Here is a 144,179-nt window from a genome sequence, read left to right on the forward strand (position 1 = left end):
TGGCTGCGTTACTAGTGGCTGCGTTACCAGTGGCTGCGTTACTAGTGTTACCAGTGGCTGCGTTTCTAGTGTTACCGGTGGCTGTGTTACCAGTGGCTGCGTTTCTAGTGTTACCAGTGGCTGTGTTACCAGTGGCTGCGTTACTAGTGTTACCAGTGGCTGTGTTACTAGTGTTACCAGTGGCTGTGTTACTAGTGTTACCACTGGCTGCGTTACTAGTGTTACCAGTGGCTGTGTTACCAGTGGCTGCGTTACTTGTGTTACCAGTGGCTGCGTTACCAGTGGCTGCGTTACTAGTGTTACCGGTGGCTGCGTTACTAGTGTTACCAGTGGCTGCGTTACTAGTGTTACCAGTGGCTGCGTTACTAGTGTTACCAGTGGCTGCGTTACTAGTGTTACCACTGGCTGCGTTACTAGTGTTACCACTGGCTGCGTTACTAGTGTTACCACTGGCTGCGTTACCAGTGGCTGCGTTACTAGTGTTACCAGTGGCTGCGTTACTAGTGTTACCAGTGGCTGCGTTACTAGTGTTACCAGTGGCTGCGTTACTAGTGTTACCAGTGGCTGCGTTACTAGTGTTACCAGTGGCTGCGTTACTAGTGTTCAACGTACAGTTGAAGTCGGAAGTTTACATACACCCTAGCCAAATACATTTTAAACTCAGTTTTTCACAATTCTTGACATTTAATCCGAGTAAAAATTCCCTATCTTAGGTCAGTTAGGATCACCACTTTATTTTAATAATGTGAAATGTCAGAATAATAGTAGAGATAATGATTTATTTAATCTTTTATTTCTTTCATCACATTCCCAGTGGGTCAGACGTTTACATACACTCAATTAGTATTTGGTAGCATTGCCTTCAAATTGTTTAACTTGGGTCAAACGTTTCGGGTAGCCTTCCACAAGCTTCCTACAATAAGTAGGGTGAATTTTGGCCCATTCCTCCTGACAGAGCTGGTGTAACGCAGTCAGGATTGTAGGCCTCCTTGCTCGCACACGCTTTTTCAGTTCTCCCCACAAATCTTCTATAGGATTGAGGCCAGGGCTTTGTGATGGCCACTCCAATATCTTGACTTTGTTGTCCTTAAGCCATTTTGCCACAACTTTGGAAGTATGATTGGGGCCATTGTCCATTTGGAAGACCCATTTGCAACCAAGCTGTAACTTCATGACTGATGTTGTTTCAGTATACAGATGAAATCAGAAGTTTACATACACTTAGGTTGTAGTCATTAAAACACATTTTTTCAACCACTCCAAATGTCTTGTGAAAAAACTATAGTGATGACCATCGTTATGTTTGGAGGAAAAAGGGGGAGACTTGCAAGCTGAAGAACACCATCCCAACCGTGAAGCACGGGGGTGGCAGCATCATGTTGTGGGGGTGCTTCGCTGCAGGAGGGATTGGTGCACTTCACAAAATAGATGGCATCATGAGGTAGGAAAATTAGCCTCCCCCTTTTTCCTCCAAACATAACGATGGTCATTATGGCCAAACAGTTCTGTTTTTGTTTCATCAGACCAGAGGACATTTCTCCAAAAAGTATGATCTTTGTAGTCTGGCTTTTTATGGCAGTTTTGGAGCAGTGGCTTCTTCCTTTTTGAGCGGCCTTTCAGGTTATGTCGATATAGGACTCGTTTTACTGTGGATGTAGATACTTTTGTACCTGTGTCCTCCAGCATCTTCACAAGGTCCTTTGCTGTTGTTCTGGGATTGATTTGCACATTTCGCACCAAAGTACGTTCATCTCTAGGAGGCAGAACGCATCTCCTTCCTGAGCGGTATGACGGCTGCGTGGTCCCATGGTGTTTATACTTGCATACTATTGTTTGTATAAATGATCGTGGTACTTTCAGGCATTTGGAAATTGCTCCCAAGGATGAATCAGACTTGTGGGGGTCTACAAAAAAAAATTCTGAGGCCTTGGCTGATTTCTTTAGATTTTCCCATGATGTCAAGCAGAGGCACTGGGTTTGAAGGTAGGCCTTGAAATACATCCACAGGTACACCTCTAATTGACTGAAATGATGTCAATTAGCTTATCAGAAGCTTCTAAAGCCATGATATAATTTTCTGGAATTTTCCAAGCTGTTTAAAGGCACAGTCAATTTAGTGTACTTCTGACCCGCTGGAATTAAGATACAGTGAAATAATCTTTCTGTAAATAATTGTTGTAAAAATTACTTGTGTCATGCACAAAGTAGATGTCCTAACCGACTTGACAAAACTATAGCTTGTTAACAAGAAATTTGTGAAGTGGTTGAAAAACGAGTTTTAATGACTCCAACCTAAGTGTATGTAAACTTCCGACTTCAACTGTATTGTGAAAATAGTGCCAAAAATGATTAAAAGAATCTGTAACTCACCTTGAGGTCTCTGTGTACCACACCCGACTGGTGACAGTGTAGCACGGCCTCCAGGATCTGCTGGATGCAGTGACTGTATAACAACACCAGGGGGAGTCGGTTAGTCTCTGCCAGTGTGCTGCATCTGATCTGTGTTCTGTGTGGTGTATTGCAGTGCTTTCAAATTGTGCAAGACAAATTATGTTCTATTTAAGTCCCAAAAGTGGATACTCCAAGCTAACATCAAGCACCCCTCAACTTTCAAGTATTTGAAGGTATTTGACACACACACACTTGTACAGTAAAAGTGCATGAACATGTCAATACACCCACAGCTCAAGTCCACTCCTGTGTCTTTCTGTCGTGAATGACATTCTGTGTTATCACTGGACTACAAAGGAGTGGATGCTCCTGAATATCAGCATACCTAAAACATTCCACATTGACTTGAGAACAGAACCTGTGTGTGTGTTTAGGAGAGGCTATGTCAAACTTGGTGACTTTCTCTGGCTTATTTTTTTTGTAAATGTGTCAAACACAAAATAGAAAATATACTTCACCCAATTATAACAATTAAAATTTAAAATGTTAATTTCACTCCCAGTTTCTTAGAGAACACCTGCCAGCGATCTTTATGTTGAAGAGTAACTGCAGTCTTGGATAGGCAGAGTCAGGCAGCGTAGGGTAATGCACCTGCAATGCCTGAGTGCGTCCGTGTGTGGGTGTTTATGTATAGGTGTGATCCTGTACATCCTGCTCAGGGCAATGGGGTATCACACCATTTTGGGATGGAGCCTAGGGTGACACGTAATGTTACACACAGACACACTCACATGCAAGTGCACACTCAAAAACACTCTGTCACTTCTGTCTATTAATCTGTTTGACAAAACTCAGGAGGGTGTGTGTGTGTGCAATGAACACACACACTGTTTAGGAGAATACACACACTCAGGGCTATGTCAAACTTGGTGACTTTCTCTGGCTTATTTTTTTTGTAAATGTGTCAAACACAAAATAGAAAATATACTTCACCCAATTATAACAATTAAAATTTAAAATGTTAATTTCACTCCCAGTTTCTTAGACTGAGAAATACCTTCCCTCGATCTTTATCTCTGACTTTCACTTTCTTTTGTTGCCACAAGCAAATACAACCAGTCTTGGATAGGCAGACAGAACATATGCAATGCGGGCAAAAATCTGAACACACACACTCAGGGTAATGAATACACACACTCAGGGTAATGAACACACACACTCAGGGTAATGAACACACACACTCAGGGTAATGAACACACACACTCAGGGCAATGAACACACACACTCAGGGTAATGAACACACACACTCAGGGTAATGAACACACACACTCAGGGTAATGAACACACACACTCAGGGTAATGAACACACACACTCAGGGCAATGAACACACACACTCAGGGCAATGAACACACACACTCAGGGCAATGAACACACACACTCAGGGCAATGAACACACACACTCAGGGCAATGAACACACACACTCAGGGCAATGAACACACACACTCAGGGCAATGAACACACACACTCAGGGCAATGAACACACACACTCAGGGCAATGTAGCAAATTTCACACACACCATGAAATATGTATGTGCACTTCCAATCTTTTCTCAATGTCCCTCATACAGTACTCCCTCTATCCTTGCTATTTTCTAACTCACCTATTTCACTCTGTCCAATTTCCCTTTCCCTCTCTCCCACCCCCACACAACGCCTCCACAGTGAAATTGATTTAAGTCTGTCTGTCTGTGTCTGTCATGCTCAGTGCAATGGAAAGGTAAAACTGAGAGTAACATTGAACAGGAGAGAGGGAGAGTAAGAGACTCAAAATGGCAATGTTTCCCATGCCAATTTTAGTTATTTAAACTTTATTTATTTTGTACTTTTCACCCCTTTTTTCTCCCCAATTTCGTGGTATCCAATTGGTAATAGTTACATTCTTGTCTCATCGCTGCAAATCCCATATGGACTCGGGAGAGGAGAAGGTCGAGAGCCATGCGTCCTCTGAAACACAACCCAACCAAGCCGTACTGCTTCTTGACACGTCGCTAGTGCGCGATGAGACAAGGATATCCCGGCCGGCCAAACCCTCCCTAACCCGGACGACGCCGGGCCAAACCCTCCCTAACCCGGACGACGCCGGGCCAAACCCTCCCTAACCCGGACGACGCCGGGCCAAACCCTCCCTAACCCGGACGACGCTGGGCCAAACCCTCCCTAACCCGCTGGGCCAAACCCTCCCTAACCCGGACGACGCTGGGCCAAACCCTCCCTAACCCAGACCCCTAACCCGACCCCAAACCTCCCTAACCCGGACGCTGGGCCAAACCCTCCCTAACCCGGACGACGCTGGGCCAATTGTGCGCCGCCCCATGGGCCACCCGGTCGCGGCCGGACGCATGCAACAGAGCCTGCACTCGAACCCAGAATCTCTAGTGGCACAGCTAGCTGCGCCACCACTGCGCCATTCGTGAGGACCAGAAGTCAGGTTATGGCCTGTGTATTAATTCTTAAACACCACCAATCGCCAGAGTAGAGCAGAGTGTGTGTAATGTAGATAATTCTGCACATGGGCAGAAGCTCAGATTTGTTGCTATTGGGAAGAGGGTTCCAGAGAATTTGGGAAATGCAGCCTCTCCGTAATTAGCATTCTAAGTAACAGAATTTAATATAATAGCATAGTATAATGATACTCCAAGACAACAAAACATTACAATTTCTTATGAGATTTCAAGTTGATTGGTCACATTTCTCTCAAACTCACCAGGTAAAATGTGTGCTTTGATTGAAACAAAACAGTTAGAATAGGCCAACAGTTTGTTAAAAGCAGTTACTTTGGTAGCTATGTCTAATAAGGTGGAAGTCAACATTTCTTTGCCATGACATTCCAGAGATATAGAAGAGGGCAGTGTAACCAAACCCACCTTTTCTCCTCCCAACACGAACAGATAGTTTGACGACACATGATTGGCTCTTGGTACAAGGAACCAAACAGTTGATTGGTGCATTGAAAAAAAAAAAGCGGCAGAAGACGAGAGTGAACTAAAAAAAAATAATACAGTAGCCGCTGGAATAGCAACTGTTTATTTGCCAGGTAAAGTGCCCCGGCTATCGTTATTCTCCACATACTAACACCGACACTATCTTCAATGTATTTCTGCATCACATTGATGGGATGTCGCTTAATTTGTTGAATCTATCAGTTGAATCCCGCAACAAACAACAACTAGCTAGCTAACATAGCACGGGAACGAGCTACCGCGCCATCTACAGTAGGTTAGTCATGAAAGCTGGAAAAGTTAGTTAGCTGCTAGCCAATCAATCTAGAAGCCTGTCTTTTTATTCGGGTTACAACGCTCTGTTTGTATGTGTTGTAAACGTTGACTCCTCACGCTTTGATTGGTGTCGCAAATATTGCACCGGTCTAGCTATGTTAGCTAAGTAGGTCATAGAATGTGAGACAAACAGACGGTAAGTTATTAGCTCACGTTAGCTAGTAAAACTCAGAATGACACTGGCTGTAAGTCAGGTGCAGAAACTAGTGTAAAGCCCTTGAATTGAATTGAGAGAGAGAGAGAGTGAGAGCACATGATAGAGCAAGCTGATGGAAGAGGGTGAACTGTGTAAAAAAAGGTGTTTACCTGGCATCTGCTTCACTGTAGTACTCTCTGGCCACAATGTCCTCAAACAGCTCTCCACCTGTCACTCTACAACACAAAGAGACTTGTTTACACACACACGCACACACACGCACACACACACACACACACACACACACACACACACACACAAGAAAACGTGGCAATGCAGTTTCACATGTGAAAATCACATTGAGCCTAAACATTTTTTCACATGTATTACATTGAGAGTAAAATAAATAAATAATAATGTAACCTTTATTTAACTAGGCAAGTCAGTTAAGGAACAAATTCTTATTTACAATGACAGCCTACTCCGGCCAAACCCGGACGACGCTGGGCCAATTGCACGCGGCCTGGCCCTATGGGACTCCCAATCACGACCGTATGTGATAGAGCCTGGATTCGAACCAGGTACTATACACTGAGATGCAGTGCCTTTGACCACCACGCCACTCAGGAGCCCGGATGTTAACACCCCCTTTTCACATGTGCAGAGAATAACATGTTTTCACCTCACAAAGTGCATTGCAAGTTCACATTTGAAAAACATGAATATGTGAAAATCACATTTTGCAGTTTAACGTGTAAGAAAACTCTTCAAACTTTCACATGTGGAATTGCAAGTTCACATGTGGTGGTGAAATAGTGTTATTCTCTTCACTTGTGAAAAGGTGGCAATGTTTCCACAAGTGGAATTGCAAATTCTGTAAAAAGGTTACTTAACCTAATAATTATTTCTGAGCCATCCGCTCCATTATTATTATTATATGTAATCCTCCATAGTGTTGAATTGACATACATGTACTTAGCGCTACCATTAGGGAGAGGCGTCTCTCTCTGTTACTACTGCAGACACTCACCTCGTTTCTTCGCACGTCGGTCAGTGACCGTTGGAAGAAGAAGCCCATTGAAAAGAACAGAGAAGCTAGCTCTCTGTGTCTCCTTGATTTTTTTATTATCCTGTTTTCTGGTTTTTACAGATGGTTGTTTTTTTTCTAAATCAAGAGATAAACATGTTTAGCTAAACTGTGTTGAGTTTTCTGTTCATTTTGATGTATAATTTAATTGTTTTGACCGAGTGAAAAACGAATGAGGTTGTCCTATTTACATGAGTGTAGCCAAGCTAAGTAGCTCGCGTGTGTACATATGAACCACGCTACTGATGTATTTAGGAAGGTAACCTTTTGTGTAATTTATATCTAATGGTCGCATGCTAATTGCTAGCTAGCTTAGTGATAGGCACGAGCTAGCCTTCCATTTTGTCCCTAGCTAGCTATTTTTAGCTTCTGCTTTTGTTAGCTGTCCATTGTGTTTTGTTACATTTAATGCACAGGCTTAAAGGGGATTTTAACGTATTTGAAAGTGTGGCATGTTTGCTTTTGTTAAATGTGTTTGCTTATGGAATGAATGTAAACAGATACTTTTCTACAAAGAGATGGTTTTGAAATGGCGCTATCAGAGTTAGTCAGTTAACTTAACCGCCTCATCTGAAAGCATTCCAAATACACTGAAAACACCAAAATACATCATCTATACAGCTAAAAACAACGAGATGTCAAAATAAGTCGAATTTGAGGTTAAAGAAATTGTGATTTATCAATTTACCTGATTTTGCTAGTCATTACTTTGAGCAAACTCAAAACGTAAATATTCTTGTAATGCTTTTAATATTTATTTTATATTTAACTAGGCAGGTCAGTTAATAACAAATTCATATTTAAGATGACGGCCTACCCCGTCCAAACCCGGACGACGCTGGGACAATTGTGTGCCGCCCAATGGGACTCCGAATCACGGCCAGATGTGATACAGCCTGGATTCGAACCAAGGCCTGTAGTGATGCCTCTTACACTGAGATGAACATGTGAAACTTAGAATATCACATGTGAAATGTTGGGAAAACACTATTTTGTGTTCATGTGAAACTTCACAAGTTAATGAAAAACACTTTTCACATGATTTGCTCATACATGTGTTCATATGTGTCCAAAAACCACATGTTTTTTCAGGTGATTCTTTTACATGTTTTTTGTAAACACACACAGGTGACATGCACAAATGCACGCACGCACACATGCATGCACACACAACCAAATATGCATACACACACACACACACAAACACACACACACACACACACACACACACACACACACACACACACACACACACACACACACACACACACACACACACACCGGAGGGGGATGTCCTCATTAGGGGGAAACCCTCAGCTCTGCAGGAATCTCTCTGGCTGGGTTGCCATGGAGACAGGCTCCACTGCGGGGCAGTATATGTGTGTGAGTGAGTTTGTGTGCATGTGTGGAAGGCTAAAGATGGAACTGAGTGTGTGCAAAGGGGGGATGGTTATGTAATTGGGGGAAATCTCCTTGGAAACGGGGAGAGAAGGACCGAAAAAGAGGAGTGAGAAGAAGCAATGAAGAAGGATGAGAAGAGAGGGAGATAAGAAGGAAGGAAAATGGAATGGAATGGAAAGGAAAGAGAATGGGAGGAGGGAGGGATAAAATATATAGAGAGGGATGTGAGCGCTGCCACTCACAGGTCAAACAGAAGGTAGTGGAAGCCCTCCTCTGATATACTGTCATGGAGACGAACTAGAGGGAGAGAGAGAGAGAGAGAGAGAGAGAGAGAGGGGGGAGAACCGAGTGAGAGAGGAAGGAGATAGAGGGGGGAGAAGAGAGATGGGTTGAGAACGTCAGCAGAAAGCATTCTCTATTCTATTCCTGTGCTGCAGCAGCACCAGCAGCAGGGAGAGAGTTACAAGTACTGACCGATATTGGAGTGTTTGAGCAATCTGCAGATCCTGGCTTCTCGCTCCAGCTTCTGGTGATCTGAGGAGAGGAGATGGAGATATAATCTTGGTACAATCATATCATAATATGATGCAATATTATCTTTGATATTATCTCAAGAGAAGGATATCAAATGTTTTCCGTAAGTGTATCCAACAGGATGCTAGCAAGATTGAAAAATATGACGTCTCCATCAATATAAGTATGGGCACACACACGCACACACTCCTGCCCACATAGAGTGTTGTGTATATACCCTGAGGGTTGCATTTGCCCATATTAACTCCCCATAATGAGGGAATGAGTAGAACCAAGGAGACAAGAGGAGAGATACAGAATAGAGAGCAATAGAGAGATATTTAAGTTGAAATAAAGAAGAGTCTGTTGACACACACAACCTATTTTTCCCCCAGAGGGAAGTGTTGGCCTTTGTACGTAAATAATCCATACATATCTTAGATATTAGGTTGTGTCAGAGATCGGGAGATAAAGGAGAGGGACGTGGAATGGAAAGTTGCGCAGACTGGGTTTGAACACATGCCTCCAGGGGCGAAGAAGCACTACCATTAGATCATCACCTAGCACTTCGACTCATTTGAAGTAAAACATGTTTTGCATAAAAAAGGTTGAAAAACACAGCTTCTAGCCTGTTTTGGCCTCTAGTCCAAGGTGTCCTCCTCCAGGTTCCAGCTGCAGCACAGAGCTCTGCAGTATCTGACCTATTAAAAGTAGAACACTGTTGTACATGGTGGGTGCCAGTGTGTCAGGTAAACACTTTCTGGGACTTCCACTAGGAACTCAGTAACGGGTACTATATAGCGTTTTACCATATAGTACAACCCAGCCTTATGTACTGTATAACAGCCAGTTCAGCTCAGCCCAGTTATGCCAGGGGTTTGTTCAATAGGGTGCGATGTTACGGAAAGTTTAGAACGAAATGTGTTATATAGAACACAATATGTACTACACAGTACTGGTCAAAATATTGGGTTTTTCTTTATTTGTATTATTTTCTACATTGTAGAATAATAGTGAAGACATCAACACTATGAAATAACACATATGGAATCATGTAGTAACCAAAAAAGTGTTAAACAAATCAAAACATTTTATTTTATTTTAGATTCTTCAAAGTAGCCACCGTTTGCCTTGATGGCAGCTTTGCAACCAGCTTAATGAGGAATGCTTTTACAACAGTCTTGAAGGAGTTCCCACATATGCTGAGCACTTGTTGGCTGCTTTTCCCTCACTCTGCGGTCCAACTCATCAAAAACCATCTCAATTGGGTTGAGGTCGGGTGATTGTGGAGGCCACTCATCTGATACAGCACTCCATCACTCTCCTTATTGGTCAAATAGCCCTTACACAGCCTGGAGGTGTGTTTTGGGTCATTGACCTGTTGAAAAACAAATGATAGTCCCACTAAGCGCAAACCAGATGGGATGGCATATCACTGCAGAATTCTGTGGTAGCAATGCTGGTTAAGTACGCCTTGAATTGTAAATAAATCACTGACAGTTACACCAGCAAAGCACCCCCACACCATCACACCTCCTCTTCCATGCTTCACGGTAGAAACCACACAAGCGGTGATCATCCATTCACCTCCTTTGGGTCTCACAAAGATACGGCGTTTGGAACCAAAAATCTCAAATTTGGACTCACCAGACCAAAGGACAGATTTCCACCAGTCTAATGTCTATTGCTCCTGATTTTTGGCCTCAAACAAGTCTCTTCTTCTTATTGGTGTCCTTTAGTAATGGTTTCTTTAGAGAAATTCAAGGCCTGATTCACACAGTCTCCTCTGAACAGTTGATGTTGAGATGTGTCTGTTACTTGAACTCTGTGAAGCATTTATTTGGGCTGCAATTTCTGAAGCTGGTAACTCTAATGAACTTATCCTCTGCAGCAGAGGTAACTCTGGGTCTTCCTTTCCTGTGGCGGTCCTCATGAGAGCCAGTTTCATCATAGCGCTTGATGGTTTTTGCGACTGCTCTTAAAAGAAACTTTCAAAGCTCATGAAATGTTCCAGATTGACTGACCTTCATGTCTTAAAGTAATAATGGACTGTCGTTTCTCTTTGCTTATTTGAGCTGTTCTTGTCATAATATGGACTTTGTCTTTTACCAAATAGGGCTATCTCCTGTATACCACCACTACCTTGTCACAACACAACCGATTGGCTCAAATGCATTAGGAAGGAAAGAAATTCCACAAATGAACTTTTAACAACGCACACATGTTAATTGAAATGCATTCCCGATGACTACCTCATGAAGCTGACCCACTGGAATTGTGATAGTCAATCAGAAGTGAAATAATCTGTAAACTATTGTTGGAAAAATGACTTGTGTCATGCACAAAGTAGATGTCCAAACCGACTTGCCAAAACTATAGCTTGTTTACAAGAAATTTGTGGAGTGGTTAAAAAACTAGTTTTAATGACTCCAACCTAAGTGTATGGAAACTTCCGACTTCAACTGTATATAGTCTGACATGAAGATTAGGGAATGTCATCGGCTCTATTTATTACACTTCTATCTGCATCACTGAATACACCCCAGGCTCGCTCTCTTCATCAGATATCTACTATTGGCTAGCAACAGCTGACAACCCGGTGTATCTAAATAGTTTAAGATGTCCTCCTCTTCTTTGTATTCTCCTCCCCTCCTCCATTTGTATTCTGCACTGATGTGAAAGCAAATTCAGCTGTCCTGTTCTCTCACGTCAGCTCAGAGGGAGAGGAGACGAGGGGAATTTCGACTGTTGACTTGAAAAGCATCCTTGGTGTTGTTCAGTATTCTCATGTGAGGTGTGTGTGTGCGTATCTTACAGGTTTCTCGAGGGAACTGTTCATTGTTCATTATTTATATCCTATTATACGTATTATTTACATCCTGAGACTGGCCTCTGAGACTTCCTGTTCCTGTCCAGACAGGAAGCTGTCACCATAGATCATGCAGTAGTCAGTGCTGAGCAACTACTACAGGAACTGCACACACAAACATGCACGCAGGCATGCACGCACATACACACGCATCCTCTATGAGCACATGGAGCGAGCAGCTTTGGTTTCGTGACAAAACAGACCAAATCAGAGATGAGGAACTAGATCCCTCAGGCTGGGGGGGCATGCTGTCGTGTGTGTGTGTGTCCTCATTTCCTTGTGTCCTCTCCTTACCTCTTCTCTTCCTGTTCTTTCCATCGTCTGCTCTAAGAATAGAATATGGAGGACCAGCTCTTTAAGATGTTCAGCTCTTTCAGATCAGCGCAAATGGAGGAGGAGATGACGGAAGGTAGCGACTGTAAACTATTGAGATGCAGCCTTTGTCTCTAAATGAAGCGCTTCGTGGTTATCGTGCCATATCTGTTGGCAGTAGAAACGGTTCTCCTCTCTCGCTATCTCTCTCTATCATTTGCTGTCTCTCTCTCTCTATCATGTGCTCTCTCTCATGTACTCTCTCTCTCAAGAGGAGCATAAATTACTGTCTAACTCTTTAGAATCAAGCATCAGCTAAAATATGCTAATGTAAGCTTGCAGATCTGGGACAGCAGTAGCACATACACACATAGACACACACACGCATGCACGCACATATACACTTAGAGGCAGTGTGAGGAGGAGGAACAATCAGCCAAACGCCTCTGCTTTCTCCTGTTAGCTTCAGCCACTGATGAGCAGACGTACCCTCTCTCTCTCCATCCCTCCTTCTCTCGCTCTATCACACACACACACAGCATAGAGATGGGGACTAAGCAAACGTTAGAGTGTCTAATTTAACCAGATACCACACAGTTTTACCCACTGTGCAGATATTCTACAGTTGGCACTCAGTTTTTGTGTGTGGGATGGTGTATGTGTCTCACCTCTGGCTGAGAGCTTTTTGGTATTGATGATTTTGGCAGCGTACTCCTGGCCAGTGCACAGTTTGACACAGCGGCGCACCACTGAAAACGCTCCCCTGTGAAACAAAGACAGGTAAAAACAGATGTTAGATATCATATAGCCCTGGCAGCATCTCAATATTCTAGAGTCAATTCCTCTACTGTCTCCTTGTTTCCTTTCCTTCATTCCCACTGATCTGAAAGAACTGGACAGGTTGAAGGCATATCCTTGTCCACTACCCCTCTACTGCTTTCACCATCATAGCACCGAAACTGCACTTGTGAAGGTGGTAAATGACCTTTTAATGGCATCAGACCGAGGCTCTGCATCTGTCCTCGTGCTCCTAGACCTTAGTGCTGCTTTTGATACCATCGATCACCACATTCTTTTGGAGAAATTGGAAACTCAAATTGGTCTACACGGACAAGTTCTGGCCTGGTTTAGATCTTATCTGTCGGAAAGATATCAGTTTGTCTCTGTGAATGGTTTGTCCTCTGACCAATCAACTGTAAATTTCGGTGTTCCTCAAGGTTCCGTTTTAGGACCACTATTGGTTTCACTATATATTTTGGGGATGTCATTCAAAAACATAATGTTAACTTTCACTGCTATGCGGATGACACACAGCTGTACATTTCAATGAAACATGGTGAAGCCCCAAAATTGCCCTCACTAGAAGCATGTGTTTCAGACATAAGGAAGTGGAGGGCTGCAAACGTTCTACTTTTAAACTCGGACAAAACAGAGATGCTTGTTCTAGGTCCCAAGAAACAAAGAGATCTTCTGTTGAATCTGACAATTAATCTTAATGGTTGTACAGTCGTCTCAAATAAAACTGTGAAGGACCTCGGCGTTACTCTGGACCCTGATCTCTCTTTTGAAGAACATATCAAGACCATTTCAAGGACATATTTTTTCCATCTACGTAACATTGCAAAAATCAGTAACTTTCTGTCCAAAAATGATGCAGAAAAATTAATCCATGCTTTTGTCACTTCCAGGTTAGACTACTGCAATGCTCTACTTTCCGGCTACCCGGATAAAGCACTAAATAAACTTCAGTTAGTGCTAAATACGACTGCTAGAATCCTGACTTGAACCAAACAATTTGATCATATTACTCCAGTGCTAGTCTCCCTACACTGGCTTCCTGTCAAGGCAAGGGCTGATTTCAAGGTTTTACTGCTAACCTACAAAGCATTACATGGGCTTGCTCCTACCTATCTCTCTGATTTGGTCCTGCCGTACATACCTACACGTACGCTACGGTCACAAGACGCAGGCCTCCTAATTGTCCCTAGAATTTCTAAGCAAACAGCTGGAGGCAGGGCTTTCTCCTATAGAGCTCCATTTTTATTTCCTATAGAGCTCCATTTTTATTTAAGTCTTTACTGAAGACTCATCTCTTCAGTGGGTCATATGATTGAGTGTAGTCTGGCCCAGGAGTGTGAAGGTAAACAGAAAGGCTCTGGAGCAACAAACCGCCCTTGCTGTCTCTGCCTGGCCGGTTCCCCTCTTTCCACTGGGATTCTCTGCCTCTAACCCTATTACAGGGGCTGAGTCACTGGCTTACTGGGGCTCTTTCATACCGTCCCTAGGAGGGGTGCGTCACTTGAGTGGGTTGAGTCACTGATGTGATCTTCCTGTCTGGGTTGACGCCCCCCCTTGGGTTGTGCCGTGGCGGAGATCTTTGTGGGCTATACTCGGCCTTGTCTCAGGATGGTAAGTTGGTGGTTGAAGATATCCCTCTAGTGGTGTGGGGCTGTGCTTTGGCAAAGTGGGTGGGGTTATATCCTTCCTGTTTGGCCCTGTCCGGGGGTGTCCTCGGATGGGGCCACAGTGTCTCCTGACCCCTCCTGTCTCAGCCTCCAGTATTTATGCTGCAGTAGTTTATGTGTCGGGGGGCTAGGGTCAGTTTGTTATATCTGGAGTACTTCTCCTGTCCTATTCGGTGTCCTGTGTGAATTTAAGTGTGCTCTCTATAATTCTCTCTTTCTCTCTTTCTTTCTCTCTCTCAGAGGACCTGAGCCCTAGGACCATGCCTCAGGACTACCTGACATGATGACTCCTTGCTGTCCCCAGTCCACCTGGCCGTGCTGCTGCTCCAGTTTCAACTGTTCTGCCTTATTATTATTGGACCATGCTGGTCATTTATGAACATTTGAACATCTTGGCCATGTTCTGTTATAATCTCCACCCGGCACAGCCAGAAGAGGACTGGCCACCCCACATAGCCTGGTTCCTCTCTAGGTTTCTTCCTAGGTTTTGGCCTTTCTAGGGAGTTTTTCCTAGCCACCGTGCTTCTACACCTGCATTGCTTGCTGTTTGGGGTTTTAGGCTGGGTTTCTGTACAGCACTTTGAGATATCAGCTGATGTACGAAGGGCTATATAAATAAATTTGAATTGAATTGAACCTAGTATCCTGTCATTTCACATCTGCCAGTCATGATTGAAGACATTTCTCCTGTATGGAGTCATTAGAGACACACAGCACATCCTTCTTAGGATATATACAAATGAGACGACTCAAGAGAAAACAACAAAACTGTCTTTCAAGGATATCTCTCTGTGTGTCCATGTATGCACGTGTCCGTGAGAGAGCGAGACACGGTGTGCATGTGTGTACTGTAGCAGTGCTGGTATTTTGGGGAGTGCTTGCATAACTAACTCAGCAGGGAAAAACAGCAGTAACTGTCTCTGTCGTTTCTCTGAGCAATATATAGACGCCTTAGTACTGTTACACAATAACACACACACCCTTACCCGTCCACTGTGTCTCACACACTCTCAGGCATACACTTGACCCCACGTCTCTCACACACACACACTCGTAGATGCAATGACAGGTGAGTGTGTAAGGCTATACACGGGGAATACTCTGAGTCAGAAACAGTAGGCTTACGGCAGCAAAGAAAGACAGAGAATGACCTGAGAGGCGCACATGCACACACCAAAACGCATATTACACACCCCACACATGCTCGCACGTACACACACACTCACACACCAAAAAGGGACAAACTGCCATTCCTTACAGGAACTGCCATTCCTTACAGGAACTGCCATCCTTACAGGAACTGCCATTCCTTACAGGAACTGCCATTCCTTACAGGAACTGCCATCCTTACAGGAACTGCCATCCTTACAGGAACTGCCATTCCTTACAGGAACTGCCATTCCTTACAGGAACTGCCATTCCTTACAGGAACTGCCATCCTTACAGGAACTGCCATCCTTACAGGAACTGCCATCCTTACAGGAACTGCCATCCTTACAGGAACTGCCATTCCTTACAGGAACTGCCATTCCTTACAGGAACTGCCATCCTTACAGGAACTGCCATTCTTACAGGAACTGCCATTCCTTACAGGAACTGCCATTCTTACAGGAACTGCCATTCTTACAGGAACTGCCATTCCTTACAGGAACTGCCATTCTTACAGGAACTGCCATTCCTTACAGGAACTGCCATCCTTACAGGAACTGCCATCCTTACAGGAACTGCCATCCTTACAGGAACTGCCATTCCTTACAGGAACTGCCATCCTTACAGGAACTGCCATTCCTTACAGGAACTGCCATCCTTACAGGAACTGCCATTCCTTACAGGAACTGCCATTCCTTACAGGAACTGCCATCCTTACAGGAACTGCCATCCTTACAGGAACTGCCATTCCTTACAGGAACTGCCATCCTTACAGGAACTGCCATCCTTACAGGAACTGCCATTCCTTACAGGAACTGCCATCCTTACAGGAACTGTGGTGTAGTGAAGGTCCAGTTATCTATTGGGCAGCTGCTGCTACCACAGCATGGTTATTGTCTCTGGCTTATAACACAGGCCAGGACACACACATACACACACCAGTGACCCTGCAGTTACATGTACAAGTGTACTACCTAAAGGTCAAGATCTTTCAGTAGAACTCATAGTAGTAGGCTACATATTTGAGGTATGTTAATACATACAGCAAACGTTTGGTTCTTAATCTCTGCAGTTGTGTTTGCATAAAGATGCATCCGGATCTAGAAAATGTGTTTCTCCTCCTGTTTGAGAATGAGGAGAATACCACCCCCTACCCAGTCCCACCCACACACAGCCTGACACACCTATCTTGCTGTGGCACATAAACTCACTGTCCAATTTTTCTCTCTCTCTCTCGAGCACAGGAGCTTGGTGGCACCTTAATTGGGGAGGACAGGCTCATGGTAAAGGCTGGAGCGGACTGGGTGGATTGGCAACATTTACATCGAACACGTTTCCATTTGTTTGATGCCATGCACTCCGTTCCAGCCATTACTATGAGCCGTCCTCCCCTCAGCAGTCTCCCATTGCTCTAAAGACCCCAATTACAAAACAGCACACCCCGCTCTGCTCTTTGACAGCTCAAATTGTCACTCTCTAGATCGCTACAGCGTGTCCCCAGTCCCCATCACTGCTGCTGCCGGTACAGAACATGCAGCAAACGGATCAAATGTAGTCTATATTTGATCTATACGTTTAAATCGGGTCGTCTCGGGGCTACACCTCAAAGCAGAGCGACAGCATGCGTCTTGTTGAGAGGGCTGAGTAGCGCCGGACGTGACAGATCATCAGCAGAGATGAGTTCTGACACCCATTCCGCCGCTCGTACTACCCACACACAACTGCAGATATGCAACGACGCAAAGAAACTATAGAATAATAACAGGGTAAGGACGATAGAAGAAGGCTGTTGTTACCGCATCTGTGCCATAACGTAAAGCAATAATACAGCAAAGCCATACTTTCCGAGTTCTTCATATAGTTGGAAATCGTCCGTAAAACGTGTACAGGTAGTAACCGCCATCGTCCGTTTATTCGCGGTGGTCGAGCGTCCTAAATAGTCCGGTCCTCAAGTGAATTGAAATAGGACGTATCCGTTGACTTGCCCAGTTATTCTATGTAAAAAAAAAATACCGCGGTGTAATGCGTTTTCTGTCCAGAGCGCACTATAATCTACTACAGATATGTATGTATTCGAGAGGAGATGTAGGCTATTCGAGTGGAGGAGAGGCAGTGGTGGTACTCTCTCGCTCTCCCAAAGTGTGTCGTTCAATCGCTTTTCACGCCGTTTCTACACCATCGAGCGCGCTGTAAATACAACACACTTTTCATACCACCAGGGGGCATTGCTCGACAACTGAAGCCACAGCATCAGAGATTCTATATACTAACATAACAGGCTTTGGCAGCATCAGCATCATGGAACCATCATCATTATCACCATCATGTGTAGCTGCTGGAACAGATATAGCCAGCCTACAGGCTATATAATTTATTTACGTCTCTCTTTTTTTGTTGTTGAACTAGCCTACCAAAATAAAATGGATTATGTTTTAGTGTGTCAAACTGATAGACTGCAAAGATCCCTAAACTGGTATTTGTACAAATAAAAATATGCAAACAAAAGTCCATTTTAGTGGTTGCATTAGGCCTGCTTTGATTATGGTATTTTCAGGATGATCAACACCACCTACATCTCCAATTCAAAGCAAGGTCTGGTCCATGGCATCAGAGCTTGAAGTGAACCAGTGCTCAACGCTGTACCCCAAATTTTCTCCTGAAAAAAAAAATGTCCCCTCTTATAGAATTAGCTCTGAAGTATGAAGTACTTTCACCTAAATTTAAAAAAGTAGCCTACCGGCACCTATTTCAGTCCACCTGGGAGAACTGGGTGAAAACAAGTCCCAGTGTAAATGACCCGGGAAGGAAGAGATCTGCACAGTCATAGGTAACTACTGTCTACGGTCTCTATTCCTGGCAGTCATAGGCAACTACTGTCTACGGTCTCTATTCCTGGCAGTCATAGGCAACTACTGTCTACGGTCTCTATTCCTGGCAGTCATAGGCAACTACTGTCTACGGTCTCTATTCCTGGCAGTCATAGGCAACTACTGTCTACGGTCTCTATTCCTGGCAGTCATAGGCAACTACTGTCTACGGTCTCTATTCCTGGCAGTCATAGGCAACTACTGTCTACGGTCTCTATTCCTGGCAGTCATAGGCAACTACTGTCTACGGTCTCTATTCCTGGCTTGTTCCTCTGCACTGTCATCACTAACAGTATTCTTAGGAACAAAGCATCTACACTTCAGATCTGAAAAATAAAGAGAATCCTTTTGATCTTCAAAGACCTGTCTGCAAGTGTCTAGGATTTCTGTCTGTAAGCATCTTACTAGCTCTAGCTATATCAGTTCTGATATTCATTCTTATCCATATCGACCTATTCATCTGATACAGCCATTATCAAGACAATAAGGAATATTATACTGCACTGAGAATCAGAAATCGTGGGATATAGCGCCCTCCTGTGGCATTCCTGCTGAATCTCAAGTCGACTGCCAGCCCCGACACTCCTGTAGATCCAAAAACCCGCATAGGTTTTAGTGCCGCTCAACATCACCCAAACACCAGTGGAGGCTGCCGAGGGGAGGACGGCTCGTAATAATATCTGGAACGGAGCAAATGGAATGGCATCAAAACACATGGAAATCGTGTGTTTCATACCCTTCTACTGATTCCGCTCCAGCCATTACCACGAGCCAGTCCTCCCCAATGAAGGTGCCACCAACCTCCTGTGACGCACACAGCCTACACACACAGAGAGAACACAACAGTGCAGATTTACTTCATTTAATTGATTTCAGTCAGGCAAAAATAGACACCTCAGTAAAAGGAAACAGCGGAGAGTTATTAAGCCCACTAATAAAAGTCATCTACATGTAAAACAACACAGACATATCTGGACCTGGAAGTTACCCGTAGACACTGATCTAAGGCCAGTTTTGCATCCTTCGCCTCAATGATGAAGGTTAGGATTTGGGAAAGCTCTCTGATCCTAGTTCTGTGACTGTATCTTCCAGGTCTGTTCAGCAGGCAGACAGATACATAAACAGGTACGCTCAGGGTTGTGTTCATTAGGGCCCACAACATGAGTGTTCAGGGTTGTGTTCATTAGGGCCCACAACATGAGTGTTCAGGGTTGTGTTCATTAGGGCCCACAACATGAGTGTTCAGGGTTGTGTTCATTAGGGCCCACAACATGAGTGTTCAGGGTTGTGTTCATTAGGGCCCACAACATGAGTGTTCAGGGTTGTGTTCATTAGGGCCCACAACATGAGTGTTCAGGGTTGTGTTCATTAGGGCCCACAACATGAGTGTTCAGGGTTGTGTTCATTAGGGCCCACAACATGAGTGCTCAGGGTTGTGTTCATTAGGGCCCACAACATGAGTGTTCAGGGTTGTGTTCATTAGGGCCCACAACATGAGTGTTCAGGGTTGTGTTCATTAGGGCCCACAACATGAGTGTTCAGGGTTGTGTTCATTAGGGCCCACAACATGAGTGTTCAGGGTTGTGTTCATTAGGGCCCACAACATGAGTGTTCAGGGTTGTGTTCATTAGGGCCCACAACATGAGTGCTCAGGGTTGTGTTCATTAGGGCCCACAACATGAGTGTTCAGGGTTGTGTTCATTAGGGCCCACAACATGAGTGCTCAGGGTTGTGTTCATTAGGGCCCACAACATGAGTGTTCAGGGTTGTGTTCATTAGGGCCCACAACATGAGTGCTCAGGGTTGTGTTCATTAGGGCCCACAACATGAGTGCTCAGGGTTGTGTTCATTAGGGCCCACAACATGAGTGCTCAGGGTTGTTTTCATTAGGGCCCACAACATGAGTGTTCAGGGAGACCAGGTGAAACCTCCCAGTTTCAGTCTGTTCTTACGCTTGGCACCTAATGAACTGGACTCAGGTATTTCACATAAGTCAGAACATAGTAACAAAGCTTCCACAGGGTTTCTCTCCCTTCTGTTCAAAGTTAGCAAAAAAAAAAAGAAGGAAAATGGTCTTAAAATACCAGGCTGTTTCCACCGAATGAATAGCCAATTCTGCTCAGTCTCAAACCCAATTCCCAACATCGTGTGTGTGTGTGTGGGTTCACATCTGTACGGCGCTGGTGGGGACGTCGAACAAGGAGGGATCAAACTGTTGTCCTTTAAAGGGAGCGCCCTCAGCATATCATATACCTTTTACATTTACATTTAAGTCATTTAGCAGACGCTCTTATCCAGAGCGACTTACAAATTGGTGCATACACCTTATGACATCCAGTGGAACAGCCACTTTACAATAGTGCATCTAAATCTTTTACACACACACAGAGAGAGAGAGAGAGAGAGAGAGAGAGAGAGAGAGACAGAGAGACAGAGAGAGAGAGACAGAGAGAGAGAGAGAGAGAGAGAGAGAGAGAGAGAGAGAGAGACAGAGAGACAGAGAGACAGAGAGACAGAGAGACAGAGAGACAGAGAGAGAGAGAGAGAGAGAGAGAGAGAGAGACAGAGAGAGAGAGAGAGAGAGAGAGAGAGAGAGAGAGAGACAGAGACAGAGAGAGAGAGAGAGAGAGAGAGAGAGAGAGAGAGAGAGAGAGAGAGAGAGAGAGAGAGAGAGAGAGAGAGAGAGAGAGAGAGAGAGAGAGAGAGAGAGAGAGAGAGACAGAGAGAGAGAGAGAGACAGAGAGAGACAGAGACAGAGAGAGAGAGAGACAGAGAGAGAGAGAGAGAGAGAGAGAGAGAGAGAGAGAGAGAGAGAGAGAGAGAGAGACAGAGAGAGAGAGAGAGAGAGAGAGAGAGAGAGAGAGAGAGACAGAGAGAGAGAGAGAGAGAGAGAGAGAGAGAGAGAGAGAGAGAGAGAGAGAGAGAGAGAGAGAGACAGAGAGAGAGAGAGAGAGAGAGAGAGAGAGAGAGAGACAGAGAGACAGAGAGAGAGAGAGAGAGAGACAGAGAGAGAGAGAGAGAGAGAGAGAGACAGAGAGAGAGACAGAGAGAGAGAGAGAGAGAGAGAGAGAGACAGAGACAGAGAGAGAGAGAGAGAGAGAGACAGAGAGAGAGAGAGAGACAGAGAGAGACAGAGACAGAGAGAGAGAGAGAGAGAGAGAGAGAGAGAGAGAGAGAGAGAGAGAGAGAGAGAGAGAGAGAGAGAGAGAGAGAGAGAGAGAGAGAGAGAGAGAGAGAGAGAGAGAGAGAGAGAGAGACAGAGAGAGAGAGAGAGAGAGAGAGAGAGAGAGAGAGAGAGAGAGAGAGAGAGAGAGAGAGAGAGAGAGAGAGAGAGAGAGAGAGAGAGAGAGAGAGAGAGAGAGAGAGAGAGAGAGAGAGAGTGATGGGTAGGAGAGAAAAATAGATAAGAGTGGAATGTGCACATACATAAGTGTATACAATCCAAATACAAAACTGCACAACTGGTCTCGCATTTTGTCTAACACTCTTGGGCTCAACATAGTTCAGCACCACAATCCTTCACCTCCAGCCCCATGCCAGTGTTTCCGTTGCACTCCTTTAACTGTGGTGCTGCGCCACAGCAAAATCATTGCCCCAAAAACATGAAACATTTAAAAAAATATATGTATTTTGAGGTGCACTTTGATGATGCTAAAACAGTCCACATTTTACTTTCCCTCTGAAAAGAAAACAAGTAATGAATAGAAAAACTATTATACTATGGCGTTGTCTGATTTATCTACACTGAAAAAAATATAAATGCAACAAGTGTTGGTCCCATGTTTCATGAGCTAAAATAAAAGCTCCCTGAATTTGTTCATACACACAAAAAGCTTATTTATCTCAAATGTTGTGCACACATTAGTTTAAATCCCTGTTAGTTAGCATATCTCATGTGCCAAGATAATCCTTCCACCTGACAGGTGTGGCATATCAAGTAGCTAATTAAACCGTATGATAATTACACAGGTGGACCTTGTGCTGGGGACAATAAAAGGCCACTCTAAAATGTGCAGTTTTGTCACCACACAATGCAACAGATGTCTCAAGTTTTGAGGGGGTGTGCTGACAGCATGCTGACTGCAGGAAAGTCCACCAGAGCTGTTGCCAGATAATTTAATGTTTATTTATCTACCATAAGAGAATTTGGCAGTATGTCCAACTGGCTTCACAACCACAGACCACGTGTATGGCATCTTGCGGGCGAGCATTTTGCTGATGTCAAAGTTGTGAACAGAGAACCGCCCCATGGTGGTGGTGGGGTTATGGTATGGGCAGGCATAAGCTACAGACAACAGACAATTACATTTTATCACTGGCAATTTGAATGCACAGAGATACCGTTACGAGATCCTGAGGCCCATTATCATGCCATTCATCCGCCGCCATCACCTCATGTTTCAGAATGATAAATGCACAGCCCCATGTCGGAAGGATCTGTACAAATTCCTAGAGGCTGAAAATGTCCCAGTTCTTCCGTGGCCTGCGTACTCACCAGACATGTCACCCATTGAGCATGTTTGGGATGCTCTGGATTGACATGTACGACAGCGTGTTCCAGTTCCAGCAACTTCGCACAGCCATTGAAGAGGAATGGGACAACATTCTACAGGCCACAATCAACAGCCGGATCAATTCTATGTGAAGGAGATGTGTCGCGCTGCATGAGTCAAATGGTGGTCACACCAAATACTACTATCCCTACTTTAAAAAAAAAAAGAAGTTCCATGACCAACATAGATTAAAGGCTAATTTATTTATTTCAATTGAATGATTTCCTTATATTAACGGTTGCATGTTGCGTTTGTATTATTGTTTAGTATCTTTACCTAATAAGGCTTGTTGTTGTGTTTTCAATGCAAGATAAATATTCCTCTAACTACTCTTACGAGTGCCATAGGGAGGGAAACCTGCATTTTGACAAGCAGTCAACGCTCACCAATTCTTGCAATCGTGTGCAAAACATCTGTTTTAATGGTCTCCGTTAAAAAGAGGGGGTTCGCAGCCTTCCATTCCTACTTAATCCATTTCTCAAAAAAAAATATGCAAACTGCACCATTTTAAACCCAGAGTTTTTAGCAGCGTCATGGTTACGCATGTTCTGCAATTCCCTGTGAGTGTGTATGGGAGAGTGGGCTAAATGTAATGCGTCAATTGTATGGTAACTTACATGAGCAAGAGTAGTGGCAACCAGGGGAAGTGTTGGGTGAAAAATGCTTAACATTAAGAGGTTTCTGTGAGAAGGCAAGGTGCGTGTTACCCTGGGAGGTGGGTTACACCAAGTTAACCTAACAGGTAAGCCTATATTATTTTCACTGTGAGAAGGAGCATGTTACCCTGGGAGGTGGGTTACACCAAGTTAACCTAACAGGTAAGCCTATATTATTTTCACTGTGAGAAGGTGCGTGTTGCCCTGGGTGGTGGGTTACACCAAGTTAGCCTAACAGGTGAGGCTATATTATTTTCACTGTGTTTATGCAAGTTTTTTGGGCCGTAAAATTCATCAACACGATGCTAACTAGTTAAAAGATTAAATTTGGGATCTAGCTAATGATTAGCCCAATAGGGTAAATGCAGATAGCCAGCCCCATGCTTCAGCATATTTATTTCTAGCCACTATACTGCATCAGTTGGGCTACAGGTGATATCAGTTATGTTATGTTCAAATAATTTTAACAATAATTTTTTTTCCAATATGTTATGGGGCTTATTTCTGGATGTGGGAATTATATTTTCTATGGTGTTAGCGTCATTTTATTTTCATTCATTTTGGAGCAGAATGTATTTTATTTTTTTAATGTCACCAGAACTGAGCTTCTCTAGATACAAAATGATCTGGGTGGGACCCTTCAACCCCCCACTGCTACACATTCTTCCAGAGTAAACACTGTTCTATACACACGTGCCGCTATACCCTTTTCAAGAATATGAGACTTGTGTGTGCTCTCACCATCTCGTGGCCCTGTAGTTTCTGGCGGTAGTCATAGGTGAGTGCGTCCAGCACGGCGTGCTCCTCCTCATCCACAGTGGCCATCGAGCGCTCCCTGTTGATCTGGTTCACATTCATCTCCTTCTCTCCCTCCTGCACTCCACCACACCTCACCACTCTTACTGAGAGACAACTACAGACAGAGAGAGAGGGAGAGTCAGCGTGTGTGTTGGAGTCTATACATATTTGTGTGTGTGTGTGTGTGTGTGTGTGTGTGTGTGTGTGTGTGTGTGTGTGTGTGTGTGTGTGTGTGTGTGTGTCTGACTATCAGTGCCTGTGCGCGTTAGGGATGGGCACGGTTATTAATTAATTAATCTCCTTCTTCTCAGTGTGTGTGTGTGTCTGACTATCAGTGCATGTGCGTGTTAGGGATGGGCGCGGTTATTAATTAATTAATCTCCTTCTTCTCAGTGTGTGTCTGACTATCAGTGCCTGTGCGTGTTAGGGATGGGCGCGGTTATTAATTAATTAATCTCCTTCTTCTCAGTGTGTGTCTGACTATCAGTGCCTGTGCGTGTTAGGGATGGGCGCGGTTATTAATTAATTAATCTCCTTCTTCAGTGTGTGTCTGACTATCAGTGCCTGTGCGTGTTAGGGATGGGCACGGTTATTAATTAATTAATCTCCTTCTTCTCAGTGTGTGTGTGTGTGTGTGACTATCAGTGCCTGTGCGTGTTAGGGATGGGCACGGTTATTAATTAATTAATCTCCTTCTCAGTGTGTGTGTGTGTGTGTCTGACTATCAGTGCCTGTGCGTGTTAGGGATGGGCACGGTTATTAATTAATTAATCTCCTTCTCAGTGTGTGTCTGACTATCAGTGCATGTGCGTGTTAGGGATGGGCACGGTTATTAGTTCATTAATCTCCTTCTCAGTGTGTGTGTGTGTGTGTCTGACTATCAGTGCCTGTGCGTGTTAGGGATGGGCACGGTTATTAATTAATTAATCTCCTTCTCAGTGTGTGTGTCTGACTATCAGTGCATGTGCGTGTTAGGGATGGGCACGGTTATTAATTAATGAATCTCCTTCTTCTCAGTGTGTGTGTGTGTCTGACTATCAGTGCATGTGCGTGTTAGGGATGGGCGCGGTTATTAATTAATTAATCTCCTTCTCTCAGTGTGTGTGTGTCTGACTATCAGTGTCTGTGCGTGTTAGGGATGGGCACGGTTATTTGAACACCTGAACGTTCTTGTGTCAGTGTTCAATTTAGAATATATTTATTTAGGCCTTTATCATCAATTAAAAAGCTTCGTCTTAATTAAATTATCCTTGTGACATTGTTACATACAAGGATATACCATGATATTTTAAAATCTTCATTTTAATAAAAATACACTTTTGAATGTCGCTTTTCTTGACGGTGTGTTGAGCTACTGCTGGGCATTTAGCCCTCCCTCCAGCCCTGACAGTATGCTATTTTCCCCTATTCATATAGCGATTACAGGCGCACACCTAACAGAGGACAAAAACACAGATCAATGCAAAACATTCAACAGAATTTGTTTTTGTATTAGTTCTATTATGGCAAACGTCAGACTTCTCGTTCACTGTTGCTGCATGTCCTCTGTTGCAGTGATCTAGTCAAGTCACCAAACCTCGAATCCGAGTGGAGTCCCAAGTCCCTAGTGTTCAAGTCCAAGTCCTTTATACTCAAGTCACGAGTCAAGTCACAAGTCCCTTGGTAGTGCACATTTGTATAAGGCTAAATAGATAATAGAGCTATTTAAGAAAGGTGCAATATGTCCAAATTGCCCCGCCATTTCCTGGTTGCTAAAACTCAAATAGTTCACCTAATTTCAGTTTATGTAACCAAACAAGCAAGTATAGTGTAGAGAATCATATATGATATGTTTTTGCTGTTTGAAGCTAATGTACATAACCGAAAGTAAGACACAAAAACAAACGTAATAATGGGAAGCATAGAAATAGCACGCATTGAATAGATCTACCACTTCTTAGACTTATAGATCTGTCATTCTCATTAAAAGCAACTCTATGTGAATTTGGTCGGGTCGCCCAAAAAGTTACATATTGCAGCTTTAACATCTGCTGTTGCAGCTAGTATGTAGAGTTATGCAAAAGAGATTTCCTGACAACAGAGTCACCACTGGTCTTGTGATTTGAGTCCCGAGTCAAGTCCGGTTCCTGGACTCGAGTACGAGAACACTGCACTGTTGTACTGCCCTTCGGTATTTGAGTCAATGGCAATTATTATTTTTAGAATTACTACTATCCGGATATCCTAAAAATGTCATAATATTATTTGAATAGTGAAATAATTCAAATGCCCATTCCTAGTGTGTGTGTGTGTACTCACCACCACACAGTGTCCAGGTTCCATAGTGAGTTGTCAGTGTTGATCTTGTGTGTTTGTTCTCCTTCCATCAGTACCTTCTCTCCTGTTCCCTCCTTCAAACACACACTGCCTGGCTGCATGTTCACACACACCTGGACAGAACCACCCACCCACACACACAAATTAATAGACCTACTCAATATAAACAGGGTTGTGCACCTAAATTGACAAATGTCGGCGCACACAAAGAAATGTAGGTGCACAATGAAAAATATTTGAGATATCAAAGCTAGAATCCTTCATTTTTCTAGGTGCACTGGTGCTCCTAAATTAAAATTCCAGGTTGCACAGCAAAATATTTGGTCGCATATGTGAGTATAATGGTCGCACTGTAGAGCCCTGTTGGGGTCAATTCCATGCCTATAGGGAGATTCTACCAAATTCAAAATTCTCAAAATGTATTTTGTAGGGCATTTTAGCAAATATGTAAAGTTACAGTATTAATACTTCGCATACATGTTTCAACCCCTGGAGACATGTTTAACTCAGGAATAACATAGACTGGACACATGAAGTTCATCACATTAACTTATTTGGAACTGGGGGGCAGTATTGAGTAGCTTGGATGCCCAGAGTAAACTGCCTGCTACTCAGACATAAAAGCTAGAATATGCATATAATTAGTAGATTTGGATAGAAAACACTCTGACGTTTCTAAAACTGTTTGAATGATGTCTGTGACATAACAGAACTCATATGGCAGGTAAAAACCTGAGAAACCATCCAACCAGGAAGTGGGAAATCTGAGGTTTGTAGTTTTTCAAGCCATTGCCTATCGAATATACAGTGTGTATGGGGTCATTTTAACAGTCTTTAGAACCATGTTTGAGGCTTTTACTGTGAAGTGGGGGCGAATGAGAGCTGTTTGAGTCAGGGATCTGCCACACGTGAGAGCGACCTGCGTTCCATTGCATTTCTGAAGACAAAGGAATTCTCCGGTTGGAACATTATTGAAGATTATGTTAAAAACATTCTAAAGATTGATTCTATACATCGTTTGACATGTTTCTACGGACTGTAACGGAACTTTTTGACTTTTCATCTGGACCTAGTGATCGCACCTCATGAATTTGGATTACTGGGCTAAACGCTCTAACAAAAAGGAGGTATTTGGACATAAATGATGGACTTTATCGAGCAAAACAAACATTTATTGTGGAACTGGGATTCCTGGGAGTGCATTCTGATGAAGATCATCAAAGGTAAGTGAATATTTATAATGCTATTTCTGACTTCTGTTGACTCCACAACATGGCGGATACCCGGAATGGCTTGTTTTTGAGTCTGAGCGCCGTACTCAGATTATAGCATGGTGTGCTTTTTCCGCAAAGTTTCTTAAATCTGACACAGCGGTTGCATTAAGGAGAAGTGGATCTAAAATTCCTTGCATAACACTTGTATCTTTTAGCAATGTTTATTTATGAGTATTTCTGTAAATTGATGTGGCTCTCTGCAAAATCACCAGATGTTTTGGAACTACTGAACATAACAATGTAAACTGAGATTTTTGGATATAAATATGAACTTCATTGAACAAAACATACATGTATTATGTAACATGAAGTCCTATGAGTGTCATCTGATGAAGATCAACAAAGGTTAGTGATTAATTTGATCTCTTTTTCTACTTTTTGTGACTCCTCTTTGGCTGGAAAAATGGCTGTGTTTTTCTGTGACTAGGTGCTGACCTAACATAATCGTTTGGTGTGCTTTCGTCGTAAAGCCTTTTTGAAATCGGACACTGTGGCTGGATTTACAACAAGTTTATCTTTAAAATGGTGTAAAATACTTGTATGTTTGAGGAATTTTAATTATGGGATTTCTGTTGTTTTGAATTTGGCGCCCTGCACTTTCACTGGCTGTTGACGAGGTGGGACGCTACCGTCCCACATATCCCAGAGAAGTTAACACAAATAGTTCACACAGACATGTATGAAGGTTATAATATAAAGATTTAAAAAAGGAAATATGTAGAAAGAGGAACCATGTGGTCACCATGGTTACCTGTCTGCCCTTGACAACGGTCTTGGGGATGTTGACGCGGACCTCAACATAAGGGTAGTCCTGAGACCAGCTGTAGGAGTCCCTCACCGCCTCGTTGCAACTGTCTAGACTGGCCTGGTGCACCACCTGACCACTGATAGACAGACAAACACACAAATGAATAGGCCTACTCAATACAAAGGTTTGGGATCGATTCCATCCCAACAGGGAGATTCTACCAAATTCAAAACTGCCAACGTCTATTTTGTAGGGTAATTGTGCAAATATATAAAGCAAGTGTCCCATGTAGAACAGGTCACCTACCACCTATTACTTTGCGGACCCCTTTCCATTGAAGAAGCACTAGGAAAGAACCATTCCTATTGGTATGACCAAGACAGGCAGTACAATACTACTGTAACTCAGTAGGAGCAGATGCTCTAGAGCAGGGGATCTTAAACATGTTCAGCCTGGGACTCAAATGAGAAATTCTTTGTTTTCCTGGGACCCAAGCTTGGGAAAATATGCAACTTTACATAAATATCGGTACATTTCATTGCCCTTATACCTAAAACAAATGCAATAGAGACAAAAACAAATAACAACGATATTAAATATCCATATAAAAATATATTAATGTTTATTTTTCCCAATTAAAAGCACTCTTACATATCTGTCTCGGTTGGAACTGTTGCTGTTAAAATACAATAATGTATACAGTAAGATGTACAGTAGGCCTGATTGTTCATCTTCATCTGTACTGTTACTAGGGTTACACTATCAGTAGCTTAGCTTGCTTTGGCGAATGTCAGCTGTTATCTGTGTACAAGGACAGGGGATTGTATGAAAGAGAAACTCACATATATTATGAGAGTCAGTTAGTACTCCCTTATTTCTGCTTATCGTCACCTGTTATAAAATGACAATGCCTTGCTAGCTGACTTTTCCACTGTCGAGGCACTGATTCCTGAAGCATTCTGCCCTGTTCTGAAAGAACTCCCTGGGTTTACCGTCATGCTGTGGATGTTTGGTCAGGACGTGTCTTTTTTAATCATTTGTTCGTTATGCGAGACGCATTACTAAGCACTTCCACACACAAAACACATTGTGTGTGCTCCGCGTTATAAGCTTGTATGAAAGAGAGAGAGAAACTCATCGCTGTATATACGTTTCATGACAATTGAGTGATCTTCAAGAAAACTGCAGAAAAATACATTGAGAATCACACGGGCATCTCCCTCTCACACAGCTGCCAAACTGAGCAGAGACCGCTGCTGAGCATAACGCGCATTGAATAGAGAACACAGATGCACAAGGCCAAATCAATTCCAGTAATTCATTTAACAGTTATACATTTACACGTCTCGACCCACCATTAACAGGTCCGCGACCCATACTTTAAGAAAGGCTGCTCTAGAGTCTGAGCAGGCTGCTGCCAGGTCTCCCTGTGATGAATGCTGGGCTGCACTGCTGCTCTGGGGCTGGCTGGAAGAGGTAGGCCTCGTACTAGAGGCTGTGCTGGGCTCTCCAGAACCCGAGACAGAACTCTCTCTGGGCAGCAGGCTCTGTCCTGACTCCCCTGGGCTCCACCGGCTGCTTGGTGGCCTGTACCTCTAGCTCCTGCACCATGGGGGGCGCTACCCAGGCCGTGTGTCTCTGCTGCAGCTCCCTCTGCTGCCTCTCTCCGTCCAACTCCACCACATGCTCAAACAGACAGGACTGTGCAGATAATGAGCCAAGTACATAATCAACCCTTAATCACTTGTTGTGTACGTTAAAGGGTGGAGTCTGCAAGATGACATCATAGACAAGGGGCCGATATTCCAAATAGTCAAATTAAATACATTTTATTGGTTGTGTATGCATATTTTGCGGACGTTATCGCGGGTGTAGCGAAATGCTAATGATCCTAGCTCCAACAGTGCAGTAATACCTAACAATACAAGAAAATCCCCAAAATCAGCATCTAAATATGTATGAACATTGTGTGTATGAACAGTATATGAAAAGAAAAAGGTGTACAGCAGTAGTTATACAGGATTAGCCTTGACTAGAATAGTGTACTCTGTGTGTGTGTGTATATATATATATACACGAAGTAGGTAAAACTGTGTTAACATAATTAAAGTAAACATTGTTCAACGACAGTCTCTAAGGTGCAGGGTTGAGTACCGGGTGGAAGTCAGCTAGTAACAGTGACAAATGTTCAGGGCAGGGTGCTGGGCATAGGCATGCTATTCGTAACCAACTCAGCTAAGACTACTGATATTTTCCATATGAGCTTAAATGCAAAGGGGAAGTAACAATGATGAGAGTCTTGGCCAATTAGGTCACTGCTGATGTATGTTGCAAGCTGGGCTCCCGAGTGGCGCAGCAGTCTAAGGCACTGCATCTCTGTGCTAGAGGCGTCACACTACAGACCCTGGTTCGATTCCAGGCTGTATCACAACTGGCCTTGATTGGGAGTCCCATAGGGTGGCGCAGCTTCATTCGGGTTTGGCTGGGGTAGGCCATCATTGTAAAGAAGACTTTGTTCTTAACTGACTTGCTTAGTTAAATAAAGGTTAAATAAATACAAAAATCGAACTTTAAAAAATACATCATAGAATATCGGCTCCTTTTCTAACTAGTAACCAACACAGCCAAGACTGACATATGAGCTTAAATGCAAGGGGCAGTGCCAATGATGGCAGATTAGGTTGATGTCTATTGTTTGATGACAATCTTACTGAGTTAAAAACAGAGTTGAAACTAAACAGGGGAACAGAATTGTAGGGAGAAAACAGACCAGCCTACATGGCTAACACAGAAACGTGTCAAATGTTTAGCTAGCTACTGTAGTTAACTATATTACGTTTCGGACCATCTTCTCGGCCACCCCTGGAGAGAAGCACATACGGTCATTGGGGGTTGACAGCAGGCGGTAAAAGTCTGTCTTGCGGTACAGAAAACCGAAGTAGACCTCAATGAAATTATGGATGTTTCCAACATGCTGCAAGATTCCAAGTAGAGCGTTGTCATACAACTCTATCATTTCCATAGACGACGGCATTGTAGATTTGAACTTTTTTTAATATGTCACAAACTGTTATATTTCAATAAAATCACATTTATCGCAAACTTTTAAAGTTGTTCGCTGACTAAGAATATGTTACTTTTATTGTAATTTCTATGTAGGAACTGAAAATTGTCCGCAGGGAACACCATGCGCAAATCAAGGTTCCTATTTCAAGATGTTATCAAAATGATTTCATATAATACAATCATATATATCATTAACACATATAATTGGTGTTTATATAAGACTGTTGATAAAATGGTACAGTTAAAATAATATGAATAATATATGAGAACATTGGAGAGTAAAATTCTTTCCACTAGTTACTACAGCCACAAAGTCAAACTGACAAAGTCAGTTATTATTCATTTAGGTTTAGGGTTAGGCATAAGGTTAGCATTGTGGTTAAGGTTAGTTTTAAAATCACGTTTTAAAAATATAAATGGTAGAAATGGGGTTTATTACTTTGTGTTTGTGGTAACTAGCGATGGCCGTTTATGGGTTAGGGTTAGGCTCTATTCAGGGCAGAGCCCCACCTGTTTTCAGCCCCACATTTTTAGCTAAAAAAAAAATTTTTTTGAGGGGGATTACCTGTTTTGCATGTCATTTTGGCAATAATACATATCACGTATAATTTTGCAAAAAATGTAAAAAATATATAATAATTGAGTTAATTAAGCAGCATACAAACATTATCTATTTTGTGCTTTCTTAAGTAATGCAGCTCAAAGATGCAGGTGTTTCAGCCATGCTCAGTGCTTTCTGTGGTGGTGGGGCAGCTTATGGAAAATATAGAGCGTAGGTGTTGGTAAAGTTCTCTAGTTGTGCCATGATTAGCTCAGTGTTCTGTCACTTGGGGACAGTACGTCACCACCAAGTCTAAGGGTAGACCTCGAAAATTCAAGTCACTTAGGTACTGCCATAGAGTTATATTAGAAATGTCCATCCAAGAAGGCTCAAGGCCATTGGCCACATATAACGTAATTTGACGTCATTTTATATCTACAGTAGCTTTGATTGGACTGATATTTTCAAAATCTTAGCTAGCCGTCGTCATCATGAATCAAGTCGACAATCTACTTTTAATCCTTGTCATATGAAGAGAAATAATTAAGAGAAATTATAGATAAAATGTGTCAGTGCTCATTGGCCATTTGACATAAACATTACACAGCAAGTCAGAAATCGCAAATTCAACAACGAGTGGCTAACTGCAAGCATTTCAAAGCAATCACTAGCCTGCTATTCAATGGAGTGGCTGTGTGGTCCCACATTTGGGATTAAGTGTCTCTGTTCCAAGTTAAAATGATAAACATTCAACATTGGCCATGCTGTCAATGAAGCATGATTTGTGCCATGCGCAAAACAACTGTTAACTCGGAACTGCGAAAAACTTGACTTCAGTGAGTTCCAGACAACTGGGAATTCTGGGAGAAAAAGAGCTCCGACTGGGAAATGTGTTTTGAACGGTCATCCAACTCGAAATTGTATGTCGGGAACTCTGGCCTCTTTCTTTTTTTTAATATATATTTTTTATTTTTTTATTAACAACAAATCAATACATAAAGCACATGAGGGAACACAAGCATACATAGATTACAAACAATGGACAATCGAGCTAGGGGGTAAAATATCACATTACAATTACACAAGGACCTTAAGGGACATGCATATACTTACAATTCTAACAGCTTTTTTGTTAGTAGAGCATTTAACCGTCTTAAAATACAGTTCAATTTCTTTTTGTAGGATACGAAAATGTGGTTTTCTGTTTGTAAATTTACATTTGTGTATATGAAATTTGGCCAAAAGAATAATGAAATTAATTACATAAAAATGATTCCGCTTATTTCTATTGTATGTAAAGAATCCAAACTCTGGCCTCTTTCTATAGCTACGACCTGAAGATCAATGACGTCATCATGATTCAACCTTGTTTTTTCCCCCCGAGTTCCCAGTTGTCTTGAAAGCACCATAAATCCAGAGAATGCCAGACTTTGATGACAAAATTTGCCCACGAAGGACCGCCGCACCACCTTCCTGTTCAAGTGAGCACACCACAACAAGGTGTCCAAAAATGTATTGTATGCTGCTGCATAAATGATGTAATATGCCAGGGAGATATGTATACTGTAGCTAAGAAAGTAACACTATGTTGTGTAGTAAGCTGTTAGTAGCCCATGTGCCTCACCCTAATAATTTGGTCTATTTACCCCTCTTAATTTCACCTACTGTTCTGACTTGGTGGTGCACATGTAGCCTATAACCTGTTTATAACCAAGTAAGCCATAACAGCGGTTGAATTTTTTTTTTAAGGCAGTAAATGAAGCTGGATTAACTGTTTCGCTGCCAGACAAGGCTCCACTGATAGTCTGGTGTAGCAGTGGTAAGATGTTGGGACTGCTGCTGGCACAGCTTTATGTAGACCCAAGTTTGTGGGCACCGTTTGTCACCGTTATAATGTAATTAATGCATTGTTTAGTTTTGTGTTGCGTAGTGGTTTGCTGGCATGCATCCCTCTACTTGTATTTTTTTTTTGCCCCACTAAGATTAACATGATGAAATCGTCACTGGTTATTGGGCTTGATGGATTCCCACTTTTGTCCAAATTTGAAACGTTTAGCATTTTGGGTAACCCTTAACCTAACCTAATTATCCTAAACTGCTACGTAAAGTCAAATCTGACGTTCATTTGACACAAGCTGTACCCCTTCTAGCCATGCCCAGGCCATTGGCCCCTCCCACAAACACTTTCGTTAGTCAAAATGGCTGCGTCTTTGAGCTGTCGGGCTGTGAAATTATCGGTGAGAAGCATGTTTACATTTAGTCCATAATTCGACAACATTATACTTTAAAGTATTGTTACGTTTTAACTATGAACCGTTTTTGTTTAGATACGTGTGTGGGCTTGGAGAAAGTGTGTTTCTGGCTGGCTAGCCGATGTAGCTAACGTTAGCTGTCAATGTTACTTGTCTGTTTCTCGGTGTCTTTGCATTCATGTCTTTGCATCACAGATCGCGCTTGCCAGAGTCGGTACTTCGATATGCGTCAACTCTGGGACACGAACACTTCATACCACTGCAATATGCTGCAAGGTATCTTTTATTCGAAGACTAAACGTTACAGCATTTCCATCCTCCACATTGGACATTACCTAGTCACTCACTTGCTGCTGACAAAGCTGCTTTCAACTAAACATCTGTACCTTTGTTTTGTCTTAGAATCGGGCAGCCCGTATCCGAGTGGGGAAAGGAGACCGCCCACTGACCTATGAGCAAGCCCTCCACCCCCACCACATAGGCCACCGCAAAGGTTGGCTTTCCCAGCACACTGGTGAGTTTAAAAATAAAAAAAATCCTACACACTGAGTTATCTGATCTTATCTGTAAAGACAACCCCAACCGTATTCGCGAATATGCTGTCCTCGGGGCTAGCCTTCAACCCATCAGTTAATTATGCAGCTAAGTAAATTTCATAATTGTTCAAGTATTCCTGATGTTTCTCCCTCTATCCTCTATTCGTCCCTCTTTATCGCCTAGGCAACTTACAGGGAGAGGGAGGAGCATCCGATCGTACAGTAGAGGACATGTTTGTGCGGCGTTTCATCTTCGGCACCTTCCATAACTGCCTAGCCAATGAGGTTGTGATAAAGCGGCGCGGGAACATGCTGGTGGTGTGTGCCCTGATGGTGCAGAAACTCCCTCCTCAGAAGTTCTACTTCCTTATTGGCTACACAGAGACGCTGCTCTCCCACTTCTACAAGTGTCCCGTCAAGATGGAGGTCCAGACCTTAGCGGACAAGGCTGTCTACAAGTACCTCTGAGGAGGAACAGGAACTGCTGACGTAGGACTTTGTGGAAGGACTTAGACACAATAGTTACCATTGTTAAAGCTACATTCTGGGAACCAAACACAACAAAATGGTCACCCCACCACTTGTTTTGCTATATACCTGAGGGATGAGATTAGGAAACTAACATTTCTCAAATTCATAAATCACACCCTAGATGCATGGACTGACTCACTGACAGTCCATGACATCCACATGATAATTTTAAACATTGAGGGGTTTACGTCCTTGTTTGTAACCAGTGAATAAAACCTTATATTTTGAGATAGGCTCATGAGGCTACCGGTATATATTCTTCCAAGAGTCAATGGGTATCTTATAACTTGTAAGTGTGAAGGCTTGAAATGACCAGATTCCCAGACTAGCTTTACCCTGGGAGAAAAACCTTTTGAATAAAGAATATTTGAACGTGTCTATTGAAATCTGTTTTCACATGGAATGCCTTGCATTTATTTACCTTGTGTGTGTTAAACAACTGCCTCAGCGCTGGCTGTTCACAGTAGGAAGGAATAGACGGGTTAGCTGACAACGTCACAAACGATGCACACAATTTAATGGGGCAGAAGTCTGTTATTCTGGATGGGCAGATGGCTAGCAACAATGACAAGAAGCTGCCATGTGGGGAATTGTAGGTGGCTATTTTATCTTGTTCTTTATACCATGTCTTGTTTTGACTGATGTCATGCCTATGCTAATATGGCTCAAATCTGCTAGTTAGCTAACCAACAACTGCAACAATGTATTTGAGAGAAATGCTCACTGTGCAAATGTACTTGTGTTTTCAATAAACATTGGAGACGAAATATAGTTTACATGTCAACAATCTATGCCAAACCTGTCCGGTTTGCCCCATAGTTTCGCACACACAGCAGAGGTCTGGTGAAACGCACATTGCAGATTAATGTATAGAAACGGACAAGCTTCTATCCACATCGATATTCGGGACAATAGTGGAGAGGGTAGGTAGCACAATACCAATGTTAAGTTCCTTTCTGTTCTACCCGATGACACATCACAGACAAACTGAAACACTGGTCCACCCACACAGACCGTGTGGTGATGAAGGAGATGATCGCTTCAGGAAACAGCGCCTATCTTCAACCTCAGGAGGCTGAAGAAATTTCAAGGCTTGTCAACAAAAACAAAACTTTACAGATGCACAATCGAGAGCATCCTGTCGGGCTGTATCACCGCCTGGTACGGCAACTGCTCCACCCACAACCGTAAGGCTCTCCAGGGGTAGTGAAGTCTGCACAACGCATTACCGGGGGCAAACTACCTGCCCTCCAGGACACCTACAGCACCCGATGTCACAGGAAGGCCAAAAAGATCATCAAGGACAACAACCACCCGAGCCACTGCCTGTTCACCCCGCTATCATCCAGAAGGCGAGGTCAGTACAGGTGCATCAAAGCTGGGAGCGAGAGACTGAAAAACAGCTTCTATCTCAAGGCCATCAGACTGTTAAACAGCCATCACGACATTGAGTGGCTGCTGCCAACATACTGACTCAACTCCAGCCACTTTAATCATGGAAATTGTATGTAATAAATGTATCACTAGTCACTTTAAATAATGTTTACATACCCTACATTACTCATCTCATATGTACAGTGGGGCAAAAAAGTATTTAGTCAGCCACCAATTGTGCAAGTTCTCCCACTTAAAAAGATGAGGCCTGTAATTTTCATCATAGGTACACTTCAACTATGACAGACAAAATGAGAAAAAAAACAAATCCAGAAAATCACATTGTAGGATTTTTAATGAATTTATTTGCAAAATTTGGTGGAAAATAAGTATTTGTTCACCTACAAACAAGCAAGATTTCTGTCTCTCACAGACCAGTAACTTCTTCTTTAAGAGGCTCCTCTGTCCTCCACTCGTTACCTGTATTAATGGCACCTGTTTGAACTTGTTATCAGTATAAAATACTTTTTTGCCCCACTGTACCTTATCCCGGTCCTGCTGTTTCGACCCTCTCTCTCTGCTGCACCTGCTGTCTTTACCCCAGAATGCTCGGCTATGAAAAGACAACTGACATTTGCTCCTGAGGTGGTGTGTCACGCCCTGATCTGTTTCACCTGTCCCTGTGATTGTCTCCACCTCCCTCCAGGTGTCGCTTATTTTCCCCAGTGTATTTATCCCTGTGTTTCCTGTCTCTCTGTGTCAGTTCGTCTTGTCTGTTTTAAGTCAACCAGTGTTTCTGTGCTCCTGCTTTTGCTATTCTCTCTTTTGCTAGTCCTCCCGGTTTTGACCCTTGCCTGTTTTCTGGACTCTGTACCCGCCTGCCTGACCAGTCTGCCTGCCTGCCACTCTGTACCCCCTGGACTTTGATCTGGTTTTGACATTTTGCCTGTCCATGACCATTCTCTTGCCTACCCCTTTTTGGAACTAATACATATTAAACACCCAAACCATCTGCCTCCCGTGTCTGCATCTGGTTCTGGCCCTGAGCCTTATATGGTGAACTGTTGCACCCCCTGTTGCACCACTATGATTATTATATGACGCCGCTGGTCATCTATGAACGCTTGAACATCTTGAAGAACGATCTGGCCATGTACTCTCATGGCCAGATCGAGGGGAGGGCTGAGCTAAATACTCTTTGTATGTTCTCTGTTTCACCCTTCCGTGCCAGGTGCCAAAGCATTAAATCAAGGTGGCGACCTTGGGGTAGGATAGACTATACATTTGAAACATCTTAAAATCGCTTAAGGACACCCATGTCCGATTTTATGGCTCAGGGGCCCAGATACCAGTTACTGAGACCTGCTTTATGGTGACCTCTGGTCTTACAGAGGGTACCTAGACACCAAATTCCAATAGGGAATAATCCTCAGAAAATAACATTCTTAACAATGCTTATTGATAACTGGAAGAACAATTTTCATAAATGCAGTGCAGTGCCATATATTTTTTTACATCTTCAACATAGGTATCGCTGGAAAACCTTCTGTATGATCTCGTATATACTATTTTAGGCCCAGCCCTTGGAACCTTTGCTTTTATGAATATAGCCACTATATTATGGTCGCTATATCCAATGGGTGTTGATACAGCTTCAGAACAAAGTTCTGCAGCATTAGTAAAGATATGATCAATATACTTGAATGATGTAGTTCCTCTGTTTGTAAACACTGAGGTTGATTGATAACCTTACACATATTACAGGCATTGATCACAGTCAGCTTCCTCTTGAGTGGACAGCTTGATGAAAAACAGCTACAGTCTATATTTGGGGCACCTAGAATATAGACATCTACGTTAAAAATCACACACAATCAAGCATTTCACACAAACTCAGCAAAAAAATATCCCTTCAACATATCCATTCATTTCAAATGAGTATTTTGGGGGGGAATGAGGGGTAAAATCACTGCAGCAGACTTGACATTGTTGATAGTTCAATGTAAGTCGGGATGGTGTATCATAGCAATCTGCACACATACGTACGTGCACACAGACACAAACATACATGCATACACACATATACGTACGTGCACACACGCATACATACATACTCGCTCACACACTCATAAACAAACTATCCTTTCGCAATGAAGCTGACAGATTAAACACAGTAAATATCAACCAAGCTTCTAAGGCTGCACATGCTCATGCACACACACACACACACACACACACACACACACACACACACACACACCCTTAGCATACAGAGAAACAAAGAATCAACTGGACACAAGGGACAAACAAAATAATCTTTGACAAAAGGCAGATTTAAAGATGTGCTTCTCATTTCAACTTTGTCAACTTCAGAATATGCCAATAACAACTATAACACACAGATAAGCAAGTGGTGATGGTCCCTACAACCAGAGTCCCAGATTGTCCAGCACACTATAGGTCCCAGAGGGAGCTCTGCCGATCTTGTGGTAGCATGCTCATGGATGAAGTTTCCCTTAAGTACAAATATACGATCAGCAAACCCTCCCCCAATCCTAACCTTAACCATTAGTGCTGAAAATACAAAAACTGAACCAAGATCGGCGTCTAGGGGCATTGGCACCCTGCTCCTGGTTGGGTCAACACTGTTAAGTGGCTTTCAGTACCCTTTCCTATGTCCTTCTGTAGCTCAGTTGGTAAATGGCGCTTGTAACGCCAGGGTAGTGGGTTCGATTCCCGGGACCAGAATGTTTACAGAAATGGGATAACTAAAAGCATATATTATTATTATTATTAACTCAAAATGCAATCTTTTTCATCAGTAGGCTTCATAGTGCTTTCATCTGTGCCATCTGTAGTAGAACATGGTAAATAGGAGGGGAGGCCATTTTAAAGTATTAGGATCCCCTGCCACTGCTATGGGATCCATTGTGATGTCACTGAAGGGTTATCAGTAGGCTTCATAGTGCTTTCATCTGTCTAGTAGTAGAACATGGTAAATAGGAGGGGAGGCCATTTTAAAGTATTAGGATTCCCCACCACTGCTAGGGGATCCATTGTGATGTCACTGAAGGGTTATCAGTAGGCTTCATAGTGCTTTCATCTGTCTAGTAGTAGAACATGGTAAATAGGAGGGGAGGCCATTTTAAAGTATTAGGATCCCCCACCACTGCTATGGGATCCATTGTGATGTCACTGAAGGGTTATCAGTAGGCTTCATAGTGCTTTCATCTGTCTAGTAGTAGAACATGGTAAATAGGAGGAGGCCATTTTAATCCATTGTGATGTCACTGATCCCCACCACTGCTAGTAGGGATCCATTTTAAAGTGATGTCACTGAAGGGTTATCAGTAGGCTTCATAGTGCTTTCATCTGTCTAGTAGTAGAACATGGTAAATAGGAGGGAGGCCATAAAATGCCTAGGAACATTGGATAAATAGGAGGCCATTTTAAAGTATTAGAGATTCCCAATAGGAGGGGAGGCCATTTTAAAGTATTAGGATCCCCACCACTGCTAGGGGATCCATTGTGATGTCACTGAAGGGTTATCAGTAGGCTTCATAGTGCTTTCATCTGTCCAGTAGTAGAACATGGTAAATAGGAGGGGAGGCCATTTTAAAGTATTAGGATTCCCCACCACTGCTAGGGGATCCATTGTGATGTCACTGAAGGGTTATCAGTAGGCTTCATAGTGCTTTCATCTGTCCAGTAGTAGAACATGGTAAATAGGAGGGGAGGCCATTTTAAAGTATTAGGATTCCCCACCACTGCTAGGGGATCCATTGTGATGTCACTGAAGGGTTATCAGTAGGCTTCATAGTGCTTTCATCTGTCCAGTAGTAGAACATGGTAAATAGGAGGGGAGGCCATTTTAAAGTATTAGGATTCCCCACCACTGCTAGGGGATCCATTGTGATGTCACTGAAGGGTTATCAGTAGGCTTCATAGTGCTTTCATCTGTCTAGTAGTAGAACATGGTAAATAGGAGGGGAGGCCATTTTAAAGTATTAGGATCCCCCACCACTGCTAGGGGATCCATTGTGATGTCACTGAAGGGTTATCAGTAGGCTTCATAGTGCTTTCATCTGTCCAGTAGTAGAACATGGTAAATAGGAGGGGAGGCCATTTTAAAGTATTAGGATCCCCTGCCACTGCTAGGGGATCCATTGTGATGTCACTGAAGGGTTATCAGTAGGCTTCATAGTGCTTTCATCTGTCTAGTAGTAGAACATGGTAAATAGGAGGGGAGGCCATTTTAAAGTATTAGGATTCCCCACCACTGCTAGGGGATCCATTGTGATGTCACTGAAGGGTTATCAGTAGGCTTCATAGTGCTTTCATCTGTCCAGTAGTAGAACATGGTAAATAGGAGGGGAGGCCATTTTAAAGTATTAGGATCCCCTGCCACTGCTAGGGGATCCATTGTGATGTCACTGAAGCCAGTGCACTTTGTGATGCAACAGAAAAAGGAGAAGCAAGTCTATATGGCTCCATCTCAAATTACACCCTATTTAAATGACACCCCATACAGGGAACTACTATTTACAGGAGCCACACATATACTGCATAGGGCCGGGACGATACTGGCAAAAATGGAAGAAAAAAAACAGACCCAACTCTTTGGTCCTTTAAAACCAATCTGTGTGTAAAATATTGTGCGCTATAGCTTGGAAAATAAAAACATTTCACTCTGGATAACATAATGATGTTTGTTTCCATCAGGGCTGTTTCCCTAAAGAAGTTAAATCCGCTTTGTGTTTTGTTTCCTTTCCACAATATTAACGAGTATTGAAATACTGGTGTCATCCCAGCCCTAATAGTACATTTGTGTATACTATATAGGGAATGTCAATCGAGATGAAACCATGTGCAATGACCAAACACAGCGACGGTTCTGCATTTCCTGTGAGGTCACAAAGGCACCTGAACCTCCATCATGGGATGTCAGAGTGAAGTTCCTGCACTTCCTGCGAGGTCAGAGGGTGATGACCACTTCCCGTGAGGTCATAGTGGTTTCAGGGAGATCCCTCAGTCAAAAGAGGGCTCCGGTTTCAATTGTAAACAGGGCACACAGTGAGGACAGCTATGACCCGGAAGCATAGAGAAAGGGGTGTGGACAGACAACCCCTAATGGCTCCTCCTCCCCGGCCCCCTACCAAGTCCAGCAAACACTAAATAAAACGTGTCTTTGTGCACCACCGGTGTGGGAGACTGGGGAAAAGGAGGAAAAATACCATCCCCTAACACTGGAATTACACATGCATCAGCAGACGACAACTTTTCTCTCAACACGCCTCCCTCTCGCTAACCTGGAGTCTGTGCTGCTCTACTCACCACTAGTAGTCCATCATTATGTACAAAGGATAAACATAGAAAAAAAGGTCCAACGCAGAGATCAACACCTCCTCTTGGTTCTCCATGCAGACTCCACAGACAGCGCCCCCCGGTGGTTTTGCCAGGCCCTACCACACCGTGCAGCGGTGACCAGTGTTCATCGGGGAGCCAGTGGGGCACTGGAAGTGCTCTGCAAAGGCTGGCGAGTTGGAGAGGGTGCCGATGACGCGGTACTTTGGGGGGCTGTGGAGGTCTGTCATGAGTCCCTGGTGGGCATGCTCTGGGGTTCGCACGGAACACCACACCTGAGAGAAGAGAGGGTCCCCCGATAAGTCAGACCGTATCAGACCGTAGCTAGTGTTCTCCTCTCAGGACTTCAAACTGTTGTGTGTAATTCATTCACTTGGACTCAGTTTGGTTGACACTTCTCTCAAACAGTAGTTGTAATAGTCCACTCCTTACTACCACCCCAGAACACCATCACCCCCACTTCTCTCAAACAGTAGTTGTAATAGTCCACTCCTTACTACTACCCCAGAAAACATTCACCCCCGTGTCTTATTCCATGAAGCAGGGCCAGAAATTCATCCTGAGCAGGACCTGACTAGGAAAAACTTTTACAACCTATGATGTGGTCAGGCAAAATCCTTGCAAGTACATTATATATCTGTATATGCATGCATACACGTATGTGGACACGCCTTCAAATTAACGGATTAGACTATTTCAGCCACACCTATTGCCGACAGGTGTATAAAATCGAGCACACCGCCATGCAATCTCCATAGACAAACATTGGCAGTAGAATGGCCTTGCTGAAGAGCTCAGTGACTTTCAACGTGGCACCGTCATAGGATGCCACCTTTCCAACAAGTCAGTTTGTGAAATTTCTACCCTGCTAGAGCTGCCCCAATCAACTGTAAGTGCTGTTATTGTGAAGTGGAAACGTCTAGGAGGAACAACGGCTCAGCCGTGAAGTGGTAGACCACACATGCTCACAGAACGGGACCGCCGAGTGCTGAAGTGGGTACAAAGCAGTCTGTCTTTACCACAGAGTTCACAACCGTCTCTGGATCAATGTTAGCACAAGAATTGTTCGTCTGGCGCTTCATGAAAATGGGTTTCAGTGGACGAGCAGCCACACACAAGTTTAAGATCACCATGCGCAATGCCAAGCGTTGGCTGGAGTGGTGTAAAGCTCGCTGCCAGTGGACTATGGAGCAGTGGACAATTTGACGGACGAATCTGGGTTTGGTAGATGCCAAGAGAACTCTACATACCTGAATGCATAGTGTCAACTGTAAAGTTTGGTGGAGGAATAATAATGGTCTGGGACTGTTTTTCATGGTTCTGGCTCGGCCCCTTAGTTCCAGTGAAGGGAAATCTTAATGCTACAGCAGACAATGACATTCTGTTTCAGCATGACAACGCTCCCATGCAAAGCGAGGTCCATACAGAAATGGTTTGTCGAGATCAGTGTGGAAGAACTTGACTGGCCTGCTCAACCCCTTCAAACACCATTGATATGAATTGGAGCACCTACTGCAAGCAAAGCCTAATCGCCCAACATCAGTGGCCGACCTCACTAATGCTCGTGGCTGAATGGAAGCAAGTCCCCGCAGCAGTGTTCCAACATCTAGTGAAAAGCCGTCCCAGAAGAGTGGAGGCTGTTATAGCAGCAATGTTCCAACATCTAGTGAAAAGCCTTCCCAGAAGAGTGGAAGCTGTTATAGCAGCAATGTTCCAACATCTAGTGAAAAGCCTTCCCAGAAGAGTGGAAGCTGTTATAGCAGCAATGTTCCATCATCTAGTGAAAAGCCTTCCCAGAAGAGTGGAGGCTGTTATAGCAGCAATGTTCCAACATCTAGTGGAAAGCCTTCCCAGAAGAGTGGAGGCTGTTATAGCAGCAATGTTCCATCATCTAGTGAAAAGCCATCCCAGAAGAGTGGAAGCTGTTATAGCAGCAATGTTCCAACATCTAGTGGAAAGCCTTCCCAGAAGAGTGGAGGCTGTTATAGCAGCAATGTTCCAACATCTAGTGGAAAGCCATCCCAGAAGAGTGGAAGCTGTTATAGCAGCAATGTTCCAACATCTAGTGGAAAGCCTTCCCAGAAGAGTGGAAGCTGTTATAGCAGCAATGTTCCAACATCTAGTGGAAAGCCTTCCCAGAAGAGTGGAAGCTGTTATAGCAGCAAAGGAGGGTCCAACACCATATTAATGCCCATGATTTTGGAATGAGATGTTCGACAAACAGGTGTCCACATATTTTTGGTCATGTAGTGTATTTGACTTGAACTCTTAACAGGATGTGTGTAATGCATTCTGTGGACAGTCCCATGACCCACCTGGGCGAATCCCACAAAGAACAGTTGGTCATTGGTCAGGTTGACCACCGGCAGCCTCTTCTCCTCACCGTTCACCTGCACCCATGACTGGTACGCCTGAACAGAACACAAGACAGTACCGAAGAGGAACAGAAAACACCATTACCTCACTGCTGCTACATCATTCTATTTTTTCAACTTAATTGAGGAAAATAAGAACAATCCGAAATTAATTTTTGATACTGTCGCAAAGCTAACTAAAAAGCCGCATTCCCCAAGAGAGGATGGCTTTCACTTCAGCAGTAATAAATTCATGAACTTCTTTGAGGAAAGGATCATGCTCATTAGAAAGCAAATTACGGACTCTTTAAATCTGCATATTCATCCAAATTTCAGTTGTCCTGAGTCTGCACAACTCTGCCAGGACCAAGGATCAAGAGAGACACTCAAGTGTTTTAGTACTATATCTCTTGACACAATGATGAAAATAATCCTGGCCTCTAAACCTTCAAGCTGCATACTGGACCCTATTCCAACTAAACTACTGAAAGAGCTGCTTCCTGTGCTTGGCCCTCCTATGTTGAACATAATAAATGGCTCTCTATCCACCGGATGTGTACCAAACTCACTAAAAGTGGCAGTAATAAAGCCTCTCTTGAAAAAGCCAAACATTGACCCAGAAAATATAAAAAACTAAAAATCGGCCTATATCGAATCTTCCATTCCTCTCAAAAATTTTAGAAAAAGCTGTTGTGCAGCAACTCACTGCCTTCCTGAAGACAAACGATGGATACGAAATGCTTCAGTCTGGTTTTAGACCCCATCATAGTACTGAGACTGCACTTGTGAAGATGGTAAATTACCTTTAAATGGTGTCAGACCAAGGCTCTGCATCTGTCCTCGTGCTCCTAGACCTTAGTGTTGCTTTTGATACCATCGATCACCACATTCTTTTGGAGAGATTGGAAATCCAAATTGGTCTACACGGACAAGTTCTGGCCTGGTTTAGATCTTATATGTTGGAAAGATATCAGTTTGTCTCTGTGAATGGTTTGTCTTCTGACAAATCAACTGCTAATTTCGGTGGTCCTCAAGGTTCCGTTTTAGAATTAGAATTTGAGTATGCTCTCTCTAATTCTCTCTCTTTCTTTCTTTCTCTCTCTCGGAGGACCTGAGCCCTAGGACCATGCCTCAGGACTACCTGGCATCATGACTCCTTGCTGTCCCCAGTCCACCTGGTTGTGCTGCTGCTCCAGTTTCAACTGTTTTGCCTTCGGCTATGGAATCCTGTTCACCGGACGTGCTGCTTTCAACTCTCTAGAGACAGCAGGAGCAGTAGAGATACTCTCAATGATCGGCTATGAAAAGTACTACTGTACTAAGTACAGTACTACTGTACTGTGATTATTATTATTTGACCATGCTGGTCATCTATGAACTTGGTCATGTTCTGTTATGATCTCCACCCGGCACAGCCAGAAGAGGACTGGCCACCCCTCATAGCCTGGTTCCTCTGTAGGTTTCTTCCTAGGTTTTGGCCTTTCTAGGGAGTTTTTCCTAGCCACCGTGCTTCTACACCTGCATTGCTTGCTGTTTGGGGTTTTAGGCTGGGTTTCTGCACAGCACTTTTAGATATCAGCTGATGTAAGAAGGGCTATATAAATAAATGTGATACTATAGAAACATTAACTACCACTCGGCTGGCCCTGAGGTGAAGTATAGTAACAGTATAATAAGAGTCCTGTGTGATAACATATAAGTAACATGTTACATAGTTACTGCTATGTAATTGCTTTAGAATTACATAGCAATGGATTTGGGCAATAACCACTCAAGCCCATCACTGTCCATTACTACAGTTCAGATTCACTACAGTGATTACGGAGTTACTAGACAGACATGTGAGCAACTGAATGTAATGTGTTATCAAGTAGGGAGACCCACTCACATTATAGGCTGCCTTTAGGCCGCCGTTGTCAGCAATGTTCTCTTCCAGCGTCTGCGTGCCATTTATATGCGTCCCATTGATGGTAAACCCATTGTACTGCTCTACCATGCATTCCGTGCGATTGTTAAATGCGTCCACAGAGGAATTTTGCCACCATGGCCGAAGGTTCCCATCTTTGTCGTATTCCCTGCCTGATTAAGGAATACAAATATATATATATTTTTTTAAAGCACACCTGGTGATCATGTACAGTATATGTATACATGCCGGTGTGTGTTGGTCAGTGGGTGTGTTTATGAGTTCTGTGAAGTGTAAGTTAAAAGGTGGACACTAACCCTGGACACCAAAGGCATGAGTGAGTTCGTGTCCCATCACCACTCCGATCCCCCCGAAGTTCAGTGCTCTGCAGAGAATTCACATGGGGTCAGAAATGCAAGCACACATGCACACACTCATATGCACACACACTCACATGCACACACACTCACATGCACACACACTCACATGCACACACACTCACATGCACACACACTCATATGCACACACACTCACATGCACACACACTCACATGCACACACACTCACATGCACACACACTCACATGCACACACTCACTTGGGGTGATGCTGGGCGTAAAAGGGTGCCTGAAGGATTCCGGCTGGGAAGACGATGCCATTGTTGTTGGGCATGTAGTAGGCGTTGACTGTGAGAGGGGTCATACTCCATCTAGGGGGCGGAGACTAGTGTAAGAGAGCAGACCAGTTGAGGCTCTTGAGAGGACAGCTCATAGTTATTTATGGAATGGAATATATGGAGTGGTATAGTATGTGTTTGTTTTTTATAGCGAATAGAGTGCTATTTGGATTTGCTCCATGAGAATATCAAACAATATATATATATATATATATAATGTAATCAGATTAGAAATACTTTTGATAAACTGGATGATTACTTTTTAAATTACTTTTGCATTTAGAAAGGATGTTAGCGAGAGAGAAAAAAAATACATTAGGACACCTTTCAGTTCTCTCGAGGAAGGTTTCGTTTTTTTATCGTAGTAAAGTATGTCGGGGAAAAAAATGACAGGCCTGATGGGGGGAAGACAAGGTGGGATCTTTATGTTGTTTTATCTTTATGGTAAAATGAAGTACTCAAATTTCAGTGGAAAAGCTTTTATGCGCAAATATTAATATAATAACCATCATATCGAAGTAACTCCTCCCACTACAACTTATTAGGATTAAAGGAGCAATATGTACCTTTTGGGGCAATTTGACCAAATTCACATAGAAATGAGAGTTTTTAGATCTATCATTCTACTTGAAAGCAAGTCTAAAATGAGGTAGATATGTTCTTAGGGGGCCATTTCTATGCTTCCCATTCTTACATTTTGTTTTTGTGTCTTTTACTTGATGTTTTGTACACCAGCGGCAAAACAGCTGAAACAACAATATAACTGGTTATAGAAAATATATTTCAACGTGGTTTAGATGGTACAATGATTCTCTACACTATACTAGCTCATCTAGCCACAGACTGAAACTAGCCGAAAAATTAAGAGTTTTAGAAACCAGGAAATGGCGGAGCGATTCCTGCATTGCGCACCTTTAAATGATGAACTTCACAGTGTGGTGAATGTTCAAGATGAGCTTGATGCACCTTTCCAATAAATATCGATGGTCTTATTCTGGGGACATTATAATCTATGCTTGCCTGCCTTTTTTCCATAATAATAATCAGAGCTATTAGCTACAGTGCACGTGCCAATCCCAGAGTGTGCACACTCGCTATATAACGCAAAAATGATTGTTAGAAAACCCTTCAGTAGAGTTAAAAATGCGAGTGTGTATGGTATATGGGAATTTAACTGCAAATGTTATTTCATGTGCCCTACGTCATCTCGCACAGCCTTTTACCTGCAACAAGTCAATTTGATGGAAACATCTCTGGTTGGAAAATTTGCATATTGTTTTTAGAATATTCACATGAAAATCTGTCTAATTGGATGGAAATCTAGCTACTGACATTCAATTCAGTATTGAAAAAAGGCGCAAGTTTAAATTCGTTCCACCTTAGCAGGTCTGACCACAAGTCAGAGACCATTATGATGACACACCAAACGCGTTTGATGGATCCTATGTCTTCTTCTAATGAAGCTTCAAGGGGAAAGTAATCCAATAGTAACTAAAAGTAACAACACTGATTACTTCTAATGAAGCGTCAAGGGGAAAGTAATCCAAAAGTAACTGAAAGTAATACTGATTACAATTTGACAGGTAACTAGTAACTATCGGATTACATTTAGAAAGGAACCTACCCAATCGTGGTTAAGGTCAAGAATCAAGTTAATTTACAGTACAAATATGCACTGAGGTATAGTGACGGTGGTGGTGATGATGAAGACTCACTGGTCACTGTTGGGTGGCTTGCGGAGAAGATCGGCCATCACCCTGGCGGAGAAGTTGTAGAAGTTGAGCGTGTTCTGGAAAAAGTTGTCTTCTGAGACGTCATACTGTGGACAGAGATGGAAAGACAGACAGAGAGAGAGAAATAATTACTCACTGATCTACGGGGCCCTTGACCTTCAACTCGTCAATCATGACAACTGAACGAAAAGGCACCCGCTCACCCCGTCGTAAACATCATCCAGTTCTTTGGGGTCCAGGATAAAGTCAGGGAATCCAATCATTTTGTAGATGGTGTCCGCCTAAAGATCAGGGGGACAAAGTGGATAAGAGAGAGGGCAAGATGGAGGAATGGGGCCGGAAAACCTCCTAGTTCCATTATCTGGAGATCTAAACAAAGAGGGCTATCTATTCAAACTACTGTATTAGAACCTGTAACCCTATAATACTCCCTCCCTGTCCTCTTACACACACGCAGAAACGCAGACACACATGATACCCTGTGGCAACCATGCAACCATGCAACCATGCATAGCCTTTCCAGTATCCATCCCTCCCTGACCTCTTACACACACGCAGAAACGCAGACACACATGATACCCTGTGGCAATCAAGCAACTATGCAACCATGCAACCATGCATAGCCTATCCAGTATCCATCCCTCCCTGTCCTCTTACACACACGCAGAAACACATGATACCCTGTGGCAACCATGCAACCATGCAACCATGCATAGCCTTTCCAGTATCCATCCCTCCCTGTCCTCTTACACACACGCAGAAACGCAGACACACATGATACCCTGTGGCAACCATGCAACCCTGCATAGCCTTTCCAGTATCCATCCCTCCCTGTCCTCTTACACACACGCAGAAACGCAGACACACATGATACCCTGTGGCAATCATGCAACTATGCAACCATGCAACCATGCAACCATGCAACTATGCAACCATGCAACTATGCAACCATGCAACCATGCAACTATGCACCTATGCAACCATGCAACCATGCATAGCCTTTCCAGTATCCATCCCTCCCTGTCCTCTTACACACACGCAGAAACGCAGACACACATGATACCCTGTGGCGATCATGCAACTATGCAACTATGCAACCATGCAACTATGCAACCATGCAACTATGCAACCATGCAACCATGCAACCCTGCATAGCCTTTCCAGTATCCATCCCTCCCTGTCCTCTTACACACACGCAGAAACGCAGACACACATGATACCCTGTGGCAATCATGCAACTATGCAACCATGCAACCATGCATAGCCTTTCCAGTATCCATCCATCCCTGACCTTGTCTTTGGCTGCCGTCCGCGTCTGTTTGTCCATCCACTTGATGTGATCCAGAGCATCGTTGAACGCAGTACGGATCTCATTGATCATCCCCTCTACCTGATAGTGGGGTGAGAGACATACATTAAATGTAAGAAGGAAGAAAGATGGAATAGACCATTCTTCTACAAATAGACTCTGATGTGTAATGAAATACCCACGGCAATCCGAACCAGCCCATCCCTCAACCATAAGGAAGTTTTAATAGAAATATGTAACCACTAAAAATATGAACAATTGTGAGTGACAGTCTATAACCCCCTTGCCAGTCCTCACACTGTGCCTCTCCGCTTCCATGTGTCCCTCTTCTACTTGCCCCTCTTTTCTCTACCCAATAACAATCCCTCCTTTTAATAGTCCACATTTTCTCTTCTTTATCACTCTATATCTATCACTCCTCCCCTCTACAGGACAGGGAACTATTACTAAATTAGTATTTAATTCATTGTAAACATTTATAAGAAATTAGCATAAGCGATCAGCATTATTAATGTTACAATTCATAAGCATTTATAAAATCATTCAAAGCATTTATAGGCATTCATAAACATTGATAAGAATTTAAAATAGCTTATTATAATAAAGTGCTAGCAAATAGGGTTATTTTATGATGGCTGTGTTTACAGTGAGACCCCATGACATTTCACTACACACGGTAACCACGAGGAGGCAGTCATACATCGTTCATCTGGTTTTTAAAAAAACACCACAGGCTTGAATAGACATAAATGCAGTTGTACGCCTATCAAACTCACAATCTTTTTGCTGTGTTTATCAAACGTCGCTTTTACAAAGAGCGCTCCCAGGGCGAAACCGAGCGTGTCGTCTGTGTTCCCAATGCAGGTCTGCCATCGAGGTGTGCGGGGCTGAGCGAACACACGCAGAGACAGACAGACAAGTCTCACACCAGCTGTTTACTCTATCATTTTGGTTGTGAAAAGTGTGTGTACTGCAAGTTTGTGGAGGTAGCACACATTGCTTGCTTGGAGCCTCAAAAAGTGTCACATACAAATTGCAAGTGCTGGTCTCCCGGACACAGATCAAGCCTTGTCCAGTACAAAAAAGCAGCTCAACAGAGGATCTCCATTGAAATAGCTCTTTAGTCCTCGACTAGGCTTAATATGTGTCCGGGAAACCAGACCTAACCAGGTATTTCACAAAGCAGGGTTAATCAATGACATAAGTAAGAATATGGGTTGCTTCCCAAATGATACCATATTCCCTAGTGCACTACTTTTAACCAGGCTCTAAGGGCCCTAGTCTAGGGTAGTGCACTACTTTTAACCAGGCTCTAAGGGCCCTAGTCTAGGGTAGTACACTACTTTTAACCAGGCTCTAAGGGCCCTAGTCTAGGGTAGTGCACTACTTTTAACCAGGCTCTAAGGGCCCTAGTCTAGGGTAATGCACTACATAGGGATTAGGGTGCCATTTAGGATTCAGCCTAAAAAAAACACACCTTCTTGGTTCCATACAGGCGCTCTAGCAGCTTGTCCTGGGCGTTCTCAAAGCGCTGGTCCAGACTGGACGCTCCCTTCAGCACCAGGTTCCAGATCATGTAGTTGTTGAGCAGGCTGAGAGACAGAAGAGACGGGGAGAGATGAGGAGGATAGAGGAAACAGGAGGACAATCCAATGACTTGTTTTCCCACACCGATTACTTCTAATGAAGCTTCAAGGGGAAAGTAATCCAATAGTAACTGAAAGTAACAATACAGATTACATTTTGACAGGTAACTAGTAACTAACGGATTACATTTAGAAAGTAACCTACCCAAAACTGGTTGAAAGGATGTTATTATGACGTTTTTCCATTACATTATGGTCAGATTGTATATTGGTTGTACTGTGCCTTCAGAAAGTATCACAACCTTAAAAATGTGTTTTTTTATTTTTTTTAATGGGATTAAAATAGATTTGTCATGCTTGGTCAACAGTCTACACAAAATAGTCTGTTGAAGTGGAAGAAAAGATCTAACATTTAATAGAAATGTATTAAAAATAAAACAATATCTTGTTAGATTCACCCCCCGAGAAAGAACATGTAGAAGCACCTGTGCCAGTGATTACAGCTGTGAGTCTTTCTGGGTTAGTCTCTAAGAGTGATTACAGCCGTGAGTCTTTCTGGGTTAGTCTCTAAGAGTGATTACAGCTGTGAGTCTCTCTGGGTGAGTCTCTAAGAGTGATTACAGCTGTGAGTCTTTCTGGGTGAGTCTCTAAGAGTGATTACAGCTGTGAGTCTTTCTGGGTGAGTCTCTAAGAGTGATTACAGCTGTGAGTCTTTCTGGGTGAGTCTCTAAGAGTGATTACAGCTGTGAGTCTTTCTGGGTAAGTCTCTAAGAGTGATTACAGCTGTGAGTCTTTCTGGGTAAGTCTCTAAGAGTGATTACAGCTGTGAGTCTTTCTGGGTAAGTCTCTAAGAGTGATTACAGCTGTGAGTCTTTCTGGGTAAGTCTCTAAGAGTGATTACAGCTGTGAGTCTTTCTGGGTTAGTCTCTCTTTCCACACCTGGACTGTACAATATCTGCCCATTATTCTTATTTACATTTTTCAAGCTCAGTCAAGTTGGTTGTTGATAATTGCTAGAAAGCCATTTTCAAGTCTTGGCAGAGATTTTCAAATAGATTTAAGTCAAAACTGTAACTCGGCAAACATCCAATGTCTCCTTGGTAAGCAAAATTTAGATGAACACTGGAGCTCTGTCAGAGTGACCATCAGCTTATTGGTTACCTCCTTGACCAAGGCTCTTGCCCCCCCCGATTGCTCAGTTTGGCCAGGGGGGCCAGCTCTAGGAAGAGTCTTGGTGGTTCCCAACTTCTTCCATTTAAGAATGAAGGAGGCCACTGTGTTCTTGGGGACCTTCGATGCTGCAGAAATGTTTTGGTATCCTTCCCCAGATCTGTGCCTCGACACAATTCTGTCTCAGAGCTCTACAGACAATCCCTTCAATCTCATGGCTTGGTTTTTGCTTTGAAATGCACTGTCAACTGTGGGACCTTATATAGACAGCCTTTCCAAATCATGTCCAATCAATTGAATTTACCACAGGACTCCAATCAAGTTGTTGAAACATCTCAAGGATGATCAATGGAAGGACGCACCTGAGCTCAATTTCAAGTCTTCTAGGAAAGGGTCTGAATAGTTATGTATTGTCATTAAGGTGCATTGTGTGTAGATTTGATGAGAATATTTTTTTTTAATCACTTTTAGAACAAAATGTGGAAAAAGTCAACAGGTCTGAATACTTTCTGAATGCCCTGTATAGGCTACAGTAACTAAATAAACTCGCCAGTGGCACTGCTGCCCAAATCGTGGCCTTCCACAGCTATTGATCCTCTGCGGCTAAAGTATGCTCGCTGCTGTAGTATTTCAAATTATTTTATTTCTATGTCTGTTCAGACAAGAGTTAAATCATTTTTTAAATATATCTTTATGTTTTTGGGAAAATTATTTTTACTTATCAGGAGGTGCTGCAGCACCTTCAGTATCCCTATTTCCTGCAGCTATGGAAGGCCCAGTAGTACTTCATAACAACGTGACCTGTTACGGCACCTTTGGCTGTAGGGGGATAAGGACGACTAGCTTGGCTCCCGTCCAGGTCCTTACCTGCGATCAGTCTTGTTGATCAGATCAGACACCTGCTGCAGGAACTCCTTGACATAGAGCACCACGGGCTCCGTGTCATTCAGGTCCAGAGGGGACAGGACCAAGGACAGGTAGTCCAGCCAGTCCACCGCCGGAGCCAGCAGCTGATGGCGAGAGAGCTTAAAGGTCAGAGGTCACTTTTGTGAAAAGGAAAGTTCACCACAAAAACTACATTTTCAGACATGTTCAGAATCCAAAAGTGGCCTCACGTCGAGTCTGTGTCCCACATAGCTTCATGATTTCACAAAATTGTGTAAATCGATCCAATTCATGAGGCACATTGTTGGATCCGCACAACAGGTGGCAGACAGAATTAGGAATTAGAATGGACATTAACCTTAAGGTCAGCCATTTTGGTAAGGCAGTTGGTCAATCATGGTTTGCCAGTGCTGTGTTAAGATAGTTTAAAACAATGAATTTGAATATTATCTGCACTGTATGTTTTTTAGCTAGCAAGCCAGGCAGTTTTAGAGAATATTATTCCATTAATTTATCAAATTAACTACCAATAGACCAATATTCCAGTCAAACGATGCAGTCAATCCATACATTTATGGCATGTTTACATATTATTTTAGAGGCTATTTATACAGCAAATTGGTATACTAGATGCACAAATTATTTATAATTATATGACCAGTGGAGACCTGTCATTCAGGGAAGGTGGGGCTGCCCCACATTTTTGCAAAGAATTAAAAATAAAAATAAAAAACTTGGGGGGCTTAGACACGTGTCACATATCAGTTTACAAATAAATAAGAGAGTTAATAAAGCTGCATACAAACACGGCCTCTTTTTGTTTCCGTGCGCCGTGATTGGCTCAGTGTTCTGTCACTCATGGGGACAGTATGTCACCACCAAGGCTAAAGGTAGAGCTCGAAAATTCAAGCCACTTGGGTGCTGCCATAGAGTTACATTAGAAGTGCCCATCCAAGAAGGCTCAAGGTCATTGGCCACAAATACAATTACGTCAAATCATGTTATATCTACAGTAGCTTTGATTGGACTGATACTTTCAAAATCTTAGCTAGCAGTCATCATCAACAATCTACTGGCAAATCCTTTTTAATCCTTGTCATATGAAGAGAAACAATTAAGAGAAATGACACCTAAACGTATCAGTGCTCAACGGCCATTGGACATAAACATTACACAACAAGTTGGAAATCGCAAATTCAACAATGAGTGGTTTGGAAGGAATCAGTGGCTAACTGCAAGCATTGAAAAGCAATCTGACTGCTATTCAGTAGAGTCACTGTGTAGTCCCAAGTCTAAGGGTCTCTTTTCCTAGTTTAAAATGATAAACATTCAACATTGGCCATGCTGTCAATGAAGCATGACCTGTGTCACGCTCATAACAACTTAACTCGTAACTGCGAAAACTGACTTTAGTGAGTTCAAAACTACCGAGAACACGGGGAAAACGAGGTACGCCTGGGAAAATACGTTTGAACTTTCCTCCAACTCGAAATTGTAAATCTGGAACTCGGGTTCCCAGTTGTCTTGAAAGCACTATCAATCCAGAGAATGGCAGACTTTGATAACAGTTTCAAGACAAAATGTGCCCAAGAAGAACAGGAAGGTGGCACAGCGGTCCAAGTGAGCACAGCACAACAAGGTGAGTTCAAAAATGTATTGTATGCTACTGCATACATGATGTAATATGCCAGGAAGATATGTATAGTAGCCAATGTGCCTCACCCTAAAATGGTCTATTTAACCTGTTTAAGAGAAATGTAATCATTGAATATTGTGAGTTTCATTGTCTGCTTATATGCCCCCTTTTATTCATCCTATGGTTCTGACTTGGTGTACAGGGAGAACACTGTAAGAACGGCCCATGTTCTGAATTATGTCACTGTACATTTCAAAAGTGCTGAACAAATAGTTGTATTGACTACGTCCGTCCTAGCTCGCTCGTTGTCTTAATCGAAATTACAGATGACCTCTTTATCCGCTTGTTGTCCCCTTATGCCATAGTTTGTATATCTCAATTGTCAGTAGAAACCACATTTGTTTAAGCAAGTCAGCCATATCAGCCATTGTTTTTTTAAAGGAGGAAAATGTGGCCGAATGAACTGTTTGACTGCCAGACAAGGCTCCGCTGATAGCCAGGTGTAGCAGTGGTAAGGATTCCCTCCATGGTGAATGAACTGTTTCACTGCCAGACAAGGCTCTGCTGATAGCCAGGTGTAGCAGTGGTAAGGATTCCCTCCATGGTGAATGAACTGTTTCACTGCCAGACAAGGCTCTGCTGATAGCCAGGTGTAGCAGTGGTCAGGATTCCCTCCATGGTGCTGGAAAGAAAGCTCTGCTATTGGGACAGCTTTAACTGTTTGTGGGCACTGTTTGTCACCGTTATAGTGCAATTAATGTATTGTTAAGTGTTGTGTAGTGGCTTTGATGGCATGTAGCCCACATTTATTCATTTTTTTTGGCCCACCAAGAATTACATTCTAAAATCGGCACTGTATATGACAATGTTTTAGGTTGATATTAACTTTATTAAACATATCACATGCCTTACTTTTATTTTCCTGCGTAACTAAAATCAGGAAATGAGTCCCCTACTCCTCTGCCATTCAATTCCAATTCAAATAGTTTGGATTTCTCCCGGACACAATAGCTACCATTTTCTAACTTTGTGGGTTTCATGATATAGCCCCTCTAGTAATTTTACATGATTAGACAGCTCAACATAGTTTTTTTAAGCCGTGTGAAACAGTCTGAACTTAGATTTTTGGGGTGGTTTTGGCAACAATTCCGAATCCCTACCCTCGTCCCTTAACGTGCACGCTTAAATCCATGAGGGGGAAAAGAAATGGACTGGTGTGAGGAATATGATGGAAACGGCCTTCAGCCATGGTTGGATGACAGGAAATGGCTGAGCTGGCCGTCAGGCCAAATGGCCAGGGTCACTGAGCTGGCCGTCAGGCCAAATGACCAGGGTCACTGAGCTGGCCGTCAGGCCAAATGACCAGGGTCACTGAGCTGGCCGTCAGGCCAAATGGCCGGGGTCACTGAGCTGGCCGTCAGGCCAAATGGCCAGGGTCACTGAGCTGGCCGTCAGGCCAAATGGCCGGGGTCACTGAGCTGGCCGTCAGGCCAAATGGCCAGGGTCACTGAGCTGGCCGTCAGGCCAAATGGCCAGGGTCACTGAGCTGGCCGTCAGGCCAAATGGCCAGGGTCACTGAGCTGGCCGTCAGGCCAAATGGCCGGGGTCACTGAGCTGGCCGTCAGGCCAAATGGCCAGGGTCACTGAGCTGGCCGTCAGGCCAAATGGCCGGGGTCACTGAGCTGGCCGTCAGGCCAAATGGCCAGGGTCACTGAGCTGGCCGTCAGGCCAAATGGCCAGGGTCACTGAGCTGGCCGTCAGGCCAAATGGCCAGGGTCACTGAGCTGGCCGTCAGGCCAAATGGCCAGGGTCACTGAGCTGGCCGTCAGGCCAAATGGCCAGGGTCACTGAGCTGGCCGTCAGGCCAAATGGCCAGGGTCACTGAGCTGGCCGTCAGGCCAAATGGCCAGGGTCACTGAGCTGGTCGTCAGGCCAAATGGCCAGGGTCACTGAGCTGGTCGTCAGGCCAAATGACCAGGGTCACTGAGCTGGTCGTCAGGCCAAATGACCAGGGTCACTGAGCTGGTCGTCAGGCCAAATGACCAGGGTCACTGAGCTGGCCGTCAGGCCAAATGACCAGGGTCACTGAGCTAGCCGTCAGGCCAAATGGCCAGGGTCACCGAGCTGGTCGTCAGGCCAAATGGCCAGGGTCACCGAGCTGGCCGTCAGGCCAAATGGCCAGGGTCACTGAGCTGGCCGTCAGGCCAAATGGCCAGGGTCAATGGCCAGGGTCACTGAGCTGGCCGTCAGGCCAAATGGCCGGGGTCACTGAGCTGGCCGTCAGGCCAAATGGCCAGGGTCACTGAGCTGGTCGTCAGGCCAAATGGCCAGGGTCACTGAGCTGGCCGTCAGGCCAAATGGCCGGGGTCACTGAGCTGGCCGTCAGGCCAAATGGCCAGGGTCACTGAGCTGGCCGTCAGGCCAAATGGCCGGGGTCACTGAGCTGGCCGTCAGGCCAAATGGCCAGGGTCACTGAGCTGGCCGTCAGGCCAAATGGCCGGGGTCACTGAGCTGGCCGTCAGGCCAAATGGCCGGGTCACTGAGCTGGCCGTCAGGCCAAATGGCCAGGGTCACTGAGCTGGCCGTCAGGCCAAATGGCCGGGGTCACTGAGCTGGTCGTCAGGCCAAATGGCCGGGGTCACTGAGCTGGTCGTCAGGCCAAATGGCCGGGGTCACTGAGCTGGTCGTCAGGCCAAATGACCAGGGTCACTGAGCTGGTCGTCAGGCCAAATGACCAGGGTCACTGAGCTGGTCGTCAGGCCAAATGGCCAGGGTCACTGAGCTGGCCGTCAGGCCAAATGGTCAGGGTCACTGAGCTAGCCGTCAGGCCAAATGGCCAGGGTCACTGAGCTGGTCGTCAGGCCAAATGGCCAGGGTCACTGAGCTGGTCGTCAGGCCAAATGGCCAGGGTCACTGAGCTGGTCGTCAGGCCAAATGGCCAGGGTCACTGAGCTGGTCGTCAGGCCAAATGGCCAGGGTCACTGAGCTGGTCGTCAGGCCAAATGGCCAGGGTCACTGAGCTGGTCGTCAGGCCAAATGGCCAGGGTCACTGAGCTGGTCGTCAGGCCAAATGGCCAGGGTCACTGAGCTGGTCGTCAGGCCAAATGACCAGGGTCACTGAGCTGGTCGTCAGGCCAAATGGCCGGGTCACTGAGCTGGCCGTCAGGCCAAATGGCCAGGGTCACTGAGCTAGCCGTCAGGCCAAATGGCCGGGTCACTGAGCTGGCCGTCAGGCCAAATGGCCAGGGTCACTGAGCTGGCCGTCAGGCCAAATGGCCGGGTCACTGAGCTGGTCGTCAGGCCAAATGGCCGGGGTCACTGAGCTGGTCGTCAGGCCAAATGGCCGGGGTCACTGAGCTGGTCGTCAGGCCAAATGACCAGGGTCACTGAGCTGGTCGTCAGGCCAAATGACCAGGGTCACTGAGCTGGTCGTCAGGCCAAATGACCAGGGTCACTGAGCTGGCCGTCAGGCCAAATGACCAGGGTCACTGAGCTAGCCGTCAGGCCAAATGGCCAGGGTCACTGAGCTGGCCGTCAGGCCAAATGGCCAGGGTCACTGAGCTGGCCGTCAGGCCAAATGGCCAGGGTCACTGAGCTGGCCGTCAGGCCAAATGGCCAGGGTCACTGAGCTGGCCGTCAGGCCAAATGGCCAGGGTCACTGAGCTAGCCGTCAGGCCAAATGGCCAGGGTCACTGAGCTGGTCGTCAGGCCAAATGGCCAGGGTCACTGAGCTGGTCGTCAGGCCAAATGGCCAGGGTCACTGAGCTGGTCGTCAGGCCAAATGGCCGGGGTCACTGAGCTGGCCGTCAGGCCAAATGGCCAGGGTCACTGAGCTAGCCGTCAGGCCAAATGGCCGGGGTCACTGAGCTAGCCGTCAGGCCAAATGGCCGGGGTCACTGAGCTGGCCGTCAGGCCAAATGGCCAGGGTCACTGAGCTGGCCGTCAGGCCAAATGGCCAGGGTCACTGAGCTAGCCGTCAGGCCAAAACTGAGCTAGCCGTCAGGCCAAATGGCCAGGGTCACTGAGCTAGCCGTCAGGCCAAATGGCCAGGGTCACTGAGCTGGCCGTCAGGCCAAATGGCCAGGGTCACTGAGCTAGCCGTCAGGCCAAAAGCTAGCCGTCAGGCCAAATGGCCAGGGTCACTGAGCTGGTCGTCAGGCCAAATGGCCAGGGTCACTGAGCTGGTCGTCAGGCCAAATGGCCAGGGTCACTGAGCTGGTCGTCAGGCCAAATGACCAGGGTCACTGTAATAACTGTTCGAATAGCAAAAAAAAATTTTTTTTAAATAAACCATAATCTTCTACTCCGCTCCTGACTAAGTGCTGCCATAGAAATAGAATGAATAGAACAGGCATCCAAGTCAATGATGGCATAATGGATGGCATAATGGATGGACTGGCTGCCATTGCAAGTGTACCCACAGAGCAAAGCAGGAAGTAAAGTATGTGCTAAAATATGTGCTGTGATTTGTTGATTCAACACAACTGACTTTAAAAAGACATTTCCATTGCATGAGCCACATCAGTTGACATAATTTGAATGAGGAGCATTCTACATTACCATGGAAATGATTGCATCACGATACCAGGCAGCCATTGGGGAGTGTAACAGTCAAATTGCCAGGGTTAAAGGTTTCATGCCTCAAATTGAGAAATATCAATTTTGTCGATTTGGGACACAATCACTTGAGCATTTGTCTTTCCAATGTGTGTATGTGACTATGTTCTGGGTGGATCTTAGGCTGGACTTGGGTAAAGGATTTGGTAAGGACATCCATCTGCAAGCTTGTGGTATTCTTTTTGTTTTTGATAGTCCAAGATTCTCCATTAACGAAAAGTATGTGATGAATTTAATTAAATTATTGTTAAATATCACTTCGACCTAACTATTTTTATAAGAAAAAAAAAACCACCCTATTCAATATTTGTAAAGGTAGATTTAAATAACCAGTTTGCGCAATTGAATACTATGCTCTGTAAGAATAAGAAGGTAATGAAATCAATCGATACGCAGATGTATTTTAAATGTTTTAAAATTTCTGTTTTATGTTCAATTTTAAGGATGTATAGAGTATGGATGTATTGGTATGTCCAACAAAGCTGTTGCCAGAGAATGTAATGTTAATTTCTCTACCATAAGCCGAGTCCAATGTAATTTTAGAGAATTTTCTAGTACGTCCAAATGGCCTCACAGACCACGTGACCACAGACCATGTGACCACAGACCACGTGACCACAGACCACGTGACCACAGACCACGTGACCACAGACCACGTGACCACAGACCACGTGACCACAGACCACGTGACCACAGACCACGTGACCACAGACCACGTGACCACAGACCACGTGACCACAGACCACGTGAACCACAGACCACGTGACCACAGACCACGTGACCACAGACCACGTGACCACAGACCACGTGACCACAGACCACGTGACCACAGACCACGTGACCACAGACCACGTGACCACAGACCACGTGACCACAGACCACAGACCACGTGTAACCACACCAGCCCAGGACCTCCACATTAGGCGTAAAATCACCTGCGGGATCGTTAGAGACCAGCCACCCGGACTGCTGATGACACTGTGATGACACTGTGGGTTTACACAGCTGAAGAATTTCTGCAAAAACTGTCAGAAACAGTCTCAGGGAAGCTCATCTGCGTGCTCGTCCTCTTGACCCGATTGTTGTTTGGCATCATAACAGACTTCTGTGGGCGAATGCTCACCTTCTATGGCCACTGGCACAGTGGAGAAGTGTGCTCTTCACAGACGAATCCCGGTTTCAACGGGCAGATGGCATTGTGTGGGCGAGCGGTTTGCGGATGTCAACGTTGTGAACAGAGTGCCCCATGGTGATAGATGGCCATTTGAATGCACAGAGATACCGGGACGAGATCCTGAGGCCCATTATCATGCCATTCATCCACCACCATCACCTCATGTTTCAGCATGATAATGCACAGCTCCATGTCGCAAGGATCTGTACACAATTCCTGGAAGACGAAAATGTCGCAGTTCTTCCATGGCCTGCATTCTCACCAGACATGTCACCCATTGAGCACGTTTGGAATGCTCGAGATGTGTCGCGCTGCATGGGGAAAATGGTGGTCACATCAGATACTGACTAGTGTTCTGATCCACGCCCCTACCTTTTTCTTAAGGTGTATGAGAAATGCATAGATTAGGACCAAATGAATTGACTGATTTCCTTATACGAACTGTAACTCAGTAAAATCTTTGAAATTGTTGCGTTTATACTTTTGTTCAGTGTATATTTCAACAAAGTATTGTTGCAGGAGTGCTAATCGTATCAGTTTCTAACAAACGGTTTTCAGAACATTCTGAGATGGAAGAGGATTGACACACCCACCGAGTGCTTTTTGAGGTGGAACAACACATAAAATTGTCAGTGGTATGACGGCTGGTTACACAAAGAAAGGGGGTTGGGTTTGAATGAAAGCGCGGGAAGACTGAGGAACAAAGAGAGGCAAAATCCATCGGACCTTATGAAGCTATGCTATCGTAAATACAGAATCGTATGAATTCTAAATAACCGCCCATTTGGAAAAGGAAAATGCAATAAATATTTACTCTGAGCTGTGCTTCGATAGATTGGTCGTAGATGGAAGGCAGGGATGCCCAGCAGAGATCTCTCGTCCTTTGAAGAATATGTCTTGTGGTAGAACGGATACGTTGTAGTACCCTGTCTTTCTGAAGAGATTGTCCGTCCTTTCCTAGCCCACGTTTACAGCTGCTTCTGTGTTTGCTGCTGCTAGCTCAACATCTAGGATGTATCACTTCTTTAGTGAATAAGAGTTCAAAGTTCATACCAAGTTGCCATTACTATAAGCTCATGCTATATTTTGGCTGGTATAGTTGAAATTTATCCTTCCAGCGTGTCGACCTCCACGTTGAAATTCGCCCTTCTAAACGTATGGACATCAGTCCTCCCGTCACCGGGAACACAATGCTAATTAGGTTGTAGTCATTTAACCAGTCGCAACCAGAGCTCACGCCGAGGTTGGTTAGTTAGTTCTGTAGTTGATATTAGCCCTTTTAAACATATGGTCAAAAGTCCTCACGTCATCAGAAACACCAGGTTGACTTTCGTCAAAGGGCTTTTTGTAGTGGAGAGAAGGGCGTGTTTCATAGTTCACAACCAATGTCTGTTCACTTGGGCGGGGCCACTGAGTGAGCATAGTTCACAACCAATGTCTGTTCACTTGGGCGGGGCCACTGAGTGAGCAGAGTTTACTTTATGAAAACAATTCTCTCATTTAGAAGCTAAAATTACATTTCATCTTTTCACAAATAGTTTCATATTTAAACATTTAAATTGCACAACAATTCCATGTGATTCTGATAACTAGAATGTGTAGCCTTTCCAAGATACAGTTTTTGTCATCCTATCATCGGTAATAATGTCTCAGACGACAACTGATCTGACATATTCTTTAAGTACCAACAGATATTTTCAACTGGTTGGATTACCAAAATATGGTTCCGTTCCCAACCTTTTGATGTTACCAGACTCTCTCTATGTTAACAAAGGGCTTTCCAAGAGTCAAATGTAGAGTTGAGAGAGAAAATAGGGGAAAGGTATTTATGAGGGTCATAAACCTCCCCAACAGGGCAACTTCATGACAATGTGCAGTTCTGCTGCGGCCGTGGAGATAGAAAGGTCTAGCAACAGCTCTTGGCAAGAGGCACCTTGGCGACCTGGACAGTGTTCATAAACAAAGAAGAGGACCGCAGGAGAAGCAGAGGAGAATAGTCCTCAGAGGAAGAAAAAAAACAGACAAAGGTTGTGAAGAGGTCACAGGTTTCAGATGGTGGTGGTGATTTGGTTCGGGGATGGGATGTGTGAAAAACCCATGCATGTTTTGACAAATGGAGACAGGAGGAAAAGTGAGAACAGACTATAATTGATTAAAGAGTAAAGTTTTTCCAGCCTGATCCGATGACATGTGTCCACTCAAATCTACCTCACTTCATGTACCTCCTTCCCGTTCTCCCACACACATGGAAGCTCACATGTTCTCTCCCTCTCTCTCGCTGTAACCCCCACCTGACAGATGCACACACACCTGCAGCTCGGCGATGGTGATCTTGTGGTAGATCTTCTCCTTGTCGCAGCATTTGTCCTGGGATATGGTGATGTTGGCGAGCGTCGTCTCAAAGTCCAGGATCTGCTGCATCTGGCTCTGCGTGGAGTTCTTATCACCTCCCAACAGCAGGCCCAGCTCCACCATGTAATCCAGATATGCCTTCAACGCATGGGAGAGGATATAATCCACGTTTTTCCTCATACAAGTAGAAACAAGTGTCATTAACCACCCACGGACTGGTTCATAATAAATGGACTATTCCACCCTGACAGCGTTTGTGTGCATTGTGTCACGCGATATGATTGATCACGTTTGCAATCTAATTTGTTACAGTACCTAATTTTGACAGCCATGAATAGGCAAAGACCCCCACCCTTACTGGCCACCACCCACCCCTCTAGCCACCCAAACTTTTACTCACCTTTTCATTGGCTGTGTTGCCGTCATAGTCCCGCGGGGGGAGGAACAACCCTGATTGGTCCACCTGGCCGAAATACATCAACAGGTGAGCCAACACACTAATCATAAGGGAGAATGAATTGAAGTGTGCAGAGTCCATTCACTTTCACATTTGGCACCTGTTAAAAGCCATTGAATATTTATTCTCAAACAAATGAACAAACATAACACCTTATTAAAATAAATACTCGTGCACATACCTCTGAACTGCTGATTTGGTTGACGTTACGGTCAATATATGGTTTTGTTCTTACATAAGGAACTGGCTTCATTAAAGTGTTACCAGACTGTTATTCCCAGCACCACATAGTGACAGTGCGAGAGTGCATGTGTCTCTGTGCACATGCACAGGCTACATTATACCTAAATGTAGGCCTACAACAAAATGTGAAGAAAAAAAGTCAAGGGGTGTGAATACTTTCTGAAGGCACTACATTATTTCATTCCAAGTCATCATCTCATCACTATAGAGCTGCTGCCTACGCTGACTGACAAAATCACTATTTTAGTAGTTCTTCAGAGAATAAGGCATACTTTTATGAATGCTGAATGCCAACTTTCAATCACTTAGTGCCTTCAGAAAGTATTCTGTGACTTATTCCACATTTTGTAGGATTAAAAATTATTTGTAAATTTTGGTCAGTGTTCTACATAAAATATTCTGTCAAGGTGGAAGAAAAATTCTAACAAATAGAAACATCCCGTTTTCAGGACCCTGTCTTTCAAAGATCATTTGTAAAAATTCAAATAACTTCAGAGAACTTCTTTGGAAAGGGTTTATTTGTGAATAATTGGCTCTCTTTCTGGGACCAAGCCTGGCCTGCTGAGGAGTGACGGACTCCATCCTAGCTGGAGGGGTGCTCTCATCTTATCTACGAACATAGACAGGGCTCTAACTCCCCTAGCTCCCCAATGAGATAGCCAGCCTGCCAGCTTAGAGGTCTGCCACTAGCACAGTCAGTGTAGTCAGCTCAGCTATCCCCATTGAGACCGTGTCTGTGCCTCGATCTAGGTTAGGCAAAACTAAACATGGCGGTGTTCGCTTTAGCTTTCTCACTGGAATAAAGAATTCCTCCATTCCTGTCATTATTGAAAGAGAATGTGATCTATCACATCTCAAAATAGGGCTACTTAATGTTAGAGCCCTCATTTCCAAAGCAGTTATAGTCAATGAACTTATCATGATGCGATTGGCCTAACTGAAACATGGCTTAAGCCTGATGAATTTACTGTGTTAAATGAGGCCTCACCTCCTGGTTACACTAGTGACCATATCCCCCGCGCATCCCGCAAAGGCGGAGGTGTTGCTAACATTTACGATAGCAAATTTATATTTACACACAAAAACGACTGCGTTTTCATCTTTTGAGCTTCTAGTCATGAAATCTATGCAGCCTATTCAATCACTTTTTATAGTTACTGTTTACAGGCCTCCTGGGCCATATACAGCGTTCCTCACTGAGTTCCTATCGGACCTTGTAGTCATGGCAGATAATATTCACATTTTTGGTGACTTTAATATTCACATGGAAAAGTCCACAAACCCACTCCAAAAGGCTTTCGGAGTCATCATCGACTCTGTGAGTTTTGTCCAACATGTCTCCGGATCTACTCACTGCCACAGTCATACTCTGGACCTAGTTTTGTCCCGTGGAATAAATGTTGTGGATCTTAATGTTTTTCCTCATAATCCTGGACTATCAGACCACCAGTTCATTACTTTTGCAATAGTAACAAATAATCTGCTCAGACCCCAACCAAGGATCATCAAAAGCCATGCTATAAATTCTCGGACAACTCAAAGATTCCTAGATGCCTTTCCAGACTCCTTCCACCTACCCAAGGACATCAGAGTACAAAAATCAGTTAACCACCTAACTGAGGAACTCAATTTGACCTTACGTAATATCCTAGATGCAGTCACAACCCTAAAAACAAAAAAAAACATTTGTCATAAGAAACTAGCTCCCTGGTATATAGAAAATACCCGAGCTTTGAAGCAAGCTTCCAGAAAATTGGAACGGAAGTCTCCTGACTAGCTTGGAAAGACAGTACCGTGCAGTATTGAAGAGCCCTCACTGCTGCTCCACCAATCTGGAAGTCTTCTGACTAGCTTGGAGAGACAGTACCGTGCAGTATTGAAGAGCCCTCACTGCTGCTCCACCAAACTGGAAGTCTTCTGACTAGCTTGGAGAGACAGTACAGTATCGAAGAGCCCTCACTGCTGCTCCACCAAACTGGAAGTCTTCTGACTAGCTTGGAGAGACAGTACCGTATCGAAGAGCCCTCACTGCTGCTCGTTCATCCTATTTTTCCAACTTAATTGAGGAAAATAAGAACAATTCAAAATGTATTTTTGATACTGTCACAAAGCTTACTAAAAAGCAACATTCCCCAAGAAAGGATGGCTTTCACTTCAGCAGTGATAAATTCATGAAATTCCATGCCGTCCCTAGGAGGTGTGCATCACTTGAGTGGGTTGAGTCACTGACGTAATCTTACTGTCCGGTTTGGAGCCCCCCTTGGGTTTGTCCCATGGAGGAGATGTTCGTGGGCTATACTCGGCCTTTTCTCAGGATGATAAGTTGGTGGTTGAAGATATCCCTCTAGTGGTGTAGGGGCTGTGCTTTGGCAACGTGGGTGGGGTTATATCGTGCCTGTTTGGCCCAGTCAAGGGGGTATCGTCAGACGGAGCCACAGTGTCTCCCGACCCCTCCCCTCTCAGCCTCCAGTATTTATGCTGCAGTAGTTTGTGTCGGGGGGCTAGGATCAGTCTGTTATATCTGGAGTATTTCTCCTGTGTGAATCTCTCTCTCCTGGCCTGATGACTCCTTGCTGTCCCCAGTCCACCTGGTCGTGCTGCTGCTCCAGTTTCAACTGTTCTGCCTGCGACTATGGAATCCTGACCTGTTCACCGGACGTGCTACCTGTCCCAGACCTGCTACCTGTCCCAGGCCTGCTGTTTTCAACTCTCTAGAGACAGCAGGATCTGTAGAGCTACTCTGAATGATCAGCTATGAAAAGCCAACTGACATTTACTCCTGAGGTGCTGACCTGTTACACCCTCTACAACCACTGTGATTATTATTATTTGACCATGCTGGTCATTTATGAACATTTGAACATCTTGGCCATGTTCTGTTATAATCTCCACCCGGCACAGCCAGAAGAGGACTGGCCACCCCTCATAGCCTGGGTCCTCTCTAGGTTTCTTCCTAGGTTTTGGCCTTTCTAGGGAGTTTTACCAAGCCACCATGCTTCTACAACTGCATTGCTTGCTGTTTGGGGTTTTAGGCTGGGTTTCTGTACAGCACTGAGATATCAGCTGATGTACGAAGGGCTATATAAATACATTTGATTTGCCTCATGCAGTGAGACACATCTCCTACGCTTTGGGTTGATCAGGTTGTTGATTGTGGCCTGTGGAATGTTGTCCCACTCCTCTTCAATGGCTGGGAGAAGTTGCTGGATTGCTTTTCCGACTCACTATGCTTCTACATCTGCATTGCTTGCTGTTTGGGGTTTTAGGCTGGGTTTCTGTACAGCACTTTGAGATATCAGCTGATGTAAGAAGGGCTTTATAAAAAAAATATTTCCTTTATTTTGGCAGCTACATGTATATTGGCACACTTACCCTCTTGTTACAGACCAAGGGTAACAAAGTCAACCTTGAAGTTGGCCAAGTTGCCCTGTTAAATGTGACTTGATGGTGGCTCTACCGTTTAACATCTCCGATAGGTGGATATGTTATTTTGTTATTGAACATACAAATGACTTGTGGTAGCAGGGCGGCTATTTGTGCCAGGTTTTCCTATGAGAAAAGCTAGGAGCTAGCCACTTTAGACCAAATGTCTAAACCTCCAGTCTAAGCACAAGTTTGCGAGTATGCACCCACACTGTATAGCCCGGAAACATGTGCCACACCCCGCGGGCCCAGAGAGTAAATCAAGTACACATACATATAGGCTTACAGGTGGCTCAGATAACCGCGTCTGCAACCGGTAACCGTCAAGCAATTAACTTCCGGTCTCAAGGTAATTGACCATTAATGAACAGACACATTCAGCATCTCCTGGCTTCCACACACCTACAAGTCACTAATGCAGAACTTTGGAACATATACATTTTAACGTATCATAAATCTATATAATATAGCCTGCTCCATCACAATAAATCCATTATATATTTATTTTAGACAGGTCTAAAGAAACATGATATAAATTAAATGTAGTCTATTTCAGAAGAACAGAACAGCATACTCTGAGTTGTCCTTATGTTAGGCCCTGATCTGAATGTGGGGTACAAGAGTACAGCCAGGTAGGCTACACTCCTGTTATAAAAATAAACAACGTGCTTAATATTAGTAAAGATTAGAAATAGATATAGTAGGTCTAGCCTATAGAAGGCTGATGGGATCCTCCTCTTTTTAATAGAGGCCATCACTCTGTTTTATCAGGCAATTGCATAGCCGATAGAAATGTAGCGTAACATGAGGTCATGAAGTGATTGATTAGATTTTCATTGATGTCAGACTGATTAGAGCTACAATAGAGTGCTGAGGACCAGGCAGTTAGCACGTTTGGTAAGCTACTAATGACCACCAGCAGCATCAGAGCTTGGAGAAGCCTATTTACCGTGACCGAACGGTCACGTGGAATTTGACTATAGTTATGCCAGTGTGGCAGTAATACGGTCATTGTAACAGCCTTATGCATGCATGCCTATGTGTTTGTGTGTGTGTGTGTGTGCTAGCCCATGTCTTTTAATTTAAAATAGACCCCAAAGCCAGAGCGACTGACCTGGATGACGTTGCTATTGGAATTCTTGGGGTCCACAAGGACTCTGACTGTGAAGAAGGGCTGGGCGCGGTAGGGGCCCGACACGGTCTTCAGCACCTCCATGAAGTTGTCCTTTTCCCAGGGCCCAGTGATGCTCCAGCCCCCTGTCTGAACACACACAGACCAAACAGAGGGACAACAAGTTCAGAGGCACAGATAAATGTATTACCTTTGGTCAGTTTTGCAATTTCCCCCACTAAGGCGAGGGGAACTGATTCCTAGATCTGTACCAGTGGAGGCTGGTGGGAGGAGCTATAGGAGGATGGGCTCTTTGTAATGGCTGGACTAGAATAAATGGAACGGGATCAAAATACATCAAACATATGGGAACATCGTTTGACTCCGTTCCATTTATTCCATTCCAGCTATTACAATGATCCTGTCCTCCTATAGCTCCCTCCCACCAGCCTCCACTGAGCTGTACCTAGGGACAAATTCTCCTCGGAGCATTGATTTCTCTACAGTATAGTCAGAGCATTGTCTTCCGATTAATGGCGTCCATTAATCGCACAATAAAAGGACTCCTACAGAGTTGCCGCCACTATTCCTGTCCAGTGTGGAAATGCTCGTTTAGTTCCACCCTCCAAACAACATATGGCTACTTACAAATATTGGTTAAAATCGGGCATGCACATCTCCACCTTCCTCTGTGTGCACAGCCCATACGGTCTATGGCACAGCCCACACTTCATGAGTAAACAAATCAAAAAAGCCAGGGTCGTGGTAGTATAACAATGTTTTAGTGTGTTACATGAATAAGCAGGCATCATCTCTGATATGACTTGTGTTCACAATGTTCTAAATATAACTTCAAAGCTATCATGTTCCCATGTCTTGTGCCCAACTTCATCCTCCTTGTTTGGATTTTAAAGTGTTGGGGTGCAGTCCAATATTAGAAGCTATCTCAGTGGCGTGATTACGTCGGAGGGTAGATTTTCATTTACCAAGACGTTCAAGTTCATCTTGCCTTAGCCAAGACCCTGGGCGAGTAATATGAGAAATAAGCCTACACATTATTCTGAGAAGCATCTTAGTAGAGTGCAATTATGGCAGTGTAGTTGGGTAGAATATTTCCATTTACAAAGATGGCAGGTTAATCTTGCCAAGGGCTGTGGTGGTAACAGAATTTAGTCAGCCGGTGATTGTCAAGTAAGTAACTGTCGGTCTCACGGTAATTGACCATTAATGAACAAACACATGTAGCATCTCCTGGCTTCCACACACAACCTACAAGTCACTAATGCAGGACTTTGGAACATCTACAGCCTAATAAATCCATGTAATATAGCCTAAACCTTCACAATAAATCCATGTAATATAGCCTAAACCTTCACAATAGATCCATGTAATATAGCCTAAACCTTCACAATAAATCCATGTAATATTGTCAAACCTTCACATTGTAATCCATGTTTTATATGTTTAAAGGCCTTGACAATTTATCCATGTAATATAGCCTACGCCTTTGTAATAAATCCATGTAATTATTAGCCTAAACCTTCACAATAAATCCATGTAATATAGCCTAAACCTTCACAATAAATCCATGTAATATAGCTGAACTCTTGTCTCAATTGGGAACCATGTAATTAGCCAGCCTGAGTGCACAATAAATTTCATGTGATTGTAGCCTGTCTCTGTGTTATCAATCCAGAATAGGCCTAAAGTTTCACAATAAATTGTTGTAATATGTATTTTCAGTTAAATCCATGTATAGCCTAAACTTCAATAAACGTCCATGTAATAACCTACGCTTCACAATAAATCCATATAACTATAGCCTCAAACGACAGACAATAAATTCATGTAATATAGCCTACGCCTTCACAATAAATCCATGTAATATAGCCTACGCCTTCACAAAAATTCCATTATTTTAGACAGGTCAAAAGCATGATATGAAGAAAATGTAGTCTGTTAGGTCCCGATCTGGCTATTTTAAATGGCCGTGGGCTACACTAGTTCATTTTTAGCAGACAAGATTTGCTTAGAATTCCGTGGCATTTTATAGTATGAAGAATACACTTGAATAAAATAGAAAGGATATTTTCTCCAAACGATTTGAGGGAGTGCACACATGCAGATATTCTGTATTGAGCGATTAACAAAGAAATAGGTGGTTCTATATGCTTAATTTAGAGTTATTAATGTAACTTTAGTTGTGATACAATGTGATAAATGTGATACAAACGTTGAGCTCAATGTTTTGATTGTTAATACATTATAAGGCTGCATGATCTGACTAATGATGATTGGAAAAAAAGTCGCTTAAAAAAGCATGAGCTCTGCTTTTTTTTGCGCAGGCTGTACACACAAACATTAATCTCTCATTCACAATTTGACAAGCACTTGATAATGCCTAGAATTTCCCAGCGGCCATCCCCTGGGAAATTCTGTGGCTGTAATCCACCCTAAAAGAATCCGTGGTCGTTGTGCCCTTCTCACTGCACTCAAATCGCCTCACTCACGCGGCTCTCTCACAGGCTACAAGTGAAGACAGACACATCGGGGACACAACTGCGCACGTCCTTATCCAATTCCAAGGTGCATATTGAAAGAACTGTCCACATTTACTTTTCGTCAGCCAACAAGATGAGTAGGCCTAACAAACAGCAAAAGCACTAGCCCATGCCAATCTACTATCCCCCATAGTGCAAAAGTTAACCTATTCTGTGTGAGAAATAAATATTCCAAACATAGTCTGGGACAATTGTGGGATGCAATTAATCCCAAATTAATACAACCACTAATATCAAAAAACCTTGACACAACAGATCAAAACGTTTAGCTCTAAGTGTTGATAAACTATTAGGCTAGCACTTCACATTATAAGCGCAGCAATGCGCACATGGTAGTAGGCTACAAGCGCAACTGTTCCATTAGCGGGAAAACACCATTCTCAAAAGTGACCACAAATACATTTATGCATGTAATGCTTTTATTATAAAAGGTGCATTTTTATAGTGAAAATTATCTTCCCCAAACTTGAAACTCATGCGCTGCTTATGTATTCCAGTTAGGCTCTACACCCCTTGTAAAGTGGATTAAGGTGATTCATTTTAAGCAGTTATTTGGCCACTTTAGTTGTTTTAGTTGTGATACGCTGCTGCTGCTACTCTCTGTTTATCATATATGCATAGTCACTTTAACTATACATTCATGTACATACTACCTCAATTGGGCCGACCAACCAGTGCTCCCACACATTGGCTAACCGGGCTATCTGCATTGTGTCCCGCCACACACCACCCGCCAACCCCTCTTTATGCTACTACTACTCTCTGTTCACCCATATATGCATAGTCACTTTAACCATATCTACATGTACATACTACCTCAGTCAGCCTGGCTAACCGGTGTCTGTATATAGCCTTGCTACTTATATAGCATCTCTACTGTATATAGCCTCTCTATTGTATATAGTCTCTCTATTGTATATAGCCTCTCTACTGTATATAGCCTCTCTACTGTATATGGCCTCACTACTGTATATGGCCTCACTACTGTATATGGCCTCTACTGTACATGGCCTCTCTACTGTACATAGCCTCTCTACTGTATATAGCCTCTCTACTGTATATAGCCTCTCTACTGTATATAGTCTCTCTACTGTATATAGTCTCTCTACTGTATATAGTCTCTCTACTGTATATAGCCTCTACTGTATATAGCCTCTACTGTATATAGCCTCTACTGTATATAGCCTCTACTGTATATGGCCTCTCTACTGTACATGGCCTCTCTACTGTATATGGCCTCTCTACTGTACATGGCCTCTCTACTGTACATGGCCTCTCTACTGTATATGGCCTCTCTACTGTATATAGCCTCTCTATTGTATATAGTCTCTCTATTGTATATAGCCTCTCTACTGTATATAGCCTCTCTACTGTATATGGCCTCACTACTGTATATGGCCTCACTACTGTATATGGCCTCTACTGTACATGGCCTCTCTACTGTACATGGCCTCTCTACTGTACATGGCCTCTACTGTACATGGCCTCTACTGTATATGGCCTCTACTGTATATGGCCTCTACTGTATATGGCCTCTACTGTATATGGCCTCTACTGTATATGGCCTCTACTGTATATGGCCTCTACTGTATATGGCCTCTACTGTATATGGCCTCTCTACTGTATATGGCCTCTCTACTGTATATGGCCTGTCTTTTTACTGTTGTTTATTTCTTTACTTACCCATTGTTCACCTAATACCTTTTTTGCACTATTGGTTAGAGCCTAAGCATTTCACTGTATTCGTGTTGTATTAGGTGCACGTGACAAACAAACTTTGACTTGATACAATCCTTAAAAAATTAAAGTTAATTTTTGTGTTATACTCCGGTATAAGCAATGTGTTTTAACCCTTTGACGCGTATGATCACGTATTTGTGATCATTGAAGAAGGTTCCTGCAGAGTACGATCACGCATGATGCAACAAGCTTCTTACTGCATTCGCGTAACAGGCAGGCTCCTCGTGGAGTGCAATGTAAGGCAGGTGTGTTGGAGCGTTGGACTAGTAACCGGAAGGTTGCGAGTTCAAACCCCCGAGCTGACAAGGTACAAATCTGTCGTTCTGCCCCTGAACAGGCAGTTAACCCACTGTTCCCAGGCCGTCATTGAAAATAAGAATATGTTCTTAACTGACTTGCCTGGTTAAATAAAGGTTAAATAAAATAATAATAATAAAAAAAATAAAAAAACGCATCTAAACAGCCGGAAACGCATCGGTTTTGTACTGATGGGGAAGAAAGGCCTTCAAATGTATTCCTCAAATTCACCTTTTTATTTTAAAAAATGCGAACTTCATCATTCAAACTAGAGGTCGACCGATTAAATCGGAATGGCCGAATAATTAGGGCCGATTTCAAGTTTTCATAACAATCGGAAATCGTTAAAAAACATTTTTTTAAATGTACATCTTTATTTAACTAGGCAAGTCATTTAAGAACACATTCTTATTTACAATGACAGCCTAGGAACGGTGGGTTAACTGCCTTGTTCAGGGGCAGAACGACAAATTTTTACCTTGTCAGCGCTGGGATTCAATCTTGCAACCTTACGATTAACTAGTCCAACGCTCCAACACACCTGCCTTACATTGCACTCCACGAGGAGCCTGCCTGTTACGCGAATGCAGTAAGAAGCCAAGGTAAGTTACTAGCTAGCATTAAACGTATCTTGTAAAAAACAATCAATCACTAGTTAACTACACATGGTTGATGATATTACTAGTTTATCTAATGTGTCTAATAATTGATGCGGTGCGCATTCGTGAAAAAGGACTGTCGTTGCTCCAACGTGTACCTAACCATAAACATCAACGCCTTTCTTAAAATCAATACATCAATATTTTTAAACCTGCATATTTAGTTAATATTGCCTGCTAACATTAATTTCTTTTAACTAGGAAAATTGTGTCACTTCTCTTGCAACAGAGTCAGGGTATATGCAGCAGTTTGGGCCGTCTGGCTCGTTGCGAACTGTGTGAAGACTATTTCTTCCTAACAAAGACAGCCAACTTCACCAAACGGGGGATGATTTAACAAAAGCGCATTTGCGAAAAAAGCACAATCGTTGCACGACTGTACCTAACCATAAACATCAATGCCTTTCTTAATATCAATACACAGAAGTATATATATATATTTTTTAAACCTGTATATTTAGTTAAAAGAAATCCAGGTTAGCAGGCAATATTAGCCAGGTGAAATTGTGTCACTTCTCTTGCGTTCATTGCAACCAGAGTCAGGTTATATGCAACAGTTTGGGCCGCCTGGCTCGTTGCGAACTAATTTGCCAGTTATTATGACATAACATTGAAGGTTGTGCAATGTAACAGGAATATTTAGACTTAATGGATGCCACCCGTTAGATAAAATACGGAACGGTTACGTATTTCACTGAAATAATAAATGTTTTGTTTTCAAGATGATAGTTTCCGGATTCGACCATATTAATGACCTACGGCTCGTATTTCTGTGTGTTATTATGTTATAATTAAGTCTAAGATTTGATAGAGCAGTCTGACTGAGCGATGGTAGGCAGCAGCAGGCTCGTAAGCATTCATTCAAACAGCACTTTCATGCGATGCTTCAAGCATTGCGCTGTTTATGACTTCAAGCCTATCAACTCCTGAGATTAGGCTGGTGTAACCAATGTGAAATGGCTAGCTAGTTAGCAGGGTGCTCGCTAACAGCATTTCAAACGTCACTCGCTCTGAGACTTGGAGTGGTTGTTCCCCTTGCTCTGCATGGGTAACGCTGCTTCGAGGGTGGCTGTTGTCATTGTGTTCCTGGTTCGAGCCCAGGGAGGAGCGAGGAGAGGGACAGAAGCTATACTGTTACACTGGGAATACTAAAGTGCCTATAAGAACATCCAATAGTCAAAGGTATATGAAATACAAATAGTCCTAAAATTCCTGTAATTTTGGACACCGATTGTGGCCGATTACATTGCACTCCACGAGGAGACTGCGTGGCAGGCTGACTACCTGTTATGTGAGTGCTGCAAGGATCCAAGGTAAGTTTCTAGCTAGCATTAAACTTATCTTATAAAAAACAATCAAACTACACATGGTTGATGATATTACTAGTTTATCTAGCTTGTCCTGCATTGCATATAATCGATGCGGTGCCTGTTAATTTATCATGAAATCACAACCTAAAACTTCTTACCTGGGAATATTGAAGACTCATGTTAAAAGGAACCACCAGCTTTCATATGTTCTCATGTTCTGAGCAAGGAACTGAAACGTTAGCTTTCTTACATGGCACATATTGCACTTTTACTTTCTTCTCCAACACTTTGTTTTTGCATTATTTAAACCAAATTAAACATGTTTCATAATTTATTTGAGGCTAAAATTATTTTGTTGTATTTTATTAAGTTAAAATAAGTGTTCATTCAGTATTGTTGTAATTGCCATTATTACATATATAAAATTATTACAAAAAAATAAAATGATTAAATTTTTTTTTTTAAATAATGTTAAAAAAATAAAAAATTATATATATTTTTAAATCGACCGATTAATTGGTATCGGCTTTTTTTGGTCCTCCAATAATCGTGTCGGCGTTGAAAATCATAATCGGTCGACCTCTAATCCAATCCTAACACGGAACACATCCACAGCTACTCATTCCAGTCTAAATACCAGGTTGCACTGACAAAGCAAACATGAGTTACTGACCTAACAGACTTGTTTACAATGTACGACATCTCTGGAGAGCACAAGGGAGAAATTAAATATTGTTTCGAATAGAGATGGGTGCCAGCCAAGCTAACAGTATAGATCATGGGTGGGCAACTGAAGTCCGAGGGCGTGATTGGTGGCACACTTTTTCTCCATCCCTAACAAACACAGCTGATTAATCAAATGGCATTCAAAAGTGAAGATCATGATTAGGTGATTATTGGAGTCAGGTGTGTTAGCTGGCGCTGGGTCAAAACCGTGACACCAATCAGGCCCTCGAGGACTGGAATTGCCCACCCTTGGTATAGAAGGGATGCGATAAGAGGGTTTGTGACAAAGTAGGAGGGGCTCCTAGATTCAAACCCATGTGGTCACGACCATAATGTGTTAATGACATTGAATCATGGAGTTCATTACTCCCCACGAATGTAAAAACACTGGATTGGTGTAGGCATAAAAGAGGGAGTTTATATTTACCATTTCCTTTCAAATCCGTGAAGGGTACACACTTTGGCAGAAAGCGGAGATCATTAGGACGTAACCTGAGTGTATTTGCGTGCACGTGTGAATGGGGCGGGGTCTGAAGCAAAACTGACCTTTGTGATGAGGTCAATAAGGGGCGTGGCTCCCAGCTCCTCAATGTGCTGCTCATTGAGACATGACAGATAGTAGAACTGCGTCTTCCTCTCCGCCGCGCTGCTGGAGTTGAAAGTGACGTTCTCTGAAGGAGGAGAGAAAAGAGGAGTAGGTTTTGGTGCGTTGACCGAAAATTCGAAACTGATACTACCCGAGCCTGATGAGCCCTACATTAAAAATACATTTTTAATCAAAGCCCAAATGATTGTGTCTTTATTCAAGACATATGTGATATAAAAAGAAAGGGAGATACCTAGTCAGTTGTCCAACAATGTATGCAACTGAAATGTGTCTTCCGCATTTAACCTAACCCCTCTGAATCAGATAGAGCCAGTAGGCTACTGCGCATTACACACGACAGAAAAACAAAAGCCCATAGATGTAGCTAGCTACAGTAAATGGGTAAATTAATTAAACAGTGTGGACTGTATTATATGACTGGAATTACACACCTCGTTCAAACCATGCTAAAGCTAAGAGAACATGTGATTCTGGTGCAGCACGTGGCCTATAAAGTTACAAGTAAGCTATAGGCTAGAGAATTAGATTTTAATACGGCCTATCTGTATAATTAGTAGGCTGACGCATATATATACACACGCACTATATACAAAAGTATGTGGACACCCCTTCAATTTAGTGGATTCGGCTATTTCAGCCACAGCCGTTGCTGACGGGTGTATAAAAATATTTTACAAATCGAGCACACAGCCAAGCAACGTCAGCACAAGAACATTCATTGAGAGCTTCATGAAAGGGGTTTCCATGGCAGCCGCACACAAGCAGCCGCACACAAGCCTGAGATCACCATGCACAATGCCAAGTGTCGGCTGGAGAAGTGTAAAGCTCAGCGTCATTGGACTCTGGAGCAGTGGAAGTGGAATCACACTTCACCATCTGGCAGTCCGACAGACAGATCTGGGTTTGGCAGATGCCAGGAGAACACTACCTTCCCCAATGCATAGTGCCAACTGTAAAGTTTGGCGGAGGAGGAATAAAGGGTCTGGGGCTGTTTTTCATGGTTAACGCAATCTAAACGATTCTGTGCTTCCAACTTGGTGGTAACAGTTTGGGGAAGGCCTTTTCCTGTGCACAAAGCGAGGTCCATACAGAAATGGTTTGTCGAGATCGGTGTGGAAGAACTTGACTGGCCTGCACAGAGCCGTGACCTCAACGCCATCGAACACCTTTGGGATGAATTGGAACGACTGGGAGCCAGGCCTAATCGTCCCAACATCAGTGCCCTAGCTCACAAATACCCATGACTGAATGAAAGCAAGTCCCTGCATCATTGTACCAACATCTAGTGGGAAGCTTTCGCAGAAGAGTGGAGGCTGTTATAGCAGCAAAGGGGGGACCAACTCCATCTTAATATCCATGATTTTGGAACGTGATGTTCAACTAGCAGGTGTCCATATACTTGTGGTCACGTAGTGTATGACCGAGCAACGCTGCAGAATTATCCGACAGAAGTTATAAATCATGCAGCTAAAGGGGAACGAACAGGATCACAATAACCTCTGGTACAGTGGAAGGAGGCTGGCAGCCCAGAAGAGATTCGTTTTAATTCAACAGTCAATGAAGCGTAAAGTTCCGCATGCACCGGAGGCAACAAGGTATTCATCAGGACAGCACTGTGAGTGTCCCTCAGCCTCAGTCCCAATGGCACCCCCAGGTGGTGAAGGTAGGAAACAACACCACTACGCTGATCCTCAACACTGGGGCCTCACAAGGGTGCGTACTCAGCCCAATCCTGTACTCCCTGTTCACCCATGACTGCGTGGCCACGCACGCCTCCAACTCAATCATCAAGTTTGCAGACGACAAAACTGTAGTAGGCCTGATTGCCAACAATGATGAGACGGCCTACAGGGAGGAGTTGAGGGCCCTGGCGGAGTGGTGCCAGCAAAATAACCCTCAACATTAACAAAAAAAGGAGCTGACCGTGGACTTCAGGAGACAGCCTGGGAGCCTGACCCCATCCACGTCGACGGGACCGCAGTGAAGAAGGTGAAAAGCTTCCAAGTTCCTCTGCGTACACATCACTGACAATCTGAAACGGTCCTCCCACACAGACAGTGTGGTGAAGGCTCAACAGCGACCTCTTTAACCTGCAGGAGGCTGAAGATATCCATCTTTGAGAGCATCCTGTATCACCGCCTGGTAAGGCAACTGCACCGCCCACAACCGCAGGGCTCTCCAGAGAGTGGTGCGGTCTGCCCAACGCATCACCGGGAGCAAAATACCTGCCCTCCAGGACACCTACACCCCACGATTTCACAGGAAGGTCAGAAATATCGTCAACCACCCGAGCCACTGCCTGTTCACCTTGCTATCATCCAGAAGGCGAGGTCAGTACAGGTGCATCAAAGCTGCTTTACGCCTTTCTCGACCCCTGAGCATTCGGAAGTAATGGCTAAACTTACGTTTTAAAATTCCCTTTTGCAGAGTTTGAATGACAGCGAAGACACGGCACCACATGGCGTAATTAAAACATCAAGCTATGGCGTAATTCTGTCACTGCAGCCATGGATTGGCGTTTTATTTGGAGACTGGGTTGCAACAAAAGCAGGAGAAATGGTATATGACAAGTGTTTACAATATGTTGTTTACAATATGTTGACAGTATGCATGCCTGTGTGTACGCGTGTGTGTGTGCGTGCATGTTTCGAGAGTTTCAAGTTCCTTGGTGTCCACATCAAACTATCATGGTCCAAAAACACACCAAGAAAGTCGTGAAGAGCGCACGACAACGCCTTTTCAGGAAAGTGAAAGGATTTGGCATGGGTCCTCAGATCCTCAACAGTACTACAGCTGCACCATCGAGAGCATCCTGACCGGTTGCAGCACCGCACCTGGTGTGGCAACTGCTCGGCAGCCGTAAGGCGCTACCGTAAGGCGCTACCGTAAGGCGCTTACAGAGGGTAGTGCGAACGGCCAAGTACATCACTGGGTCCAAGCTTCCTGCCATCCAGGACCTCTATACTAGGTGGTGTCAGAGGAAGGCCCCCCAAAAAATTGTCAAAGACTCCAGTCACCCAAGTCAGACTGTTTTCTCTGCTATCGCACAGCAAGTGGTACCGGAACGCCAAGTCTAGGTCCAAAAGGATCCAGCTTCTACCCCTCAAGACATAAAACTGCTGTAAGAAACTGCTGTAAGAACAGTCCGGGACCGATAGCAAGTTCTCATTGGTCCAAATTGTTTATGCATTGAACTGAAATAGGATACTTGTTATTTGGCCATTGGCCCAGTTTTATTTCAAGGAATTCTAAATTGGTCAACCACAGGCTAGGGCTGGGTTATAAAACTACATCCTGTCTCTTTGTTCCGTGGAGAGAATCACTGAGGACAGGGGAGCATGAACATTTACCTCCCCTCATGATTTGTTCTCTATGAATAAACCCATTTCCTCCCCCTGATTTGCTTCGTGGTCTGTGTTAGCATCAACTGCTAACACTGAAAAATTAATCAAATGGCCACTCGGACTATTTCAATTGGCCCCCAATAGTTAAACAAAAAAGTGATTTACTTTAGTATATTTAGTAAATATTTTCTTAAAAGTGCATTGTTGGTCAAGGGCTTGTAAGTGAGCATTTCAGGGTAAGGTCTACACATTCGGCAAATAACATTTCATGTGTATGCTTGCGTGTGTGTCGTGTGTGTGTGTGTGTGTACATGTCTTTGGTTCCAACTCACCCAGCAGGTGTTTGAGGATAGCCTGGTTCTGGTCCCAGACGCTGTTGAAGATGCTCCAACCAGAGCGTCCGTCAGGGAGAGGGTTCTTGCGGACCCAACCCCCGCAGGCGTACTGGTAGAAGTCCTGGCAGGGGTCAGCGCTGCGGTCCAGGCCCTCTACGATCTTACTGGCCACCGTGAAACAGGCCTTGGTCAGACACGGACTCTGTGCTTGGTCTTGTGTGAAGGTAGAAAAACAGCATTCTGTAACGCTCTACTTAAAGCCTGTGCATATAATGCTTAATGGTGTTATAATGGATTGTCACAAGACTTTTGTATGATCCCATTATATTTTTATTTTGTTTAACCAAGAAAAAGCCCATTGAGACCCAGAGTCTCTTTTTCAAGGGAGACCTGGCCAAGGCTACAACAATCAATACATTACATAATCAAAACATACAACAATACAACATGATCCAGCCTAAAAAAACATTTACACTCCTCTGTAACAGAGTCTCCCATCAATATTTAAAATCCATTCAGTAGCACTAACACATCCAGATGAAGCATGGATTGTAGACTACCTAGGAACAATTCATGGTCAACTGAATGCATGCGTGCGTGTAACCACAGGCCTCTCACCTTTGTTGTAGCGCATGCCTAGAGTGAAGGTACATCTGAACAGGGCGAGGGCAGAGGAAAGCAGCACGCCAGCCAGCACCATCCTCTTGCCCGGGGAACTGAGAAGCTGGATGCCAACCTTCTGGAAGCCAACCTGTGGAAACACGAGTCAAAGAAAGAATGGTGGATGGGATGACATCACAAATGCCACAGAAACAGTTAAAAGGTTTTTTTTTTTTACATTTGACTAATTAATAAAACATTTAAATGCTGTGTTTTGAGTCAACTCCTTTGTTATGGCAAGCCTACATACGATCAGGAGTAAACATGTGCTTAACAAGTCATACAGTTATAAATTGCTTGGACTTTGTGTGCAACAATAGTGTTTAACATTATTTTTTAATGACTACCTCATCTCTGTACCCCACACATAAAAAATCATTGTAAGGTTCAGTGGTGGAAAAAGTAGTAAAATACTAAGTATTTGGTTTGAAATATAAACTCAGCAAAAAAAAGAAACGTCCTCTCACTGTCAACTGCATTTATTAATGGAACAAAGGGGGGGAGGGGTCAAAATCTAAGTAACAGTCAGTATCTGGTGTGGCCACCAGCTGCATTAAGTACTGCAGTGCATCTCCTCCTTATGGACTGCACCAGATTTGCCAGTTATTGCTATGAGATTTTACCCCACTCTTCCACCAAGGCACCTGTAAGTTCCCAGACATTTCTGGGTGGGGGGGGTGGCCCTAGCCCTCACCCTCCGATCCAACAGGTCCCAGACGTGCTCAATTGGATTGAGATCCAGGCTCTTCGCTGGCCATGGCAGAACACTGACATTCCTGTCTTGCAGGAAATCATGCACAGAATGAGCAGTATGGCTGGTAGCATTGTCATGCTGGAGGGTCAGGATGAGCCTGCAGGAAGGGTACCGTATGAGGGCGGATGTCTTCCCTGTAACGCACAGCATTGAGATTGCAGTCAATGACAACAAGCTCAGTCCGATGATGCTGTGACACACCGCCCCAGACCATGACGGACCCGACACCTCCAAATGGATCCCGCTCCAGAGTACAGGCCTCGGTGTAACACTCATTCCTTCGACGATAAATGCGAATGCGACCATCACCCCTGGTGAGACAAAACAGCGACTCGTCAGAGAAGAGCACTTTTTGCCAGTCCTGTCTGGTCCAGCGACGGTGGGTTTATGCCCATAGGCGACGTTGTTGCCGGTGATGTCTGGTGAGGACCTTACAACAGTCAAACCTCTCTCAGCCTGTTGTGGACAGTCTGAGCACTGATGGTGGAATTGTACGTTCCTGGTGTAACTCGGGCAGTTGTTGTTGCCATCCTGGACCTGTCCCACTGGTGTGATGTTCGGTTGTACCGATCCTGTGCGGGTGTTGTTACACGTGATCTGCCACTGTGAGGATGATCAGCTGTCCGTCCTGTCTCCCTTAGGCGTCTCACATTACGGACATTACGGACAATTTAGAATAATAGTAAAGACATCAAAACTATGAAATAACACATATGGAATCATGTAGTAAACATGTAGTAAACATGTAGTAAACAAAAAGTTAAATCAAAATATATTTGACATTCTTCAAAGTAGCCACCGTTTGCCTTGATGACAGCTTAACATACACGTCATTCTCTCGCCCAGCTTCACCTGGAATGCAGTTCAATTAACAGGTGTGCCTTGTTAAAAGTACATTTGTGGAATTTCTTTCCTTCTTAATGCATTTGAGCCAATCAGTTGTGTTATGGTAGGGGTGGTATACAGAAGATGGTATTTTACCAAGTCCATATTATGGCAAGAACAGGTCAAATAAGCAAAGAGAAACAACAGTCCATCATTACTTTAACACATGAAGGTCAGTCAATCCGGAACATTTCAAGGACTATGAAAGTTTCTTCAACTGCAATCGCAAAAACCATCAAGCGCTATGATGAAACTGGCTCTCAGGAGGACCACCACAGGAAAGGAAGACCCAGAGTTGCCTCTGCTGCAGAGGGTAAGTTCATTAGAGTTACCAACCTCAAATTGCAGCCCAAATAAGTGCTTCAGAGATCAAGTAACAGACACATCAACTGTTCAGAGGAGACTGCGTGAGAATTTTATTTATTTATTTTATTTTATCTTTATTTAACCAGGCAAGTCAGTTAAGAACAAATTCTTATTTTCAATGACGGCCTAGGAACAGTGGGTTAACTGCCTGTTCAGGGACATAACGACAGATTTGTACCTTGTCAGCTCGGGAGTTTGAACTTGCAACCTTCCGGTTACTAGTCCAACGCTCTAACCACTAGGCTACCCTGCCGCCCCAGAATCAGGCCTTCATGGTCAAATTGCTGCAAAGAAAACACTACTAAAGGACACCGATAAGAAGAAGAGACTTGATTAGGCCAAGAAACACGAGCAATGGACATTGGACCGGTGGAAATCTCCAAATGAAAGATTTTTGGTTCCAACCACCGTGTCTTTGCGACGCAGAGTAGGTGATCTCTGCATGTGGTTCACACCATGAAGCATGGAGGTGGAGTTGTGATGGTGTGGGGGTGCTTTGCTGGTGACACTGTCAGTGATTTATTTAGAATACAAGGTACACTTAGCAAGCATGTCTACCACAGCATTCTGCAGCCAATATGCCATCCCATCTGGTTTGCGCTTAGTGGGACTATCATTTGTTTTTCAACAGGACAATGACCCAACACACCTCCAGGCTGTGTAAGGGCTATTTTACCAAGAAGGTGTGTGATGGAGTGCCGCATCAGATGACCTGGCCTCCACAATCACCCGACCTCAACCCAATTGAGATAGTTTGGGGATGAGTTGGACCGCAGAGTGAAGGAAAAGCAGCCAACAAGTGCTCAGCATATGTGGGAACTCCTTCAAGACGGTTGGAAAAGCATTCCTCATGAAGCTGGTTGAGAGAATGCCAAGAGTGTGTAAATCTGTCATCAAGGCAAAGGGTGGCTACTTTGAAGAATCGCAAATATATATTTAGATTTGTTTAACACTTATTTTTATTTCATATTTATGATATCTTCACTACTATTAAAATAGTAAAAATAAAGAAAAACCCTTGAATAAGTAGGTGTGTCCAAACTTTTGACTGGTAGTGTGTGTGTGTGTGTGTGTGTGTGTGTGTGTGTGTGTGTGTGTGTGTGTGTGTGTGTGTGTGTGTGTGTGTGTGTGTGTGTGTGTGTGTGTGTGTGTGTATATATATATTTAGTCTCCATTCCTCTTTCCGAGCGACTATCTAATGAATCAAATTTCACTGTAAAGTTCATTTCAGAACCAAGAACCCAATAGCACTAGCACTGGCCAGCTCTCGATTTGGCATTCAATCTGTCACAAGAGATTACTATGAAGTATACATTTAGTCTACTTTAAAAACATAAACAGTAAAAAAATATATTTAAAAAATAGGTAGCCCTATATTGTTATGCACTTAGGAAGGGTGGAAGCAGGGATTGAACCCCAATGTCTGTTGGGAAATAATATACTGTGCCTCGCCAGGGGCCTCATTTATCAAAAAGACTAAACCTTTATTAGAAAGACTAAACCTTTATTAGAAAGACTAAACCTTTATCAGAAAGACTAAACCTTTATCAGAAAGACTAAACCTTTATCAGAAAGACTAAACCTTTATCAGAAAGACTAAACCTTTATCAGAAAGACTAAACCTTTATCAGAAAGACTAAACCTTTATCAGAAAGACTAAACCTTTATCAGAAAGACTAAACCTTTATCAGAAAGACTAAACCTTTATCAGAAAGACTAAACCTTTATCAGAAAGACTAAACCTTTATCAGAAAGACTAAACCTTTATCAGAAAGACTAAACCTTACGTGCATCAGTTTTCCCACAAAGGTTGGCAATTGTCAATTTTGAACTTGACGGGAAAGTGTTGCGCATCTCCTCGCAAATCTCCAAGTTATGCTTCCGCACAACTTCTAGTGGTTGATCAACTGTATTCCGAGGAAATATTGTTACTTTGTGGGAATTATTGGTGTTTGATACATAGGCTGAATCCATTTTGAATTCAATCACTTTTTGACAGCACCCCTTTCGATTTTTACAAAACCTTCTGTACACATTTGTCCATTTTAGAAGTGAACACACCAAGACAGTCGTGAAGAGGGCACAACAAAACCTATTCCCCCTCAGGAGACTGAAAAGATTCAGCATGGGTCCTCAGATCCTCAAAAGATTCTTCAGCTGCACCGCCGAGAGCATCCTGACTGGTTGCCTGCTGGTAATGGCAACTGCTCGGCCTCCGACCGCAAGGCACTACAGACGGTAGTGTGTACGACCCAGGACATCACCGGGGCCAAGCTTCCTGCCATCCAGGACCTCTATACCAGGCGGTGTCAGAGGAAGGCCCTAAAAATAAATCAGACTCTAGCCACCCTTGTAACCCTAGTTCTCTCTGCTGCCGCGCGGCAAGTCTAGGTTCAAAAGGCTTCTTAACAGCTTCTACCCCATAAGACTCCCAAACAGCTAATCAAAGGGCTACCCAGATGACTCTTTTACAATGCTGCTACTCTCTGTTTATTATCTATGCATAGTCACTTTAACTCTACCTACATGTTGAAGGAGTGGCCTAGTGGTTAGAGCGTTGGGCCAGTAACCAAAAGGTTGCTGGATCAAATCCCCGAGCTGACAAGGTAAAAATCTGTCGTTCTGCCCCGGAACAAGGTTAACACCCACTGTTCCTAGGCTGTCATTGTAAATAAGAATTTGCTCTTAACTGACTTGCCTAAAGGTTAAACAAAAAATGCCTTCTTTTTTTTACATATTACCTCAACTAACCCACAAATTGACTCTGTACATAACCTGCTATTGTTATTTTACTGCTGCTGTTTAAGTATGTTACTTTTATTTTCTAATTTTAAGTGAAAGGTAAGCATTTGTTGCATTTGGCGCATGTGACAAATACAATTTGATTTGACATGAATGTCTCGTGCAAAAATGGGTAAACTTTGAGCACCTTCATTTCTTGAATATTTTGTCATTCAGGTCAAAAAAGTCATTTTCAGAGCGAATCCATATTAAACCAAGCAGCTAGAGGACAACCGGTAAACTTAGATGTAATTTTATTTTAAAATTCTTACTTGTAAGTTACGCTTGCACCATTTTTGCAGGCATAGGTTTCCGGTTGGCGCCTATATCAATGAATTGTGTACAGCCTGATTAATCAGACTACTACAGAATATTTTTCCGAAAACATAGAATAATGTCCTCTCTGAACTCAGTAGTCTACTGATGAGACACTGCGGTGTATGTCACGATGCGATTGCGAGCTCACGTCTACTGTTCTAACGAACACTTCAAACTACCGTTCTCAATTCCCCACATGCGCCAAGTACAAACAAGTCCATTTCTACAACTCCATTACTGCTGTTGCATGAAATGCAGGTGTACAGTTTATCAAAGAGTGCCTTACTTTGCGAATTTCATTCAATGTAATACCTGTTTGTTTGAGAGCTCCGTCGATTGTCGGTCGTGCAGTGTTGCTACTGAGTGCACCCGCCACACCTCTCGAAAGCCTATTCGGGTGTTCTCAAAGTGGGGTCAGAGGTACTGCAAAGGTACATATCTTTAAAATAATTTTGACCAAGAGATCCATGGAATAAATTTAGAGTGTCATATTACGTATCTACAATTTATGTTCTTAGCCCTGAGCAACATGGGACTGGGAGTCTCATAGGGATATTGGTATCCACAATACTGCACCATTTTTTTTTTATATCAACTCAATACTCTTTGATTTATATAAATGCAACGTTTTTTCTCTGCCTCGTGGGGAAATGTGTAGAATTGCAGGATATTAGCTTGAAAGCTGCAACAACAATAAAATATCTCTGCCCCATGAAAAAATGTGCAAAATTACAGGATATTAGCTTGAATATGGCAATATTTTCTCTCCAATGCCACAGTGCAAGTGGATTGAAACAGAGAGAGAATAATCTGGTTTACCTTGCAAAACATTTAGCTACGGTTGACTATGGTCTTAACTAAGGAATTGACCCCGGTCTTCAGACACATTCACACAAATGGAGATGCCCGTTGAATTTGAATTGCATTTGTCAAAAATATCTAGACATAGCCACCAAGAGACAAAGCCTGTATGTAATAATGACCATAAACTCGATCCAGTCTAATAGCATAGCTAACTAGCTAGCTAACCATCCAGCTTGATTTATTCCACATTTTTGTTGTGTTGAAGCATGAATTCTAAATAGATTTTATTTATTTTCCCCCTCATCCATCTACACACAATATGCCATAATGACAAAGTAAAAATATATTTTTTGACTTTTTTGCAAATTGATTGAAAATTAAATACAGAAATATCTAATTTACATAAGTAAAAGAGGGGTAGTGGCAGAAATATTGCATGTAGAGGGCTATATAGGTCTGCTAATACAGGACTATTAAAGGCCCAGTGCATTACTTTTATGGGGACAAAAGGTTTTCTCACAAATGTTTCATTTTTAATGAAATTTGTTTTATTATTCAGACTTTTCAAGGGGTGCTCCAGCACCCTCAGCAACCCTACTTCGCGTGGCTATGCCTTCCTGTGTGGTGTCTAGTATACAACAGGAGTTCCCTGATCCAGGTGCAGAATACACTGGGTTTCTTCCTCATATTTACTGATACCATTCAATTCAATGATAAAAAAAAGACAACACAAGTAAAAATGTTATGCCAAGTGCCACATCTCTCTCCATTTAGAGACATCAATATCAAACCGTTTTGTCAGTCTGGACTCGATCGGGGAGAGGATGAAAATGTCAGTGATGACACTTGCCAGTTGGTCCGCACATGCTTTGAGTACACATCCTAGTAATCAGTCCGGCTTTGTGAATGTTGACCTGTTTAAAGGTCTTGCTCACATTGGCTACCGAGAGCGTTATCACACAGTTGTCCAGAACAGCTGATGCTCTCATGCATGTTGCAGTGTTGCCTGCCTCAAAGTGAGCATAAAAGGCATTTAGCTCATCTGGTAGGTTCCAGTCACTGGGCAGCTTGCAGATGGTTTTCCCTTTGCAATCCGTAATAGTTTTCAAGCCCTGCCACTTCCGACGAGCGTCAGAGCCAATGTAGTAGGATTCAATCTTAATCCTTTATTGACGCTTTGCTTGTTTAATGGTTCGTCTGGGGGCGTAGCGGGATTTCTTATAAGCGTCCGGATTAGTGTTCCGCTCCTTGAAAGCAGTAGCTCTAGCCTTTAGCTCGGTGCGGATGTTACCGGTAATCCATGGGTTCTGGTTGGGATATGTACGTACGGTCACTGGGAGGACGACGTCGTCGATGCACTTATTTATGAAGCCAATGCCATTTGATGAATTCCGGAATATATTCCAGTCTGTGCTAGCAAAACAGTCCTGTAGCGTAGCACCCACGTCATCTGACCACTTCTGTATTGAGCAAGTCACTGGTACTTCCTGATTTAGTTTTTGCTTGTAAGCAGGAATCAGGAGAATAGAATTATGGTCAGATTTGGAGGGCGGAGAGAGCTTCGTATGCATCTCTGTGTCTGGCGTAAAGGTGGTCTAGAGTTTTTTTCCCTCTGGTTGCACATGTGACATGCTGGTAGAAATTAGGTAACGTGGATTTAAGTTTGCCTGTATTAAAGTCCCCGGCCACTCGGGGACTTTTCTTGTTTGCTTATGGCCTTATACGGCTGGTTGAGAGCGGTCTTAGTGCCAGCATCGGTTTGTGGTGGTAAATAAGATGGCTAAGAATAATATAGATGAGAACTCTCTTGGTCTCTTGGTAGATAGTGTGGTCTACAGCTTATCATAAGGTACTCTACCTCAGGCGAGCAATACCTTGAGACTTCTTTCAAATTAGACATCGCGCATCAGCTGTTATTGACAAATAGACACATACCCCCGCCCCTCGTCTTACCAGAGGTGGCTTCACTGTCCTGCCGGTGAATGGAAAATCCCACCAGCTCTATATTATCCGTGTCGTCTTTCAGCCATGACTCGGTGAAACATAAGATATTACAGTTTATAATATCCTGTTTGTCACGTCCTGGCCATAGAAGCTTTTATTTTCTATGGTAGAGTTAGGTCAGGGCGTGACTGGGGTGTTGTTTTAGTTTATGTTTTCTATGTTGGGTTCTTGGTTTGAATTTCTATGTTGGTGATTTGTATGATCCCCAATTAGAGGCAGCTGGTTATTGTTGTCTCTAATTGGGGATCATACTTAAGTAGATTTTTTTTTCCCTCCCACCTGTGGGTTATGGGATATTGTTTATGTTTAATTGCCTGTTAGCGCTACATTGTCGTCACGGTACGTTTATTCTTTATTGGTTTGGTTTTTCTAAGTTTCACTTTCTAATAAAATATGTGGAACTCTATGTACTCTGCGCCTTGATCCGACCATTATTACGAACAACGTGACACTGTTGGTAGTGTAATCTTGATAGTAGGTCATCCATTTCATTTTATATCAAACCGAGTATTTTATATTTAAAAAATTCACATCTGCGTAACACACATTACCGTTGTTGATGAAGCCGTCTGTGTCATTAGGACAATAAACTAATCAAGCTAATTCTAGGTCGTCACGAGTTACCAAAGTCATAAAGCCCACCTTATTTCTACAATTTATTTTCTTAAAATGTTATTTTAAACCTAACCTTAACTACACTGCTAACCGTGTACCAAATATTTACCTTAAATTAATACCAAAAAACACATTTTTGTTTTCTTTATTTTTTTTATGATATAGCCTATTTTGATTGTGGTTATGGTAACTAGTGGAAACCCTAATTCCATGCTTTCCTGCCTGTAGCTCCAGATTGGTTTAGATTCAGGCAGGTGACGGCGTGTTTCTAATATTTCACTGTATTAGTCAGACTCAGACATGAGTCAGCGACCACGGTAGCTACATCCATTATTTACTTTTGCAGACGACACTTGTATGAGCTTCGAACTAACCTGCAAATTCTACTTGTAGGCTAATGTTAGCTAGCTAGCATATAGCTGCTAGCATTATCAAATGATAACGTTGCTTAACCAGCAGTATTTAAACGATACAAAATCAACTTGTATGAGCTACGAATTAACTAAAATTGTAATGAGGTAGCTAGCATGCTACCATGGCTCCTATAAGTCTTATTATTTTGCGCGCAACAATGCTAATGCTAATATGTGAGAAAGTAAACTCCCAGGTTCCATAGATGACTTCCTGTTTGTCAATAAAATTAGGTACATTTGTGATTTAGGATAAATATAATTTAGCGTTCGCTAAAACGCTAGCTAGTCTGCATCACTGACACTGGCTAACATTAGCTAGCCTGCCGAGTTTTATCAAAATACTGCTACCTACATGGAGAGATGTAACCTTACAGGGCCTTCAGAAAGTATTCATACCACTTGACTTTTTCCACATTTTGTTGTGCTAGAGCCTGAATTCAAAATGTCTTAAATCTATTATTTTCAGCACCCATCTACACATAATACCCCACATTTTCCCATGATTCTTTTCAAAATTCTTCAACCTCTGTCAAATTGGTTCTTGATCATTGCTAGACAACCATTTTCAGGTCTTGCCATAGATTTTCAAGTAGATTCAAGTCAAAACTGTAACTCGGCCATGTTTTAGGTTAAATCAAATCAAATGTTATTGGTCACATTCACATGGTTAGCAGATGTTAATGCGAGTGCAGCGAAATGCGAGTGCTTCTAGTTCCGACAGTGCAGTAAAATCTAACAATTCCACAACAATTACCTGATACACACAAATCTAAAGGAATGGAATAAGAATATGTACAAATAAATATATGGATGAGCAATGACCAAGCTGCATAGGCAAGATGCAATAGATGGTATAAGATACGGTATATACATTTGAAGTTGGAAGTTTACACACTAGCTAACGTTAGCTAGCCTGCCTAGTTTTATCAAAGGTTGGAGTCATTAAAACTCATTTTTCAACCACTCCACAAATGTATTGTTAGCAAACTATAGTTTTGGCAAGTCTGTTAGGACATCTACGTTGTGCATGACACAAGTCATTATTCCAACAATTGTTTACAGACAAGATTATTTCACTATATCACAATTCCAGTGGGTCAGAAGTTTACATACACTAAGTTGACTGTAACTTTAAACAGCTTGGAAATTTCCAGAAAAATATGTCATGGCTTTATAAGCTTCTGATAGGCTAATTGACATCATTTGAGTCAATTGGAGGTGTACCTGTGGATGTATTTCAAGGCCTACCTTCAAACTCAGTGCCTCTTTGCTTGACATGGAAAAATCAAAAGAAATCAGCCAAGACCTCAGAAAAAAATTGGAGACCTCCACAAGTCTGGTTCATCCTTGGGAGCAATTTCCAAATGCCTGTAGGTATCATGTTCACCTGTACAAACAATAGTACGCAAGTATAAACACCATGGGACCATGCAGCCGTCATACAGCTCAGGAAGGAGACGCGTTCTGTCTCCTAGAGATTAATGTACTTTGGTGCGAAAAGTGCAAATCAATCCCAGAACAACAGCAAAGGAACTTGTGAAGATGCTGGAGGAAACAGGTACAAAAGTATCTATATCCACAGTAAAATTTGTCCTATATCGACATAACCTGAAAGGCCGCTCAGCAAGGAAGAAGCAACTGCTCCAAAACCACGTAAAAAATCCAGACTTTTTGGAATCCAGGACTTGTTGGAGAAAGGTCCTCTGGTCTGATGAAACAAAAATAGAACTGTTTGGCCATAATCACCATTGTTCTGTTTGGAGGAAAAAGGGGGGAGGCTTGCAAGCCGAAGAACACCATCCCAACCGTGAAGCACGGGGGTGGCAGGGGTGCTTTGCTGCAGGAGGGACTGGTGCACTTCACAAAATAGATGGCATCATGAGGAGGAAGAATTATGTGGATATATTGAAGCAACATATCAAGGCATCAGTCAGTAAGTTAAAGCTTGGTCCCAAATTGGTTTTCCAAATGGACAATGACCCCAAGCATACTTCCAAAGTTGTGGCAAAAAGACTTAAGGACAACAAAGTCAAGGTACTGGAGTGGCCATCACAAAGCCCTGACCTCAAACCTATAGAAAATTTGTGGGCAGAACTGAAAAGCGTGCGCGAACAAGGAGGCCTATAAACCTGACCAGTTACACCAGCTCTGTCAGGAGGAATGAGCCAAGATTTGCCCAACTTATTCTGGGAAGTTTATGGAAGGCTACCCGATACGTTTGACCCAAGTTAAACAATTTGAAGGCAATGCCACCAAAAACTAATTGAGTGTATGTAAACTTCTGACCCACTGGGTATGTGATGAAATAAATAAATGCTGAAATAAATCACTCTCTCCACTATTATTCTGACATTTCACATTCTTAAAATAAAGTGGTGATGCCAACTGACCTAAGACAGGGAATTTGTACTTAAATGTCAGGAATTGTGAAAAACTGAGTACAAATGTGAACAAATAAACAAAATACAGTACCAGTCAAAACGTTGGACACACCTGCTCATTCAAGGGTTTTTTTCTTATATTTTTACTATTTTCTACATTGTAGAATAATATTGAAGACATCAAAACTATGATATAACACATATGGAATCATGTAGTTTATATTTGAGATTCTTCAAAGTAGCCATCCTTTGCATTGATGACAGCTTTCCACACTCTTGGCATTCTCTCAACCAGCTTCACCTGGAATGCTTTTATGAGTCGGGGTGAAGGAAAAGCAGCCAACAAATGCTCAGCATATGTGGGAACTCCTTCAAGACTGTTATAAAAGCATTACAGGTAAAGCTGGAAGGGAAATGTTGGCTAGGCAAATGTTGGCTATTTTAAGAATCTCAAATATATTATGATTTTTTAAACACTTTTTTGGTTACTACATAATTCCATGTGTGTTATTTTATAGTTTTGATGTCTTCACTATTATTCTACAATGTAGAAAATAGCACAAATTAAGAAAAACCCTTGAATGAGTAGGTGTTCTAAAACTTTTGACCAGTTGTGTATATACAGTATCTACTTTCTTAGACTGCTGAACTACCAAAACTAAATATGATACAAATTTACCCAATATACAAAACTGGCTGATATACAAGTGAATATTCTTTTATTTTGAGAGAGAAAAAACTATTAGCACAGGGGTCAAATAACTGAAATCTCCTTACTTTTTGCAACCCTACCTAATATCTATAACATCTATAATGTCTAATGTTTACACAACCACCACCTCTTCCTATGGGATTTTAAAGGTTTATCGGAAACATAGGGTAATTTGTCAAATTTAACCTGTTTGTGTGTGTGTGTTTCTGTGTGTGTGTGCGTGTGTGTGTGTGTGTGTGTGTGTGTGTGTGTGTGTGTGTGTGTGTGTGTGTGTGTGTGTGTGTGTGTGTGTGTGTGTGTGTGTGTGTGTGTGTGTGTGTGTGTGTGTGTGTGTGTGTGTGTGTGTGAGGTGTCTGTGAGTGTGTGCGTGTGTGTGTTCACAGGCATTCCAGCACCTCTTCCTAACAGCCTCATTAACTTCTAAAAGCCTGTTTAACTTCAAAGGCAGTGTCACCGCTCACACCTCTGTTACACCCCCCTCTCTCTCACACACACACACACATATATATGAACACCTCACCTCAGACCTCTCTGTCACAACAAACTCAACAGAACAGAGTGAAAGACCCCTAGGCTATACCCCTCCTAAAGGCGTTTCTGACTGTTTGTCAAACTAGTTATCATGAATACATTTTAAAATAATCATGTATTTAGATAAGCATGTAAAGGGGTTTGTTAATCTCAGAATGTGTGTGTGTGTGTGTGTGTGTGTGTGTGTGTTCTTGTGTGCGTGTGTGTTTGTGAGAGAGAGAGAGAGAGAGTTTACTGTTAATTTGTATGGTTTATTTCACTTTTGTTTAGTATATACTTCACTTGCTTTTGCAATGTTAACATATGTTTCCCATGCCAATAAAGCCCTTAAATTGAATTGAAATTGAAATTGAATCGGGAGACGGAGCACCAGTTTTCCACCGCGACACCTGCTTCCCATTGACACGTCACCTGTTCCCACGCCAGTGACACCATGTGTGAAACAAAAGTCAATGACTGGGAGGGAGGGGAACACAGCAACAACACCTTCCTGTTCTTAGGGGAGCAGCGGTGACTGGAGGTTTATGGGACTTGGGACGTGTTCATCAGGGCATACTGTAGCGAAACCTAGAATTCTTTCCTTTTGTTGCCTACTAAACACATGCCTACTAGTGTGTGGGTTCATGTATGCATGTACTTGTGCGCGTGTGTATGTAAGAGAAAGTGTACGTCTCCAATGCCTCACCTCTACAGATACGGTAAAGAAGACTGGGGCCTACCCACTGTAGATAATAATGGTTTCGTAAGGGGGGATTTCACAACCAAAGGCTTGCTCCCCCATCCTCCTCCTATTCCTCATTCTCCTCGCTCCCCCATCCTCCTCCTATTCCTCATTCTCCTCGCTCCCCCATCCTCCTCCTATTCCTCATTCTCCTCGCTCCCCCATCCTCCTCCTATTCCTCATTCTCCTCGCTCCCCCATCCTCCTCCTATTCCTCATTCTCCTCGCTCCCCCATCCTCCTCCTATTCCTCATTCTCCTCCTATTCCTCATTCTCCTCGCTCCCCCATCCTCCTCCTATTCCTCATTCTCCTCGCTCCCCCATCCTCCTCCTATTCCTCATTCTCCTCGCTCCCCCATCCTCCTCCTCCTCATTCTCCTCGCTTCCTCTCCTCCATTCAATCATGGAAGCCACGGTGCCTGCTTATCCTCCACGACCAGTTCATCAAAGCCCCAAGAGGCTTTGAAGGATCTGATAGGGATCACTAAGACAAGGAGAAGAAGTCTGACTGCCTGACTGACTGTCGAAGGCCAGACGGGGGGCGGGACACGAGTGGACATCAGGAGCCAAACAGTTGAATAATCATTACATCAGAGACAAAACTAACATTAACAAACGGGGCATGACTGACAGAGTCACTGATGTAAAACTTCAATCAGAGGGTTTATATCAGCAGTGTTTCCTTTCTTCATCTGATTGGTCTGTTTGGTTTTTGAAATATTGAAATAAAAAGCCCCACTGTATGTGAGATATTTTGACACACACCACCGTTCAAATGTTCGGGGTCACTTAGAATTGTCCTTGTCTTCCATGAAAACATACATGAAATGAGTTGCAAAAATCAATAGGAAATATAGTCAAGACGTTGACAAGGTTATAAATAATGATTTTTAATTGGAATAATAATTGTGTCCTTTCGTCAAAGAATCCTCAATTTGCAGCAATTACAGCCTCGCATACCTTTGGCATTCTAGTTGTCAATTTGTTGAGGTAATCTGAAGAGATTGCACCCCGTGCTTCCTAAAGCACCTCCCACGAGTCGGATTGGCTTGATGGGCACTTCTTACGTCATGGACAGCCACATGTTTTTGGTATCTTTGTTTTGTTTTCGGTGAATTATACTAAGCATATATAGCCTTGTTGATTTAATGGTGTTTCAAATGTTTAAATTGAGGTAGTGCTCCTCTTGTCTTTGTGCTGACATGCGGATTTAAATCAGTGGTTGTTTTAGTGAACTTTCAAAAACATTAACTTGCTTGACCATGCTGCAGGTCATGTGTGTTACATGCCATTTTTGCTTTGTGGACTTCACCATACAGATGTTGTTCTCCGGTTTCAAATCAAATAACATTTTACTGGTCACATACATGTGTTTAGCAGATGTTATTGCGGCTGTCGCGAAATGCTTGTGATTCTAGTTCCGACCGTGCAGCAATATCTAACAAGTAATATCTAACAATTTCACAACAAATACCTAATACACACAGTTAATATATAATATAATATATAATAATATAATAATAATATAATATATATAATATAGTTAAGGAATGGAATTAAGAATATTTAAATGTATGGGTGAGCAATATATTTATATAGTATTAATTGCTTTACTTAGATTAGTGTGTATTAGGTATTTGTTGTGAAATTGTTAGATATTACTTGTTAGATATTACTTGTTAGATATTACTTGTTAGATATTACTTGTTAGATATTACTAGTTAGATATTACTTGTTAGATATTACTTGTTAGATATTACTTGTTAGATATTACTTGTTAGATATTACTTGTTAGATATTACTTGTTAGATATTGCTGCACTGTAGGAACTAGAAGCACAAGCATTACCCGCAATAACATCTGCTAAACACAGGTTTCGTGATGAAACAAATGTATGTGTTGTTGAATGTATTCCGCCTCTGTGTGACTATTGCCTTTTTGTTGTCACGGCCTTATTGTATATCACGGTGGCATATGAATGAATGGGCTATAGAGCGAACAATGCAATTATCATAACATAGGTTGTGAAATGGCTTTTTAACTAGCTTGGCTTGGCTTCCTCAGTGATTTTACGCACACTCAGCCACTGGATCAATGACTAGTAGCAACTTCTGTCTGTGTGTGTGTGTGTGTGTGTGCATGCGTGTGTTTCGTCCACGGCTGTGGGTGCGTGCGTATGTGCGTGCACCTCTGCATGCGTGTATGTGTCCTGAGGGGGCCGCGGGTAACGTTTGTGTCCATAACAGAGTAGCAAACAGGGCTATTAGAGTTGAAAGGCTGTGAATTGAGCCAATCAAAGAGGGGCACGGCTGGAGACCGGCAGCCCACAGACAGACTGGCCTGGCCTGGGGCCCGATGGGATGACCTCGTCTCCTCTTCATGGATCACACACACACACACAGACACACAGACACACACACGCACAGCAGAGTGTTGGTCGATTTAATTTTGTCGAAAGTGGAGACAACGGGGTAAATCTCAAATTGGGAGTTTAATTTAACACGAAGGTACAATAGGGCCTAGTTATGAGCCCAACAGGCACATACACACAAACTAACACACACTGAAGTAGGGTTTGACCCAGTTCAAAACAGTGTGGTTCATAAATAACTGTAATGGCAAAGCAAACAAAATATGTGAGCTAGCTAATACAGTTGAAGACACACACTACAAAATACCAATCAGTGACCAAACTAACATAGTCCTAATGGAATGGGCCTTTAAACAAGGCAAACAGGCGAAAAACAAACAATTATGAGAACCAGGAAGATGCCTGAGCACTGTATTTATGAGTGGTGTTGGATAGACTAACTCAATGCAACGTGCTATCATCACATACAAGATTTTTATGACTCTGGAAGTAGGGCGTCGTCATGAATAAAATTGTATAATTTGTTTTGTAGATTAGAATGTTCCGAGAGCTTCCATCAATAGAATAAGACCTAATTCTTAAGTTCCATCTTGCACAGACAGCAGTGGTTCCCAAAAGCACCCTGCCTCCCTCCATACTCTGCACAAGGACTGTATGAATAAAATAGTAATTCAATAAATGAAGTAAATAAAATAAAGTACATTAAGATTAGAAGTAGTAGTGCAGAGACGTTTTACTAGGATTTAATTTCCTCAAGTGATCTGTCATCCACACAGACACTGAGGAACTAACACACAGACTCATTGATTACAGTTATGACTTCCAAAGATCCTGATATTTTTGTTTACATTCTCCTTCCATATCTCCATCCCTTTCTCTCTCGCTCTCTCCCTCTCTTTCACTGCTAGGCCCTCAGTCTCTCTAGAGCGGGATGGGTATCAGCCCAGCCCACCTGTCTGTCTCCCCTCTCTCATCCTGATCACTGATAGTGGGCTGGGTGCTGTGCTTTGATGTCGACCTGTTGAGGGAAAGAAAGGGAGAAAGAGAGGGGGGTAGAGGGAGGGGGGGGGGGTAGAGGGAGAAAGAGAGGGGGGTAGAGGGAGAAAGAGAGGGGGGTAGAGGGAGAAAGGGGGGGGGGTAGAGGGAGAAAGAGAGAGGGGAGGAGAGGGGGGGTAGAGGGAGAAAGAGAGGGGGGGGTAGAGGGAGAAAGAGGGAGGGGGGGGGTAGAGGGAGGAGAGAGGGGGTAGAGGGAGAAAGAGAGGGGGGGTAGAGGGAGAAAGAGGGAGGGGGGGGGGGTAGGGGAGAAAGAGAGGGGGTAGAGGGAGAAAGATAGGGAAAAGAGAGAGACAGGAGTTTTAAACAGGAGTTTTAAACAGGCGGGAGATGTACTGCAACAGACAGAACGGCCATCTCCCATACCACTGCCATACAGATACCATCAAAGACCCTGATTGCAACATTCTCTGTGTGTGTGTGTGTGTGTGTGTGTGTGTGTGTGTGTGTGTGTGTGTGTGTGTGTGTGTGTGTGTGTGTGTGTGTGTGTGTGTGTGTGTGTGTGTGTGTGTGTGTGTGTGTGTGTGTGTGTGTTTCTTCAACTGTATTAGCTCACATAGTTTGTGTGTGTGCCTGTGTGTGTGAGTGATCCATGAAGAGGAGACAAGGTACTCTAGTTTATTTAGTAAATATTTGGCTTCACTAAAGACCTCAGTGTCTTTCAATGTGGCACCTTCATAGGATGCAACCTTTCCAACAAGTCAGTTCATAAATTGTCTCCCCTGCTAGAGCTGCTGCGGTCAACTGTAAGTGGAAACGTCTAGGAGCAACAACGGCTCAGCAGCGAATTGGTAGGCCACACAAGCTCACAGAACGGGATCGCCGAGTGCTGAAGCACGTAAAAAATCATCTGTCCTCGGTTGCAACACTCACTACCGAGTTCCAAATTGCCTCTGGAAGCAACTTCAGCACAAGAACTGCTCATCAGGAGCTTCATGTAATCGGGTTTCCATGGCCGAGCAGCCGCACACAAGCCTAAGATCACCATGCGCAATGCCAAGCGTCGGCTGGAGTGGTGTAAAGCTCACCGCTATTTGACTCTGGAGCAGGGACAAATCCCGATTCACCATCTGGCAGTCCGACGTACAAATCTGGGTTTGGCGGATGCCAGGAGCATATACCGGTCCCAATGCTTAGTGCCAACTGTAAAGTTTGGTGGAGAAGGAATAATGGTCTGGGGCTGTTTTTCATGGTTCGGACTATGACCCTTAGTTTCAGTGAAGGGAAATCTTAATGCTACAGCAGACAATGACATTCTAGACGATTCTGTGCGTCCAACTTTTGGCAACAGTTTGTGGAAGGCCCTTTCCTGTTTCGGCGATGTGGAAGAACTTGACTGGCCTGCACAGAACCTTGACGTCAACCCCATCGAACACTTTTGGAATGAATTGTAACGCTGACTGCGAGCCAGGCCGAATCGTTCAAGAGCAGTGCCTGACCTCACTAACGCTGAATGGATGCAATTCCCCCAGCAATGTTCCAACATCTAGGGGAAAGCCTTCCCAGAAGAGTGGAGACTGTTATAGCAGCAAAGGGGGGACCAACTCTATATTAAAGCCCTTGATTTTGGAATGAGGTTTTCGAGAATGTTCTTGTGGTGAACAAGCCTATAGTGGCCTTGCCTGCCTATGTATAGGCCTACAGCCATCTATCCATTTAAAGCAGTCAAATATCTGATACCATTTCATTAAAAAACTATATATTTAAAATAATAAGAACCGGTATATATTACACACCTATTTCCAAACAGTACTAGGTTACTTTACAAAACCCCCACTTTCTGCCAGGCAGGGAGCGAACTTGGCCAAATGCGCACTATGCAGTGTAGATGGGTTTGGAGACAGGAGCGGTGACGAGCTGCTGTGGATTCGTGCTTCGGCTGGGTTTCTGCCAGCCTCATGGTCTTTCTTTCAGTGTTACAATAAGGATCAGGGGATCAAGTCAATCGTTCGCCTTTATGGCGGATAACAGACTAAACGGTCCTGTCTTTTCTGAAAGACCAAAGCTGTGAAGTAGGCTAGCCTATCTCCTCCACTGCGTCTTGCAAGCCAGGGGTGGGGGAGGGAGTGGGTGGCATGTGGATAATATGCAGGGTGACTGAGTGAGTGATACATTGTGTTAGGGATTAATCGGCTCAATCACAAACCGACCCATTGATAAGATAATGACGGGCTGTTATTCGGACCGGTGGGTGGAATGGATCCGGGGGCTGCTGCGCTCTATCTCTCCACTTCTCCACCGCCAGACGGCTGTCTCCGCGCGCCATGGCGCTCGGTGTAGTCTTGCTAATTGGTCATTAACGTAGACTGGTCACTTCAGAGGGCCGCGGTTCTTTGATACTCACATTCCCGATTGACAGGGAAGTCTCGAGGCGACCGTCTTAAGAGACAGAAATCGCGTTTAGTAGCCTTTCACAACTCCATAATGGGACACTATTAAATGGGAAATAGTTTCTATAATGTAAAACATTGATGTGGTCGATTGAAGGACAGTTTTATAATTCCAGGTTTTTAGCAATACCGCAGTTCATTAGCCTAATATTTGTGACTGTAATTAATTTGTGACTGTAACACTAGGCCAATAGAAGCCAACACTACCAGTCAAAAGTTTTAGGCACCTACTCATTCAAGGGTTTTTCTTAATTAAAAAAAAATATTTTCTACATTGTATAATAATAGTGAAGTCATCAAAACTATGAATTAACACAAATGGAATCATGTAGTAACCAAAAAAGTGTTAAACAAATCAAAATATATTTTATATTTGAGAGCCACCAGTTGGCTTGATGACAGCTTTGCACACTCTTGGCATTCTCTCAACCAGGTTAATGATGTAATGCATTTCAATAAACTGGTATGCTTTGTTAAAAGTTCATTTGTGGAATTTCTTTCCTTCTTAATGTGTTTGAGCCAATCAGTTGTGTTGTGACAAGCTAGAGGGGGTATACAGAAGATAGCCCTATTTGGTAAAAGACAAAGTCCATATTATGGCAAGAACAGCTCAAATAAGCAAAGAGAAACGACAGTCCATCGTAAAGAAAAACCCTTGAATGAGTAGGTGTTCTAAAACTTGACCGGTAGTGTATATCGTAGACCAAGGGGATCGTCACATTTTTGCGCAAACAAATCGACAAAAACCCAATCATCAGAGCTGTCAGTCCTCTCTCTCATCAGTAGAGACAGATCCAATGAGAATGATAATTATTAGACAACAATCATCAGGCAGATCAGCATTATGTCAAACCAATCCCTGGTCACCATCCAACTGGTTGAATGTGGCCTATACCCACATAAAAAAGACTACAGTTTACTATAGAATACTACAGTACTTACTTTAGAATTGTGTCGTATACTGTAGAATACTGTAATGCACACTGTAGTAGGCTATCATGTTGATCATGTGTAGTGCTTAGTATATCATTTTGTAGTACATTCTAAAAAATTAAGGGTTCAACAAGGGTTCTTCTAAGATCCTCAAAGTTCTTTGAATAACCTTAGGGTTCCTGGCACTGAAAATGGCCCCCAAAAGGTTCTTCCAAGAACCCCATGGGAGGTGGAGTTCATCGAGTAGCCTCTTTCCATCGAGTAGCTTCTTTCCATCGAGTAGTCTCTTTCCATCGAGTAGCCTCTTTCCATCGAGTAGCCTCTTTCCATCGAGTAGCCTCTTTACATCGAGTAGCCTCTTTCCATCGAGTAGCCTCTTTCCATCGAGTAGCCTCTTTCCATCGAGTAGCCTCTTTCCATCGAGTAGCCTCTTTCCATCGAGTAGCCTCTTTCCATCGAGTAGCCTCTTTCCATCGAGTAGCCTCTTTCCATCAAGTAGCCTCTTTCCATCGAGTAGCCTCTTTCCATCGAGTAGCCTCTTTCCATCGAGTAGCCTCTTTCCATCGAGTAGCCTCTTTACATCGAGTAGCCTCTTTCCATCGAGTAGCCTCTTTCCATCGAGTAGCCTCTTTCCATCAAGTAGCCTCTTTCCATCGAGTAGCCTCTTTAACTGCCCAACTGAAACATTTGGATTGGAATTTGAACAGATAGCAGCTGACGGCATTTAACTGAAAAAATGTAAGTTTATTATCCCTTGTATGATCTAAATTAACATTGTTTTATGATGATACCATCTTTTTTATTTGTATTTGTTTTTATTTAACTTTTCTTTAACTAGGCAAGTTAGTTAAGAACTCATTATTATTTACAATGACTGCCTACACCGGCCCAACCCGGACGACGCTGGGCCAATTGTGCACCGCCCTGTGGGACTCCCAATCACAGCCGGTTGTGATACAGCCTGGATCTATCTTTTCATATTTGTGTAAATATTTCTAAAAAAGAGACTGGATAAAATGCAATGGATATGAATCAAAAAAGAGGTAAGAATATGCAGGCTAATAAGGATATGACACTTTTGTGTCTGAAGGTATACAGACAAGGAGGGATACAAAGGTATGTCAATTGCTATTGGTATGTTATCCAGATCACATTTACTAACCTCCTGCACCTCTTCAATGAATATCAAATAGACCTCTACATTATGGACAAGGTATGTGTATGAACACCATTCTAAAAACAAATTTTTTTTTATTCACATTCACCTCAAAAACCAAGGTATAAATACTGTCATGTGTTTTGTTAATCATCTGTATAATTACATTTTTTGGGATTCACAGACTTCACCCTCCCTACACCTCTGATGAATATAACAGGAAACCTGCTCGATCATCATACACTGGAAGATCATTCTGTCTATGGATACGGAGAACATCAACACATTAACATCAACACATTAACATCAACACGTCAGAGGATATATCAGTTGGACTTGGGGCTCTGCTGGGAGTTTACCTCATATTTGGATTTCTAAATTCTGCTTTGCCACTAACATCATAATAAACACTGAGAACTAAAATAGTGTTATTGTTGTTATTGTTATGCATATTATTATCAATAATAATAATAATAACAGGGGGGGGGGGGGTCGTTCAAAAATAAACCTCCAACGGTTCTTCAAAAGGTTCTTTGAGGATAGGGTTCTTTGAAGAACTTATAGGGGTTCCCCCACAGTTTTAATTTGAATAACCCCTAAAGGATACTTCAGGAACATTTTATTTTTAGAGTGTATACTGAATTGCTGAAAAGAATCAGATACTAAACTACACCAATAATAAGAAGACACTTGCTTGGATCAAGAAACATGAGCAAATTGACTCCTTCAAGACTGTTGGAAAAGCATTCCTCATGAAGCTGGTTGAGAGAATGCCAAGAGTGTGCAAAGCTGTCATCGAGGCAAAGGGTGGCTACTTTGAAGAACCTCAAATATAAAATATATTTTGATTTGGCAAAGGGTGGCTACTTTGAAGAACCTCAAATATAAAATATATTTTGACTTGTTTAACACTTTTTGTTACTACATGATTCCATGTGTTATTTCATAGTTTTGATGTCTTCACTATTATTTACACAATGTATAAAATACTGTATACTCTGCCCATACCACCCTTCCTTATATCCCAATTTGTGCCACCCATAAGTGAGAAACCTACATGCTAAGTGTAGACCCTATTGGTTATAGAAAAGAGCAGACACGCTGAACTCTCCATTCAGAACCCAGTGTCACCTACCTACCTACAGATTATGGAACATTTGTTATTTTAGTATTTCTCCAGTAGGTTTCCTCAAGGAGAAAACCTTCCACTTCTAAGTTAAAGATAATAAAACAAAAACACGTTAGTAATGTCCCCAAAAACACTACAGTAAATACTAAAGTATATTACAATCTGCAAAAACACTACGGTAAATACTAAAGTATATTACAATCTGCAAAAACACTACAGTAAATACTAAAGTATATTACAATCTGCAAAAACACTACAGTAAATACTAAAGTATATTACAATCTGCAAAAACGCTACAGTAATTACAATAGTATATGCAAAAACTATTTCACTACAGTACTTATACTATAGTATAATGTAAATACTACAGTAAAGTCTGCAACAAATACTGCTGTGAATACTATGCTATTCCTACCATAGTATACACTATATTTTTTTAATGTGGGTAGCATCAACAGGACAGATCATGGAATGTATGAAGTCATCATATAATTTTATATTACGAAATACACGAGAATAGGTGTTATTGGAAGAGTTAATGATATTCGTATTGTTTTCATTCCATGGGTAGAGCCGAGGAGCAGGAGGAAAATATTTAATATTAAAGGAAGTGAATACTCAATGCTATTTGAGAATACACGAAAAGGATTAAGAAATGAGCTCTCTCTCTCACACACACACACACACACACACACACACACACACACACACACACACACACACACACACACACACACACACACACACACACACACACACAGGGCTATATTGAGAGCAGCGGGTTCAATTCGGAAATAAACTAACAGTTACAAATCTATAATTGAAAAAAGGGAATTTATTTTCAATGACTTCTCAATAAACTGTAAAGTGGAAGCTATTTATTTAAAACATTTTTACATTTCTGAATTTCAAATTCAAATCACTTAATTCAATTCGAATTGAGCACAACCCTGATTGAGAGAGGAGGTGAGGACAGCAAGGATGTGACTGTGTGTGGGGGAGAGGCTCTCCAGACTCACTGGAGCCAGCGGGTAATGGCCTCATTCAGGCCGATTGAGACGTCTTAATTTCTGCAGTTGTGAAAACTGAAGGAGGGAGGGAAGGATGTGTCCTTTGATCCTGGGCTGAGTGAGTTGTAAAATGAGGAGGTATGCCCTGCATAAATACTGCCTCTACTCAGATCATTACTCCATTTATCAGGACAATGACCCACTGAGAGAGAAGAACACACTCACACACACTCTTCCCTAAACTTACCCAGCTCTGAGAACTGTGTCCGCATTTCTGGAACCTGAAGGATAAGATGCATTAGATTCTATCCATCCAAAAGGACAAGTTTCTCCACCCCAACAACAGGATTTTGGTTAATTTTGTTGGACATTTACATCATCCAAACATGAGGGGACATTTCTCCATTGAGTGGCTGGCCCAGAGTAGTCGGGCATCGGGCAGCACGAGCCCTTCACCTCCCTCCTCTTCCTGGACATCCGTTGCGGCTGGACCCACCAGCACCTCTGGGACCCACCCTGAGAGCTTGCCTGGGTTCTACTGCCGACCGAGACCTAAGAATAAAGAGAACCAGACAGAGAACAAGGTGAGGAGAGGACATGGGCTGATCCTACGCAGCAATCCCAGCCTGGCAGGCTCTGAGACAGCTAAGAGGAGTAGCCCCCTCCACAAGCACCAAGGTAGGTTCACTCTGCCTCAAATCAACTCAGGATCTGAGATGACATGGGAACCATACATTCATTGAAATAGTGTGTTTTGTTTGTGGGTGTGTTTTGAGCTGTGTTGATTGAATTAACAGAATTCTTTAGAAATAGCTACATCTGATTTTGCTCCTATAGTGCTGAAAGCTCTATAGTTAGGACTCACTTCAGACTGAGAATTAACAGAATTCTTTAGAAATAGCTACATCTGATTTTGCTCCTATAGTGCTGAAAGCTCTATAGTTAGGACTCACTTCAGACTGAGAATTAACAGAATTCTTTAGAAATAGCTACATCTGATTTTGCTCCTATAGTGCTGAAAGCTCTATAGTTAGGACTCACTTCAGACTGAGTTGATGTCTGGAGACATGGTTGTGTTTGAAAGGTTCAGAGAACACACGTTTTGGAAACCACTAAGACGTAGCATATGGATGGATTTGGAATCTCTTCTCCCTCTTTCTTCAGTAGTGGCTGAGACTGGCTTCATTAGTGGAACAGAGGGGGAGACGTCAGGGTACGAGAGTGAGGGCGGGCGCTCCCTCTCCCCAAACACCCCCCTGGATGTCTCCTCTTCGCCCCCTACGGGGAGGCGGCCACGTACAGCCTACACAGCGGAGCAGATCAACAGTCTGGAGAGGGCCTTCAAGAGGAACGCTTACCTGGGAACTCGGGACAAGGTTGAGCTCTGCAAGAAACTCGACCTCTCAGACAAACAGGTAGGCAATGCAGACAAAAAATACATATAGGGACTCTTGCAATGGTTATCAAAAGGTTTATTTTATCGCTGTGTCTAAAACGCCTGTGTGTTTCTCCTCAGATCCGTAACTGGTTCCAGAACAGGCGTATGAGGATGAAGAGGATGGTCCAGGACGCTCTTGCCCAAGCGTGCCAGGCTAAAGTAGCCTCTCACCTGCAGCACTACCCCGAGCTATATGCCTACCACCCCCATCATGCAGGAGCTGCCACCCCATACCTCCACCCACACTACAGCTCATCCACAGCCCTACCCAGCCTCCCCCTGGACTCTTTCTACCAGTACTCCAGCCTCCCAGGCCTGGTGATGCCCACTACTGGGTCCTACCAGCCTTACACTCATCAGTATTAAAACTTTTGGATGATATCTCAATAGTCTAATGTGGTTTTAAGGAAACTACTTTAGACTAGTGAGACACATCCCAATACATATCCACTGGCTTCCACTTCTCATCTAATGTATTGACCATAGAAACAGTTTTCTACTCAGGGTAGAGAGCAATAATGAATGTGTTTCTGCTCCCCTTTTGTCATACTGTAATTTCTATTTAAAGTATAACATTGTTTGTTTTATTGGATCGGTTTCAAGTCATGTGGCTGCTGTATAAAAGTGTGGATAAACTGAACGTTTTTTTCCCCCAATTGCATTATAAATCAGATAATCTCAGTTGTTCCACTTGATTTATATATTTGAAAGTATTGTGTGAAAATAAAATGAAAAACAATCCCATTGCCAGATCATGGACTGTTTGTTGTAGTCATTTCAAACATCTCAATAGCTCCGACCAGTTTACAAATGGCCACCTAGTGCCCGACAAAGAATTTGGTCATACTGTGTGGATGAGTCAGTACGCAGCAAACTCACACAATCCGTAAAAGACAGAAAGATGGTCCACACATGAACTTGTGGTGAAAAATGTAATAGATTTTTCAGAACAAGCAAAACACCCAAATGACCTTCATTGGGCTCCTGAGTGGTGCAGCGGTCTAAGGAACTGCTTCTCAGTGCAAAGAGCATCCACTAGTCAATGGTTTGAAACCAGGCTGTATCACATCTGTGATTGGGAGTCCCATCCGGCTGTGATTGGGAGTCCCATAGGGCGGTGCACAATTGACCCAGCTTTGTCCATCATTGTAAATAAGAGTTCGTTCTTAACAGGCTTGCCTAGTTAAATAAAAAGATTATGTCCAATTTTCCTTTCCCTCCACAAAATGACAACCTTCTGTCTCCATGGAATACAATGAAATAATCTCAGAACTACTGTATCTCTGAAGGTAAGCAAGGTCAAAGCTAAATAAGAAATCACTTTATGACTAAAATAACAGACACAGGTTGTTTAAAAGATTAAAACTTTGTAAGTATAAAACACTTTTGGAGCTAAATCCAATCAACTCAAACATTTTCAGAACATGACAAGAACTTCAGCATTTGTTGGTCTATGTACAAAATGTACAAGTTTCTTGTCAGAAAAAAATCTTAACTTCCCTAAACACCCCACCTTTCACCTTTAAAACAGTACAAACCAACACATACCTCAAAGACTACAACTACGGTTACAAAATTACCCAAACAAATATGCAAAACAAAATCAATATGGCTCCCCTTTCCTCCTGGACTTGCCTAGTTAAATAAATAAAATTCCTGGTGGTGTGAGGTCACGTCCTCTATGCAGTCTTCTGCTGGCCCTTCTTTCCAATCAGAGACTTGTGGATGTGAGGAATTACACCTGCAGGAGGGAGAGAAAGGAACATTATGAATGTGTGATGCTATTGCTACACATTGGTAGGTGAAGAGGTGTTTGCGCCCATCTAATGTAAAACACCGAGTTCCTGGAAGACCAATACATGAATCCAATCCAAGAGTTTAAAACTCACCTCCTCCAGCGATGGTGGCCTTGATGAGCGAGTCCAATTCCTCGTCTCCGCGGATGGCCAACTGTAAGTGACGCGGAGTGATACGCTTCACCTTCAGATCCTTGGAGGCATTCCCTGCCAACTCCAACACCTGAGAGTGACAAAACAATAGTCTCAGTCTTTGCCCATTAGGGTAGGGTTAGAGTAAAAACCTGCTTGATTGACCTCCATCAGATGGTTAAATAAAAACATTTCACCTCAGCCGTGAGGTACTCCAAGATGGCGGCGCTGTATACTGCTGCGGTGGCTCCCACTCTGCCGTGGCTGGTGGTTCGGGTCTTCAGGTGTCTGTGGATACGACCCACCGGGAACTACAACACACACAGTCATAAATGCTATAGGTAGAAGTTGCCCATTTCTGTGTTGCAGGATTCACTTGTGACTGATATAACAGAGAAAAACCCCGGGGGAAAGAGATGTAGGTACATGCCTGGAGTCCAGCCCTTTGGGAGCGAGACACAGCCTTCGCCTTGGCTTTGCCACTGTCCTTTCCAGCTTTTCCTCCTGCCTGGAAAGTGACAACGAGATTCAGTGAAATGGCTGATGCATGAATGTGATTAAATGAGTTTTCTTTTACTTTTTTTCTTCTCAAAGCGATGTATAACTGTGACCAAGCTGAACGAGATGCAAGATGGTGTAGGTGTACAAAAGAAAAATGATTAATACACTAAAAATCTCCAATTTATTTTTGTAGCCTAGTGGTTAAGAGCGTTGGACCAGTAACCGGAAGGTCTCTGGTTCGAATCCCATTGAACAAGGCACTTAATAATTGTTCCTGTAAGTCGCTCTGGATATGAGCGTCTGCCAAATGACTAGCTAAAATGTAAATGTAACTTGAAGCAAACCGAAGGCACATGCAGCTGGTCATTACAGTAATCTGATTCATCACACACACGTCTCTCCATTTCCGATTCATAACGTTTGCGATGTAACTGGAAAACTGTCATTTGAGTTTTCGCGAAGACAATCCATTACAATTTTGAAAACTAAAAAAAAAAAAAAAAAAGCCTAAAACATGCCTTTCTATAGCTAACTACAATACAAATACGAAGGAAGAATGGTTTAGGTATCTCGCTAAAAACTGAAATACATATTGGTACATTTGTAGCTTGCTACCACAAGCAGGTAGTGTTAACGTTACTGTAGTTAGCACTGTTAGCTAAGGTAAGGAGATGGTAACTAACGTTAGTACCTAGCTACGGTAACTTCAATAAACAATCCAAACTTTGCCAATATCTTGGAATATTACATCAGAAAGAGACGGGACTTGACGTGTATTAGATAAATATATGTTTGGAGAAGCAGGTCGGTTGTAAGCCAGGTGGCGTAGATGTAGCTAGATGTCACTCTTTCGTTAGTTTTCGTCGAGCAGTCGTGAACCCTAGTTACTCTTACTAGCCAGTTTAGCATATCAGTGCTAAAATGTAATGACATTTACGACAATCTGTCCTATAATACAGACAACGTACATGAAATACATTAAAATTAAATAAAACTCGTTACCATGTCGCCGTTGAGTTTTCCCTGTTGTATTTCCAAACGGAGAAAAACAATAAACCCGAAGAGCAAAAAAAAAAGGCAAGCGAATGAATGAGGAGAGCTTTCAGAGCCAACCAATAGCGTCTCTGTTTATTGGTTCGAACAGTCTCTTCAACCAATTGCAATAGTGTTTGTACAGTGTAGGTAGTCTCTGCAACTGGATTGGACGCTTTGTGATAGTATAAATGCCAGAGAAATACTACTGCGGTCCGTGCTATTCGTGATGCTGAGGGCGTCCCTACTGTTCTTAATATAATAATATACACTATATATACAAAAGTATGTGGACACCCCTTCAAATTTGTGGATTTGACTATTTCAGCCAAACCCGTTGCTGACAGGTGTATAGATTCGAGCCATGCAATGGTACGGTCTTGGCATGTCACCTTTCCAACAAGTCAGTTTGTCAAATTTCTGCCCTGCTAGAGCTGCCCTGGTCAACTGTAAGTGCTGTTATTGTCAAGTGGAATCGTCTAGGAGCAACAACGGCTCATCTGCGAAGTGGGACCACCGAGTGCTGAAGCGCATAGCTAGTGAAAAATCTTCTATCCTTGGTTGCAGCACTCACTACTGAGTTCAAAACTGCACACAAGGCTAAGATCACCATGCGCAAATGCCAAGAGTCAGCTGGAGTGGTGTAAAGCTTGCTGCCATTGGACCCTGGAGCAGTGGAAACACGATCTCTGGAGTGATGAATCACACTTCACCATCTGGCAGTCCGACGGACGAATCTGGGTTTGACGGATGCCAGGAGAACACTACCTGCCCGAACGCACAGTGCCAACTGTAAAGTTTGGTGGAGGAGGAATTAATGGTCTGGGGCTGTTTTTCACAGTTAGTTCCAGATAGAGAAATCTTAATGCTTCAGCATACAATGACATTTTAGACAATTATGTGCTTCAACTTTGCGTTAAATCAAATCAAATGTATTAATAAAGCCCTTCGTACATCAGCTGATATCTCAAAGTGCTGTACAGAAACCCAGCCTAAAACCCCAAACAGCAAGCAATGCAGGTGTAGAAGCACAGTTTGGGGAAGGCTCTTTCCTGTTTCAGCATGACAATGCCCCCGTGCACAAATCGAGGTCCATACAGAAATGGTTTTTTTCGAGATCGATGAACTTGACTGGCCGGCACAGAGCCCTGACCTCAACCCCATCGAACACCTTTGGGATGAATTGGAACGCCTAATCGCCCAACCTCACTAATGCCATTGTGGCTGAATGGAAGCAAGTCCCCACAGCAATGTTCCAACAAACTAGTGGAAAGCCTTCCCAGACGAGTGGAGGCTGTTATAACAGAAAGGGGGGGGACCAACTCCATGTTCGATGAGCAGGTGCCCACATACTTTTGGTCATGTAGTGTAGCTCAGTGTTTGCAACCCCCATTGAAGTTAGCCAGTCTGGTAGGTCCACAGTAGTGTAGATTACATGTAAATTAAGATGAAATAACAAAAAGTATTTTGCAGGGACAAGTTTAAACTACACAATCCATGTAAATGAGTTTATATGAATTGTGAGAGATAATGTCTTACATGGTTTAGTCTTCTTTTCCAGTGATATTCAGAATGGGTATGCCACATTTGTACTTAGGTTTTTAAATGAATAATGATGGGATTTATATTGTGCTTTTCCAGATGCTCAGAGTGTTACATTAAATAAAAAAAACTCCCTTCAGCCACCACACTACCAATAAATCTGACCTCCCTGAATCCTATGTCACTATTCCCCTCTCACTTGTTCACCTTTGATGCTGCAAAACCCGGGTTAAATACTTGAGCGCTGTACTTTAGTTTGGCTGACAGAATAGAAGCAATAGAAATATGACAAAAGTCCCGAAAGTGCAAAATCCAAAGGGAGTAAATTTAGTGCCCATCAACTAGTCTACTTTACAGTATTTGATATCTTTTTGACCCAGATTATCTGCCAGTAGACTGAAAGCCCTGGACCTTGATGTTTGCAACCTGTGTAATAGGTGAGCAGGCTAGGCACTCTGTCGGCTGCTGTCCTTTCACCTGGGGCATATTCAGGATGCAACGTTAGAAAAATGGTTTACTCTAATCGTATCTAGTTGAAGAATCATGAATCACTTGAACATGGGTCTCTGATTCAGAGGCAATCACTTTACCAAAGATTGCTAGACTATATACCCAAAGAGAAGCAGGTGCCTCTATCTGAACTTTCTTTTTAACCTTTATTTAACTAGGCAAGTCAGTTCAGAACAAATTCTTATTTTCAATGACAGCCTAGGAACAGTGGGTTAACTGCCTTGTTCAGGGAAAGTACGACAGATGTTTACCTTGTCTGCTCAGGGATTCAATCTTGCAACCTTTCAGTTACAAGTCCAATGCTCTAACCACTAGGCTACCTGCCGCCTCCATAATGCCCTCCTTGGAAAGCCCCTGGATCTCCTCTCTTCCTTGTGAGAGAAGCCCATTCCAGTCAGGACCCCTCAGTGGTGGAACGAATCTCCCCTGCTTTCGGTGCAGCTTTGGTGAGCTGGGATTTGAAATGGGTTGGAACTGGATTGGTGGGCAAATAACAAATCAGGGCGTAGGAAATGAAATGTCAATTTGGTTTGAGGACCCCTGTGATTCTTAAACTGCATAAAATACGAGGCAGACAACATCTGAAGGGGGAACAGAATTTAACACAGCACAGGATTTAAAAAAAACTGGACTAAATGTATTTTTTTTTAAACTGGGCCCTGGGTTCGAGTCTCAACCAACCCATCACTGAATTCGCTCCACTGGTGTCAGAAGTGAGATAGTGAAGGAGTGGTGTGGTATATAGTGTAGCGATCTTGGTAAGATGCTTGCCTCTGTATCAGAACCTCTCTGAATTCGCTACAACACTGTCTGACTGATTGATGGGATGATTGGTGGGATGGGCACCACTGTGGTGGAATTAATAGCAACATCAAATATTCACATTCATATCTGGGTGACAGGGAAAATATTAGGAGTCACATGGCTAAGTATTTTCGAACCATAGTAGCCTACTTGGGGAAATTAGGTTCATGAAAAGGTGCAGGGTTAAATGTATTAATCTCAGTGTAAATGAGTGCTCTTTTGTGACATTGTTATGACATAAGGAGTTGCTTTTATTACTGCTTTTTATGTATGTAGTATTCCCCAGTCTAGAATTTAACGCTTGCCCAGTTTTCCTTAAATGATATAGCAACTGCAGAGAAAAAGATCTCCTACAATTTATTGGTACTCCATAGTAAAAATTGTTGTAACAATATTGTGGCCCGTTGATTGGACGGTGATGTGGTCCACGATAACTACGTCAACAGAACCTACATCTAAACCAATGACATGTATGAATGTTAAGACGTAGGCGTGATAGCCAGCGGAAAACGACCAATGAGAAAACAAACTCGTTGAACCTGGCGTGATTGGCAGACCCAAGGCCAATGTGGGAGCGCTCTGGGAGGGTTTTGGTGGTGACCATGAAGGGGGTGTGCACGCGGAGAGGGAGATTACTCACAAGAGGGAGAAGCTGGCTGGCGGTGCTGAAGATGGCGGATGGTGACAGTGGGAGCGAGCGCGGTGGCAGCAGCCGCGGAGGGGGAGGTGGGAGCGGGCACCAGCCCTTCCAGAGAGAGCAGGAGACGCAGGAGCTGGCGTCCAAGCGCCTGGACATCCAGAACAAGCGCTTCTACCTGGATGTCAAGCAGAACAACAAGGGCAGGTTCATCAAAATTGCCGAGGTGGGGGCCGGGGGCTCCAAAAGTCGCCTGACCCTGTCCATGTCAGTTGCGGCGGAGTTTCGCGATTACCTGGGGGATTTCATAGAGCACTACGCCCAACTGGGGCCTAGCAGCCCGGAGCAGATCGCCCAGTCCTCGGTCGGAGAGGACGGTGGGCCCAGGCGAGCCTTGAAGAGCGAGTTCTTGGTCCGGGAGAACCGTAAATACTACCTTGATCTGAAGGAGAACCAGCGGGGGAGGTTCTTGCGGATCCGACAGACCGTCAACCGAGGGCCCGGGTACGGAGTAGGTGGGCCGGGAGGAGGTATGCAGGCTGGTCAGACCATAGCCCTTCCGGCCCAAGGCTTAATAGAGTTTAGAGACGCCCTTGCAAAGCTTATAGATGATTATGGTGGAGACGACGAGGAATTGGCCTGTGGAACGGCGGTTGGGGGCTATGGGGAGCTTCCCGAGGGCACATCCATCATGGTGGACTCTAAACGGTTCTTTTTTGACGTCGGGTCAAACAAATACGGCGTGTTCCTGCGAGTGAGCGAGGTCAAACCGAGCTACAGGAACTCTATCACCATCCCGTTCAAAGCGTGGGGAAAGTTCGGAGGTGCTTTCAGCCGGTACGCCGAGGAAATGAAAGAGATCCAGGAGCGACAGCGGGATAAAATGTACGAGAGAAAAGAGGAGTCGGAGGGAGAGGTGGATGATGACTGATCAGTTGAAACAGCTGATAAGAGTTCACTTCACACAGTGAGATTTGCAATATTATATGTGGCAGAAATGACAGATTTAAGTGCATGAGGAATCGAACTTTAATACAAAACAAATATCGTGGCATAAAAAGTACGTTTTGAAATTGGAACCATTATTGATGTATTATTAAAACCTGGAGTTTAATGAAAGTTATGGGGCAAAGAGTCTCTAAAATGAGACCTTTCTCATGGATTAAAAAAAAAAGAAATGAAATTATGTTTTGTAAAAAAAAAGAAGAAAGAAATATCCCCAAAACCAGCAACTTGGTTTTCATAACAATATAAGAAGCCAATGAAATCTTTATAACGTTTCCTTTTAAAATATAGATATATATATTTAAGAGTAAGGAGTTGAATCCATTAATGCAGCTATTATTTCCATTGCTCCTTGTAAGGAGAGAACCAGCATCCATGTTCTAGCTCTCTCCTATGTGGCAGTGTGTGTTACCTTACAAGTTTTAGTGAAAGTAGTAGAAAGGAATGTCTAGAACAATTGTCATTTTTCTGGAGGTTATTATTTGGTGTGTTAATTGATGGGGGGGTAAGCTATATAACATTGGCTGTGCCATAGCAGGGCCTTTAACAGACAATTATGATGAGAAACGTTACGGAGAGAATAACTGTATCTGCAGGCTTATCTGAAGGTCTCTTGAGACTAAATTGGAGACTTGTGCTAACGTCGTTAGCTCACAGTGTCATGTCACCCTCCATACAAGTACTGTAGGCCTAAACATGGCAGATGAGTGAATGCTTTTGTTGTTTTTACATATAAATGCCTGGCATTATTTACAAGGTCTGTTTCCTGGGACTTGTTTTTATTTGAAAGTAACTTAATTTTATCTTGTCAGATGGGAGCAGAGCAGTGTGTCACCTCCCACAACAATGTGGCCTGGTATCAAGAGAGTGGCAGGCCTATTAACCAATTGGCAACCAGAAAGGACAGTCTCTTCCTACTGTGTGCGTCCCATGCTGCAGGAGCCTGCTTCCCACTTGAGAACGTTTGCAACATATATTATGCCAAAATATTGACTTTTTTTTTGTACGTTTGGTCTTCTGTAAGGGTGTTTTCGAGCTGTTTGTGCACATTTTTTTCTCTCTAATGCAAGTCGGAGGAAGTCGGTAGCCCCCTTTTTGACAGATTGGACAACAGTAGGGATTTTTCAAGTAAGTGATTGTTTTCATTCAACGAAAGACTTAATTGTTTTAATGCCAATTTTTTTTATTTGGGAAATACTGCACCAAATGTCTTAGATGTAAAAACATCTCTGCAAAAACATCTAAATTAATGACATACTGTGCACGGACAGCTGAAAAACCCTTGCCATAGGCCAAAATGAACAAAAACATCAATTTCATCCTAATATATGCGCAAATTGTTTTGGGTGGGAAGCATGCGGACGCCTTTACCCACACACCACGGGAGCCTTCTGATATGGCCATTGTAATTGATCACTGGGTGAAATCCAGAGGAGCTGCTACTACTACTGTCACCCAGCCAGCCAAGAGTGTGTAGGGCATCAATGATAAGGTGCCAACACTCTGTCTCAGCCCAGGCATCAGCACTGCCACACTCCGACCTTACACTACACCTCTGGACAGTAACAACAGGATAAATGGTTTACAAAGATAACTATATTGAAAGAAAATGGTGCTTATAAGTGAGATGATAAAAATAAATAAAAAAAACTAGCTTACAATATTTTTTACCTTAAAGAAAAGGAATATATGAATTATAGAAGTATAACGCAGGCTTATGAAACATAATTGTCCATGTTTTTTTCTTTGTTTATTCTCACTTTCATTTGTTGGTTTTCTCCCAGAGAGTGAAATAAATAAAACTTCTGTGATTAAAAAAAATATATTAATGCAACAGATATTTGTGATAGTATACTTTAAAAAAAACTCTTTCTCTCCCTCTTCCCTCCTCCCCACTCCAACACAACCAGTAGCTGCTGAAATGTTCACTTACTCTTCTTAGGTTGAAACGGGCAGACACTTCATCCTCTCAAGTGTTCCTTTAAGTATTAGTTGTTAGGCTCCTACACATCTATCAAACTACAGCCAGTTGGAATAATTGGCACCGTGTGTAGTCCCAGTTGGTCTCCGTTTCTCATAGTTGTTCCCCGTTTAACATGTGGAACCGGCCAAGGGCAATTGGTCTGAGATGGGTGGGGGGGGGGACTGCCCAACGCATCACCGGTAGTTTGTTGGCTGTGGACTAGTTGGACAGACGTGTAAGAGCCTTCATATGACACATTCTAAACCCCGAGGTTGAAGTTGCCTTCAGTTTAACTTGTGCCATTAATTATGTTGCCTGTTGTCATCAAGGCAATTAGGTTTCATTTTTGTACTTGGAAAAGACTACTAGTACATGGAAAAGCAAACTCGGCCTCCCGATTGGCACAGCGGTCTAAGGCACTGCATCTCAGTGCAAGAGGCGTCACGACAGTCCCTGGTTCGTATCCAGGCTGTATCACATTCGGCCGTGATTGGGAGTCCCAGAGGGTGGTGCGCAATTGGCCCAGGGTTTGGCTGGCGTAGCCTGTTATTGTAAATAAGAAGTTGTTTTGAACTGACTTGCCTAGTTAAATAAAGGTTAAATAAAAAAGTACTGTCTGACATTCATGGCTCAATCGAGTTAGGCATTTAACGTACCTTAGTAATCCAATTGCTTTACGATGCTAAGAATGTGTGTGTATGGATTCTTTTCCACTTTTTTGATGTTGCACTTTGAGATACCAAACACAATGGGGCGTCAGGGTGGACTAGTAGGTTGCAAGTTCAAATCCCCGAGCTGACAAGGTACAAATCTGTCATTCTGCCCCTGAACAGGCAGTTAACCCACTGTTCCTAGGCCGTCATTTAAAATAAGAATTTGTTCTTAACTGACTTGCGTAGTTAAATAAAGGTCAAATAAAATTTTAAAAAATGAAATGTATTTGTCTCACAGCCAATTTAGTGAAGATGTGGTCTCCAGTCTCCTCCCCAGCAGAATCTCAGTCGTGACACAGCAGCTGTTGGAGCCGTGTGCTCAGCTGTTGTACCCTGTCAAATACCATCTTCTTTTCATCAGTCAATGAAAGAGCTCTTCGGAAAACACACTCACATCTCCGGCCTAAACACCTCAACACAACACAAGGTAAATGTAGAAATGGGAATGAGAATGCGCGTCTAAATAAATGTGTGTTTGAGATAGGTCTGCACTGACGATAGGATCATTATCAACAGCAAAGTATCTGTAGATTTGTATCATCTATGTATCTTGAGCCAGTATGCCTCCATCAGACCCAATTCAACTAGGGATGACGTGCTTAACCACAGGTCTCAGATCAGAGTGTAGCATTATATAGAGCTATTCCCTTCCATCTCATATTGCTCAAATGACCAGCAAACCTGTTTTTTTTTAAAAACCAGATAAAGCAACACCTCACAGCACAATGCCTCTCCCCTATTTGACCTGGATATTTGGTGAAAGTATGTGCCATGTCGGCTTAGGAGAGGAGGGTGAGCTCTGTCATGTGAAGCAGGAGGAAGGAGGAAGTCTATAGTAGGGGTAACCTGACTCCCCCTCCACTGCATTGGTCTCTTCCTCTGTTCTCTGGGCCTATCATGTCTCGCGCCCTCTTTGTACATCTCTTTACTCTCTCTCACACATGCATTTGCTTCTTTCCCTTCTCTATCTCTCTCATTCTCTGTTTGTAAATCTGGAGTGAGGGCAGCTGTTGGAGCATCTGTGCAGGTCAGTGTAGGTGTGCTGACAGGGCAGCGGGTGCTATTTTAACGTGGGAGGCCTGGACAGACACACATTCCTCTCGTCCTGCCTAGGAATCAGCTGTGCCATTAGATCCTGAGTGCCTGACGCACACGTGCACGATACATACATAATCACACACATATGGCCTCACACACACACACACACACACACACACACACACACACACACACACACACACACACACACACACACACACACACACACACACTCCCTAACATTCTCTAACGCACACTTTCTCACAAGGGTTTGATTGTGTCAAAGCCTGCTCATTACAATCCCAATTACAGACAAACGACAGACATTCAGAGAGAAGGAGTCTGGCTGAACAGGACCGGAACAGATGCTCAGTGTCTCAGAGTGTGTGAACACACACACACACACACACACACACACACACACACACACACACACACACACACACACACACACACACACACACACACACACACACACACACACACACACACACACACACACACACACACACACACACACACACACACACACAGCGCTGTATACCTCACCCCCAGGTCATCCTACTAGACACGTTATTTATATGAACCTTTCTGTCTGGTCTAAGCAGATGTGATGGTTAGAGGAGAGAAGTTCAACATGGGCAACTGCAAGGCCTGCCTGCTCTACCGGCTCTTAGTGCTCCGGTGTATTGTATTGTGTGGTGTGTAGGTTGGTTGTGTAGCAGTTGGTGAGTCACTGAGGGAGTTGATGGTGTGTGTGTGTGTCGTGTCGTGTTGGTAGTAAGTGTGTTTTTCCCCAGGCAGGCTGGGTAGATAGAGCCTAATCAGAGAAGGCAGCATTAGCCCTGTGAATCAACTGAAAGAGTGACACAGCACGCACATAGCTGTCGGGACACCCCTCCCCCCTCTCTCTTGCACCCTTTTCTCCCCTCCTCTCTCTTCTCCTGTCCTCTGTCAAACTGTTTCTGTGAAGCAAAGCAGGGAAGTTAACTGGCTCACTGAGTTTGTCATTAATCACACGACTCTGGTGTGTGTGTGAGAGAGAGGGTTGTGGATGATTCTGGAAAAACACTTTCCCCGTTCAGGATGATAATGTGTTCTACTACCACCTACCTGCTGTGCAGTATGGGTCAGTATCTCCGTTACTCCTTTAGGCTGTGTAAGCTATGATACGGACCAGGATAAAGTTCCCCATTGTCACTTAGGAGGTCAGTTTTATGTCCAAATGGCTCCTAGTCCCCCCCTACCCACACAAACATGCCCTTATTAGCAAACGAAGGAGGGTGGGGTGGAGGGTGAGGGGGGGGGAGTGAGGAGAGGAAGAAGGAGGGAAGAGTGGGGGGTTAGCTCCATATACCATGCGTCAGTGTGTGGACAGATCGACAGGAAGCAGCTCTCACACATAGAAGAAAGGGCCAATGGGCTGCTGGGCACAGATCTAGGATCAGCTTACCCTCCCCAAATCCTGCACTTAATAATTATGGGGGACCGTAACACTGACCTTAGATCAGTGTCTAGGGGCAACGTCATCCTACTGTCCTACGACAATTTCTGTCCTGACTGACCCCCTCTGTTCCTCACAGACAGCCTTGACCTCAACCTCCCTCCCCCCCCAACGTCACACACACCTTCTCTTCTTCAAGCACGGGATAAGTGTGTGTGAGAGAGAGAGAGAACACAAAAAACTATACATACCTCACCCTAAACATCAGTGCCACAGGTAACTCCCACAAAGCTGTGTAAGATCTGAGACACAAGGCAAGAAGGGCCTTCTACGCCATCAAAAGGAAATCAAATTTGACATACCAATTAGGATCTGGCTAAAAATACTTGAATCAGTTATAGCACCCATTGCCCTTTATGGTTGTGAGGTCTGGGGTCCACTCACCAACCAAGAATTCACAAAATGAGACAAACACCAAATTAAGAGTCTACATGCAGAATTCTGCAAAAATATCCTTGGTGTACAACGTCAAACACTAAATAATGTATGCAGAGCAGAATTAGGTCGATACCTGCTAGTTATCAAAATCCAGAAAAGAGATGTTAAATTCTACAACCAACCAATAAAGCCATCACCTACAGAGAGCCCCAGGACAGCGACACAATTAAACCCAACAAATCATGAGAAAACAAAAAGACAGGCCGAACAGGCTCCCATTAACATCGACAGGGCTGTAGTGGAGCAGGTAGAGAGTTTCAAGTTCCTTGGTGTCCACATCACCAACAAACTATCATGGTTCACACACACCAAGACAGTTGTGAAGAGGGCACGACAACACCTTTCCCCTCTCAGGAGACTGAAAAGATTTGTCAGGGGTCCACAGATCCTCAAAAAGTTTTACAGCTGCACCATCGAGAGCATCCTGACCGTTTGCATCCCCGCCTGGTATGGCAACTGCTCGGCATCTGACCGTAAGGCGCTACAGAGGGTAGTGCGTACGGCCCAGTACATCACTGGGGCCAAGCTTCCTGCCACCCAGGACTTGTATACCAGGCAGTGTCGGAGGAAAGCCCCCAAAAATGGTCAGACTCCAGTCACCCTAATCATAGACTGTTCTCTCTGCTACCGCACTAGGACCAAAAGGCTCCTTAACAGCTTCTACCCCCAAGCCATAAGACTGCTGAACAATTAATTAAATGGCCCCCGGACTATTTACATTGACCCCCCCATTTGTTTTGTACACTGCTGCTACTCGCTGTCTATTATCTGTAGTCACTTTACCCCTACCTACATGTAAACATTGACTCGGTACCGGTATCCCCGGTATCCCCTTTTTGTATATAGCCTCGTTATTGTTATTTTTGTGTTACTTTTTATTATTTTTTACTTTCGTTAATTTGGTAAACATTTTCTTAACTCTTTCTTGAAGTGCACTATTGGGCTTGTAAGTAAGCACTTCACGGTAACCTATTGTGTTCGGCGCATGTGACAAATATTGATTTGATATGATTTGAGATAGATACTTGACAAATTGGAAAGAATTAACAAGACATCACAGCAAACTAGAATGCTATTTGGCCTTAAACAGCTTTGACTATGTACAGACTCAGTGAGCATAGCCTTGCTATTGAGAAAGGCTGCCGTAGACAGACTTGGCTCCCAAGAAAAGACAGGCTATGTGCAGACTGTCCACAAAATAGAGGGCCCCCACATGACCCCTAGACATTACAACAACATAACCAACAAAAACAGGTCACAACTCCTGCAGCTCTGTCGCACGCTGGGTATGAACATAGTCAATGGTAGGCTTCGAGGGGACTCCTACGGTAGGTACACCTATAGCTCTGTTACATCCTGGGTCTGTACATAGTCAATGGTAGGCTTCGATCCTATGGTAGGTACACCTATAGCTCTGTTACATCCTGGGTCTGTACATAGTCAACGGTAGGCTTCGAGGGGACTCCTATGGTAGGTACACCTATAGCTCTGTTACATCCTGGGTCTGTACATAGTCAACGGTAGGCTTCGAGGGGACTCCTATGGTAGGTACACCTATAACTCATCTCTTGGCAGTAGTACTGTAGACTACTTTATCACTGACCTCAACCCAGAGTCTCTTAGAGCGTTCACAGTCAGTCCACTGACCTCAACCCAGAGTCTCTTAGAGCGTTCACAGTCAGTCCACTGACCTCAACCCAGAGTCTCTCAGAGCGTTCACAGTCAGTCCACTGACCTCAACCCAGAGTCTCTTAGAGCGTTCACAGTCAGTCCACTGACCTCAACCCAGAGTCTCTCAGAGCGTTCACAGTCAGTCCACTGACCTCAACCCAGAGTCTCTCAGAGCGTTCACAGTCAGTCCACTGACCTCAACCCAGAGTCTCTTAGAGCGTTCACAGTCAGTCCACTGACACCCTTATCAGATCACACTCTACTTGAACAGAGCTATGCTCAGTCATGAGGCATCAAAGCCAAAGGAACTGAATAATATTAAGAAATTCTAAAGATGAAAGGAAAGTAGTGTTAGGAAAAACAGTTAGGCAACAACAAACTCAATACCTTCTAGACAATTTCCAAAATCTCAGTAAGGCAAAAATAATTGTCTTCCAAAAAAGGACCAGTTGCCAGGACCACGAATACACTGTTGCCCTAGTGCACACACAAAACTATACATACCTCGGCCTAAACATCAGCGGCACAGGTAACTTCCACTTCCTGTGAATGATCTGAGAGACGAGGCAAGAGGAGTCTTCTATGCCATCAAACAGAACATTAAAATCAACATACCAATTAGGATTTGCTAAAAATACTTGAAGCAGCTATAGAACCCATTCTCTTTATGGTTGTGAGGTATGTGGTCCTCCAACCAAGAATTCACGAAATGGAACAAACACCAAATTAAGACTCTGCAAGCAGAATTATTCCAAAATATCCTCTGTGTACAATGCATGCATAATTCACAAAATGGGACAAACACCAAATTGAGACTCTGCATGCAGAATCCTGCAGAATTAGGCCGATACCCTCTAATTGTTTAACTCCAGAAAATAGACGTTTAAATCTACAACCACCTCAAATGAAGCGATTCTGACACAAAATAAAGGAAATATTTGACTATGTACAGACTCAGTGAGCATAGCCTTGCTATTGAGAAAGGCTGCCGAAGGCAGACCTGGCTCTCAAGAAAATGAGGTGGAAACTGAGCTGCACAGCCTAACCTCCTGCCAAATGTATGATCATATTAGAGACACATATTTCCCTCAGATTATAATATATAATAATATAATAATAATATATGCCATTTAGCAGACGCTTTTATCCAAAGCGACTTACAGTCATGTGTGCATACATTCTACGTATGGGTGGTCACGGGGATCGAACCCACTACCCTGGCGTTACAAGCGCCATGCTCTACCAACTGAGCTACAGAAGGACCACACAGACCCACAAAGAATTTGAAAACAAATCCAATCCCATATCTATTGGGTGAAATACCACAGTGTGCAATCACAGTAGCAAGATTTGTGACCACAAGAAAAGGGCAACCAGACTTCCGGCAAAGGCGAAGCTCTAACAAGATGCGTCTGCGTAGTGTCCTCGAATGTTTGAAACATTTTAAGGCATTTTGACACAGTTTACATATTCGTTGATAGTGAGTTTGGTAGTGAAAACATCTCTTTTATCGCCAAAACAAAAGATGCCCAGTACGTCAAAGCCTCAGACGAGGCATGGAAAAATGCCCCCCCTTGACATCCTTTCTTCGGCCTCGGCAGATGCTAGCTCGGAAGAAGCACCAGCATGGTTCAGAATGGAGATGGACAAAGGTATAAAGAAAATCCAAGAGACACTTTCTGAACGCCTCAGCAAAATTGATGTGCTGGTCGATAAACTCCACGGAGACCAGGAAGTCACAAAGGGACGAGTGACAAAGTTAGAAAAAAAAAAAGACAACGTTGACTACCAGGCTGCCATCCTAGACATCCGCGAGGACGTGGACCAAAAATACAAGAAGTTGGAAGACAGAAAAATATTTCACAACCAAAAGGTTAAAGAATACTAATTTTACTCCCCTGTCCATGACAGGTACTCTTGTATTGACTTATTTCTTTCATTAAGTTTAACTACTGGGTGTAAGTATTTAACAAGATGTATATCAGATCATTCTGCCCTGCTGGCTTCACTGTCAGTCAGTAAAACACAACCTCCATCAAGAAGATGGAAGTTTGGCACGTACTTACTAATGAATCCCACATTTGTAACATTTCTGAACACTCATATCGACATATTTTTTTAGCATCAATAACAACTCTGCCTCCCCCCTAATATTATGGGAGGCTCCCCTGCCCATATCCGAGGGGGAAAATAATATACCTTGGTTCAGGTGCTCGTAAGATGTATAAGGCTCAAGTAGATTCATCGGAGATCTGGACAATGAACATAGCATAACATTTGACTACTCAACTCTACAAAAATTAGACTCAAAGCGATTGTAATATAACACCCTGACGACCCACAAAGTGGAAAATGCTCTCAGGAGAACAAAGCAAAACTACAAAGATAAAGCAGGAAAGTTTCTTGCTTGGCAGATAAGACGAGAGGAAGCTAGTAGAGTTATTAGCTCTGTTAAGCTACCCAATAATACAGTTGTTCACAGTCCTGAGGAAATTAATCTAGTCTTTAGGGAGTTTTATGAAACATTGTCTGAAGGGGATGCCCCCTGCCACAATGTATGAGTTTTTGAACAAACTCCATTTACAAACTTTAACTGATGAGGATAGAGAGCACTTGGAGAAAGAGATTACTTCCGAGGAAATTAGGGAATCCATTTTCAACACTGCTGGGGGAAAATCACCAGGGTTAGACGGATTCCCTATTGAATTCTATCGATCCTTTTAACCCAAACTAATTGAGCCTCTTTGCAGTATGTTTAATTATGCCATAGAGACAGAAAAGCTCCCAGACACACTTGAAAAGGCCCTGATCACAGTTTTGTTAAAACCTGGAAAAGATCCTCTGCTTTGTTTAACTCTATTGAACACTTCATATAATATTATTGCAAAACTCATAGCTCTTAGACTATATAAGGTTCTTCCTGACTTGGTTGATATGGACCAAACAGGCTTTGTAAGAAACCTGATAATATCAGAAGATTATTTAATATTGTGCGTTATGTATTGAATGACCAAGAACCTGTAGTGGCGGCTTCATTAGATGCCGGAAAAAGCTTTTTACCGCATAGAATGGAACTACCTGTTTGAGGTTTTATAGAGGATGAGTATTGGACCTCAGTATGTAGGTCTGATTAGATTACTGTACCAATGTCCAGTAGCTCAGACCCTGACTAATGGAAATGCTTCCTCACAGTTCTCGCTATCACGTGGCACGAGACAGGGTTGTCCTGTTGTCCTCTCCTTTTTTTGGCTACAGAACCACTGGCAGCTTTTAGGTCTCATCCATCCATGGTGTTCGTATAGGTGGGCGTGAACATCTGGTCTCGCTATATGCTGATGACATTTTGTATTACCGCACTAAACCAGAAATCCCACTCCGAGCAGTAGTTGACATCCTGAAAGAACACGGGACCTTTTCAGGATATAAAATAAACCTATTGAAGAGTAGAATTATGCCTTTTAACAGGGAAGCGATGCAGAACCCAATCTTAGACCAGCAGTTTTCTTTGAGACTTCAGAAAATGACATATCTTGGATTGCAAAATTCCTTCTGAAATTATTAAGGCATATCAACTGAACTGTACTCCACTTCTCAAAATGTTTGGGGAAGAATTGGATAGATGGCGGGATTTACCAATGTCTCTTATTGGGCTGGTCAATTTTGTATAGAGGAATATATTACCAAAATTCCTGTACCTTTTTCAAACCTTGCCCTTTCCTGTCCCCAAAGTTTTTTTCAAACAACTTAATAGGAAGGTTTCTTCATTTCTGTTCCCCAGAGTGAAACTCACAACTTTATGCAAACCATACTCAGAAGGACTTACTCTATCTGACTTCCAGTTCTATTTCTGTTCATCTCAGTTTAAAGGCTGTGGGGGTTTGGCAAAATACAACAACAAGTTCGCCCTCATGGAGACAGACTGAGGAAGAGTGTCTGACCACTGCTACATTGGCATCTATACCTTATATTAGCTCACCTAAAACTTTGCTTGGTCCCATAAACGACGTTTAAAAACACTTTAAATATATGGATTGATGTCCTTAAACAAACAGAAGGGCATAGATCTATATATGAACAAACACTTTTCTAAAATGGTCCTTCTGTGGCTCAGTTGGTAGAGCATGGCGCTTGTAACGCCAGGGTAGTGGGTTCGATTCCCGGGACCACCCATACGTAGAATGTATGCACACATGACTGTAAGTCGCTTTGGATAAAAGCGTCTGCTAAATGGCATATATTATTATATTATATTAAAATAACCCCGCCTTACCCAAAGCCCTGAGAGATTGTATTACATATTCTTGGTTCAACAAAGGAATTAAAACATTTGGTCATTTGTATAGAGAAGGTGAACGGCTGTCCTTTCAACAACTGGCATCTCATTTTCAGTTACCTCAAAGTCATTTCTTCAAGTACCTACAGGCGAGGCACCATATGGCCACTCAGCAGGGAGGTAGGATTCAGCCCAGGAGTAAACCTAAAACGGATCAACTGTGGCTGGAGAGGAAAGGGGTACATGTACTCTGGTCTTCAAGCTCTGTTGGGGAACGATGCAGCTCTGGAGGCTTGCATGAAGTGGCATGAACCTAACCCTAACCCTCTAGTTTTTGAGGATGAGAAATGGGGAAAGCTCTTTTTAGATGCTCAGCGTATTTTATTTAACACAAGGCACACGGTTGATGCAATTTAATGAGATCAATTCTAAATATTCCACATTCTGCCCAAGGTGTAAAAAGGGGGGGCACACTTCTGCATATGTTTTTGCCCTGAACTAAGCAATTATTGGAAAGACATTATTCAGATTTGTATCACAGGTCACTAATATGACGGTACCACTAGATCCTTCCCTTATACTATATGGAGATGACTGTCCTATCAGTTAACATTGGTAGCAAAACCAGATTCATTACATTGGCAGTCATTACAGCCAATAAATGCACAGCTTTTATATGGAAGAGTGACACTCCGCCAAGCAAGCAGATGTGGCTAAAAGAACCATCTTCCAATATTCCATCTGAAAAAAATGATGTACAATTGACTTAATAAACCCTTTGAATGTACTGATGTGACTTTCAGTCGTTTTCTAGAGTGGTCACCTTAGCAGCCTCATTATTACTTTCTTCATTCATGTATTGTTATTATTTGTTTTCCTGTATTGAATCATTTATTTTCTAGCATTGAATGTGAAGGTCATTCTGTTTCTTTCTTTTTGTTGATAATTAGTGAAGCTAATACCCGCAGAGGGGAGGGAGGGGGGTGTTCCTGTGTTGGAGGGAAGTGTTTTGCACGACGTGCTCCCGTGTAGCATGGCGTTTTGTGTAGGTGGAGGGAATAACGGGGCATTATCTGTGTCAGATTTAGATGATTGTTAAATTGTGTAAACCAGTGAAGAACAAACACCATTGTAAATACAACCTATATTTCTGTTCATTTATTTATAACTATTTGCACATCCTTATAACACTGTATATAGACATCATATGACATTTGAAATGTCTTTATTCTTTTGGAACTTTTGTGAGTGTAATGTTTACTGGTTTTGCGTATTTTACTTTTGTTTATTATCTATTTCACTTGCTCTGACAATGTAAACATATATTTCCCATGCCAATAAAGCCCCTTAAATTGAAATTGAATTGAGAGAGAGAGAGAGAGAGGGAGAGGGTGAGAGAGAGGGGGGGGGGAGAGCGAGAGAGAGAGAGAGAGAGAGAGAGAGGGGGAGCGAGAGAGAGAGAGAGAGGGGGAGAGGAGAGAGGAGAGAGGGAGATAGAGAGAGGGAGGGAGAGAGAGAGAGGGAGAGGGGAGAGGGAGAGGGAGAGAGGGAGAGGGAGAGAGAGAGAGGGAGAGGGAGAGAGGGAGAGGGAGAGGGAGAGGGAGATAGAGAGAGAGAAGAGAGAGAGAGAGAGAGAGAGAGAGAGAGAGAGAGAGAGAGAGGGAGAGGAGAGGGAGAGGGAGAGGGAGAGGGAGAGGGAGAGGGAGAGAGACAGAGACAGAGACAGAGACAGAGACAGAGACAGAGACAGAGACAGAGTGCAGTTGCAGTAGTGAGGCTGTGAGACATAATACCACACTGGGCTCTGTGCCAGATTAAGATGGGATTATTCCACATGCTCCCAGCAGCCCTCTGCCATCACGCTAAGTGTTTGTGTGTGGTTCCAACACCAGAGCAATTTAGAACACATGTGAAATACTTTTGCTTGGAACACTGTATGACGTCATAGTGTTGGCCACTGTATATAAAGGCACTTTATGAAGTTAGAATGGTCACTATTATCACTGTGGAAGTTAGATCCTGATGGTAGCTAGCAATAATTCACCAATTGTAGCCACAGTATCATCTGAGTTACGTGTCAGCTGGGTCACTGAGCACGGTTACATGCACACAATAATACAAATATTGTGGATAGTCAGATTAATATAATAGGTTGTTTAAAATGTTTACATGCTTTGCAAGAATAATGTTTTCCCTAATAATCCTGTTTACATGGACACATCTGAAATCAGGTTACTGATGGGACTTTGATAAACGCTCAAAATCGCCAATCAAATCAACATTCTACCACAGTGACCATGTTATTTTTTACAAAACCTTTTTGACTCTCAATATTCAGCTCAATAGCAACTAATTAGCAATCAAAATATTTGCTATGGCTTTGAGATATGGCCATTGCGTGTCACGACTTCTGCCGAAGTCGTTGCCTGTCCTTGTTCGGGCGGAGGTCGACGTCACCGGCCTTCTAGCCATCATTGATCCATTTTCCATTGGTTTTTGTCTTTTCTTCCCACACACCTGTTTTCAATCCCATTCATGACCTGTTGTGTATTTAACCCTCTGTTTCCCCTCATGTCTTTGTCAGAGATTGTTTTATTGTCAAGTGTTATTTTATGTTGTATAGGTGCGCGACGGGTCCTCGTACCCATGTTCGTTTATGCATGTATGAGAGGCCTCTCCCATCTTTTTAAGTGGGAGAACTTGCACAATTGGTGGCTGACTAAATACTTTTTTGCCCCACTGTATATGTGCTTTCCTGAGCAGGGGGACCTTGCGGGCGCTGCAGGATTTCAGTCCCTCACGGCGTAGTGTGTTACCAATTGTTTTCTTGGTGACTATGGTCCCAGCTGCCTTGAGATCTTTGACAAGATCCCCCCGTGTAGTTCTGAGCTGATTGCTCACCGTTCTCATGATCATTGCAACTCCACGAGGTGACATCTTGCATGGAGCCCCAGGCCGAGGGAGATTGACAGTTATTTTGTGTTTCTTCCATCTGCGAATAATCACACCAACCGTTGTCACCTTCTCACCACATTACCATTCGAACTGTTTGTAGCCCAAACGGTCGAGATGCTCTATATATCAACTATAGTCAACCCAAAATTCATGACAATCACTGGATTAGGCTGCACATCAAAATATCCTGAATCATGCTTTCATTCCTGCTCGGATGTTAAATGAAACAACTTAGTTCTTGAATACCTCAGCAGTCTAATTATTAAACTGGGAATTAGACAATTTTACAAAATGATTACTCATGATTTGGATCTGATCACATGATTGGATGGCGCCACCAATAGTTAGTGACACCAGTGACAACAAGGGATATGGCATCATAAAATTTGTCAGCAGATGATTGTCATGCAAATAACTGCCGGTCTTATGGTAATTAACAATGAATTAACATAGACATGTTTAGCTTCTCCACCAATAGCAAGCCACTGATGCAGACCTTTAGAACATCCACATTTTAAACATTCAAAATAAATCTATTCAATATAGCCTACAAATCCAGTATAGCCTAGTAATATATGTGTGGCATTATTTTTTCATTTAGAATGGCCCGCAAAATGAAACGTAATCTGTAGCCTGCACTCAAATACCGAATGGAGGTTATGTGTGGCATGTCTATAATGCCATGGGAAGCTTTCCCTAAAGTAAATTAAATTAAAGTGCCAAAATGATATAGCCAAATAAGCCTACTCCTGTCTATATAGAAATGCCTAAAATCATTCAAAATAGTCTACTAAAGCATCATTTGGCCATAGAGGGTCATTCGCTTTTAAACACTTTTAGGCACTTTTATTGTTGAGTTGCAACTGTCTGTGAAAAGTAAAGATGCCAAACCAAGCATATCACAATATTTCAAAATACAATAGCAGGAAAACATCGTTTGGAAAGCAAATAGTTATTGCTATAAAGAAAATACAATGAAAAAACTGCATTTTTGTTATCAAAATTCTCAACTAAATTGAGTGCTCAACAGTATAGCCTATTTTATTAATATATTTTATTGACATCAGTGGAGAGCATCTGCAATGTCTCCATTCAACATCCCCGATGAGTGAGCACTGTTCACATTCACTATTTATCATTGTTGGGTGAGTGCTACTAAACAATGTGTTATAATAGACAATAATTTTCCAGTTTAGATGGAAGTCATATTGTATTTGAGTCCCCCCTTCTCTTAGGCCTATTATATGGAGAACATAGTTTTATTGATCTGTTTGTCAGTGTCAGCAGAGTAGTCTACCCCGTCAAAAAAAAATGTCTCCAGTCATATAAAGTGTTTGTCACACCCTGACCATAGTTTGCTTTGTATGTTTGTATGTTTTGGTTGGTCAGGGTGTGATCTGAGTGGGCATTCTATGTTGGATGTCTTGCTTGTCTATTTCTATGTCTGGCCTGATATGGTTCTCAATCAGAGGCAGGTGTTAGTCATTGTCTCTGATTGGGAACCATATTTAGGTAGCCTGGGTTTCACTGTGTGTTTGTGGGTGATTGTTCCTGTCTCTGTGTTTTGCACCAGATAGGGCTGTGTTTGGTTTTCTACGTTTATTGTTTTTGTAGTGTTCGTGTTTATCTTTTGTTATTAAACATGAATCAAAGAAACCACGCTGCATTTTGGTCCGCCTCTACTTCACCTAAAGAAAACTGTTACAAGTGTAGTAGAATTGCCTGAAATGTGTTTATAAAAGACCACATTTCTCCTATGCAAAGAAAGAAGAAACATATCTGATAAAGTCTATATGTTACGGCTCTCGTTTGTGGAATGACCGGACCAAGGTGCAGTGTGGTAGGACCAAGGTGCAGCGTGGTAGGACCAAGGTGCAGCGTGGTAGGACCAAGGTGCAGCGTGGTAGGACCAAGGTGCAGCGTGGTAGGACCAAGGTGCAGCGTGGTAGGACCAAGGTGCAGCGTGGTAGGACCAAGGTGCAGCGTGGTAGGACCAAGGTGCAGCGTGGTAGGCGTACATCGTTCTTTTTATTGATGACACCAAAAGCAAAATAACGACAAACGAAAGTGCACAGTTCTGTAAGGCAAAATAAACTATACAGAAAACAAGATCCTACAAAACCCAAAAGGAAAATGACAACCTATATATTATCCCCAATCAGAGACAACGATAGACAGCTGCCTCTGATTGGGACCCATACTCAGCCAAAAACACAAAGAAATAGAAAACAGATTTTCCCACCTAAGTCACACCCTGACCTAACTAAACATAGAGAATAATAATGATCTCTAAGGTCAGGGCCCCCCCAAAAAAAAAAAAAAGGTGCGGCTGCAAACCTGAACATATAGGGGAGGGTCCGGGTGGGCATCTACTCTCGGTGGAGGCTCCGGTGCGGGACGCTGACCCAGCTCCGCTTGAGGCTACCCCACTTCGGTGACGCCTCTGGTGCAGGGATCGTCGCCGGGATCTCTGGACCATAGATCATCGCCAGAGGCTCTGGACTGAGAACCCTGGCTGAAGGCTCTGGACTGGGAACCCTCGCTGGAGTCTCTGGACTGGGAACCCTCGCTGGAGTCTCTGGACTGGGAACCCTCGCTGGAGTCTCTGGACTGGGAACCCTCGCTGGAGTCTCTGGACTGGGAACCCTCGCTGGAGTCTCTGGACTGGGAACCCTCGCTGGAGTCTCTGGACTGGGAACCCTCGCTGGAGTCTCTGGACTGGGAACCCTCGCTGGAGTCTCTGGACTGGGAACCCTCGCTGGAGTCTCTGGACTGGGAACCCTCGCTGGAGTCTCTGGACTGGGAACCCTCGCTGGAGTCTCTGGACTGGGAACCCTCGCTGGAGTCTCTGGACTGGGAACCCTCGCTGGAGTCTCTGGACTGGGAACCCTCGCTGGAGTCTCTGGACCGGGAACCCTCGCTGGAGTCTCTGGACCGGGAACCCTCGCTGGAGTCTCTGGACCGGGAACCCTCGCTGGAGTCTCTGGACTGCCGACCGCCGCTGGAGTCTCTGGACTGCCGACCATCGCTGGAGTCTCTGGACTGCCGACCGTCGCTGGAGTCTCTGGACTGCCGACCGTCGCTGGAGTCTCTGGACTGCCGACCGTCGCTGAGTCTCTGGACTGCCGACCGTCGCTGGAGTCTCTGGACTGCCGACCGTCGCTGGAGCAAATGGACTGCTGACCGTCGCTGAGGCTCCGGACTGGGAACCCTCGCTGGAGTCTCTGGACTGCCGACCGCCGCTGGAGTCTCTGGACTGCCGACCGTCGCTGGAGTCTCTGGACTGCCGACCGTCGCTGGAGTCTCTGGACTGCCGACCGTCGCTGGAGTCTCTGGACTGCCGACCGTCGCTGAGGCTCCGGACGGCCGACCGTCGCTGGAGTCTCTGGACTGCCGACCGTCGCTGGAGCAAATGGACTGCTGACCGTCGCTGAGGCTCCGGACTGCCGACCGTCGCTGAGGCTCCGGACTAGGGTGACAGGTAAGATGAAGATGATATGATTATTGACTAGTCTCTCAAAGCTTTAGTTTTGTGATTAACTACAAGCATTGCAAATCAATCACTAGCCTGCTACTCAGTGGAGTGGGTGTGTGGTCCAAGTCTGGGTTTAAAGGTCTCTTTTCCAAGCTTAAAATGATAAACATTCAACATTGGCCAAACTGTCTATCCAGAATGACTTCTGCCGTGTTCAAAACAATTGGAAACTCGGAACTGGGAAATCTCAGAGTTCAAGACAACTGGGAACTTTGAAATAAATGAGCTCCGACTGGGAAGATATGTTTTGAACGGTCATCTAACTAAGAAATTCAAGTTGGGAACTTGGGCCTCTTTCCAGAGCTCCTGCCTGAAGATCACTGACGTTATGATTCCAAGTTGGGTACTCTGGCCTCTTTCCAGAGCTCCTGCCTGAAGATCACTGGGCCTCTTTCCACGCCTACACTGACGTTATTCCAAGTTGGGAACTCGAGGCCTGAAGATCACTTTCCAGAGCTCCTGCCTGAAGATCACTGACGTTACGATTCCAAGTTGGGAACTCCTGCCTGAAGATCACTGACTTTCCAGAGCTCCTGCCTGAAGATCACTGACGTTATGATTCCAAGTTGGGAACTCGGGCCTCTTTCCAGAGCTCCTGCCTGAAGATCACTCCTGCCTGAAGATCACTGTTATGATTCCAAGTTGGGAACTCCTGGAAGATCCTCTTTCCAGAGCTCCTGCCTGAAGATCACTGACGTTATGATTCCAAGTTGGGTACTCGGGCCTCTTTCCAGAGCTCCTGCCTGAAGATCACTGATGATTCGTTATGATTCCTGAAGATCACTGGGATTCCACTCGGGCCTCTTTCCAGAGCTCCTGCCTGAAGATCACTGACGTTATGATTCCAAGTTGGGAACTACTCCTGCCTGAAGATCACTCTTTTCCAGAGCTCCTGCCTGAAGATCACTGACAAGTTATGATTCCAAGTCACTGGGATTCCACTCGGGCCTCTTTCCAGAGCTCCTGCCTGAAGATCACTGATTCGTTAACGATTCCAAGTTGGGAACTCGGGCCTCTTTCCAGAGCTCCTGCCTGAAGATCACTGACGTTATGATTCCAAGTTGGGAACTTGGGCCTCTTTCCAGAGCTCCTGCCTGAAGATCACTGATGATTCCAAGTTGGGAACTGAGAGCTTGCCTGAAGATCACTGGGATTCCAAGTTGGGAACTCCTCTTTCCAGGGCCTCTTTCCAGAGCTCCTGCCTGAAGATCACTGAAGATCACTGAGAGCTCCTGCCTGAAGATCATGATTCCAAGTTGGGAACTCGGGCCTCTTTCCAGAGCTCCTGCCTGAAGATCACTGACGTTATGATTCCAAGTTGGGAACTCGGGCCTCTTTCCAGAGCTCCTGCCTGAAGATCACTGACGTTATGATTCCAAGTTGGGAACTCGGGCCTCTTTCCAGAGCTCCTGCCTGAAGATCACTGACGTTATGATTCCAAGTTGGGAACTTGGGCCTCTTTCCAGAGCTCCTGCCTGAAGATCACTGACGTTATGATTCCAAGTTGGGAACTCGGGCCTCTTTCCAGAGCTCCTGCCTGAAGATCACTGACGTTATGATTCCAAGTTGGGAACTCGGGCCTCTTTCCAGAGCTCCTGCCTGAAGATCACTGACGTTATGATTCCAAGTTGGGAACTCGGGCCTCTTTCCAGAGCTCCTGCCTGAAGATCACTGACGTTATGATTCCAAGTTGGGAACTCCTGCCTGAAGATCCTCTTTCCAGAGCTCCTGCCCTGAAGATCACTGACGTTATTCCAAGATTCTTTCCAGAGCTCCTGCCTGAAGATCACTGAACCAAGTTGGGTACGGGCCTCTTTCCAGAGCTCCTGCCTGAAGATCACTGACGTTATGATTCCAAGTTGGGAACTAGAGCTCCTGGAAGATCACTCTTTCCAGAGCTCCTGCCTGAAGATCACTGACGTTATGATTCCAAGTTGGGAACTCGGGCCTCTTTCCAGAGCTCCTGCCTGAAGATCACTGACGTTATGATTCCAAGTTGGGAACTAGAGCTCCTGCCTGGATCACTCTTTCCAGAGCTCCTGCCTGAAGATCACTGACGATTATGATTCCAAGTTGGGATCACTCGGATTCCAAGCCTCTTTCCAGAGCTCCTGCCTGAAGATCACTGACGTTATGATTCCAAGTTGGGTACTCGGGCCTCTTTCCAGAGCTCCTGCCTGAAGATCACTGACGTTATGATTCCAAGTTGGGTACTCGGGCCTCTTTCCAGAGCTCCTGCCTGAAGATCACTGACGTTATGATTCCAAGTTGGGAACTCGGGCCTCTTTCCAGAGCTCCTGCCTGAAGATCACTGACGTTATGATTCCAAGTTGGGAACTCGGGCCTCTTTCCAGAGCTCCTGCCTGAAGATCACTGACGTTACGATTCCAAGTTGGGAACTCGGGCCTCTTTCCAGAGCTCCTGCCTGAAGATCACTGACGTTATGATTCGACCTTGTTTTTTCTGAGATCCCAGAGAATGCCAGACTTTGATGACAAAGTTTGATGACAAAATTTGCCCATGAAGGAAACATATGACCCCTCCTGTCTCAGCCTCCAGTATTTATGCTGCAGTAGTTTATGTGTCGGGGGGCTAGGGTCAGAGTTCTGGAGTACTTCTCCTGTCCTATCCGGAGTCCTGTGTGAATTTAAGTATGCTCTCTCTAATTCTCTCTCTCTTTCTTTCTCAATTCAATTCAATTCAAGGGCTTTATTGGCATGGGAAACATGTGTTAACATTGCCAAAGCAAGTGAGGTAGACAACATACAAGACCTGAGCCCTAGGACCATGCCTCACGACAACCTGACATGATGACTCCTTGCTGTCCCCAGTCCACCTGGCCTTGCTGCTGCTCCAGTTTCAACTGTTCTGCCTGTGATTATTATTATTTGACCATGCTGGTCATTTATGAACATTTGAACATCTTGCCCATGTTCTGTTATAATCTCCACCCGGCACAGCCAGAAGAGGACTGGCCACCCCACATAGCCTGGTTCCTCTCTAGGTTTCTTCCTAGGTTTTGGCCTTTCTAGGGAGTTTTTCCTAGCCACCGTGCTTCTACACCTGCATTGCTTGCTGTTTGGGGTTTTAGGCTGGGTTTCTGTACAGCACTTTGAGATATCAGCTGATGTACGAAGGGCTTCATAAATACATTTGATTTGATTTGATACTGTTTGTCACAGTTATAGTGCAATTCATGTATTGTTTAGTGTTGTGTTGTGTAGTGGCTTTGCTGGCATGCATCCCACTTATTTTAGGTTTTGCCCCACCAAGATTTACATGCTAAAATTGCCACTGGTTTGGAGCCCTGTAATATAAACTAACACTTATAGTAGATGTTGATTCAGGGGAACACGTATGACAGGCACTCATTGGCCTAAGTCGTTAGCTTGGCTTTTATAAAGTACAAGGCTTAAGTAGACAGGCAGACAAACAGATAACAAGCACATTGTGACAGCAGAGAAGATACTGAGGCAGATAGACAGCACAACAGAGAGGCAAACTATATGTCTAGAGCAGAGTGCCACAGTTATAGTGATGAGTTGTGTCTGCAGTGATGTTTTTGCATATTGTATTCATTTAAACGTGAGCTGGTTAAGCTGTCTGTGAAGTGATAAAAACAGTCGCCCATGAAGGGTCTGTGTGTGTGTGTTTGGTTTTACTAGATGTCCTCACAACGATAGTAAAAAGAGGACAATTCCGACAAGTGGGGACATTTCTCCGGTCACCACAAGTAAAAAAGGCTAGGTTAGGTTTAGTGGTTAGTTTAGGGTTACGGTTCAAATTAGGGTTATGATTAGGGATCATGGGTTAGGGTTAGGGTTAGGGGTTAGGGTTAGGGTTAGGGATCATGGGTTAGGTTTATAGTTAATGGTTAGGGGTTAGGGTTAGGGTTAGGGGTTAGGGTTAGGGTTAGGGATCATGGGTTAGGTTTATAGTTAATGGTTAGGGTTAGGGTTTAGGGTTAGGGATCATGGGTTAGGTTTATAGTTAATGGTTAGGGGTTAGGGGTTAGGGGTTAGGGTTAGGGGTTAGGGTTAGGGATCATGGGTTAGGTTTATAGTTAATGGTTAGGGGTTAGGGGTTAGGGTTAGGGTTAGGGATCATGGGTTAGGTTTATAGTTAATGGTTAGGGGTTAGGGGTTAGGGTTAGGGTTAGGGGTTAGGGTTAGGGTTAGGGTTAGGGGTTAGGGTTAGGTTTATAGTTAATGGTTAGGGGTTAGGGTTAGGGTTAGGGGTTAGGGTTAGGGATCATGGGGTAGGTTTATAGTTAATGGTTTAGGGGTTAGGGTTAGGGTTAGGGGTTAGGGGTTAGGGTTAGGGATCATGGGTTAGGTTTATAGTTAATGGTTAGGGGTTAGGGTTAGGGGTTAGGGGTAGGGTTAGGGATCATGGGGTAGGTTTATAGTTAAGGGTTAGGGTTAGGGTTTGTACAGAACATTTGAGCGTACATAACTATTCAACCCCACCTTTTTGTAGCAATTACAGCTGCAAGTCTCTTGGGATATGTCTCTATAAGCTTGGCCACTGGGATGTTTGCCCATTCTTCAAGCCAAAACTTCTCCAGCTTCTTCAAGTTGGATGGGTTCCGCTGGTGTACAGCAATCTTTAAGTCATACCACAGGTTCTCAATTGGATTGAGGTCTAGGCTTTGACTAGGCCATTCCAAGACATTTAAATGTTTCCCCTTAAACCACTTGAGTGTTGCTTTAGCAGTATGCTTAGGGTCATTGTCCTGCTGAAAGGTGAACCTCCGTCCCAGTGTCAAATCTCTGGAAGACTGAAAGAGGTTTCCCTCAAGAATTTCCCTGTATTTAGCAGCATCCATCATTCCTTCAATTCTGACCAGTTTCCCAGTCCCTGTCGATGAAAAACATCCCCACAGCATGATGCTGCCACCACTATGATTCACAGGGTTATCTTTGGTCTCTTTCTTGCTTCTCTGATTAATGCCCTCCCAGCCTGGTCCGTGAGTTTTGGTAGGCGGCCCTCTCTTGACAGGTTTGTTGTGATGCCATATTCTTTCATTTTTTAAATAATGGATTTAATGGTGCTCATGGGGATGTTCAAAGTTTCTGATACTTTTTTTTATAACCTCCCTGATCTGTACTTCTCCACAACTTTGTCCCTGACCTGTTTGGAGAGCTCTTTGGTCTTCATAGTGCCACTTGCTTGGTGGTGTTGCAGACTCTGACGCCTTTCAGAACAGGTGTATATATATATACAGAGATCAAATGACAGATCATGTGACACTTAGATTGCACAACACAGGTGGACTTCATTTAACTAATTATGTGTCTTCTGAAGGTAATTGGTTGCACCAGATCTTATTTAGGGGCTTCATAGCAAAGGGGGCGAATACATATGCACACACCACTTTCAGTTTTTTAGAATTTAGAAAACAAAAACAAAAACACTTCACAGATTTGGACTATTTTGTGTCTGTCCATTACATGAAATCCAAATACAAATCCATTTAAATTACAGGTTGTAATGCAACAAAAGAGGAAAAAACGCCAAGAGGGATGAATACAGATTACACTGTACTTGATCATTCTACAGCTCTGCTTCTCTAGCGACCCAGAGAGGAAACCCTCTGAGCAGTCGCACAAACAGGGGTGCTTGAGAGGGGGGGGGGGAATGAGGGAGCGAGGGAGAGAGAGTGAGAGAAGGAAAGAGTTGCATGACAAATGACAGCAAGAGAGAGGGTATGAGTGAGTGAGGGAGTAGCATGACGGACAGAAGGAGAGACAGGGAGGGAGTAGCATGAGAAAGGGAGGGAGTAGCATGTAGAAGGGAGGGAGTAGCATGATGGACAGAAGGAGAGACAGGGAGGGAGTGGCATGATGAAGGGAGGGAGTAGCATGAGGAAGGGAGGGAGTAGCATGAGGAAGGGAGGGAGTAGCATGAGGAGGGGAGGGAGTAGCATGAGGAAGGGAGGGAGTAGCATGATGGACAGAAGGAGAGACAGGGAGGGAGTGGCATGATGAAGGGAGGGAGTAGCATGAGAAAGGGAGGGAGTAGCATGAGGAAGGGAGGGAGTAGCATGAGGAAGGGAGGGAGTAGCATGTAGAAGGGAGGGAGTAGCATGATGGACACAAGGAGAGACAGGGAGGGAGTAGCATGAGGAGGGGAGGGAGTAGCATGATGGACAGAAGGAGAAACAAGGAGGGAGTAGCATGAGGAAGGGAGGGAGTAGCATGATGGACAGAAGGAGAGACAGGGAGAGAGTAGCATGATGGACTGAAGGAGAGACAGGGAGGGAGTAGCATGAGGAGGGGAGGGAGTAGCATGAGGAAGAGAGGGAGTAGCATGAGGAGGGGAGGGAGTAGCATGAGGAAGGGAGGGAGTAGCATGAGGAAGGGAGGGAGTACCTTATAGAATTGAGGGAGTAGCATGATGGACTGAAGGAGAGACAGGGAGGGAGTAGCATGAGGAAGGGAGGGAGTAGCATGAGGAGGGGAGGGAGTAGCATGAGGAAGGGAGGGAGTAGCATGATGGACAGAAGGAGAGACAGGGAGGGAGTGGCATGATGAAGGGAGGGAGTAGCATGAGAAAGGGAGGGAGTAGCATGAGGAAGGGAGGGAGTAGCATGAGGAAGGGAGGGAGTACCTTATAGAATTGAGGGAGTAGCATGATGGACTGAAGGAGAGACAGGGAGGGAGTAGCATGAGGAAGGGAGGGAGTAGCATGAGGAGGGAAGGGAGTAGCATGAGGAAGGGAGGGAGTAGCATGACGGACAGAAGGAGAGACAGGGGGGAGTAGCATGAGGAAGGGATGGAGTAGCATGAGGAGGGGAGGGAGTAGCATGTAGAAGGGAGGGAGTCGCATGATGGACATAAGGAGAGACAGGGAGGGAGTATCATGAGGAAGGGAGGGAGTAGCATGACGGACAGAAGGAGAAACAAGGAGGGAGTAGCATGAGGAAGGGAGGGAGTAGCATGATGGACTGAAGGAGAGACAGGGAGGGAGTAGCATGAGGAAGGGAGGGAGTAGCATGAGGAGGGGAGGGAGTAGCATGAGGAAGGGAGGGAGTAGCATGACGGACAGAAGGAGAGACAGGGGGGGAGTAGCATGAGGAAGGGATGGAGTAGCATGAGGAGGGGAGGGAGTAGCATGAGGAAGGGAGGGAGTAGCATGTAGAAGGGAGGGAGTCGCATGATGGACATAAGGAGAGACAGGGAGGGAGTATCATGAGGAAGGGAGGGAGTAGCATGAGGAAGGGAGGGAGTAGCATGTAGAAGGGAGGGAGTAGCATGATGGACACAAGGAGAGACAGGGAGGGAGTAGCTTGAGGAAGGGAGGGAGTAGCATGAGGAAGGGAGGGAGTAGCATGATGGACAGAAGGAGAGACAGGGAGGGAGTAGCATGACGGACAGAAGGAGAGACAGGGAGGGGGTAGCATGAGGAGGGGAGGGAGTAGCATGAGGAGGGGAGGGAGTAGCATGAGGAAGGGAGGGAGTAGCATGAGGAAGGGAGGGAGTAGCATGATGGACAGTTGGAGAAACAGGGAGGGAGTAGCATGAGGAAGGTAGGGAGTAGCATGACAGACAGAAGGAGAGACAGGGAGGGAGTAGCATGAGGAAGGGAGGGAGTAGCATGAGGACGGGAGGGAGTAGCATGATGGACAGAAGGAGAGACAGGGAGGGAGTAGCATGAGGAAGGGAGGGAGTAGCATGAGGAAGGGAGGGAGTATCATGAGGAAGGGAGGGAGTAGCATGACAGACAGAAGGAGAGACAGGGAGGGAGTAGCATGAGGAAGGGAGGGAGTAGCATGAGGAAGGGAGGGAGTTGCATGAGGAAGGGAGGGAGTAGCATGAGGAAGGGAGGGAGTAGCATGAGGAAGGGAGGGAGTAGCATGAGGAAGGGAGAGAGTAGCATGAGGAAGGGAGGGAGTAGCATGAGGAAGGAGGGAGTAGCATGAGGAAGGAGAGAGTAGCATGAGGAAGGGAGGGAGTAGCATGAGGAAGGGAGGGAGTAGCATGAGGAAGGGAGGGAGTAGCATGATGGACAGAAGGAGAGACAGGGAGGGAGTATCATGAGGAAGGGAGGGAGTAGCATGAGGAAGGGAGGGAGTAGCATGAGGAAGGGAGGGGATAGGAAGACGGACAGAAGGAGAGACCGGGAGGGAGTAGCATGAGGAAGGGAGGGAGTAGCATGAGGAAGGAGGGGAGTAGCATGACGGACAGAGGGAGAGACAGGGAGGGAGTAGCATGAGGAGGGGAGGGAGTAGCATGAGGAAGGGAGGGAGTAGCATGAGGAACGGAGGGAGTAGCATGAGGAAGGGAGGGAGTAGCATGAGGAAGGGAGGGAGTAGCATGTAGAAGGGAGGGAGTAGCATGACGGACAGAAGGAGAGACAGGGAGGGAGTAGCATGAGAAAGGGAGGGAGTAGCATGTAGAAGGGAGGGAGTAGCATGATGGACAGAAGGAGAGACAGGGAGGAGTGGCATGATGAAGGGAGGGAGTAGCATGAGGAAGGGAGGGAGTAGCATGAGGAAGGGAGGGAGTAGCATGAGGAGGGGAGGGAGTAGCATGAGGAAGGGAGGGAGTAGCATGATGGACAGAAGGAGAGACAGGGAGGGAGTGGCATGATGAAGGGAGGGAGTAGCATGAGAAAGGGAGGGAGTAGCATGAGGAAGGGAGGGAGTAGCATGAGGAAGGGAGGGAGTAACATGTAGAAGGGAGGGAGTAGCATGATGGACACAAGGAGAGACAGGGAGGGAGTAGCATGAGGAGGGGAGGGAGTAGCATGATGGACAGAAGGAGAAACAAGGAGGGAGTAGCATGAGGAAGGGAGGGAGTAGCATGATGGACAGAAGGAGAGACAGGGAGAGAGTAGCATGATGGACTGAAGGAGAGACAGGGAGGGAGTAGCATGAGGAGGGGAGGGAGTAGCATGAGGAAGAGAGGGAGTAGCATGAGGAGGGGAGGGAGTAGCATGAGGAAGGGAGGGAGTAGCATGAAGAAGGGAGGGAGTAGCATGAGGAAGGGAGGGAGTAGCTTGTAGGATAGAGGGAGTAGCATGATGGACTGAAGGAGAGACAGGAGGGAGTAGCATGAGGAAGGGAGTGAGTAGCATGAGGAGGGGAGGGAGTAGCATGAGGAAGGGAGGGAGTAGCATGACGGACAGAAGGAGAGACAGGGGGAGTAGCATGAGGAAGGGATGGAGTAGCATGAGGAGGGGAGGGAGTAGCATATAGAAGGGAGGGAGTCGCATGATGGACATAAGGAGAGACAGGGAGGGAGTATCATGAGGAAGGGAGGGAGTAGCATGACGGACAGAAGGAGAAACAAGGAGGGAGTAGCATGAGGAAGGGAGGGAGTAGCATGATGGACTGAAGGAGAGACAGGGAGGGAGTAGCATGAGGAAGGGAGGGAGTAGCATGAGGAGGGGAGGGAGTAGCATGAGGAAGGGAGGGAGTAGCATGATGGACAGAAGGAGAGACAGGGAGGGAGTGGCATGATGAAGGGAGGGAGTAGCATGAGAAAGGGAGGGAGTAGCATGAGGAAGGGAGGGAGTAGCATGAGGAAGGGAGGGAGTAGCATGTAGAAGGGAGGGAGTAGCATGATGGACACAAGGAGAGACAGGGAGGGAGTAGCATGAGGAGGGGAGGGAGTAGCATGATGGACAGAAGGAGAAACAAGGAGGGAATAGCATGAGGAAGGGAGGGAGTAGCATGATGGACAGAAGGAGAGACAGGGAGGGGGTAGCATGAGGAGGGGAGGGAGTAGCATGAGGAGGGGAGGGAGTAGCATGAGGAAGGGAGGGAGTAGCATGTAGAAGGGAGGGAGTAGCATGATGGACTGAAGGAGAGACAGGGAGGGAGTAGCATGAGGAGGGGAGGGAGTAGCATGAGGAGGGGAGGGAGTAGCATGAGGAAGGGAGGGAGTAGCATGTAGAAGGGAGGGAGTAGCATGATGGACAGAAGGAGAGACAGGGAGGGAGTAGCATGAGGAAGGGAGGGAGTAGCATGATGGACAGTTGGAGAAACAGGGAGGGAGTAGCATGAGGAAGGTAGGGAGTAGCATGACAGACAGAAGGAGAGACAGGGAGGGAGTAGCATGAGGAAGGGAGGGAGTAGCATGAGGACGGGAGGGAGTAGCATGATGGACAGAAGGAGAGACAGGGAGGGAGTAGCATGAGGAAGGGAGGGAGTAGCATGAGGAAGGGAGGGAGTATCATGAGGAAGGGAGGGAGTAGCATGACAGACAGAAGGAGAGACAGGGAGGGAGTAGCATGAGGAAGGGAGGGAGTAGCATGAGGAAGGGAGGGAGTTGCATGAGGAAGGGAGGGAGTAGCATGAGGAAGGGAGGGAGTAGCATGAGGAAGGGAGGGAGTAGCATGAGGAAGGGAGAGAGTAGCATGAGGAAGGGAGGGAGTAGCATGAGGAAGGGAGGGAGTAGCATGAGGAAGGGAGAGAGTAGCATGAGGAAGGGAGGGAGTAGCATGAGGAAGGGAGGGAGTAGCATGAGGAAGGGAGGGAGTAGCATGATGGACAGAAGGAGAGACAGGGAGGGAGTATCATGAGGAAGGGAGGGAGTAGCATGAGGAAGGGAGGGAGTAGCATGAGGAAGGGAGGGAGTAGCATGACGGACAGAAGGAGAGACAGGGAGGGAGTAGCATGAGGAAGGGAGGGAGTAGCATGAGGAAGGGGGGAGTAGCATGACGGACAGAAGGAGAGACAGGGAGGGAGTAGCATGAGGAGGGGAGGGAGTAGCATGAGGAAGGGAGGGAGTAGCATGAGGAACGGAGGGAGTAGCATGAGGAAGGGAGGGAGTAGCATGAGGAAGGGAGGGAGTAGCATGTAGAAGGGAGGGAGTAGCATGACGGACAGAAGGAGAGACAGGGAGGGAGTAGCATGAGAAAGGGAGGGAGTAGCATGTAGAAGGGAGGGAGTAGCATGATGGACAGAAGGAGAGACAGGGAGGGAGTGGCATGATGAAGGGAGGGAGTAGCATGAGGAAGGGAGGGAGTAGCATGAGGAAGGGAGGGAGTAGCATGAGGAGGGGAGGGAGTAGCATGAGGAAGGGAGGGAGTAGCATGATGGACAGAAGGAGAGACAGGGAGGGAGTGGCATGATGAAGGGAGGGAGTAGCATGAGAAAGGGAGGGAGTAGCATGAGGAAGGGAGGGAGTAGCATGAGGAAGGGAGGGAGTAGCATGTAGAAGGGAGGGAGTAGCATGATGGACACAAGGAGAGACAGGGAGGGAGTAGCATGAGGAGGGGAGGGAGTAGCATGATGGACAGAAGGAGAAACAAGGAGGGAGTAGCATGAGGAAGGGAGGGAGTAGCATGATGGACAGAAGGAGAGACAGGGAGAGAGTAGCATGATGGACTGAAGGAGAGACAGGGAGGGAGTAGCATGAGGAGGGGAGGGAGTAGCATGAGGAAGAGAGGGAGTAGCATGAGGAGGGGAGGGAGTAGCATGAGGAAGGGAGGGAGTAGCATGTAGAAGGGAGGGAGTAGCATGAGGAAGGGAGGGAGTACCTTATAGAATTGAGGGAGTAGCATGATGGACTGAAGGAGAGACAGGGAGGGAGTAGCATGAGGAAGGGAGGGAGTAGCATGAGGAGGGGAGGGAGTAGCATGAGGAAGGGAGGGAGTAGCATGACGGACAGAAGGAGAGACAGGGGGGAGTAGCATGAGGAAGGGATGGAGTAGCATGAGGAGGGGAGGGAGTAGCATGTAGAAGGGAGGGAGTCGCATGATGGACATAAGGAGAGACAGGGAGGGAGTATCATGAGGAAGGGAGGGAGTAGCATGACGGACAGAAGGAGAAACAAGGAGGGAGTAGCATGAGGAAGGGAGGGAGTAGCATGATGGACTGAAGGAGAGACAGGGAGGGAGTAGCATGAGGAAGGGAGGGAGTAGCATGAGGAGGGGAGGGAGTAGCATGAGGAAGGGAGGGAGTAGCATGATGGACAGAAGGAGAGACAGGGAGGGAGTGGCATGATGAAG

The 144,179-nt window shown here is 44.0% G+C and overlaps 5 protein-coding genes and 1 long non-coding RNA gene across 19 annotated transcripts in view; 2 read left to right on the top strand and 4 right to left on the bottom strand.

The window, feature by feature from the left end:
* LOC118385596 (calcium/calmodulin-dependent protein kinase type II subunit beta-like) overlaps positions 1 to 17,829 on the bottom strand; it is a 62,434-nt gene extending 44,605 nt beyond the window's left edge. For 7 of the 11 annotated variants that reach the window (XM_052521571.1, XM_052521568.1, XM_052521563.1 and 4 more), the window contains exons 1-6: positions 17,502 to 17,829; positions 12,715 to 12,809; positions 8,827 to 8,886; positions 8,595 to 8,649; positions 6,035 to 6,100; positions 2,371 to 2,443 (exon numbers count right to left, since the gene is read on the bottom strand). In XM_052521571.1, the coding sequence (XP_052377531.1) occupies positions 2,371 to 2,443; positions 6,035 to 6,100; positions 8,595 to 8,649; positions 8,827 to 8,886; positions 12,715 to 12,809; positions 17,502 to 17,563 (411 nt within the window). In that variant the 5' untranslated portion in view covers positions 17,564 to 17,829. The remainder of the gene's footprint in view (positions 1 to 2,370; positions 2,444 to 6,034; positions 6,101 to 8,594; positions 8,650 to 8,826; positions 8,887 to 12,714; positions 12,810 to 17,501) is intronic. The other 4 variants (XM_052521565.1, XM_052521561.1, XM_052521566.1 and 1 more) reach the window with 1 other exon arrangement.
* A 9,005-nt stretch (positions 17,830 to 26,834) lies between these two features.
* Positions 26,835 to 86,954, bottom strand: LOC118385527 (endothelin-converting enzyme 2-like). Of its 4 annotated transcripts, none has more exons than XM_035772735.2 (19): positions 86,822 to 86,953; positions 81,364 to 81,496; positions 80,743 to 80,958; positions 77,006 to 77,130; positions 69,170 to 69,316; positions 64,333 to 64,395; positions 63,891 to 64,070; positions 54,136 to 54,278; positions 51,990 to 52,104; positions 51,289 to 51,399; positions 50,495 to 50,593; positions 49,407 to 49,484; positions 49,186 to 49,289; positions 47,393 to 47,503; positions 47,114 to 47,181; positions 46,779 to 46,969; positions 44,852 to 44,947; positions 28,876 to 29,008; positions 26,835 to 26,963 (listed from the first exon to the last, which is right to left on the bottom strand). In XM_035772735.2, the coding sequence occupies exons 2-18, from the start codon at positions 81,443 to 81,445 to the stop codon at positions 28,919 to 28,921; spliced, it is 2,019 nt and encodes a 672-aa protein (XP_035628628.1). In that variant the 5' UTR covers positions 81,446 to 81,496; positions 86,822 to 86,953; the 3' UTR covers positions 26,835 to 26,963; positions 28,876 to 28,918. The 4 variants fall into 4 exon arrangements, 3 of the variants coding, with proteins under 3 accessions (XP_035628628.1, XP_035628626.1, XP_035628629.1); XR_008139540.1 differs by lacking the exons at positions 26,835 to 26,963; positions 28,876 to 29,008 and adding exons at positions 42,668 to 42,811; positions 46,032 to 46,147 and having other exon boundaries at positions 86,822 to 86,954; XM_035772733.2 differs by lacking the exons at positions 26,835 to 26,963; positions 28,876 to 29,008 and adding an exon at positions 40,681 to 42,811 and having other exon boundaries at positions 86,822 to 86,950.
* Positions 34,580 to 36,565, top strand: LOC118385528 (28S ribosomal protein S24, mitochondrial-like). Its single transcript, XM_035772737.2, has 4 exons — positions 34,580 to 34,716; positions 34,927 to 35,007; positions 35,134 to 35,245; positions 35,452 to 36,565. The coding sequence occupies exons 1-4, from the start codon at positions 34,678 to 34,680 to the stop codon at positions 35,733 to 35,735; spliced, it is 516 nt and encodes a 171-aa protein (XP_035628630.1). The 5' UTR covers positions 34,580 to 34,677; the 3' UTR covers positions 35,736 to 36,565.
* Positions 86,955 to 104,571: 17,617 nt separating the features above from the next.
* Positions 104,572 to 105,356, bottom strand: LOC118385700 (uncharacterized). Its single transcript, XR_004826092.2, has 3 exons — positions 105,107 to 105,356; positions 104,979 to 105,012; positions 104,572 to 104,806 (listed from the first exon to the last, which is right to left on the bottom strand). It is a non-coding gene; the product is annotated as an uncharacterized LOC118385700 (long non-coding RNA).
* An 832-nt stretch (positions 105,357 to 106,188) lies between these two features.
* On the bottom strand, positions 106,189 to 109,745 carry LOC118385529 (histone H2A.V). Its single transcript, XM_035772738.2, has 5 exons — positions 109,601 to 109,745; positions 108,528 to 108,605; positions 108,295 to 108,408; positions 108,059 to 108,188; positions 106,189 to 107,910 (listed from the first exon to the last, which is right to left on the bottom strand). The coding sequence occupies exons 1-5, from the start codon at positions 109,601 to 109,603 to the stop codon at positions 107,849 to 107,851; spliced, it is 387 nt and encodes a 128-aa protein (XP_035628631.1). The 5' UTR covers positions 109,604 to 109,745; the 3' UTR covers positions 106,189 to 107,848.
* A 3,370-nt stretch (positions 109,746 to 113,115) lies between these two features.
* LOC118385530 (transcriptional activator protein Pur-beta-like) lies at positions 113,116 to 115,964 on the top strand. The gene has a single exon (XM_035772739.2). The coding sequence runs from the start codon at positions 113,158 to 113,160 to the stop codon at positions 114,052 to 114,054; it is 897 nt and encodes a 298-aa protein (XP_035628632.1). The 5' UTR covers positions 113,116 to 113,157; the 3' UTR covers positions 114,055 to 115,964.
* The last annotated feature ends 28,215 nt before the right edge of the window (positions 115,965 to 144,179 follow it).

The sequence above is a fragment of the Oncorhynchus keta genome, chromosome 6, assembly GCF_023373465.1.
Source record: "Oncorhynchus keta strain PuntledgeMale-10-30-2019 chromosome 6, Oket_V2, whole genome shotgun sequence".
NCBI lineage: Eukaryota > Metazoa > Chordata > Actinopteri > Salmoniformes > Salmonidae > Oncorhynchus > Oncorhynchus keta.

Bases quoted from the DNA above. Each gene is read 5' to 3' on its own strand.
- LOC118385528 (XM_035772737.2), top strand. From the start codon at position 34,678: ATGGCTGCGTCTTTGAGCTGTCGGGCTGTGAAATTATCG. The intron at 34,717-34,926 runs GTGAGAAGCATG...TTTGCATCACAG, and splicing joins GTCGGGCTGTGAAATTATCG to ATCGCGCTTGCCAGAGTCGG. The intron at 35,246-35,451 runs GTGAGTTTAAAA...TTTATCGCCTAG, and splicing joins TTGGCTTTCCCAGCACACTG to GCAACTTACAGGGAGAGGGA.
- LOC118385527 (XM_035772733.2), bottom strand. From the start codon at position 81,445: ATGGTGCTGGCTGGCGTGCTGCTTTCCTCTGCCCTCGCCCTGTTCAGA. The intron at 64,396-69,169 runs GTCAGTCGCTCT...TATTTCGGCCAG, and splicing joins CCAATAGCAACGTCATCCAG to GTGGACCAATCAGGGTTGTT. The intron at 46,970-47,113 runs GTTAGTGTCCAC...TTCCTTAATCAG, and splicing joins TCATGCCTTTGGTGTCCAGG to GCAGGGAATACGACAAAGAT.
- LOC118385529 (XM_035772738.2), bottom strand. The intron at 108,409-108,527 runs GCATGTACCTAC...TGTGTGTTGTAG, and splicing joins CCCAAAGGGCTGGACTCCAG to TTCCCGGTGGGTCGTATCCA. The intron at 108,189-108,294 runs GTGAAATGTTTT...TGTCACTCTCAG, and splicing joins TGGAGTACCTCACGGCTGAG to GTGTTGGAGTTGGCAGGGAA.
- LOC118385530 (XM_035772739.2), top strand. From the start codon at position 113,158: ATGGCGGATGGTGACAGTGGGAGCGAGCGCGGTGGCAGCAGCCGCGGA.